Below are 109,204 nucleotides of genomic sequence, written 5' to 3'. Positions count from 1 at the left end.
TTTCTTTGCCAAAGACCATTTCGTGTCCCCAAGTCTGACCTACAGATCCAACCATGTACACAGAGCACTGACATGTTTCTTCCATCTCCTTCGTACCACATGGTCCCCAGTGTAGGCTGGAATCTTAGCTTTTTTTTCTTTTTTAATTTTTTTTTTAACATTTATTTATTTCTGAGGGAGCATGAGTGGGGGAGGGGCAGAGAGAGAGGGAGACACAGAATCCAAAGCAGGCTCCAGGCTCTGAGCCATCAGCCCAGAGCCCGACACGGGGCTCAAACTTACGGACCGTGAGATAGTGACCTGAGCTGAAGTCGGATGCTTAACCAACTGAGCCACCCAGGCGCCCTTGGAATCTTAGCTTTTGAATGCCTTCCAGCTTGTCAATATCACCTTAAAAACGTCATGTGAGACTGCATTCAGTATTTGGGATAGCGTCTGAAAAATACAGAGGGCTATGGGGGTTTGGTGGTGGTGATTAGTCCGATCCATGCCCTTCCCCTCTAAATCCAGAACACTTTGAAAAAAACACAAGACCTAGAAATCAGATGAACGAAGATCAAAATAGTTCATCTCACTGGAAAGACTGGCTGGGTGAAGCTAAGATTACAATAGGGCTTACTTATTACCCTGGCCGATAACCCTACTGACGTAAACTTAGCAGGGCTGGCTCTAGCACACCAGTGGTTTGTGGTATTTGTTGGTCTGGTGATGAGGTCATTAAAATATTTTGCGTTGACCAGTAATTGACCCACCTTAACTCCAAGCTCCCCTTGCACCGTCAGATTCTGTCCTAGTGACGTTGCCGTGCTGAGAAAGTATGTTCAGTGTATCTCCCAATCTCGGCAGCCAGAGTCGCCCTCCTCCCCTCAGAGATGTAAGTGGGTAAGAGAGCAGAGTGAGGCCGCACCTGTTCCCATTCTTTTCTCTCTATTATATAGGGAATTGGGAGGGCGGGAGAGGATGGGGTGGGGAGGGAGGATTCACATCTCCCTTCTTCTTAGCAGCCATCCCATGTATGTGGAGGGGCAGTGCAGCCTCATGTGAGAAGCACAATGTGGAGGCCTAATTGCCTGGTTGTTGTTCTGCCTGTATGGCCTTTAGGCAAATACAACACAGAGCCCTTGGAACCACATCAAGCACAGAGTAAACTAAGTTTTTAGCTGTTACCTTCAAGATCCTGTTCTGTTCACTCATCTCTTAAAACTATTACCTATTGGGGTGCCTGGGTGGCTCCATCGGTTAAGCGTCCAACTCTTGATTTTGGCTCAGCTCATGATATCACAGTTGTGAGATCGAGCCCCGTGTCAGGCTTTGCACCGGGCACGGAGCCTGCTTGGGATTCTCTCTCTCTCTCTCTCTCTCTCTCTCTCTCTCTCTCTCTCTCTGCCTGCCCCCTACTCATGCCTTCTCTCAAAAGAAAAAGAAAAAAAAAGCTCATTTTGTCATTTTTAACATGTTTTTGAGCTTCCTTTTCTGAGGAATATGTGCCATAAATATGTTGAGTGCCAGCAAATTCATGGCACTCACCCAAAGGGAGAAAGTTCCCAGGACTGATTTTTGCCATTGTTTTCATATAATGTCTGGACTCAGCTTGTGGTCTAAGGTTGTGCAGATGGCTCAGGCTCTGCGGTGGAAGTTGTAGGAGTAAGCCAACTGGAACCCAGTACCTGACGATATAGTGGTGGCAGAGAACCAATCACACGGTTGTCACTGAATGTCCCCTTTCCCAGATCATCCGGACTCACTGGGAGAGTGCTGGGTACAGAGGGCTGAGGGAGGTGTCCTGAGCAAACGGGGATCTGTGACATAATACTTCAGTTCCTAAAGAAGCCTTTGTTGGATCGGGACCAAACATGCACACAGATGATTTCACAGGGTGGTTTGTGGTGAGTGCCACGAGATGGATGTAAACCGACCACTGTAAAAGCCCGGGGAGAGAGAACTTTTCTAACAAGGTGGTTGAGAAGAGCTCTGTGAAGGTGGGGGCTTAATCTGAGCCTTTGCAGACCATCTGGATTTAGGTAGGTGGTGGCTGAGGTTGCCTGAGAGAGACTGCAGGAACGAATGAGCAAAAGGCTGAGCCAGTGAGGTGACACATGGCACCCAACTATTGATTGTGTGAGAGAAACTGCTTATTTTTTAAATAAGGTGAAGTGGGAAGAGGTTGGAATTTGGGTGTTCCCACTGATGACACGTGCTCAGAGTTCCCAGGGGAGGTAGTAATTATGCCTCCTGCCCAGACGCCCTCTTCCTGCTCCCTGTTACTAGCAGTGCTGAGGCAGGGCCTGGCGGTGGTTATGATAAGACTTGGGACTCTCCTTAGTTATTAACTGATGGGAGCCTGTCCGTTGAGCAGATGCAAAGGGGGCCTCAACCCTGGTGACAGTTCTTTCCAGCCAAAGACCTAGCACTTGAAGTCTAAAAAACTTGGGGCACCTGGAGGAAGGATCACGGGTGGGATTCCATGATGGCTTGTAAACAAATTCGTAAGCAACTATGTCAACACGTATTACTACTGGCATTCTGTGTTCAAATGATAAGCATAGATGTGGGTTTCCCTTGACTGATGAATTTGATCATGCTTTAACCGATCTAGCCCTTTTCAGCAATGTCCAGTGAAACAGGTACCTGTTTGTAGCAAACCGTCAGTACCAGGTTCCAACAATCTCACACCCTCCTGTACTCCCTTATCGGTTGTCATTTCTTTGTAAAACTGTGTGACCAGGGGTTGTCAAAGCCCCTCCTGCCTGCTGATGGATTCATCCAGAGCTCATTTTACTGAGTAAGAACAAGGCCCAAAGTCATGCCATGCCCTTAACAAGAGAGCAGTCAGAATTCAAATATTAAGCTTTCCTAAGGGCTTCAGAACAGAGAATTGTAGTGGCCCCAACCTAGACCCTAAATTCCACCCTTATTTTAGAACTGAGTGCAATGGGATATATGTCTTAGGGTACAAAAGGCACTCTTACCTGTTCTAGAAGGGGTCTATGTATCTTTGGAAGTGACACAGCGTACATGTTAGAATAAAGGCTTTGCCATTTACTGTGCGATTGCAAGCATTACCTCGCTCTTCTGAACCTCAGTTTCCCCAACTGTAAAGAGAGATATAGATACCTAGCATAGATAGCTGAACTTATATGCAGAGATGAGGGGTGCCTGGGTGGCTCAGTCAGTTAAGCATCTGACATTTGATTTTGGCTCATGTCGTGATCTCATGACTTGTGAATTTGAGCCCTGAATCTGGCTGTGCACTGACAGTGTGGAGCCTGCTTGGGATTCTCTGTCTCCCCCTCTCTGCCCTTTCCCCACTCATTCCCTCTGCCTCAAAAATAAATAAATAAACATTAAAAAAATTTTTATTGCAGAGATGAAATATTAAGCGTTTAGCACGGACCCTTGCAGTAAAAGTCACTTATTATCAAGGATGAAAAGATCACATAGGTAAGTAAACAAGGAAGCATGCTGATCAATTCTGTATCCAATTTTAAATCTGTTCAATACAAATTATTTGCACTAAGTTATCCTTGGTTGAAGCTCAGTTATTAATAGCTCTTGGTGGGGCATCTAGGTGGCTCAGGTCATGATTTCATGGTTTGTGAGTTCAAGCCCCACATGGACGGGGGTCTCTCTCTCTCTCTCTCAAAAATAAATAAGCATAAAAAAAAAAAAAAAAAAAAAAAGCTCTTGGTAAGGGAACTCAAGTTTCTTAGGAAAATGGATGATTTGAACATCTTAAATTTAGTTGCCTCACAAAATGATATTAAGTAGGATAATAGTCTAATCTTAAGTGGTCACTCAAAAGTTATCTATTAATAGCACCAACTGGCATGAAATTCTGGTAGGATACATCATGATTTGCTGGGTCTTTCATGAATAAACGAGGGGGTTGTAGGAGCATTCTGGTCCCTTCCCTCTTAAACATTGTGTGATTGCAAAGTAGGACTCCCGACAGCCCAAATTTGCTTATAGCTCCTTGCCTTGTCAGGACATTGACATGTAAGGCAGAACATAACTTGCTGTTCATCTCCAAGGTGAGACTTTGAACACACAGAGCATGATACAAGGAATACTATTTGGCTCTGTGGGACCATAGACTGTAAGGCCTTCCCTATGTATCTCAACACTTCTTAAGAAAAGCAGCCTGGATTTAATACAGCAACATTTTGTTTGGGCTCTTTTATTTTTTTTGTTTGTTTATTTTTGAGAGAGAGTGCATGAGCAGAGGAGGGGCAGAGAGAGAGAGAATCCCAAGCAAGCTCCATGCTGTCAGCACAGATGCAGGGCTCGATCCTACAAACCGCGAGAACATAACCTGAGCTGAAATCAAGAGTCAGACACTCAAGCAACTGAGCCACCCAGGTGCCCCTTATTTGGGCTCTTTTAGATTAGTCCCCAGTGTTTGGAGAATTTAAGAGCTTTATATTTTTTTACAGCGTGTTTTGCTGAAAATAACTCTTGATTTAAATGTGGCTCTTTATGAAATGAAGTCAAGGAATTCAGCAATTTCTCTGGCCCAAGGTCCAAGTGAGCATGGACTGTGTCCCTGGCCCTGTGGTAGGAGATTTGCAATGAGGTTTCTGTAGAAGCAGAGGCAGGAAAAGATTAGAAGAAAAGTACAAAGTTTGGATAAAAGGATTAAAAGTAAGCCATCAGTGCAATAAAACCAGAGAAGGAGCACCTTTCTGGAGACAGCAGTTTTTATGATCTGAGTTAAATAGAAATGGTGTGCTCACAAGCCTTCCAGATCCCTGAAGGCATTCTGATTGGGTCAGGCGTCCCAGAAGGGAGTCAGGTGGGGACAGCGCCATGGTCTGAATGTGTGTCTCCCCCACCTCCGCCCCCACCAAATTCATACGTTGAAGCCTAATGCTCAGTGTTGACGGTACCTGGAAGTAGGGCTTTCGGGGGGTGATTATGTCATGAGGGACAGCCCCTGCGCTCGGGGTTACTGCCTGGTACAAGACTCCCCAGAGAGCTAGCTCCTCTGTTCTGCCATGTAGGTAACGGCGAGAAGATGACCACCTATGAGAAAGTAGACCCTCACCAGACACCGTATCTGCCAGCACCTTGATCTTGGACTCCCAGCCTCCAGAACGGTGAGCAATAAACGTGCTCTGTTTATAAGCCACTCGGCCTGTGTGTTCCGTTAACGGCAGCCTGAATGAACTAGGACGCGTGCTTAGTACCAAGCGCCAACAGAGTGAGGCCAGAGGTGCTTTCCGCCCCGAGTCTAGCTGTGAGCGGCCATCCTCCCCATTTTACAGATGAAGCTAAATCCCACAGAGGGTACGTGCCCTGCCGTGACCTGCCGAGGAAAGCGTGGCCTCCAACGCTTTCCAACGAGCTGTTCTGTTCCCATGTTGATGCCTTTAGAGCTCACTGTGCAGGGAGACGCCCCAACAGCAGCCCCTCAGACCAGCTAGTCTCAGGGCATTTACAGCTGCATGGACTGGAATCATGCTGGCTACTTCCTTTCCAACCAGGGAGAGAATTTGCCCACGAGTTTTATATCCATGCGATTTTATATATTTGAAAAATACCCATTATCAGTTAATGGATTAGAATGTTGGGAGAGTCACTCAAAGAGAACCCCAAATATTAAAATGTCTGATTTAAAGCTTTGGAATATTTAAAGGGCTTTAACTTATTGCACGATTCCCTTCCTTCTGGGATGCCACTGGGTAAAAGAAACTGCCAAGTCATAAAAGCAAATACCAAATAATATCTGTAAATGTGATAAAAAAAATTTTCAGGAGAAAAAAAAGAAGTTCACAAGTCTTTTTTTAAAAAACTAACGGTAATCTATATTTAGACAACCACATAGCATTTATTTTTTTCAGCATCACAGTAAGACTTGAATTTAAGCTTCTCCCAGACACAGAAGAAAGACGATTCCAAACCATTTTGGCCACAGGGAGGTTACACAGCATCTCAGCCACATGCTGCTTCCTCCAGCCCCCTGTTTTTGGTTCTTCCTCTGCACATGCCCACTCTGCTCCACGCATCTTGCCAGTTGCTGGGGAAGCAACGGTGAAAAAATCACTCAGTTGAGCTGCCGCAGCGTGACAAGCGGGCTTCGACATCGACAACTTGTCTTTCTAGCCCTGCATGATAGGCAGGGCTGTCTTGCTGAAGATTTTTTCAAGTGACAGTTTACGATCCAAACTAAAGTGAAATCCAAGTATGAATAGGGAGTACCAATGTCAGCCAAGGACAAATGGCTCAATGGATGCTATTCATGAATGGCACAACCTGCCTGGCAGCTGGCAAGGTTCTTTAATGAGAAGAAGAAGACAAATGACCATTTCAGGAAGTCTAAAATGGTTTGTGTGTTGGCCGTGGGGCATCTGTGTGTTACATGATCTCACTCCATTCTGGAAGATGAGGTATGGATTCCAGACAGCCCACTCCATTTTAAGACACTTGAGGACAGGGACTGTCTTGTATTTGTATCTCCATCCCCAGGGCCCACCTGGTACAGCTCCAAACAGTACATGTTCCATAAATGTTGTGATGAAAGGAAGTACTCAGGAAAGATTAACCAGTGAGATAGATCGTTAAGAAAACAAAAAACAAAAAACAAAAACAGTTTTTCCAGCCAACTGGATCTGAATTTAGATCCTGTCACCACTTGATAACCATGTATCATGGACTGAATGTTTGCATCCCCACAAATTCATATGTTGAAACCCTGCCCCCCAATGTAATGGTATAAAGAGATGGGCTTTGGGAGATAATTAGGAGTAGAGGAAGTCGCGGGTGGAGCCTTATTAATGGGATTAGTGTACTTATAAGAGCCATAAGAGAGCTTGTTTCTCTCTGCTCTCTGCCACTTGAGGATACAATGAGAACTTGGCAGTCTGCAACCAAGAAGAGGGTCTCACCAGAACCTGACCTTGCTGGCACTCTGGTTCCAGACTTCCAGCCTCCAGAACTATAAGAAATAAATGTCTGGGGTGCCTGGGTGGCTCAGTCGATAAAGCATCCGACTTTGGCTCAGGTCATGATCTTACAGTTTGTGAGTTCAAGCCCTGCGTCGGGCTCTGTGCTGATGGCTCAGAGCCTGGAACCTGCTTCAAATTCTGTATCTCCCCCTCTCTCTGCCCCTCCCATGTTCATGCTCTGTCTCTCTCTCTCTCTCTCTCTCTCTCTCTCAATAATAAATAAATGTTAAAAAAAAAATCAGAAAAAAAAAAAAGAAAGAAAGTAATGTCCGCTTCTGGGGCACCTGGGTGACTCAGTCAGTTCAGCACCAGATTCTTGATTATGGCTGAGGTCATGATCTCACAATTCATGAGATCGAACCCCACATTGGGCTCTGTGCTGATAGCTCCCACACTCGCACTCTCTCCCTCTCTCTTTCAAAATAAATAAACTTTAAAAAAATAAATGTCTGTGGGGCACCTTGATGGCTTAATCGGTTAAGCATCCGACTTCTGATTTTGGCTTAGGTCATGCATGATCTCATGGTTCTTGAGGTCGAGCCCATGTCAGGCTCTGCATTGAAGGTGCAGAGCCTGCTTTGGATTCTCCCTCACCCTCTCTCTCCTCTTCCTCTGCTCAGTCTCAAAATCAATAAATAGACATTTGAGAAGTAAATAAATGTCTGTCTGTAAGCCACTTTGTGTATGGTACTTTGGTATTGAACTAAGACACAATGTGACCTTGTCAAGGGCTAGAGAAAATACATATGGATCACATGGTCTACCAGGGGGACTCAGAAGGAATTATCCCCACATAATAGTTGATGGTTATGCAAGGTGGTGGTGTAGCAGAAATAAAGTCTGCATTCCTTAAAAATCTCATCTGTTTCCGATAGACCTAGGATGCCAGAGCAGCTCATCTGAATTGTAAAACCCCCAAGTCAGTAAACGTGACAGTCATAGTGACCAAGACCCCAGAAACTCTCCCCCAAATCCCTAAATGCTTCCAGCCTGCTGGGACTCAAGGTGGTCACTGTTGGGTGCAGGGCCTGGGAGAGTCTGTAGCGAATCAGCACATTGGAAAGACATGGTAGAGCAGACCAAGGGTCACTAGCTTCCCTCTGCCTCAGGGCCACCTCTAGACAATTGCTTCACAGAGAATCAAATGCTGAATCTTCCCATGGCCTATCCTCCCTGAGCTGGCCCCAGCCTCCTCAGATCACCCCGTGCCCTCCAATTGCATTCAGCTACCCTCAAGTCTTTGCTGGCTTTCTGGTGGAGCCTTTCCCATCTTGAGGTCCTTATTCTTGCTGCTCTTCCCCAGAGATTTCCATGACTCGTCCCCGCATTTGAATGCCACATCCCCAAAGAGGCCCTTCTCGAACTACCAGATCTAAAATATCACCTTCCCCCCAACACACACACTCCATTCTCTTACTTGGCTTTATTTTCCTTTGTAACATATTCATTAGGTTAAATACTTATTTTGTCTCCCTCCTGGAGGACAAGATCTTCTCTTGCTGGGCACCTAGGGAAAGTCTCACATACCTGAATAAATGAATTTATGAATGAATGAATTTGAGATGATTAGTGTAGATGTTGCCCACACCCTCCCATGGGTGGGGGCGGGGGGCGGCTTTAACCTTGTCTGGCACAAGAAGGGCACTGTGTTGTTAATAGCCCTGAGGTTATCAATAAGACATCTTAATCATCTCAGGAAAACAGGCCAGATATATTTCAGAATGGAGCACATGACAGTGAACAATCAAATCCCACCAATGTTAAGAATTAATGAGCTGTCTGCTCTCTTATGAACTTAATGTATAAATTCTGCTGCTCTGTGCCATTTGGATTTAGAATGAAAGACTAAAATAATTGTGAAGGTGAAGGACAACATTGGGAACTATTTTTAGGATCCACAACAAAGGTTTTGTGTGTGTGTGTGTGTGTGTGTGTGTTTTTAAGTTGAGCCTTATTTGATTTTATGACCTTTCTTAAGTGCTTCTCAAATTATAGGTTGGGAATTATGATCATCCCAATTTTTCTGATTATTAGAACTCACAAACTCTTAGTGCCTTGATGAGGAGAGAATGGAGTGATGGTAACTTCTTCCAGTGAAGAAATTAAAAAAATCCAGAGGTCACTCTATTGTTAATTTTCTTTGAGATTCTTACCGCTTCCCCAGTCAAGCATAAGTAGGTGGTGGGATGTATTCACAGGCAAAGTGGTCCGTGCCATGGTCTGCCAAAGAGTTTTATAGGCATGACTTCAGATATTGTGTCGAGGATTCTTCATTCACTGCTCTTAGAAATAACTTTTCAGGAGCGGCTAGGTGGCTCATTTGGTTGAGCATCCAACTCTTGATATCAGCTCAGGTCATGATCCCAGGGGTCATGGGATCAAGCCCCGAGGGGCTCCACACTGAGCGTGGGCCTGCTTGGGATTCTCTCTATATATGAAATGAAATGAAATGAAATGAAATGAAATGAAATGAAATGAAATGAAATGAAATAAATAGAAATAAATAGAAATAAATAGCAATAAATTTAAGACAGAGTCAAGACGCAGAAAACACTCACCAGCAGCTGGCGAGACCAGGGAGGCTCTGATGAGATGGTTTCAAGCGTGGTGATGAGGACAGCAATAGCAGGGCAGAGAGAAAGCAAAGGAGCTACTAGAAGTGGGGGTCATAAATACCATGACAGTTAAGTTGGAGAAAAAGAATTAAGAGTGCAGGGGAGGGAAACAGCATTTACAGTGGGGGCACTTGAAATCCTGGCCTCACTTTTCCCTGTGCTCCAAAAGACGGATGTAAATCAAGCTGACACCTATCAACTTTCTCTGTTTCCTCTACCCAAACAATTGGGTACAAACATCACTGTATTTTTAAAAGACCAAGCATGCCCATTGCGATGGTGTTTATAACAACAACAACAACAACAACAACAACAACAACAAACATGGTGACAACCTGAAAGTCCAAATGGGTTGAGTAGATTAGGGACCTCATTTATAGGATGATGAAAGAAATTTATGATGTGAGAAAAAAATCGTGGAAGTATTATTAAATGAAAAAACAAGTTATCAATCAGTTTATACCACATTTTCTTCTAATTTGTTAAAATATAGCCGTATGTGGGGGCACCTGGGCAGTTCAGTTGGTTAAGCTCCTGACTTTGGCTCAGGTCATGATCTCACAGTTTGTGGGTTCCAGCCCTGCATCGGGCTCTGTGCTGACAGCTCAGAACCTGGAGCCTGTTTCAGATTCTGTGTCTCCCTCTCTCTCTGTCCTCCCCAACTCAGGCTCTGTCTCTCTCTGTCTCTCATAAATAAATGTTAAAAAAAATTTTTTTAATATAATACGGCCGTATGTGGCATGCCTAGGTGGCTCAGTTGGTTAAGCATCTGACTCTTGATTTCAGCTCAGGTCATGATCTCATGCTTCATAAGTTTGAGCCCTGCGTTGGGCTCCACACTGACAGGGCAGAGCCTACTTGGGATTCTCTTTCTCCCTCACTCTCTGCCCCTCTTTTCTCTCTCTGTCTCTCAAAATAAACTTAAAAAAAAATTTTTTTTTAAATACAGTCTTATGTGTATGAAAAAAGACAGGAAGGATACATATCAAAATATCAACAGCAATTATATCTGAGTGGGAGGATTACAGGTGATATTTATTGTCTCTGTGTTTTTCTAACTTTTCGAAGTTTCTGAAGTAAACATTATGTGTATAATGGGGGAGTCATTACATTTTTTGGAAAGAATAAACCAGTCTACCACAGAGTGATTCAATCTATCTGAAATAAATGCCTTTGTAAGAATGAGAGGACCCTCATTTCCCCCTTGAAGATACTGTCTTGCTCTCTAGACCATGGTTTTCTACAGAAATGACATTTTTATTTTATTTTTAAGTTTTATTTATGTAAGTAATCTCTACAGCCAACGTGGGGCTTGAACACACGACCCTGAGATCAAGAGTCGCATGCTCTATCAACTGAGCCAGCCAGGCACCCCATTAAATAATTTTCAAGTGGACTGATGGCTCCTCGTGTGTGAGAAAAGACACAAGTCAGAAGTCCACACTCCTCCACTTGGACCTGGGACAAGACAGCCTCTTGGAGTTTCCCCATCTAGAAAATGGGGGCATTGCTGCTTTTCTGTTCACCTCACAAGATTCTTTTTGGGTCCCTAAAATGCATATTACATGGAAAGGAAGGTAGGTCTGTTCTCACAGAAATACAGTCCAGACTCCATTTTTGGCACAGGGTGTCTTTCACTAGAAGGCCAGAGAAGAGGCTGGTTGGGAGGGAGAAATCCCTGCAAGGAGCAAACTGCTGGAAATGAGCTGTGAGTCATTCAGTGAGTCCCTGAGGGAAATGGCAGAGGCGGCAGGAAGCGTTCTCAGACTGGAGCCCACCAAGGTCTGCAGCAGGAATGCAAGTTCAGTCTTTACCCAAACAGTGTGGGCTTCACAGCTCAATATTTTGACTGCTCCGCCATCTGGCAGTAGTGGTTTGCAGCCAGCCTGGTTCTGAATATCTCTTCCACGAGAGATTCTTGGCCATCTAGATAGAGAGAGGTGGGGAGAGTTCGTTCTGAGTTCTACTTGGCCCACACTCAAGGTCACAGCTAAGCAACTAGTCACACTGCCAGTGCCTGACATGAGCACCCTCAGATGCCCCTTTTTCATATTTTTGCCATCTTCCCTTGACTCCTGCTACGTGCTTTCCCATTCATCACCTTCAAAACACTTTGGAGTAGTCATTTACAGACTAGTAAGAACTTGAGTCCCTAAATCTCTTCTCCCAGTAGCATTTTAAGCTCATTCCTTATGGTATGATGAAAGGCTTTCTCCAGTGCTAGGAAAACTGAAGGCAGTAGTGAATGAGGAAAAAGGGTGAGGTCAGGGAAATTTAAGGGAGGCATTGCTCACTCTCCCCTCCCCTCCCCTCCCCCCCAACTCAGAAGCACCTACTCTCTCATTCTAAACTCTGGTCTTAAAGCAATGTCAGTGATGCCTGCTTTGGGAAACACAATACTCAACTGGAATATCATGGAAATAAGTAATTGCAGTGCTGAGGGCTTTCCTTAAAATTGCACAAATGAGAATAAAATCCAAACTTTTCACACGGGCCTGTGACCCCATGTGATCTGGCTCCTGCCCACATCTCTGGGGTCCCGCCCCCCAATCCCCCTGTTCCAACATGAGACTTCCTGAACAAGCCAAGCTCATTTCTGCCTGGAAACGTTGGCCCTTCCTGTTTTCTCTCCTGAAACTCTCCCTCACCTCATTTACGGGGGTCTCAGAGGATAGGGTTAGTTACAAGATAAAATGCAGGATGCCCAGTTAAATTTGAATTTCAGGTAAATGACAAATAATTTTTTTAGTACTTGTATGTGCCAAATATTGCATGGGACACGCTTGTACTGAAAAAGTTGTCATCGCTTCTCGCAAACTCAGATTTAATTGGGTGTTCTGTATTTTTATTTGTTAAACCTGGAAACCTGACCTGGGAAGACTGACCAGTCACCTCATCTAAACACCCCTGCCCCAAGCAACTACCTTGCAGCTCTCCTATCTCCTCACCCTGTTTTGTCTTTTCAAGGCACTGACAACCACGTGAAATTATGTTAGCCTCACCCTGCTAGTTGGAGAGAAAGTTCCATCTCCCAGGTATAGAGAGACCATGTATATCTTGTCCGTGGCTCGCTCCCTGCTACCTCTCTGATAGCAAATACCATTTCCTTTGAATGAATGAATGAAAGTATAAATGAGTGAGTTTTACATATATTTTCTTTCCTTGAATCTTTTACTTGAAAGAAAAAGAATACTTCCAGCATGAGTTTTCAGTTCCAGGTTTTCTGCTCTTTGCCTCCTTAGCTCCCACGGCTTCCTTCATTTACTGCTGGAGCCCTTTCTAGTGGCTGTCTTCCTCTCTGAAAATGCCTGTCCGGCTCTCACCCGAACCTTCCTGTGCATACATTCCCAGTCCCCCAGAGCCAGTCGCATACCTCTTCCCTGACTGCCCTGACATCTGAAAAACACAGAGATCCCCTATTTTTTTTTTAGGTCTGCAAAATGCAAGTGCTGCCCGTTCTTGGGGCACCTGGGTGGCTCAGTTGTTTAAGCATCTGACTCCTGATTTTGGCTCAAGTCATGATCTCACAGATTGTGAGTTCAAGCCCTACATCGTGCTCTGTGCTGTGGCAGGTGCAGGGACTGGTTGGGATTTCTCTCTCTCCCTCTTTCTCTGCCCCTCCCCCACTCTCTCCCTCTCTCTCTCAATAAATAAATAAACATTAAAAAAAAGAGTTTTTCTATTCTCCTTGATGCAAACAAATTTATCAGATTCTTCCCTGGAAGCAGGTATTTGGTGTAGAGAAATGAGAGAAGAGAGAAGTTCCAGGCAGATTGTGTACAGGACCCTTGGCCAGAAAGAAGGGATCCAGAAAAGTGAGATCGGGAGTAACCTTCCAGCACCTTCTGTCTGCACTACCCCTTCCCAGCCCAGGCCACTGTGAGGGTTGCCAGCTGCCTGGCACTCTTTCCCTTTCAACCATTAGCCCTTCAAGAGAGAACAGGAGTTTCAAACCTCTTAGCTAATGTTAGCACAGTGCAAGGCCATTTTTGTGAGAGAGGTCAGATTAGCATCTCTTGACTGCTCTAGAAATCAGGGTTTGGAGAGAACAGTGACACAAAGTCATCTCTGGGCCTGGCTCTGGACTCAGATCCCCCTCTGTACAGCCTTGGGGGGCAGTGCCCTAACTGGAACATCAGGTGAATCCCAAGCAATGAAGCATCACAGCGGCTGAAAAATGAGGCTTGAGTTCCCGTAATCAACCAAAATACTCATGTCGGGCCTCCTTATTGATTTTGGTTTTCCTTGTGCGCAGCTTTGAATCTCTGTCTCATATTTGGGTCAGAGCAACGGGAGGGACACATGACTTGCTTTAAAATTAGCCTCAAAACTCATTGTATAACAGCTCTCGTTTTCACTAAATAGAATGGTTTCTTGAGGAGACAAGCATAGCATTTGTAATTAAGTCTGTCTGGTTGGATTAACTTGGAGTAAACCCTTTTGATTCAGCAAGACTCAATGTTTCCACCTGTAAAATGGGGTAAATTTTTGTTTGGAAGAAAAGAAATAAATGGTAACGAAATAAAAATAACCATGTCAACCAGACCTTCTTCCTCCAACTACCACCATCACACACACACACACACACACACACACACAGTATATTTGGGTTTGTCAGCAGTTGGAGAACAGTCCCTTGTAGCTTAAGTGAGCTCAGAGTATACATTTTAAGTCTTAAGAACACAAACTTTTCTTTCTAACTATTTCTCCTGGGACGGTTGAGATAGTCTTAACACACATTCAAAATCAGCAAAAAGAAAGTAACAAAACTCCACCCTGACTGCTGTCCTTCTCCAAGGACAAATAGTTTCCCCAGATTTCTGATTCATCTTGGCAACATCTACAAATAAACCCAAACGACCCAGAGGCTAAATAGATGTAAAAAAAACTATGAGTTTTTGTTTCTTTATGACACAGAAACACTGTTCCCATGATCTACTGAGTTGGAAGAATAGTCAGTCCATTGTAACTTATATCTCACTTGCGAGGTGCTGGTAAAGAGCCCGGTGTTGGCAGAGGGCGTGCTGAAAGAATCATTCCCCCTTTTAAGCAGAGGGACAAAGACCACGTAGCACAGATGAAACCACCACGCGTGGGGTGTATCTCAGTTGCTGCGGGGTATATGACTCAGCAGGGAGGTTTCTGTGTGTGCTTAAAGGTCTTTGGAATTCGAGAGACCTGGGTTCCAATCCCAGCTTACCAACCATGTGGCCTGGGGCGAGTTACTTGGCCCATTTGAGCCTCACTTTGCTCATCTATATAATCTCTTCTCCCCCTCTCTCTATTTGTCTCCTGTAGGGACACTCGTCATGGTACTTAGGACCCACCTGGATAATCCAGAATGATTTACCTTGAGATCCCTAATTTAACAAGTCTGTTAAGACCCTTATTCCATATAAGGTCCCAGTCAACAAGTTCTAAGGATTAGGGTATAGTTGTATCTGTTAGGGGGTCACCATTCAACCCTCCACAGTGATATCTAGTTGGTGACTTAGCAAGTAATACAGTGCTGGCCACAGACCTGGGCTGGGCGTCCCAGGGCTCATCGCTATAAGAGGCCCTCTGTCACATGACTCTAAACAGTGGCTCAGCGCAACCTGTAATCCTGAACATCTGCTGGTGGCTGACACCATTCAGCTCCCAGGCAAACCTCTAACTTTTGCTCTGTTCCCCAAAGAACAGGTGAGCTCATGCAAACCTGCAGAAGTCTGTACAGTGCACTGCGGCTGATGTCAGAAACAGACGCTGTCGTGGAGAGTGGGGAGGACCCGGGCAGCGGGAGCTCCTGGAGGGGAGGAAGGACAGCTTAGCTCTTCAGACCTTCCTTGCCCATGGAGTTTTGTTCCTCTTCACGTTCCAGTTTCTGGGTTCTAGAGGGTCTCCTGAATTAGCACAATATTCACACACAACTCACGTTACTCTTGAATGTGTGTGTATGTAGGTACCCACATAATATGCATGAAACGCGGTGTCAACTCTTTATATTATATGGATCCAGATTTGTTTTAAGATATTGTTCTAAAGGATTTGTTAGATCATGATATAAATTAATTTATAGGATGAAATTTTCAATATTCGTAATAGTGTGTGATAATGGCAATGGATCATGTGACCTCGTTACAAAGCTTGCTATTTAAAATTAAGAATGTTATTGATGGGGCGCCTGGGTGGCTCAGTCAGCTGGGCATCCGACTTTGGCTCAGGTTATGATCTCGCGGTCCGTGAGTTCGAGCCCTGCGTCGGGCTCTGTGCTGACAGCTCAGAGCCTGGAGCCTGTTTCAGATTCTGTGTCTCCCTCTCTCTGACCCTCCCCCGTTCATGCTTTGTCTCTCTCTGTCTCAAAAAAAAAAAAAAAAAAAAAAAAAAAGAATGTTACTGATAATTTCAATCGTTGCTGCCTCTGCAGAGCAACATTTATCCAATTTGAAATGGAAAACAACCTAAGATTCAAGAAAGTTAATCTAGTTTGGTTTTACTATCAATATAACACAAATTATATGAAAATCTTAATCATAACAACATATTGATTTTGTTGAAATTAAAGCAAAAACATTAACTTATGGATAAATATATAGTTATACATGAATTGTGTGTCTTTATTGCTCATTTATTTTTTTATAATATTTTAATTTATTTTTGAAAGAGAGAGAGAGGAAGAGAGAGTGCCAGCAGGCAAGGGGCAGAGAGAGAGCAGGACAGAGGATCCAAAGCAGGCTCTGTGCTGACAGCAGTGAGCCCAATACAGGGCTCGAACTCACAAACCATGAGATCACGACCTGAGTCAAAGTCAGAAACTTGCCAACTGAGCCACCCAGTCGCCCTCTTTAGTGCTCATTTAAATGTGTTATAACAATACCCACAAGTGTGCAATAATCACAAAATCATCATTTTTAAAAATTTTTGCAAACTTTCAGTCAGATAAAACCCACAGATTTCACTTTTTTCCCCAATTTTGTTGCTATGAAGATATATTTGCCCATGTACATACAGGGTGGAACAAATTCTCTTTAAACATCAGACCTGAGCTGTGTGGGTCTCCGCATGTATTCTTAGCCCAGGTCCTTGCAAATGGTAGCAGCTGGTCTGTTTCAGGGTCTTCATGTATAACATGGGAACGTCTGCATTTAATGCAGGTTTTCTTGATTTAGAATCTCTCTGCCCCTTGGCAGGATGACACCTAGGCCGTCCAGGAAGAAGGTCAACACCGCTGGTCTTCTGGGGTCATTGAAGGCAGTTCACAGGAAGGCAGGCAGTGGATCACGATTGCTCTCCGGAATGGCATCTCCTGAACCAGGGGCCTTGGGCCATCAGTGTTTGAAACTTAGGAGGGCTTTCAGAGGTCTGCCCTCACTCATAAAAGCACGGCTCCCTTATCAGTGGCACCTGGGTGGCTCAGTTGGTTAAGTGTCCGACTCCTGATTTCAGCTCCAACTCCGGTCATGATCTCGTGGTTCGTGAGATGGAGCCCCACATAGGGCTCAGCGCTGACAGCATGGAGCCTGCTTGGGACTCCCTCTCTCTCTACCCCTCCCCTGCTCTCTCTCTCTCTCAAAATAAGTAAAGAAACTTGGGGCACCTGGGTGGCTCAGCTGGGTAAGAATCTGACTTCAGCTCATGTCATGATCTCATGGTTTGTGAGTTCAAGCCCCGGGTCGGGCTCTGTGCCGACAGCTCAGAGCCTGGAGCCTGCTTCAGATTCTGTGTCTCCCGCTCTCTCTGCTCCTCCTCCACTCATGCTCCCTCAAAAATAAATAAATGTTAAAAAAAAATTTAATAAACTTTAAAAAAAAGCACAGTTTCCTTATTTATCTCTGCATCTCCCTCATCACTTAGGTCCTATATTTTATGAATGAATAGTCCAGACACACAGAAGCAAATAGGTACAGCCTCCTCTAGCTATGCATTCTGCTTTCTTCTCCCTTAGAATATTCCTAAACCACCTCTCACTCATTGCTTCATAATCTATTGCCTTTGTTTCTGACAATAGGTTGTAGGAAAATTCTATTTCTGATGGTAAAGAAGCATTAGGATATCTCATAGCTAGAGCATCCCAATGTCATGTCTGAAATCAAGCTTCACACGTGTTTCCTGTGATATGTAAAACCCAGTGTGGGTCACAGAGCTTGACCTTTCAGCCCAATAGCTCGGCACGTGCTTACCATGCAGGGTGCCATGCTGAGTGGGGCCAGGGCTACAGATCAGGTGCCATCTGCTCTCCCGGCCCCACTCTTGACCAGCCTAGAGGGACACCCTCTTTGAATTCATCCACAAGGGGTGCAACTTTTCTAGTTTGCATCAAATCATCGGTATAGGTTTGAGGTGGCCCGGCCTGCATCAGGAATCTCTCCACGGCCATCCTTTTTTCCTTCTTCTACAAATCAGGGATCCTGAGCACTGACAGTTAACCGAGATGAGCAAAACAAGATAATAGATCCCAAGCTGTTTATATTGCAAACGACATGTCACCTGCCCAGGTGAATTGTCCTTTAAAGGCTGTGCTTGCATAACAAATGGACAATAGCCAGAGTGCAACACCTGAACAAATTGTGCTTGAGCTCTTCTGACCTGGAGGCTGCCACAGTCATTAAGAGACCAATATGCAGCCAGCTGGACGCTCCTGGTGGCTCCCAGCCAGCCCACGAGGTCCAGCAAAAGGTCCTGGAGACCGTTCCCTTGGTTCATGTCCTGAAAATCTCTCTAGGCTCTTGGGTTCCACCTACTGGCTCACTGCTTCTCCTCACCTGTTCTCCGTCTATACCAGTGGTTCTCAACTGAGGCAATTTTGTCCCTTCAGGGGGACAGTTGGCAACTCCCGGGAACATTTTTGGTTGTCACAACATGGGGAATGGGTGCTACTGGCATCAGATGAATAGAATCCAAAGATGTTGCTAACCTTCCTACAACATACAGGATAGTCCCCCACATCAAAGAATTATCTGGTCCAAAATGCCAGTAGTGTTGAGGCTGAGAAAACCATGGTGTACACCCTTCACTGGGATACTTTTACTTGAATTTAGTTCTTACCATCTGATTGACCTTTGGATGATGCTTTGGCCACCCCTTGGGCCCAGGCTCACTCACACCTTGAATGTAAATATTGTGTTTCTTTTTGTTCCACATCCCTGAAGCCACTAAACAAAGGCAAGGCTGTCCTCACCTCACCAGGTTCCTGACAATTCTTTCAAACACTGTCTGGGGTTCTGTGATGACTTCAGACAATTCGTGGGGCTCCCTCCACCATCTTCCACCCATGAAAGTCAAGCTAAACCATGCAGGACCAATTTCATTAAAGCTAACACAGGCTTGCCGTTTAAATGGTGTGAGTTTTAGGTTTTAAGTTCTGTTTTGTGAAGGTATGCTATATAACAGAAAAACAATCCCATGCTAAGCCTCCAATATTTGCTCTGGCTTTTTCACAGAGAATTAATGTGTATCTAACACTTAACTATTTTTGTTCCTACTGTAACTTACCTGCTTTCTTGGATTTTTTTTTCATATCAGCCCTTTCTACTTCTTTTTACCCCATATATTATGAAGTCTAATTTCAATTTTTCATGTCAACACCTATACTTCTTTCTTCCTTTCTCTCTTCCTGTCTTTCTTTCTTTTCTTTTTTTAACTTTTTTTGGAAGTGAGAACAGTTTTATTAAAGATACAAAGGGGTGCCTGGGTGACTCAGTCGGTTGAGCATCCAACTTCAGCTCAGGTTGTGATCTCACAGTTCATAAGTTCGAGCCCCACATCGGGCTTGCTGCTGTCAGCATGGAGCCCACTTTGGATTCTCTGTCTCCCTCTCTCTCTGCCACTCCCCCACTTGTGTTTTGTCTAAAAAATAAACATTAAAAAAATCTTTTTAAGTTACAGAGAAAGTACAGATATGGACAGAGCATCAGTGGGACTCAAAGGAAGGAGAGTAAGTCTTCTCAACACCCACACTTCTTTAAACACAAAATTTCATCCATGTAGAAGACAAAATAATGCCCCCTCATCCCCCAAGGATGGGGGTTCTCAGAATATGTAGCCATGTTAACTTACATGGCAAAGGGGACTCTGCAGATGTCCTTGAGGGGGTAGTAATCCTGAGTTATCTGGGTGAGTTCAACCTAATCACAAGGTTCCTCAAAAGGGGACAATCCTCCTGGCTGGGGTCAGAGAGACAGATGTGACTAGGGAGAATGGTCAGTGAGATGCAATGTTGCTGGTTTTCAAGATGGAGGAAGGGAGCCAGGAGCCAATGAATGTGGGTGGCCTTCGGAAACCAGACAATGAACAGAGGTGAACCCCCTAGGGCCTCCAAGCAGGAGCACAGTCTTGCTGACACCTTGGCTGAGGCTGGAGTAGACCCATATTGGACCTCTGACCTCCAGAACTGATAAAAATTTGTTGTTCTTTTTAAGCCACCAAGTTTGTGGTACTACGTTAAGGCAGCCATTGGAAACTAAATGCAATCTCACATTCTCCATCCCTCATATTCATTAAGGTATTTTCTCCCCATATCTATCCTTGACTTCTAAAAGACTTTTTAAAACTGTTTTCCTTACTTCCCATGTCTCCCATTAACAAACATTATTCAGCCATCCCTTTCCGATGTTTCTGGGAGCTGTGAAGTTGCAAAAGATTAGTTTGTTGGGATGCAGCCTAATCTCCTACAGATCTTATTTTGTAAATAAGAACAGGATACCTTTGAAAGGACAAAGGGCTTGTCAAGTTCACACAGGTACCACTCAGCAGACAGGCACCACACCCCATGTCCTGACTCACCAGCTGTTCCTGTATTAATTTCCTTCCTCTTAAAAAAGACAGACTAGGGGCACCTGGGTGGCTTACTTGGTTAAACATTCAGCTCTTGATTTCAGCTCAGGTCATGGTCTCACGGTTCATGGTATCGAGCCCCAAGTTGGACTCTGCACTGACAGCACAGAGCCTATTTGGGATTCTCCCTCTCTCTCTGCCCCTCCCCACACTCACACTCTCTCTCTCTCTCTCAAAATAAATCAATAAACTTAAAAGAAAATAGATAGGACTATCCCACTGATCCAAGAAGAACCTGTTTGCTTTTTCCACTTTGGGGGGATCTGGTAGCGGACACCTTATAGATCAAGGTTTCCTGGAAAAAGTCTGGTGGAACTTAGTTCAGGGAGATAGTCCAGGAAAATGTTTAAAAAGCCTCTGTGGTCAAATAAACTTGGGAAAGGCAACATGTTTATCCCACCCCAGCCTTACTATAATCTGAGACTCTCGGGGTGGGGCCCAGCGGTCTGTGTTTTAGCAAGCCCTCCTGGTGATCTTCAGGGACACTAAAGTTTCAGAACCACTGACAAGTTAAACACATCAGCCGCAGTGAGTTCAAACCTAAGACAGGTGAGGCCCTTCGAATGAAATGATTGAGTCTGAATAGTAAGACCCACACCAGCAGCTAGGAAAGCACAGGCTCTCGGGGAAGAGGCATCTTGCCATGTCTTGCCGATTCAGAGAGACAAGTAAACGTAATAATGACACAATGAGGAAAACACCAATTAGTACAATTAATGGTGGTTCCTATCAGAGCACTAAGGGGTCACGGTTGCAATTCTCACAGGAAGCTTTTACTTCAGATTTTCTTCTTCTTTTTTTTAATGTTTATTTTTGAGGGAGAGAGAGAGAGAGCACGCGCATGTGCACACGTGTTTGGGAGGGGTGGGGGGGGAGGGATAGGGGCAGAGAGAGAGGGAGACACAGAATCTGAAGCAGGCTCCAGGCTCTGAGCTGTCAGCACAGAGCCCGACGCAGGGCTCAAACTCACGGACCGCGAGATCATGACCTGAGCTGAAGTCATGTGCTTAACCAACTGAACCACCCAGGCACCCCTACTTTAGCTTTTCTTAATTAGTTACACTGTTTCCTAATCTCCAACCCGGGTCACAGAACAACCACATCGTAATGGAGATAGGATTTGTATAAAACTCAGCAAATTAAGAATGTGCATATATGCTCACTACAAAAAAAATAATTATGTGAGGTGATGGAGGTGTTAACTAACCTTACTATGGTTAATGAATTTGCGATATAGACATGTATCAAATCATCACCTTCTATACCTTAAGCTTACACAATTATGTCTCAATAAAGGTGGAAAAACAAAGAATGTGTACATGTGTATAAGAGCAGGGGAGGGATGAGGGTGTGATTAGAAGTGATCAGTGTGTCTGGACACGTTATGAGGATGCTTCGGAGTCTAAGGTAAGATCCCTCTCTACCTGAGATCTCTGAACCCACTTTGTCACCCCCAAGGTGACTGCTTTCTTCCTTCTATTAAACAACCAATTACTGATGACTCTCAATTTTCCAAAGACTCATATATTGTTGTTTAATCTTCATGAGGATCCCAAGAAGCAGTGGACATTTGTTGAATTCTTGGAAGCAGAAGGGGCCAGACTGTCCTGTCCCCACTCTGCCAGCACGGTGGAACCTTCAGGAGACAGAAGAGTGATTCATAGCAACAGCTGTGTGGTGGGAATTCAGCTCAGGCAGCAATATCCAGTGTCCCGTGGGGGTGACATCAACACCGATTTCCTGACCAAACCATTCACCTTGCACGACATTTCCTGCTCCCAGGCCTCCCTCTATTGTGTGAGTTGCCCTGAATTTATCTAGTAAAATCACCTTTTGCCTGAGTAAGCCAGGATTGTTTTCTGTTGCTTGCAACCAAGAGGTCTGACTGCCATAATATCATTACCATCTTTTTCAGACAGACAAACTGAGACTTGGAGGTTAAGTAATTTCTCAAATGTGTGGTAACCCCCAAGATGACCCCCAATGATCTCCACCTCTTAGGTGTTCACACCCTGAGTAGTTTCCTCCCACGTTTAATCAGGAATGGCCTGTGTAGAGTATGGCACAGGTGATGGTGTGTGATTTCTGAATCTAGATCACAAAGAGCTTTGCAACTTCTGCCTTGTTCTCTTGGACTGCTTACTCTGGGCAAAGCCAGCCACCATGTTGTGAAGGTGTATTACTCATTTCTTTTATTTTTGTATTTCTATGCTTTTACATCTAGGGCTTTAACGACCCTGGAGGGACTGCCCCTCCCTGGGCAAGCCAATTCCTAGAGATAACAAACAACGTGTCTGTGAGCACACTTTTCACATGCAAGTCAACCAGTCCATGACCCATATCCACAACCACCTCCTTTCTTGAGCTCCCACACTCTGGGCCACTAGTAACCCCCAAGGCCAGGTACTAGACAACGAGGGAACGGCCGTTATGCCCCAGGGCCTGCTGCAATAATTCAAATTAACCAATCCTAATACACCTACTCAACCTGCTTCACCCCTTCCTTCCCATGGAAACCAAGTAAAGGCTCTTGCCCCCATTTCCCCTTATTGCCTCTGCCCCCCAGGCCAATCCCAGTGCCTTCCTGTGGAGGAGATGTGCCTTCCCCTTGTGACCTGACAGTATAACAAATTATCTTTTCATTGGCATTCATCTCTTGATCTGTTAGCCCTCTCATACCAAAATAATAAGATCTTTATTTAAAACAGAGGATACTTGGGGTGCCTGGGTGGCTCAGTCGGTTAAGCATATGACTCTTGGTTTCGGCTCAGGTCATGATCTCACAGTTCATGAGTTCAAGCCTCGTGTCAGGCTCTGTGCTGACAGCACGGAACCTGCTTGGGATTCTCTCTCTCCCTCTCTGCCCCTCCCCAGCTTGCTCTCTCTCTCTCTCTCTCTCTCTCTCTCTTTCTCTCTCTCTCACTCAAAAAAACAAATAAAGAAAAATTAAAAAATTAATAAAACAAAGGACACTCAAACAGCCCTATTGGAAAGGGCAGGCAGTGGGGAACTGAGGCCTGCCACTGGCCACACAAGTGAGTCCCTTAAAGCAGATCCACCAGTTCTAGCTAAGCTGTCGGGTGACTGCAACCCCAGCCAATACCTGTTTCCAGTCTCATGAGAGGAGAAAATCTAAGCCATCCCCAAAATTTGCAACCCATGGAATCTGAGAGACAATATATGCTTAGTGTTTTTTTTTTTAAGTCATGAAGTTTTAAAGTAGTTTGTTCGTCAGCAACAACCTAGAAGTGGAGGAACTAATATGTAAAACCAGGTCCCCATAATTCTAAAGCCCAGGAGTTTCCTCACTGCCTCATCAGTGCACCAGCATGAACTGTATTAAGATGTTTTTGGCTTCTGACTCAAACAGGAAGAAAAAAATCTCATATAGCCAGAATTCAAGAGGTAGATGGGTTCCAGGGTTGATTAAGCAACTCAGATATATTACCAACGACCCAGATGATTCTTTCCATTTCTCTACTCAACCAACTTCACTCAGCCTGTCAGCTTATCTCTCATTTTCAAAAGATGGCCATGGCATTTAAGGCATTGAATGCTGACAACACAATATGTGTTTTCCTGGAAGTCTCTCAAGTGATCTCCCTCACATTGGCGAGAACTGTAATTCACACCCGTACCCAAGCCAATCACTAGTGAGGATAACAGGAAAATGGGAACACAGTGCCTGGCTCACACCATTCAGTGTTTTCCCCTCAGGCTGAAGCATGGGAGCTCTTCTCTTAGCTACCTGAGGCTGGGGGCACCCTTGATCACAGAGTTCTGTCAACAAGGAAGAGGGTGGTGGTGAATGGTTTCGGTACATTGTCTTCTGTACGACCCCACGAGAATCCAGCTTCACTAGTGAGAAGGGAACTAAGATCCGGAGAAGGTGTGGGGAAAAGCAGAAGCAAGAGGCAAAGACAAGTGGATAGAGGGCAGTTGAAGAGATAGGGCCCTGACACAGGGCAAATAACCTGCATGAAGCTTTTCTCTCAAACTGTGGTTCACTCACTCCATTCTTCCTCCTGGGGATGGGTTATGTAACTGCTGGCACATCTGACTGCTCTCCCACTTCGCCAGTTTGGGTCAGGGAGCGTGACCCAACTGCCTCCAAAAGCCTCCCAATCCAGTGGAGCTGGAACAGACTGTAGACACATTGGTCAGCCCATGCCTGCTGATTGGAATTCATCTGCATTCGCCCAGGAGGAGGCCACCAGGCATCTGCATGAGCTCCTCCTCCATTAAGACCAGAGAAGGTTATTTGTTTAAATGGTGGTTGGTATGGCCAAAAATATGTGGCCTCCTCTATTTGGATGTGGAGTAATCCAACACAAATCATCAGAGATGTAAGGAGACTAAAAGTCCAACTCTCTTATTTGGTAGTTTTGGAAATCCAAGTTCACAGTGAAGTGATTTGGCCGGGGTCACAGAGGCAAAACTGGAAGTAAAACTGACAGTCTTTTTTTTTTTTAATATGAAATTTATTGTCAAGTTGGTTTCCATACAACACCAAGTGCTCATCCCAACAGGTGCCCTCCTCAATGCCCATCACCCACTTTCCCCTCCCTTCCAACCCCCACCAACCCTCAGTAAAACTGATGGTCTTAAGCCTCTTACTCAACATTCTTTCTCATTATACCTGTGGAAAAACATTCCATGCCAAATTCCATACCAGATCTCTCACCTCATTTTTCTGGCACACAGAATTGCTGGGCAGAATGTTCTAACAATCTTTCGTATCCATTTAAAAATACAAACTCTCCTTGATAGTGAGACATTTATCTTACCGTTGTCTAATTAGACTTTCAAGCTCCACCCTCAAAACATTTTCTCTGGTATTTACCAAAGCAGGCCAAAAGTTCAGCTAATAATATTGTCAGCCACTTTTGTTGCTCTCCAATAAATTATATTACAAATTATCAAGGGTAATTCTTTTCCAAGTGACAGCAAAAATTAAGGATTTCAAGTGTCCAGTTCAAGAGTTCGTTGGACTCATCTCTTCAAAGAGAATATAAATAAGCTTCTGAGATGATCTTTCTAAAATAACTCTTCTCTCTACAAGCTGACTTGCAGAACTGACTCTGTGCAGCACAGGTCCGCATGACTGGGTGCAATGCTTGGCTTTGGAAGAATATTATAACTTTTGCCTTCTTAGATGATTTTTGCTCTTGATTTCTCTGTTTGAAGAGGGGAGCCACAGCGGGGAGCCACATATGCCAATTGAGTGGATCTTCTTACCATTATTTTCTGTTTTCCTTTACAAGATCTATTACAACTTTGGAAATGTGGTGACATTTGTCTCAAGGGACTAATAAAGACAAAATCTAGTAAGGTGGCTCTAAGGGAATGCATGTGAAGGTGTGTGCTGTGTATGTGTGTGTGTGTGTGTGTGTGTGTGTGAGTGTGTGTGTGTGTGAGTGTGTGTGTGTGTTTTGGGGGTCAGCCAGGTAGAGGAGATAAATTTTGAATTTATAATTGAACTCCAAGATAAATCCTGAAGTTCGATTATAGCACTTGGAACAACAAAAAAGATGTTTAGCATATATCCATAATAAATGTGGCCTTCATTATGTTTAGTTATTATTTTATATTTAGTTATTATGTTATCTCCACAAAAATGAATTTTTTGTTTGCAAAACTAGATTTATTTATTTACCATAAATGCAAGACAGAGATGCAATTTTCAATGTAAATGTTGCCCTTAAAATACAGATATTTATCACTGACTGTTTTTTAATTAATTTCTTGGATTTTGCACACAGAAGCATTCTAGCTGGTAACCAATGACTTTTAAAAATTAAATATTATCTGTGAAAATTATCAGATTAACAACATTGCAAATTAAATTTTTTTAACTAGAGACAGCATAATAGTTAGAAACCAGCCCCCACATTACATATGTTCTCTGGACTCTACCTTGGAAAGACCACTTGTAAGATAATAATTATTCTTCTGGAGGTGAGTGGAATATTAGCTAGAATTTCAATAATAAAGTGACTTACAAAGTGACTGTCATAAATAAATTGACATCATGTCATTCCAACAATTGACCCAAGAAACCATTGGACTTTTTTCCCCTCTGAAATCTCTTGCCAATCCACTGGAATTCAGTTCTCTGAATCTTCCTACATAGGTGGCTGTGGAACATCACTGCCATTCTAGAGTGAACAGTATTCAAAACCCATTCTTACTATACAAACTTGTAGGTTTCCACATTTCAGGCACAGCTTGGCTCAGCTGGCCCCCACTGCCTCTAACTCTAGATTCTAAATACACAAAAGCTTTTATCAATTCCTCCAAACTTTCCACACCTTTCTCATCTCTTAGCCTGCATACAAGTTTCTCACATTGAAAGGCTCTCAGTCCCATTTCTTTTTTTTTTTTTTACTTATTTTTAAATTTTATTTAATTTTTAATTTATATCCAAGTTAGTTAGCATATAGTGCAATAATGATTTCAGGAGTAGATTCCTTAATGTCTCTTATCCATTTAGCCCATCCCCCCCTCCCACCACCCCTCCAGTAACCCTCTGTTTGTTCTCCATATTTAAGAGTCTTATGTTTTGTCCCCCTCCCTGTTTTTATATTATTTTTGCTTCCCTTCCCTTATGTTCATCTGTTTTCTATCTTAAAGTCCTCATATGAGTGAAGTCATATATTTGTCTTTCTCTGACTAATTTCACTTAGCATAATACCCTCTAGTTCCATTCACATAGTTGCAAATGGCAAGCTTTCATTCTTTTTCATTGTCGAGTAATACTCCATTATATATACATACCACATTTTTTTTTATCCATTCATCCATAGATGGACATTTGGGATCTCTTCATACTTTGGCTATTGTTGATAGTGCTGCTATAAACATTGGGGTACATGTGCCCCTTCAAAACAGCATACCTGTACCTTTTGGATAAATACCTAGTAGTGCAATTGCTGGGTTATAGGGTAGTTCTATTTTTAATTTTTTGAGGAACCTCCACACTGTTTTCCAGAATGGCTGCATCAGTTTGCATTCCCACCAGCAGTGCAAAAGAGATCCTCTTTCTCCGCATCCTCACCAACATCTGTTGTTGCCTGAGTTGTTCATTTTAGCCGTTCAGACAGGTGTGAGGTGGCATCTCATTGTGGTTTTGATTTGTATTTCCCTGATGATGAGTGATGTTGAGCATTTTTTCATGTTGGCCATCTGGATGTCTTCTTTGGAGAAGTGTCTATTCATATCTTTTGCTCATTTCTTCACTGGATTATTTGTTTTTTGGGTGTTGAGTTTGGTAAGTTCTTTATAGATTTTGGATGCTAACCCTTTATCTGATATGTCATTCGCAAATATCTTCTCCCATCCCGTTGGTTGCCTTTTAGTTTTGCTGATTGTTTCCTTTGCAGTGCAGAAGCTTCTTATCTTGATGAGGTCCCAATAGTTCATTTTTGCTTTGGTTTCCCTTGCCTCCAGAGACGTGTTGAGTAAGAAGTTGCTGCAGCTGAGGTCAGACAGGTTTTTGCCTGCTTTCTCCTCGAGGATTTTGATGGCTTCCTGTCTTACATTTAGGTCTTTCATCCATTTTGAGTTTATTTTTGTGTATGGTGTAAGAAAGTGGTCCAAGTTCATTTTTCTGCATGTCGCTGTCCAGTGTTCCCAGCACCACTTGCTTAAGAGACTGTCTTTATTCCATTGAATATTCTTTCCTGCTTTGTCAAAGATTAGTTGGCCATCCATTTGTGGGTCCATTTCTAGGTTCTCTATTCTGTTCCATTGATCCGAGTATCTGTTTTTGTGCCAGTACCTTACTGTCTTGATGATTACAGCTTTGTGATACGGCTTTAAGTCCATCCACAAAAATAATTTAAACCATTCCTAGTTCAAATAAATGATTCATAGAAGGTAATCAATGGCAGTCTGTTCAGTAACTATTGTTTACTTCCCTCGCTAACTTTCAGGTTGCCAAATCACTATCAGGAAACTATTCTTGGTCAAACAAACTGTAAGATTTATTTGTCCTCACCCACTTAGGCACACAAGTACGTTAACATGGGCTAGAAACAAACTCTGATTAAACAATTCACCCACCAAATGTGCAAAGGACAATTGCCATGGGATAGTTTTTGTGTTACTGTAAAAGTAAATAGGAGAGCACCTGGGTGGCTCAGTTGGTTCAGCGTCCAACTTCGGCTCAGGTCATGATCTCAGGTTTTGTGAGTTTGAGCCCCAAATAGGGTTCTGTGCTATCAGTGCAGAGCCTGTCTCCCTCTCTCTGCCTCTCCCCCACTTGCTCGAGCACTCTCCCTCTCTCTCTCAAAAATAAATAAACATAAAAAAATTATAATAACATTTAAAAAGTAAATAGGAAAAGGCGAAGGATTCGATTTGGTGTAATATTGCTTAGAGGCACAGACAGATGCATGGAAACTCACTGGTGAGGCACCAGTCCTGATTTCAGCAAGTAGATGGTCTGGGAAGATTTTCAGGAGGAGGAGGAGGAGGTGACATCTGAGCTAAATGTGGAAAGACCTGCCAGAGTCAGGCAGACATGGAGGTAAAGAGAGAAGGAAAAACAAAGGCTTGGGGGGTGTGAGGAGGGAATGTGGCACATTCAAGAACCTCAAAGTCAATACGGTAGGAGCGTAGGGAGATGAGGTGGATGGATGCAGAGAGCCTGGGAGCCAGCTCCCAAGGGATCTGTGTCTGCCTTTCCAGATCAGACTAAATCCTGAGAGAAGTGGGAGCTGCCGAAGGAATTATTTCAAGCAGAACAGACTTGTTTCGGGTTTACTGGAGGAGTGGGGAGGTTGATGTTTGCATGTGAGTGTGACTAAAGACTAAAGACTAAACTTGTTTGGACAAACCTTAAGCTCAGTAAAGGACAACGTGAAGTACTTGAGATCAAAAGAACCAATACAATCTGTCATACACTATTGCAACATTCTCTCATTCCCTAAGCACATGAGGATGAATGTGTTCTCGACAAATACTTCCTTCTTTAACATGAGAGCAGGGAGTTTTAGTGGGAGAGAGAGCAAATAAAAGAGACTCCAAGTTTTGATGACTTTTCTTTTTTTAAATGTCTCATAATCTCACTGTTGACGTTTCATCCGAGTATTTCACACTGGCTTCCTCAAATTTTTTGCACTAAAGTCTTAACAACCATCGTGTCAACATGGACCCTAAAAATTATCCACAAGGCACTTTTCTGGGACAATGTATTCAGGGGAGAGCAATCTCCCCCTTCGTCTCCCTTCCCCCCAGTCCATCTGTGCTTCTGCCCAAGTCCTTTGTATTTCAGAGCTTCACACTGTGTTCTTCAGAGCACAGATTTTATTTCTACGAGCCGTATCAGAGAAACTGAGAAATTACTTTTATGACTTGACTACTTGAAACTTCGCAAAGAATGAATAGTAAGACTTCTTATCACATTCAGGCTTATTTAAAACTTGCTCTAAAGAATTAAAGGACAAGTTATGTTTATTTAAAATGTTAATCATTACATCTCAGGAGCCACCAAATCAGACTCAATATGACTTTAAACACATTGCACTAGGGGCACCTGGGTGGCTCAGTTGGTTAAGCATCCAGCTTCAGCTCAGGTCATGATCTCCTGGTTTGTGAGTTCGAGCCCCGAGCTGGGCTCTGCTCTGACAGCGCAGAACGTGCTTGGGATTCTCTCTCTCCCTCTCTCTCTTTTCCCCTCCCCCACTCATGAGGGTGTGTATGCCCTCTCTCTCTCTCTCTCACTCTCTCTCTCTCTCACTCTCTCTCAAAATAACTAAATAAACCTTAAAGGTAATAAAAAAATAAGCACATTATACTCACACACACATACCTTTGGCAGGATCACGAAATGCATCCATTTTTCATTACAAGTTCAAATCCACTTAAGGTTTTTGCATTTAAAGTCAAACATCTTTGGGGCACCTGGCTGGCTCAGTTGGTGGAGCCAAGCAACTCATGATTTCTGGATCTTGAGTTTGAGCCCCACTTTGGGTGTGGAGCCTACTTTATAAAAAAAAAAAAAAGGAAAATAGGGGCACCTGGGTGGCTCAGTCGGTTGAGCGGCCGACTTCGGCTCAGGTCATGATCTTGTGGTCCGTGAGTTTGAGCCCCGCGTCGGGCTCTGTGCTGACAGCTCAGAGCCTGGAGTCTGTTTCAGATTCTGTGTCTCCCTCTCTCTGCCCCTCCCCCCGTTCATGCTCTGTCTCTCTCTGTCTCAAAAATAAATAAATGTTTGAAAAAAAAAAAAAAGGAAAATATAGGGACACCTGGTTAAGCGTCTGACGTCAGCTCAGGTCATGATCTCATGGTTTGTGAGTTCAAATCCCACGTTGGGGTCCTTGCTGACAGCTCAGAGCCTGGAGCCTGCTTGGGATTCTGTGTCTCCCTCTCTCTCTCTGACCCTCCCCTGCTTGCACTCTGCCTTGCTCTCTCTCAAAAGTAAATAAACAGTAAAAAAAAAAATTTAAGTAACATATAAATTTGTAAAAAAAATAATAAAGTCAAACATCTTTTTTGGCTTGTTTACTGGTCACCATAGTCACATGTTTTAAAAAAGAAATAATACATTCAGTCAAATACGTCCATATTAGGAACTACTCCCCACTCACGTAATGCATGTTCTTTTGTTTGGGGCACAGATTGTCCCCCACATACAGCTATTTGCATCTATTTTTCTCTTAAGAAACTTAATCTCAAAGATGCTCATGGATTTTGATTTGCATCTAATTTTGAAAACTATAATTTTCCCTCTGAGATTTCTTTTTCAAAAATTAGCAAAGGATAATTTAGCAAAAACAAACAGCAGCGTGAAGTTACATTTTGAAAACATTTTGTAGATTTGTAAGTAAACAGTGACCGCATCTGCCTACTCACTGAAAGACTGTGGGAGTTTCAAACAAACCCCCCCCCAAACACAGACTGTGTGCTTCACCCCGACCTCTGTATTCCAATGACCTAAGTCAAGCCTGAAAATCCATAAAGTCATGTTTTCTAGACACCAGAAGGGTTAAACTGGACTTTAAACATTATTAAAAGTGTCTCTCCCGGGTTAGCGCCTACCAGACAAGCCACTGTCCTGGACACTCAAAGGAGATGATTTCAATAGAGGAGGGGCAAGAGGTGGGGACAGAAGATGGAGTGGGGAGTGGGAGGGAGCAGATTGAAAATGATTTTTTTAAAAGACATCCGGTCTCTGTTTGGGTTGCAAGTGCACTTGCTTCCCCAGGAGCAATTGGAGAGGAAACACTAGGAGTTAATCATTCAAGACACAGGATGAAAGCAAGAAGGAATTCTAAAAATAATGCCTTCTCCTTCAAAACTGAAGCCGTCTGCAAGAAGCAGAATTGGAGAGCTTATTAGCGTGACTCCTTTGCCCTCTGCAGCTGAAGCTCCCTGTTAAAATCCTGGCACACTCCTAAAGTGGGAGTTCGCTCTGTAAAGGTCAGAAGAATCGAGGTCACCAAAGAACACGTTATTAGGTGAGTTTGGTGGCACAAAACCAAGTCATCATTCTGCATCTGTGTTGGGGCTCCTCCGACCTCTCTATTATTACTACCATCTCCAAAGGAAAGGAAGTGGCCAGAATTGTCACTGACAGCCGTCCTCTTGTTGAACCGCTTTGTCATCTTGTGGTATTAGTTGCTTTGGGAGGAACAAGGAAAGGGAAGGTTGCCTAGGCATTTGACTGTACGTATACACAATTCTATTTTCTGCGCCCTTTATGCAAAAGAGGCTCTCATCACAGGCCCCATCTCCTTCTAAAAAGCTTGCCACCCAGATCCACCTGTCTCTCAACAAAGCCTGCAAAAATTTTGTAATCATATCGCTGATCCCATGACCATATTACCTGATGACTCCCTTTCATTCTTTCTTCTCCCCCTTCCTATTTCGACCCTCAAACATTTCGGGGCTCTGTACTAGATACCAAAGGTATGAAGAAGGGATGGTTCAGGGTGGTTCAGTCAGTTAAGCATCTGACTTTGGCTCAGGTCATGATCTCATTGTTCGCGAGTTTGAGCCCCACATCGGACTCTCTGCTGTCAGCACAGAGCCTGCTTTGGATCCTCTGTCCCCCTCTCTCTCTGCCCCTCCTCTGCTCTTTCTCTCTCTCTCAAAATAAATGGATAAACTTAAAAACTAAAACTAAAACTAAAGGTATGAAGAAGACCAGAACATTCCCGCCCCTCAAATTATTCTTGGTTGAGTGGAGGAGGTAGAAACCAAGAACTGAAAAATCCGAACAGTAAAGAAATTTGTCACAGACTTCCAGCTCGCATGGGAAGCAGAACTTCTATCTTCTGACTCATAATGAAGGCCTCTATGCTCAATGCCACATACAAAACATGTGCTATTTATAAATTGATGACCGTCACTAATAAATAGGTAAATCATTTCAGAAAAGACCGTTTGTGCCAAGAGAGCAGAATTAGAAGTCCTAACTTTTCTTCCCCCCACTCCGTAAACAAAGACAGAAGAACTGCCAGAAAAGCTCAGGCCTGACGGGATGGTTTAGAACATGTGTGGGGAGGTGTCTTCCTCCCCGCAGGGCACACTCCCAGCACTGTCCCACCAGCCGTGCAGACGCGGACCAGGCTCTTACGTCTTCTGCGCCTCAGCTTCCACATGCGTGTGGTAGGGATCATCATTCCTTCTACACGGGTTGTTGTGATATTTAAAATGGGATACTGGCTGGGGCGCCTGGGTGGCCCAGCCGGTTGAGCGTCTGTTTCGACTCAGGTCATGAGCTCAAGGTTCCTGAGCTCAAGCCCCGTGCTGACAGCACAGAGCCTGCTTTGGATCCTCTGGCCTCTCTCTCTGCCCCTCCCCTGGGCACGATCTCTGAAAAAATAAATAATAAGACATTTAGAAGTCAATAAATAAAATGGGATACTACTGGTGCACAGGAAGTGTGCAAGAAGTGGATAGCATTGTCATTAGCACAGAGGTGTCTGCCTCTCCTCTCATTTAAAGCCCCCTTCCTGAGGAAGATGGGGAGAGAGGGCCTGACGGGCAGGTGTTGCTTTCTGGAGGGACCAGGGCCTTGCCAGGACCGTGGCTTGGGAGGCAGAAACAGAGGTCCAGGTTTCCCAAGAAATTCTTCCATTTGTATACAACACAGTGTCTTCGGCAGCTGGACTTCTGGGGGCAGCAGGCACATAGCAGCACCAGGAAATCCAGGTTGTGGGGGATGGATGCCTGAGGCCAAGAAAGGAGCTAGAAGGAATGAAAAGTTTACAAGTGTATAGATAGACCAGTGACACAAAATCAGAGAATGCACTGGATATGTTTATTTATTCCCTATAAGCAATTCTCAAATCTTTCCGCTTTCAGATGGTACAAATTCATGCCACTGCCATGAGTCCCAGAGAAAGCAAAGTCTCTGTTGCTTAGTAAATACTCCTCCATCTACTGCCTCTCAACCTAGCCAGCAGTGAGCTGTCAGGCCCCTTCCCCCCTGCCATGGTGCCGTGTCAGGAATCTTGTGCTAAAGCTAGGTGCTCAAGTTCAAACATCACTTCATTTCTGTCAAAGACTGTTTCCTCAATGTTTTGGTGAGCTACACCTGTGTAAGAAACTACCTAAAACATAGTGGCTCGAAATAACGAAGACTTTATTTGCTGGTGATCCTGTGAGACAGGAATCAGACACGGTTCAGCTGGGTACACTCAGCTGGGGTCATCGACTCAGCCTGCGTTCCTCTGGTGGTTGACTGGGCTGACTATAGGGTCCAAGAAGGCTTCACTCACTTGACTGACACTGGGGTGCTCCTCCTTGTAGCCTCTCTCTATCTACATGCCCAATTTGAACTTCCTCACAATATGGTGGTCTTAGGATAACCAGACTTAGACTTCTTATATGACGTTGGCTTCCAGGGGAAAACATTTCAAGCAACAAAGGGAGGAACTGTGATCCTCTTAGGGCCTAAACTTAGAAGTTACACAGTCTCACTTCCACTCCCCTTGATTGGTCAACACAAGTCACGGCATCGGTCTAGATTCAGAGGGAGGGTAAATAGACCCCACCTCACCACGGGAGAAGGGCAAAGAATTCGCAGCCATCTTGAATTTACTACGATCAGGGCAGCTTTCCCAAGACCTCCAGCCTCAGACCCTGTCACAATCTCTCCTTGCCTCTTGAATTTCTTTCCACAGCACTTTTCACAAGTTACTTATGTGATGAACTGATGAACTGTCTCCCTCACAGGAGCCTTATGAACAGTGAGGGTAGAGAATAAAATGAATCTGTTAGATTCATCACTATAGACCCACTGCCTCACACACTGTAGGCTCTTGAAACATGTTTGTTTTGAGAATTGGATAAAACATTATCAGGATAATAGAAAAACACAGGGAAAGTCAAGACAACATAATGTAGTTTATATGATATGGTTCTTTGGAGACAAAAAGATGAAATAGTGCACTAAGCCTTTGAAATTTTTCTTTTTGGATACCATATCTCTCGCTAACCACCTAGAAATATCATATTTCCTATCCCTTCCCCCATGGAAGAAAACAACTGATAATGTTCAACCCAAGCACCTCTATATGAGAGTTTTCAGGACTATCTATAATTTTTTTAATTAAAAAATTTTTAACTGTGGTAAAACACACAAGCATAAAATTACCATCGTAACCATTTCTTTTTTTCTTTTTTTAATTGTAATGTTTACTTATTTTTGAGAGACAGAGTGCCAGTGGGAGAGGGGCAGAGAAAGAGGGAGACACAGAAGACCTTTCCTTAATATTCAGAAGTATCTATAATTTTTTTAATGTTTATTCATTTTTGAAAGACAGAGATGGGGGCAGAGAGAGAGAGAGAGAGAGGGAGACAGAGGATCCAAAGCAGGCTCTGTGCTAACAGCAGAAAGCCAGATGTGGGACTCAAACTGCAATATCACAACCTGAGCCAAAGTTGGCTGCTTAACCAACTGAGCCACCCAGGTGCCCCTAGAAGTATCTATAATTTTTAGCTAGTTTTTTTGTTTTCTTTTACTTGTAAAATTAAGGACATGTGTTCTAGGAAGATCTGAGAGACTGGCGATGCCTAGAAATGCTAAACTTGGGTATCCACACTGGGAAGTCTTATTCTCGCATACAACCACCAACATAGTGATGTTGCCTTCTTTAACCCATTCAAGAATTGAGCTATATTTGACAGCAAAATGCCTGTCTTGGAGATGACTGCTAACCTACACTTTAGACAATAATTGTGGAGCTTAGTGCAAAATGAAAACACAGGGCACCTTGTTAAAAGATTATTCAGAACTTTAAGATAGTGATAGCAAACAAGTGTGAGGCCTGGACAACTGATAAGATTAAAGACCCGTATACACTATAGTATACACTGCCTTATAATTTCTGCCTGTGTCTGAAACCCTGATGTTTTTTTAAATATTTAATGTTTATTTATTTTTGAGAGAGAGAGAGTGCAAGCAGGGGAGAGGCAGAGAGAGAGAGACATAGAATCCGAAGCAGGCTCCAGGCTCTGTGCTGACAGCTTGAACCCGACATGGGGTTCAAACTTACCAACCGTGAGATCATGACCTGAGCCAAAGTCAATGCTTAACCAACTGAGCCACCCAGGGGACCCAACCCTGATTTTTTTAAACCACCACACTAATCATTAATTCAAACTTTTCAAAGTACACATAAGCCCACGATCTGAACAAAAATATTTTCCCTTCTCAGTGTGCCTTTCTGGCTTTCTCTAGGGCATTTCTGGTAAAAAAAAAAAAAAAAAAAAAAGCTTTACCCTCTTTCCTCTCCACATGGGAGGAACTCACCCAATATGATTAAGATTGCCCCTTGTTCCCAGCTTCAGGACCCAGCCTTGTCACTCTCTAAACCTGCCCTGGAGCTCTGGTAAGAGGTCTGAAAGTAGGCAGCCTCCTCTTCTTATATCTTCCCCAAACTCACTCTCAGAACTTTGTCTTTTCTCTTCTGGTCCTGATGCCTCCCAGAAGCAGACAGAGTCCGGGGACAGCTCTCTCAGTAGTCCTGATCTCCTAGTCCAAGAGCTGATTACGATTGTTTTGAATCAAGTTGTGGCAATCTCAGAATCAGTTGATATTGTAACACAGCTGTCTTTTTATATAGATGATTTCAGGAGTGTTTAATTCTCGTCAGTGCTCCATAGAAGAGAACTCTTTGTTAGGAATCTTGAATTCTAGTCTAGGCACTAAACTGGGCTCCACTTGACTCTAAAAAGTTGACTGTGGCTGCTTTGTCCACATCCTCAGCCCCATTTTCTCTCAATCCACTCCAGTCAGGCTTTCCATGGCCAGCCCTCTACTCAATGGGTAGACCTCAGTTCTTGCTGAGGTCACCAATGACCTAGGTCTTGCCAAAGCCAGTGGTTGGTTCTCTGTCCTTATCTTACTGGGCTAGCCAGCAGCCATTGGCCAAACAGACCACTCCCTCCTTTAGCAAACTCTTCTCTAGGCTTCAGTAAAACCTCTCTCTTGGAGTACTCTCTCCCTGGTTTCCTTCTGGGAATGTTCCTCAGATGACAATCCCGGTGATGTTTTATAAACATTTGCTTAATCACATCATTATTCATCCAATGGCTTCCAATTATGTGTTGGGTAATGTCCAAGCCTTTAGCATTACCTATCAATTGACTCTGCCTTCCTTGCCCAACCATTAAGGCAGTAGGAACCCTTCTTTTCCACTCCTCCACTATGCTCCAGCCACGCTTGCCTTCTATTATCTCTCAGACTCCCCAGGGGCTTTGCAAATTGTTGTAACTTCTTGGAATGCTCTTTTCACCTTATCAGGCAGCTGTCTCCTCTTTACTGGGACCTCAGCCTAGCATTAATTTCTCAAGAAAACTTCCCTGACATACTAGTAGAGGAGCCTCTTCCTTCAAGTTGCTTCCTTTCTGTTGTTTGTCTTTGTAGCCCATAATATCTGAAATTCTCTTTTTTGTTTATTTACTGGAATGTACATTCATTAAGTTGATTTATTTCATCACAGTGTTCCTAGTACCCAGAATGGCACATAGTAGGACCTCAATAAATATCTGTAGACTGACTACAGGACTCTTAATTATATCATTGCTCCATAGATACAGGCATGTGTGTGTGCACACACATGCACACGTGCACACACACACACACACACACACACACCTTACTCAAGGTCACACATAATCTCTGAACTTATCTCTCACTACTCTTTGCTTGCTCACTCTGCTAAATCAAAACAGGCCTGAACCCCACTGGAATCTTTGCTCTGGCTGTCCTCTCTGCCTGAAACACTCTTCCCTCACAAATCTCTAGAGTAAACCCCCTTTTTTGAATCTTTGTTCAAATATCATGTTCCTAATGAAGCCTACTTGGTGACTATATTTACAATTGCTGCTCAGTCAGTAGAGCATGTGCCTCTTGATCTCGGAGTTGTGAGTTTGAGCCCCACATTGGGTGAAGAGATAACTTTAAAAAAAAAAAAAAAAAAAATATATATATATATATATATATATATATATATATACGTATATATATGTATATATATATATATATATATATATAAAGAACTTTGTCTATAAGGGGTGCCTGGCTGGCTCAGTCAGTATAGAGTATGCAACTCCTGATCTCAGGGTTGTAAGTTCAAACCCCACGTTGGGTGTAATGATTATTTAAAAATAAAAAATCTTTTTAAAAAATTGCAATTTACCCCTGTTGAGCAGTGGGTTTCCAGGAAATACCGGAAAAACAACCTATTAATAAGACAAAGCTGAGTTTATTCTTACTGCAACAAAAGAGAAAGAGGATGCACTTCCATAAAAGAGTCTTGGAGCTCAGAGGGTGATGTTGGGATGTTTATGAGGTCTGAGAAGTTGGGTTCAAGGCAGTTCCCTCATTGTAGGGCCTTAACTAAGGTGGTATAAAGATCATAATATATTTTAGAATTGGTGGACATAGCAAGGAGAGGATTATAGGTGAATATTTCAAAGAGTCTTGGGGAGTAAGTACTCATTTGATAAGACTGTTCAAATGGGTTTCTAGAAGAACTGACAGAGATAAGAAAGTTTGTGATAATATTTGTTTATGCAGGTGGGAGTGGGCTTTCTGTCTTTTTCACGGACATAAATATCTCCCAGAGGAAAGATTTATGGTATGTTTACCCTTTCCTGGGAGTAGATTAGAATACTGCCTGGAATATAGTAAGTCTTCAATAATTAAGTGTTGAATGGATGGATAGTAATGGCAATACTTTTATTCCCCAAAGTGAAAACTATCATTCCAGCCAAAAAATTTTTCATGCTATAATGGAAAAAATGATCTTAGTTTTACCTCTTATAGTCAATTCTATTGAAGAATTCACTTTCCTTCTCCAACCAAAAGAATGGCAACTAATCTCAGTTTAAAGGTTAGTGAATGGAAAAAAATATTTGGAAAAGGCATATCTAATAAAGGACTTGCATCCAAAATAACTCTTGCATCCAAAGAACTCTTAAAACTCAATATTAAGAAAATGAACAACTCAATTTAAAAGTGAGCAAAAGACCTGAACAGATACCTCACCAAGGAAGATAAATGGATGACAAATAAGCATATAAAAAGATGTCCTACATCATATGTCATTAGGGACATACAAATTAAAACAACAATGAGAAGAAACAAGAAGAATGAGACACCACTAAACAGTTATTAGAAAGGCTGACGTACGGAACATTGCCAACACCCTCTGGTGACCTTGTGAAGTAACAGGAGCTCGCACCCATTGCTGGGGGGAATGCAACAATGGCAACTGTGGAAGACAGTTTGTCAGTTTCTTACAAAACAAAATATATTTGAGGTGTCTGGGTGGCTCAGTTGGTTAAGCATCTGACTTCAGCTCAGGTCATGAGTTCACAGTTTGTGATTCGAGCCCTGCATCCGGCTCTGTGCTGACAACTCAGAGCCTGGAGCCTGCTTCAAATTCTGTGTCTCACCCTCTCTCTGCGCCTCCCCCACTCATGCTCACTCGCTCGCTCTCTCTCTCTCTTTCTCTCAAATAAACAATACCAAAAAATATATATATATACATATATGTATGTATATATATATTCTTATCATGTGATCTGGCAATTGTGCTTCTTAGTATTTACCTGAGTGAGTTGAAAACATATCCACACAAAAATCTGCACACAGATATTTATAGCAGCTTTATTTATACTTGCCAAAACTTGACAGCAACAAAGATCTTTTTTAGTAGGTGAATAGATAAACTGTGAAACATCTAGACAATGGAATATTATTCAGCAGTAAAAAGAAATGAGCTAGAACTAATAAATTAGTTCAGTAAAGTTACAGAGTACAAAATCAATACACAAAATTTAGTTGTATTTCTACACACCAACAGTGAACTATAAGAAAGAGGAATTAAGCATCCAACTTTGGCTCAGGTCATGATCTTGAGGTTGGTGATTTCAAGCCCCACACCGGGCTATCTGCTGTCAGTGCGGAACCCGCTTTGGATCCTCTGTCCCCCTTTCTCTCTTCCCCTCCCCCACTGTTTCTCTCTCTCTCTTTCACTCTCTCTCAATAAATAAATAAGCTTGGGGCACCTGGGTGGCTCAGTCGGTTGAGCCTCCGACTTCGGCTCAGGTCATGATCTCATGGTCTGTGAGTTTGAGCCCCATGTTGGGCTCTGTGCTGACAGCTCAGAGCCTGGAGCTTGCTTCGGATTCTGTGTCTCCCTCTCTCTCTGACACTCCCCCACTCACGCCCTGTCTCTCTCTCTCAAAAATAAATAAACAAACATTAAAAAAAAACTTTTTTTTAAAAAAGGCTGCATACTGTATGATACCAACTATCAGACATTCTGGAAAAGGCAGTAAAACATCAATGGTTGCCAGGGGATGGTATGATACTATGATACTATGATGTGTATACATGTCTTCATACATTTGTCAAAACCCAAAGACTGCACCATGCCAAGAGTTCATTAGAGTGAACTCTAATGTAAATGGGTAATGGACTTCGGGTAATGATGATGTGTCAATGTAGATTCATCATTTGTAACAAATGTACCACTCTAATGTGGGCTATTGATAGTGGAGAAGTTTGGGGGGAGAAGTTGGGGTGCAGGGGGCCAGGGGTTATACGGAAACTTTGTGTATTAAACAGGAACTTTGTTTTATACTCTCACTCTTGCTGTGAACCTAAAACTGCTTTAAAAAACAAAGTCTATTGGGGTGCCTGGGTGGCTCAGTCGGTTAAGTGTCTGACTTCGGCTCAGGTCATGATCTCATGGTTTGTGAGTTCAAGTTCTGAGTTGGGATCTATGCTGTCAGCTCAGAGCCTGGAGCCTGCTTCGGATTCTGTATCTCCTTCTCTCTCTGCCCCTCCCCCACTTGTGCTCTGTCTCTCTCTGTCTCTCAAAAATAAATAAATGTAAAAAAAAAAATTAAAAAAACCCACAAAGTCCATTTAAAAGGAAACAAGGAGTGAATGGATTTGGGAGAATATTTGGCTTCCAATGATATGTATTACTAGCATAAAACAATCAAAACTATATCTTGTTCCATAATCAAGAACTAAATAAACTGAGGCCATAAAGGTATTCTGTTTACTTATCAAACAGATTTGTGAACTTTTGTCCACCTGGGCAAAGATAGAAGAAGGGAGTTAAAAAGCTCTGCAGCTGTAGGCATTTTTAAATGCTGGGAGGCTTAGCTAAGAAATCCTCTAAGAACTTAGAAATAAAAGGGAAAGATTACCCTCATACAGTTCAACTATTATGGTACACGGAAATGCAAATGAGCTAAAAAAGAGAAACTGTCTTACAGGCTTGAAAGATTGTTTCCAGGGAAAATACCTACATAATTTATAAAGGAAAGGTGTCAATCCAAGACTGGACTGTTGGCTAGAAGAACATCATCATTATCATCACCTTCATTGTCAAAACAATGGGTAAGCTTTGTTGAGTTCAGACTATAGGATAAATATTCTTAATTATCACAACCTGTTGAGGAAGTTGATATGTGCTTAGAAGGAAACTCAATCTCCAGATAACATGTCTCCAAAATCTACACTCCTAACAATTATGATGTACTACAGAAATTGGCAAACATTGCCTCTAAATGGTCAGATAATAAATGTTTTGGGCTTTATGGTCTCTGGATGTTTCTCAGCTCTGCTGCTGGAGCAAGAAAGAAGCCAGATACAACTTGTAAATGAACACTATGGCTGTGTTCTAATAAAACTTTACTTATGAAAACTGAAATTTGAATTTCACCTATTTTTCATTCATCATGAAATATTCCTATTTTTCCCCCAAACATTTAAAAGCGTAAACACTATTTCTTACTCGAGGATTTACAAAAATAGGCATCAGGAGATATTTGGCCCAAGGAGCCCTAATTTGCAGATCTCTGGTGTATTACCATTTAACTTTGAAAAAGTAGTCGTAGAATCCCAACTTGGCAGTGTCCTTCCAAGTGCATCCCCAAAGAGAAGGAATATTACCACTGGACTAGAGTCTATGCGGACAGGGACACATTAATGCTAATATCTGATATTTATTGAGGACCAACCGGGTGCCGAGACAGCTCTGTGCTTTACTTAGAGTGTCTCATGTCATCTTCATAGAAACTCCATGATGAAGTTACCTGTATTTCCTCCTCTTTATAAAGAAATGAACCACAGAGAAGGTAAGTAGCATGTCTGAAGTCACGCAGCTAGTTTGTGGTTGAGTGGGGATTTGAATTCAGGCAGTCTGACTCTACGGCTTGAACATTAAACCATCGTGCTGAACTGCCTCCCGTTACACATTTAACCTCAGTGCCTCTCTCATCCAACCCCACAGATTTCAGGCTGTCCCTCTAAAAGGCCCACTTGGTCTGCCTTTGCTTCAGCATTGTCCTGTAGCTTGATTGCTTTCTCCAACTCTTTTCCTAGGTCCTCTTCATCCTTCAGGGCTTAACTCAGATGTCACTTCCTAAAAGAGGCCTTCCCTGATCAGCCAGTGGACAGAAGCAACACACATACACACATGCACACACACGCACGCACACATGCACTCTCTCTCTCCTCCTTCCACCAATTTCTGCTTATATAGCAGTTATTTCTATCCAAAAATTTGAAATTGTCTTATATATTCATTTGTCAAACTATTTTATTGGATGTCCCCATTAGACTGCAAGTCCTTGTCCGTCTGTTGAATACCCAGTGTCTATAGTGCCTGATACATGGTAGTGTATCAGACACTGTAGTAATGATATTCTCCATTTACCAACTAACTTTCAAATCCAGTTCTAATTGTGTTGATGGGGAGAGATGTGTTAAAATATAAACTGAAGCACAGTAAAAATTTTAAGAGGGGCACCTGACTGGTTCAGTTGGTAGAGCATGTGATGCTTGATCTTTGGTTGCCAGTTCGAGCCCCATGTTGGGTATAGAAATTACTTAAAAATAAAATTTTAAGGGGTGCCTGGGTGGTTCAGTTGGTTGTGTCCAATTCTTGATCTCAGCTCAGCTCATGATCTCATGGTTTGTGAGTTTGAGCCCCACATAGCGCTCTGTGCTAACAGCACATATCCTGCTTGGGATTCTCTTTCCCTCTCTCTCTGCCCCTCCCCCACTTGCACACACAATCTCTGTCTCTATCTCTCTCTCTCTTAAAAATAAACATTCTTAAAAATTAAACTGAATTAAATTTAAAATTTTTTTGAGGGTTTATTTCAGCAAAAATCAATCCTAATCCAGCAATGTCAAATCAGCCATGATTAGAAGCTATCCACTGACAAGAACCAAGGGAAAAACTTACAGGGCAAAGCAAAGCAAGGCAAGTATTTCATTGGCCATAGCTTAAGTGGTTGCCTTATTTGGGAAAGTCTAGCTGACTGTTTGTGATTGGTTGTCCTTAGATTTCAATTTCTTAACCTAGAGGCATTATAGGCTCAGTTTTGGTTTTTCTTAATAGGCTACTAATGCACTGAAGCCACCTCAGTCTAATGGTCTCCTTGTTAATTAAACATTTGTGATAATGGAAAGAATAAAATGGAGTAAGCATTGCTAAGAGGGTTATTTCAAATGGAGCTGGGGGCACCTGGGGGGTTCAGTTGGTTTAGTGTCCAACTCTTGCTCTCAGCTCAGGTCTTGTTCTCACCGTTCATGAGTTCAAGCCCCACATTGGGCTCTGTGCTGACAGTGTGGAGCCTGCATGGGATTCTCTCTCTCCCTCACTTTCTCTGCCCATCCCACACCCAGCTCACATGCATGTGCACATTCTCTCTCTCACTCTCTCTCTCTCTCAAAAATAAATAAATAAGATGGAGCTACTACGACACTGAGGATATGAGGCTTATGCAGGTCTTATGTCTCAAATTCTTGGGATTTTTCCTGAACTCAGCTAAGAGCCAGGGCACCTGCTATATGTTCTATATGTTACAATGGACATAAATGGACCCCCACCTAACACTAGCCCAGCTAGACCAGCACCAATTACCCTTCATTCAAAAGAACTTACATAAGTTCCTTCTTTCCTCTTGAAAAACCCTAACCTCTTTTGTCTCTCCAGAACACACTTCTGATTTCAGTTGAATCTGTGTCCCTCAAGTTATAATCCCTAAGACCCCAAATAAATGCACAGATTCTATTTTGCAGCTTGCAGTTTTGTCTTTTGTTGCCAGACACTTGCTACTCCTATGAAAACTTCTGGTCCCTGCATAGGGTGAATTATTTCGGTGGATCAAAAAAATAACTATTCTGCTCACGATGTGATTTCCAAGGCATCGTGACCACAGTGTGGGAATCTGATGGCACCACACAGTGCTTCTGGCCCACTAAATTACATCATCATTGATCCATCAGCTTTCTATGGACACTCCAGTCTCCCAAGTGGTTTAGTTATTCCCTATCTTACCCTGAAGGTGTCGCTGGTCCTTGAAAATGGAAGGTCACATCTAGCCATTAGGAAATTAGGCTATAGATTTTTCCTTCGAATAATTCCTCATAGGGTCACCCAGACAAAGCTGAGCTTACCAAACTTATGGAATGATGCCCCTGACATGCTCCTTATCGATCTTTTTTTCCTGTAATGACAATCTCCCTACATCACCCCTTTCCTCCTCTCATCTTCCCTGACTTCTCTCTCCTGGGCAGCTGCGTCCTAATGAAGTAATCCAACGTGCTCACACTACCCGACATGCCTGCATGCCTCTTACATCACAGGGACCCCACTCCACGAGACCTTCCCAAAAAACACAAGTGTGACAAGAGCATACATAATATGTGTGAGTGGATGATGTATGATGCCTTTTTTTTTTCTTTCTCTAGTTCTCAAACTTTGCCTGAATTGGTTACATTATTTTCTAATTTCAAATCAACTTTTAAAAGTTAGACTAAGTTATTACTAAGTCAGGGATGACATAATTCTATGCTCAGCCATTTGCACATAGCCTTCTCAATTTTTGCCATTATTGAGTACCACCTGTGTTATTGTATACTTAATAACTTTTACTAAATTTATTCACATTTTAAGAAGCTAAATAAATATATCTTAAAATTACATGTGACATAAAATAGAAAATTCATCTAATATAAAAGTAAACATAAGTATAAAGTAACTGTACAAATATAAAGTAACTGTAAAAAGAAATACAGCAGAAATGAAAGGATATTCTCCAATCTGCTTTAATGCTATTGCCTGCTGAAAGCTGGGAGCCTTTGTTAAAAGGATAATTAGCAAGTGTTAGGGATCTTCTCATTCACTTAATCAGAATGATCGAAGGAGCATTAAGTCATTGTTAATTAATATAATGGCCCTCATATCTTTTATTGGGTCTATTTGCACTTTAATGAAGTCATCTTAGGAGACAATACCTTGACTGAAGGGAAAGAATTCTTTCAAAATTGTATTTCAGATGCAGGGGTCTGGTGGGGGTGGAAACGTTCTGTGTGTGCAGACACTAGGGTTAAGTGGGGTGAGTAGGCGGTCTCTTCCTGAAGGTAATGCGTTCTAAGATGCACTAAATTGTCCGGCCTTGGACACAGGCCCCACAGGCAGGGATTAAGGTGCGTAGTGACAGTGCACTTATTCCCAACCTGGGTCACTCAAGTCGCCTACAAGGTCCTGACCACAGCTCCATGGCTCCCCATACAGATATTCACGTGGGGGAGAGCATGTATTTCTCTCTCTTTCTAATGGAAACCCTTATCACTATCATAGGCAGGCGGAAGAGAAAATTACAGCCAAATGGAGAGCAAACGAGATTCTACAGAAGTCGAAGCAACACTGGCTTTATAGCTTTTTTTCCCCTTTCAATTTATTCTTTGTTCATCGCTACAGTTGGTGGTGTTAACTGGCCTCGAGTCCTTGGACCCCACAAAGGCAGAAACCAGCTAGACCCCAAATTTAAAAGCACGGGCAAGGCTTTATTGGAACTTATGCTCGAGTTCGAGAGAAGCAGCAGAAAAGAATCCTCAGGCTGACTCTCCGGGGAGAGGTCAGGGAGGGGCTTTCAAAGAAATTTCGGTGGGAAAAGGGTGATATATATATATATATAACAGGTAGAGGCCGGGATTTATTAGCACCTGTGTGCTTAAAGGTCCTGCTTCTTTGGCAGCCGCATGCCTAATTAACATGTTAAATCTCCATCCCTGGGCGTGATTTTTAATATTATAATGAGGGGGGAAAGTCGGTGAAAGTTCAGCACAGTGAAGGTCCGTCACGGCACAGACTAGTTTGGACTGGTTCTGGGCTTGCTCCTTAGCTTGTGCTTTCCTCTGCAGGAAAAGTGCTAACAGCCTTCAGGCTGCAGAGAGTTTCCCTCTCTGCACAGGGGCTTGTTCCCAAGGTCCCCAACCCGCTCACCACCATCACTGAAGATCTAAAGAACAGAAAAACATATTAACATGTAGTGAAAAGAGCTCTAGATTTGGAAGCAGGGGAGCTGAAATCTGCTCTTCTTTCAACACTTCTTAGCTGTTTAATCATTAAATTGATTACCATGAACAATTTATCCCATGACATATCATTTCTCTCCTCCCATTAAATCTTCCACTCCCTCCTTGTCTGAATGGATTAGCCTCTGAGGGCCACAGTTAGCTCCTGTATAAGATAAGAACAGTAATATCTATCCCCTCGTGCAAGGTGGGTGGGGGGTCTGGACAAGGTCAGTTCTTGTACACATCAGTTCAGTGATCAGAGAATCCTATGAATTAGAGAAAGCCAGCTGTAAGCTGGTGCCTGGTTCCCGACCACGAGGCAATGATAAAATATGCCAATGATGAGATATGCCAATGTCTGGCAGCCATTAGGACAAATAGTTACTTAGAGATAACCAGTATGCACCCTACCAATGCTGAAGATAATTTTTATTGAGAGTAGGCACACCTCGGAGATAGTGTGGGTTCAGTCCCAGACCACTGCAATAAAGGAAATATCTCAATAAAGCGAGCCAAATGAATTTTTTGGTTTTCTTGTGCATATAAAACTTATGCTTGGGGGCAACTGGGTGTCTTAGTTAAGAGTGCAACTTCGGCTCAGGTCACGATCTCACTGTTCATGGGTTCGAGCCCTGCATGGGGCTCTGTGTCGACAGCTCAGAGCCTGGAGCCTGCTTCAGATTCCGTGTCTCCCTCTCTCTCTGCCCCTTCCTCTTTGCATGCTCTCTCTCTGAAAAATAAACATCAAAAAAATTTTAATTAAAAAACTTATGTTTACACTATACTATAGACTATTAAGTGTTCAATAGCATTATATCTAAAAAAATACCTCATAATGTAATTAAGAAATATTGCTAAAAAATGCCAACCGTTGTCTGAATCATGATCACTGATCACAGATAACCAACTGTAACAAATGTAATAATTATAATAAAAAAAGTTTGAGGGGTGCCTGGCTGACTCAGTCAGAAGAGCATGAGACCTAATCCCAGGGTCATAAGTTTGCGCCCCACAGTTGGGTGTAGAGATTACCAAAAATAAACACATAAATACTAGGAGAATTGCCTTCAATTTGTAAAAAAATTGTGATTGTCTGCAAAGTGCAATAAAGTGAAACACAGTAAGAGTTTGCCTGTATTTACTTCTCACAATGGCGCCATGAATAAGTTTCTATTACTACTCGGCTTAAAGGTGTAGAAACCAAGGCAATCTAAGTCTGTCTGACTCAAGAGCTGTGCTGTCTGCACTAACATACGACTTAGGAAAATGGGCACAAGATGATACATAAACCACTGCCTTGCCCTCCAAACCTTGCACCCTAAAGTGGGGGCAGAATTGGGGGTACAAACACAAACAATATGCCAGGTAGAATGTAGTCAGAGCCAAATAAGGCTGTTAGGAGAAAGGGTTCCTTCTGGATGGGGATGTGTGGGCAAGAGCAAGGACCAGAAGGCCCAGCTTCCATATCTGTACCAGTGACTCCCTGGAAGGGAATGGGGAGGGGCAAGCAAATAGAGCGGCTTGATGGTCCCTTTCATGCCTGATCTGCCACGTGTGTTCTGACATTGATCAAATTTAGCATCCCTAATAGGGGACCGTCCGCAGGGGCCCCTAATGAGATGCAAGAGGAAGCCCACTGCCCCACCGATGCAGGAGTCTTGCTCCTGTCAAATTAATTAAACAGGAAGGCCATTAGACATCGGCAGCTGTAACACACGGTGTCTTCATTAGCAGCAAACAAGATCCAAGCCTGAAAGCTCTTTGACGTTACGAAACCGAAACCTAAGGACAACCAATCACAAGCAGCCAACTAGTCTGTAAGCTGTAGCCGATCAATAATTTCCTTGCCTTACTCTCACCTTTTCCGCACACAAGTCTCTCCCCACTCCTGTTGGTGGAGCGCTCCTAACCACTTTCGGTTTGGCTCTGCCTGATTTGGAAGTAAATAAACTCTTAAAAATTTTTTAATATGCCTTCATTTATCTTTTAACCACGCCACCAATAGTCTAATCATGTCCTCAGAGCGAACTTACATGAAATGCAAGATATAGAGGAGAGGGGCGCCTGGGTGGCTCAGTGGGTTAAGCGTCCAACTTCAGCTCAGGTCCTTATCTCAAGGCTAGTCAGTTCCAGCCCCACATTGGGCTCTGTACTGACAACTGGGAACCTGGAGCCTGCTTCAGATTCTGTGTCTCCCCCTCTATCTGCCCCTCCCCGGCTCATGCTCTCTCTCTTTCAAAAATAAATAAACATTCCCAAAAATTTTTTTAGAAATAGAGGAGAAAGTTCAATGACCCTCCCACCCCCCACAAAGGAGGTAAAGAGACAAGTCCAAAATATGCAAATGATCTATAGAAAAAAGGCTGTAAGTCAATGACGGGGGGGGGGGGGGGGGGGGGGGGTGTCAAAGGACAGAGGACTGCTCTAGATGCAAACATTAAAGAGACATAGCCTCATGTAATGTAGACCCTCATTCAAAGAACCTGACTGTAGAAAGACACTTTTGAGAGAATCAGGGAAGTCTGATCATGGGTGATGTAGTAAGTAATACCAAGAGGAAGTCACTTAGTCAGAAGTGATAGTGGCACTGTGGCTGTATAAGAAAGTGTCATGCTTTAGAGATCTATCATGTTTTTAGAGATTTGATACAACTTCAAGCACCTTCTTTAACAAACTTTAGCCAAAAAAGGAAAAAAGGGAGAGATATAGAAGACATTGGCACAATTTTGATACTGTTGAATTTTGGCAATGACTCTGTGCAGGGTCACTCTACTAGTCTCTTTCTAACTTTTGATGTGTCTGAATATTCATTAAGAAACTAAGGAAGACACAGAAACCTGTTTGCAAATGTTTATGACAGCCTTCTTTGTAACTGTCCCAAACTGGAAACAACCCAGGTGTTCATCAACAGGTGACTGGATAAACCAACAGCCACACAGTGCAATATATTCAGCAACAAAAAGGAATGATACAAAGTGGAAGAATGACAAAAGCCTTCTGAATGGAAGAAGTCAGATTCAAAGCTTATGTATTTATTTCTTTTTAATGTTTATTTATTTTTGACAGAGAGAGAGAGAGCACATGTGCATGCAGGAAGGGCAGAGAGAGAGGAAGACAGAGGATCTGAAGCAGAATCTGCACTGACAGCAGAGAGCCTGATGTGGGGCTCAAACTCACGAGCCAAGAGATCACCTGAGCCCAAGTCGGACACTTAACCAACTGAATCACCCAGGTTCCCCAAAATCCTATATGTTTATATTACATTCTGTAAAAGACTAGTGGGACAGGAAAGTCATCAGTGGTTGACAGGGCCTAAAAGGGCAGGGTGACTATAGAGATAAGGGGAATTGGAGGGGGGGGGAGTAATAGAAATGTTCTATATCTTGGTGATTATATGTATAACTGTTTATATTTGTCAAAATTCATAGGTCTTCCCAGCAAAAAAAAGGTGAATTTTATTCCATGTAAATTATATCTTAATAAACCTGTCTTTAAAAACAAACAAAACAGAGGGGCACCTGGGTGGCTTAGTAGGTTAAGCTTCCAACTCTTTATTTTGGCTCAGGTCATGATCTCACAATGTGTGAGACTGAGCCCCATGTTGGGCTCTGTGCTGACAGTGGGGGAGACTCTCTCTTCCTTTCTCTCTGCCCCTCCTCTGCTTGCGTTCTCTCTCTCTCTCTCTCTCTCTCTCTGAAAATAAACAAGCAAACAAACAAACACAACAGAATGAAGCCCAGAGTTAAAGAAGAGAGGGAGGGAGGAAGGAGAGTGAGAAGGAGGAGAGGAAGATACTCTGCCAAGCAGGCTTGGAGCCTAGAAACCAAGAAAAACTCCTCTGGAACACAGACCAGTGCAAGGTCTTAATTCCCCTTGAGAGCCACCACCTCCCTGTGTCTATTTCCACAGCCTCAGGGAGGAAAAACAAAAAAGATAAATTCTGCTTCCCCTTTTCTCCAGTGTTTGCTCTGCTTGCTTCTCAGTGTAGTCGCTGTCTCTCTGCCTTCTTCCTCTTCTTCACCTTTTTCGTTACTCTTCATTACTCTCATCTCTTCTCCTAAAATCAGTGTTGTTTGCTGAAAGCAGGGGCTGAAACATTTGATAATCACCTTGATATAACTAGGACAGCCTGTTTCAGGGACAGAACAAGCTAGCAGTGACCCAGAGGTTTTTGTTAAGGAATCTGACTATATTAATCTAAGTAAATGAAAGAATGAAGAAGTATCTTTGTTGCTAGCAGTCTGGCTAAGGATTGATGGGAAAACATTCAGGAAGAGTTAAGTGGAAGACAGTGGGGTTCCCTTGCCAGCATCCTTCCCAGCCAGTGGAGAATTTGTTCTGATTTCCATCTTGGCAAATGGGTCTCCTATCTCACTAGTCTGGAGCCCCAGACCCCCTCAGGACATGTCTCAGACGAAGAGAGTTGCCTAATCACAACTGTCTATTTCATCCTAAATGAACAGTCCTAAACCCTTTGCTGAGCTTTTTCATGAGATCAAAGTACATTTGTTAAAGACAGAAAGTTGATTGGTTAGCAAAATAATAAACTGTCTTATCTTCAATTTCCATATCTAGTTGCTCATTTCTTGTTATGAGAATTTGGGGGACCAAAAGCAATTGAACTACTCAGATTTTCGAAATGTTTTTTTCATTTCATATTTTAAATTTTTATTATTTTAATGTTTATTTTTTAAATATCAGAATGAATGATCCATTCCAATGGCTCAAAAAATAGGTGGAGCAAAAAAAAAAAAAGTTGGAGGGACACTTGGCTGGCTCAGCGGGTGGATCATGTGATTCTTGATGTCGAGGTCGTGAGTTCGAGTCCCATACTGGGTGCAAAGTTTACTTGAAAATCAAACCTTGAGGGGTACTTGCATGGCTCAGTCGGTTAAGCGTCCAACTTCGGCTCAGGTCATGATCTCACAGTCTGTGGGTTCGAGCCCTGTGTGGAGATATGTGCTGACAGCTCAGCCCCCAGAGTCTGCTTCAGATTCTGTGTCTTCTTCCTCTGCCCCTCCCCCACTCCTCTGTCTCTCTGTCCCTATCTCTCTCTCAAAAATAAACATATTAAAAAAAAAAGAAAATCTTTTTAAAAAGTAGGAAAAAATTAAAAAGTTTCCCTCCCCATCGACCCAGGACCCCCTCCTTAAAACACGTTTCTTTTGTATTCTTCCAGGGATTTTAATGCATATGAATATGAATATTTACTTGCCCCATTTCAAAGTGTAAACTTTCTATTAAAGTACATACAGGGGCACCTGCGTGGTTCAGTTAGGCATCCAACTTCAGCTTGGGTTATGATCTTGTGGTCTGTGAGTTCGAGCCCCGCATCGGGCTCTGTGCTGACAGCTTGGAGCCTGGAGCCTGATTAGAGCCTGATTCGAGTTCTGTGTCTCCCTCCCTCTCTGCCCTTCCCCAGCTTGTGCTCTCTCTCTCAAAATAAATAAACATTAAAAAATTTTTTAAATAAATAAAGTACATACATATGCCTAGAGAAAAAAGTGCACAAATCACAAGTGATCAGCTCAATATTTTTTCTCAAAATGAACACATGTAATCCTAGATCAAGAAAGAAAACTTTACCAGAATCTCAAAGTCCATGGCCAGACCACAAGCTCACACCCTCCACACTATCCTAATTTCTAACAACATAGATTGAACTTTATATAATACAGTGTGTATTCCAATGTACCTAGATCTTTCCTTCAATACTATGTCTGTGAGATTCATCCATGTTGTTATACGGAGTAGTAGTTGATTTATTTTTGTTGCTAAAAAGTATTCCATTGTATAAATAATATACCTCACTGTATCCATTCTGCTATCGGTGGACATAGGGGTGTGGGGCTATAATGTCTAGTGCTGCTGTAATTGCTCTTGTATTTTGGTGAATGCACATAAACATTTCTGTTGCATACCTAGGAGTAGATTCGCTGGGTCACAGGATGTGTGTATTTGGCTCGTGTACATATTAACAAACGGACCTGCATTTTGCAGTTCCAGTTGCTCTATGTCCTCAACGATACTTGATATTGACTATTTTTTGCATTTTCGCCATTCTTGTGAATGGTTTCCACATACATGTTCCTAAAGAATAATAGCTGAACAACTTTTCATATCTTTGCTGGTCATTTGGATCATCTCTTGGTAAATAGGTATTTATTTAGGCCCTTTGCCCACTTTAAAAAGCAGTCTGTTTATTTTATTTTTTACCAATCAGTAGTTCTTTATATTTCTGGCTATGTATGTTTATTACATATATTACAAGCAGCTTTTCCTCTCCACCGCCTCCTTTTTACCCACTTGACGGTATCCTCTGCTAAACAAAAGTCCTTAGTTTTAATGTAGTCCTATTGTAAATTTCACTATTTTGTAGCTAGCACTTCTTGTTTCCTGCTTTAAAACTCTTTGCCTTCCCAAGCTCATGAAGATATTTATCTATGTTTCTTCTGTTACCTCAGTTGCTTTGTTTTCAGATCTCTAATCATTCCAAAGTTTTTTTTTTTTTTCTGAGTGGATTTTTGTAAGCAAGGGGTCAAGATTCATTTTTTCTTTTTCCATATGAATATCCAGTTAACTTAGCACCATTTTTTGAAAGGATTGTCTTTTTTCTGCCACACTACAGTAACACCTTTGTTGTATGTCAGTCGCCCACATGTGTGCGTTTCTGAACTCTGTTTTATTGGTCTATTTACCTTTTGTTGCACCAGTAACACACAGATTTAACTACTAGAGCTTCACAGTATCTCTTTCCTCTGGGTTTATTGAGGGATAATTGATAAATACAATTGTAAGATATTTAGAATGTACAGTGAGTGCCTGCCTATTGTCTTGCTTATTTATATAACACATCCATCACCTCACACACTCACATTTTTCACTTATTTACTTATTTATTTAACTTCTTGAGAACATTTAAGTTCTACTCTCTTAGCAGATTTCAATCATACAAACAGTGTTATCAACTCAAGTCACCATGTTACCTATTTGATTCTCAGGCCATATTCCTCTTACATTGAAAGTCTGTACCCTTTTACCAGCCTCTCCCTATTTCCCCCACCCACCAGTCCCTGGCAGCTACTTCTACTCTCTGTTTCAGTTAATTCAACTTTTTTTCATAATAAGTCTTGATGTCTGATAGTTTAAATCCTTTATCTTTGGGGTGTCTGGGTGGCTCAGTCGGTAAAGCATCCTACTCTTCATTTTGGCTCAAGTCAATGATCTCACTGTTCATGGGATCAAGCCCCCTGTCAGGCTTCATGCCAAAAGCCCAGAGCCCGCTTGGGACTCTCTCTCTCCCTCTTTCTGCCCCTCTCGGGCTCACACTTGCATGTTCTCTCTCAAAATAAATAAAGTTAAAACAAATTTTTTAAAATAAATCCCTTATCTTTGTTCTACTTCAGGGTTGCCTTGGCTCTACTTGGCCCTTTGCGTTTCCATATAAATTTTACAAGCAATTTGTCCCTCTTCCCAATGCCTTTTTAATCTGAATAATAGCATAACAAACATACAGGTCTGCATCTTGCTTTTTTCCAACTTAACAAGATATATCAGAAGGCTTTATATAACTACCTAAAGAGCTTCCCTATTTTATTTTTTGAAAGCTGAATAGTATTCTATAGGATGGATGAGGCATAATTTATTTTATCAACCCCTGTTGGGGGAGAATGAGGTTGATTCCAAGATTTTTCTCTCATTCTTACTTCCAATGAAGACATTTAGGCTTTATGTAAATTGTTTTATCTGGTGGTCATAAATAGAAGTTCACAGATATTAGTAAATTTTTCTTATTGTCTATCTACTGGGAATAATAAAATATAACAATACAGAATATATTCAAAAAGTCCTTTCTGGGGATTAGGAAGAATCCTGTGTAGCTATTGGCCAATATTCACCATTTAGCAATTATAGTAGTTGATGTTAAAAGTAACATTTGTACAGAGATTTAGGGCCATAGAGTTATTTAATACAGTCATTCTAGCTGCATTAGTCTCACCAATGAGTCAGGGATGTATTATCACTTTCATCTTACAGATGAAATGCAAAGAGGTCAAGTGACTTGCCCAAGGTCTGTAAGCAGTGACATGGGGTAGCCAGGATTTGAATTCCAGTTGTCTGATGTAATGTCTAGCAAAAAGGCAACTGAGCATGTATATTATTTAACGCATTAGAGCTCACTCCATACTGGTTCCATGACATCATTTTTTAGACTAATTGCTCAAAACTAAAGCCAAGTTTTCCAATTATAATCATGACTCTCAGGATAGTTATAGTTTAGGTCTGTCTTCTTAACTTAGGTTAGCACATTTTGAACAGATTTTAATCAAACATATTCTATTGATCCATTGAGGGTCAACATAAAGACATCTGCAAAGGGATCTGACTCAATATTTCCCACATCAAGTACAGAGGGGGGCCAAAACCTAATTCTTAGATTACTACCCATTTATTTTACTAAATAAATACTTAATCGTACTTAGTGAATATTTTACTTAACTGTTTTACTTAACATTTTTTTAAATGTTTATTTGTTAGAGAGAGAAAGAGAGAATGAGTGGGAGAGATGAAGAGAAAGAAGGGAACAGAGGATCCGAAGCAGGCTCAGGGCTGACAGCAGAAAGCCTTATGTGGGGCTCAAACTCACGAGCCATGATATCACGACCTGAACTGAAGTTGGACGCTCAACCGAGTCACCCAGGTGCCCCCATTGACTTTTATTTTAAATTTTTTTTTTTTTTAATTTTTTTTTTTCAACGTTTTTTATTTATTTTTTGGGACAGAGAGAGACAGAGCATGAACGGGGGAGGGGCAGAGAGAGAGGGAGACACAGAATCGGAAACAGGCTCCAGGCTCCGAGCCATCAACCCAGAGCCTGACGCGGGGCTCGAACTCACGGACCGCGAGATCGTGACCTGGCTGAAGTCGGACGCTTAACCGACTGCGCCACCCAGGCGCCCCGACTTTTATTTTAAAAAACAGGGCAGACAAACCAGAATCCCGCATCCTGGGGCTTCCGGGGGAGCTTTACCTGGGTTGAAGGAGTTGCATTGGTCAACTCATCTGCACCCAATTCCTGATCAGGGACTGGTTTTGAGTCCCAAAGGTCAGTAATAGACCCAGGCACTTTCCCTTGGGAATCACTTCAATTCTTTTTTCAAAAGGTCTGTATTTAACAATTTCAAGGAGCCCTTTAAATGCAATTATCTTAGGTAGGAGGGGCAGTTCAGTCTAAATGGCCCTGACCTCTGCACCCTCCTATTCCATTTGATTATGTGCCTGCCTATTGTTTTTGCTGTCTAACACAAGTAAGCTTGGGAGCAATGAGGAAGAAAGACAGCTAGGGGCTCTCCAGGTCCACTAAAGTGTCCTATCTATCCTTTTTCACATTGCATTATTAATACAATAGCAATGCTTACTTAGTTATCTGCAGCATATGATTTTTTTAAATGCATAATACTACTACTGCTGGATTGATGTTTCTTGTATTTAATTATTAACTAGTAGAGATTCTGCAGTTTTAATGAGAACTAATGGTAACGTATAAAACTGTCTTTCTCCCCTCTCCCTACAAATCTTAGGGCCAATTCCAGCCATACCCACGTATTGGAGGGGGTGAGTGTACCTTTGGGCACAGCAGGGGAGTCTGTTTACCACTCCCCAGACTCCCTCCTCCAAAGCTTCTGATGCAAATCTGAGACTCCAGAGCGGAAGTGGGAGGAGCTTGAGTTTGGGGTTGGTAGTAGCTTTTCTACTGGTTTGGTCCTGAATTTCTCTTCTAGGTAAGATAATCTAGATCTGGACTGTGGCGTTTGGTTCTCCTGAAAGCAAAAGACATCGTGTGCTCTAAACAGTCTTTAGATTTTCTAAAACAAAGAGAGGTTCTCTGAGATCATCTGCCACTGGTGTAGCCTAGGGAATGTGATCTGTTCAAATTATTTAGGTAACATTTTTTTCCCTGTATTTTTTCTGCCTCCCTTCATTCTATGTTTTTTATTCTCCAGCATTTCCCTTTGCCCCAGATCTCCCATCAGGCCTCATCCAGTTCACCTCGAGTCTCTTCAACTACAACATCATCAAGGAAGTCTTTAAACCTGAAAAAAGTAAGTGGTTTGTTATATGTTTACTCCTTTATGTATTTTTTTAAAGAATCCTACCTATTTAAATAATTTGAAGTTAATGTTATTTAAAGGTGTGAATTATTTTAGGGACAAATGGAATTATAATTATGAGCAAAGGTCCACTCCTAACTTTTCCTTTGCTCTTATTTTGGGAAGTCCTGCCTTGGTTTGCAGAAATTTGCTTTCCTTGTGGACTCCAAGAGCGCATCTTGGGTGTGAGTGAAACTGGCATTCTCCTGACCCTCACGAATAGGAACAGGTAGCCACGCCGGAGAGCTGGAAACAGCAAATACAATGTGTGGGGTGAAAAAAAAAAACTGAAGTTCTCAATTTCACTTTCGAACAATAACTTGTGATTTGTGCAGGCTACTTAAACTTTTTGAACATTGGTATCCAGACAGGTCATTAAAAGACAAACTGAGGTATACTACCGTTTTGAAGTCAGTGAGCTAAAATCGATTCCATTTGGGCAGCCCCACCCCGGAAGTGCTTCGGAGCCCTCTGCTGACCTGAGGCAGGGGAAAGACTTGGGTGAAGCCCGCAAAGGAAATTATTTGATTGGCTACCGCTTAAGGCCTAACTGGCTGTGATTGATTATCTTTAGGTTTTGATTTCTTAACCTTGAGGCACTACAGGCTTAGGTTTTGGTTTTCTTACGAAAGCCACCAACGTGTGAGGGCCATTTCGGTCTAATGGCCTCTTTGCTCAGTTAACAAGGTAAACTGGAGATAGCGCGTAACTCTTAAGGCTATTGAAAAATTGAGTAAAAACGTGAAGGTGAAATCATGTAGTAAGTAGACATTCAATTCATTCGACATGTATTTGTTGTGTGTTGGTTTCAGGCTTGGAATGAAATACTTGAAGAGAACAAAACAGACCTAAATGTATTGTTTCGTGCAGTTAACGTTCTAGTACATTGCAGAATAAGTAGGTACCTAGGAAAATAAATCAGAAGTTGTGTTTTGTTTTTTTTTAAGTCTGTTTATTTTGAGAGAGCGCATGGGGGAGGGGCAGAGAGCCAGAATCCCAAGAGGGCTCTGCGCTGTCAGGGCAGAGCCCAACGTGGGGCTGGAACCCACCCACCATGAGATCATGACCTGAGGGGAAACCAAGAATCGGTTGTTAACCGTATGACTCATCCAGGCACCCCAATATGTCAGAAGTTAATAAAGCAATGTCAGACAGTAGAGCAGGGTCTGAGGGGTAAGGAGGTCAGTCAAGGTAAGTCACACTGAGAAGGTGACATCTGAGCAGACTTGAGGGTGACAGAGGTTTACCAGGCTGCTAAGTAGGGAAAGGAAAAGCATTGCAGATAGAGGGAATAGCCAGCACAAAAGCCCCAAGGGGAGCATCCTTGTCTTGTCCCAGAAGCAGTGAGCAGGCTGGTGTATTGCGCTGAGTTAGGGACAGATGGGATGGGGTCAGAGAGGTGAGGGGTCGGGAGGCAGGGCGCTAGATCAAGTAGAGCTTTGGAGGCCATTAATCCGCTTTGGCTTTTGCTCAGAGAAATGCGGAGCCACTGGAGGGCTTGATAGGACTTCCCTTTAAAAACGCAAGGGCGGAAGGAGGGAGCGCTGCCAGGGGAGTTTGCTTTAATCTCGGTGAGATTAAAGTGAGGGGAGGTAAGGTGAGAAATGGTGAGCTGCTGGACAAATTGTAAAGGTAGAGCCAACGGACTCTCCTGACGGATTCTAGGTGGCACAGAAGGGAAGAGCGGTCAAAGCGATTGCAAGGATTGAGGCCTGGAAGGAAGGGCGGGCTTGCCTGTCACCGGAAGTGGGAACACAGGCCGTGGATGGAGAGGATGGAGAGGAACGCGGGTGTCAGCCCCGGGCTGACGCGGGGACTGCCAAGTTGATGGTGCTGTCTGTTAGAAGCTGGCCTGGCCAGGCCGGTGGGCAGCTGGGTAATGAAGCTCGGACCTCAGGACGGGGTTCAGGGCTGGGGGTGTGCATTTGGAAACATTAGCGTAAGAGCCTGCAGGAGCCTGCGCGCCAGAGAGCAGGGGTAGGGACAGAGGTCCTGGGGCCTCTGGTGATAAGGGGAGAAGAGGAACAAGGAAAAGAGATAATGAGGAAGCGCTCAGGAGGTGGGAAAAAAAATCTAAAGGGTGTGGTGTCTCTGAAGCCTAGTGAAAAGGAGCTTTGGGGCCAAGAGAGTGATCCACTGTGTCCTGCTGCCCCCCACCAGGTAAGATGGGGTGAGAACTGGCCCCTGGTGCAGCCTCACCGTGGCCGTGGGACCGAGGTGCGTGCGGTGAGGTCTTCGGGGGGAGTGAAGGGCGAAGTATAAGTGAGACGTGGAGAAGAAGGCGTGTGGCCCTCAGGTGCAGATAATTGGGGATTTTTGCTGTAAATGAGAGCAGTTAATTAGTAGGGGCAGAAGGAGGCCAGAAAGAAGTATTTTTTGGTTTGATCTTTCTGTTTTTTGGGAGGTTTTTTGGTTTTGTTTTTAAGATTGGAGAAACGACAGCTTTTTGGTATGCTCATGGGAGTGATTTAGCAGACTGGGAAAAATTGATGAGGCAGGGTTGAGTGGAATTAGCAGGGCAATATTCCTGAGTAGGGAAGAGGGATGGGATTAGGTGGCTTTGGATTGGAGCACAGATAGATGAGGGGTCAGCAAACTTTTCTACAAAGGGCCAGACAAGTAAATATTTTACTATGTGCGGATATACAATCTCTGTTGCGACTATTCGTCTGTGTTGCAGAGCCGATATACACGATATACAAATGAATGGGCATGGCCATGTTCCAGTCAGACTTCATTTAGGCTCACTGAAATTTTAATCTCAGATGGTTTTCACGTGTTGCAAGATGGATTCTTGTGATTCCCCACCCCCACCCCAATTATTTAAAAAACAGCAACCATCCTTAGCTGGCATGATGTACTGAATGGCCCCCAGGCCATGGTTTGCTGACTCCCAATCTAGGTGACAGACAGGAAAGTTAACACAGATGGATACAAATAAACTGGGATATAAGTGGGGTGAGGAGAATCAGGGAATTCTCCTGAGTGCTTCGATCTTCTGTTTGGTAGGGCCCTGAGAAAGAGGAGAAAGTACAGAGTTTTGAGGAGAGGAAGAAAGGGCAAAAATACAGAGTGTGACTTCACCAGGAACCTAGTAAGTAGAATGATTCTCCATGCAGCATGAAGGCCCCCTTTGAGGTTTGTAGTCATGAATCTGAAGGGAGATCTGTTCAGTGGGATTGTGTTTTTCTCCAGCCACAGTCGGCCACACAGGTGGGGACACAGAGGTGTCAGAAAGTTGGGCTTTCGCAGCTGTGGTTTTGCCAAGGGAGTTTCAAGGCAGGAGGCCTAAGAAGTTGAGTTTATACAGGAGAGTGATAGTGTAGCAGGATTCTCGCACAGAGAGTCGTGACACCGAGACTTTTCTTTCCAGGAAGCAACTTTATTCCTGCCGGCACTGCTCAGTTGGGTTTGCACCGAAGAACTGAGCCCCGAATGCCACGTGGCATAGTTTTTTACATATTTTCCACTTCTTTGTCTCCCATATATGATTACATACAAACATGTAGTCTAAGTGGTCTCATGTTACAAGGTTGTGAGGGATGTCACGTATGTGTATAACCAGGTTGCCTTGAGGTTTTTGTTTTTGTTTTTCTTCCTTTCCTTAGGGAGGGGACCCTACCATGATAGTCGTAGGGTTGTGAGGTCTAGCTAATAAACCAACAGGATGCCCAGTTACATTTGAATTTCAGCTAAACAACAAATAATGTTTTAGTATAAGTATGTCGCATGATTAAGAGGAAGAAAGAACATGAAGCAGTCAAGGCAGTGTTATGTGTTGGGGCATCAATGGATTGGAGGTTCTAGTCTGGGGGAAGAATGTTGGAGAGGGCCACCAGGAAGCCGGGAGGTAGAACCGAATGCTTGACCTTGAGATTATGAGCAGTTGCAGCTCCTGGTGACAAGGTTTAAGGTTTAGGGTTCAGCCGTAGGGATGAGCGAGTAACATTGGGTAGAGGACAAGATCCTTGGTAAGGAATTCAAGGAACTCACCGTTCTTCACAGGGATCATATGCATAGGTAGTGTATTGATAATGCTGGAAGAGGGCTGGAATAATTGCATGCTTCCCTTGTATCCAGCACCATGTCAGGATGTGAGATAAAGATGAATCAGTGTTCGAGTCTAGGTTGACACAGAAAGGCCATTTAGAACTAGGTCAGGGAGGTCCTTGACTGTTATGCTAAGAAATTTAGGAGCATTAGTTCAATATCCCTCCCCTCCCCTATGACAAGAAATAATAAAATCAGCACAACTCATCCATTTGACCTACCTGAATACGATAGGTTTTATTTTTATTTTTAAACTTTTTTAAGATTCTATTTTTAAGTAATCTCTACACCCAACAAGGGGCTCGAACTCACAACCCCAAGATCAGGAGTTGCATGCTCTTCTGACTGAGCCAGCCAGACACCCAGAGAGGTTTTAAATATGGACTCTAAACATTATGTTACAGTATTACATAAACTGGGGTTGGGTAAATTGCAGTTGGTTCTTTTTAAGCTTTCATAATCTTCTGGTTACTTCTAAAATGAAAGTAATTTAGAAAAGAGTTTAAGGATTTTGTTTTGTTTTGTTTTGTTTTTTGACTGGAACAAGTGAGTAAAATCATACTGAACAGAAAGAGGAAGCCCTTGCGCCCTTAAAATTTGCACCGACACCTGTGGCCAGCCCCTCCAGGTTGACCTAAGGAGGGGTTGACCTAAGGAGGGAGCCAGCATGGGCGGGGTCTGTGACCTGAACCGAGGTGTCAGGTCAGACCTTTGAGAAGAAGGAGGGGCAAGCTAACATTTTTTTGCTAATTAATGTCTCTGTACTGCTTCAGTATGCACTCACTGCCCCCCACCCACCAAATAGTAGGTACAAGTTGTAACTGTCATTTGGAAACAAACTAGAAGTCAAGGAAGACATAAAGGGGCCTTTAGAGGTGCCGGGTTCTCAAACTACAGTCCGCGTTCTGCAAGATGTTGGCTAAGATGTGCGGCCGCTGCTTAAGGAGAAGTAAACTTCACCTTGTTGTCCAGTCAGAAATGGAAAATTACTGGCTTATTTGCACAGTATTGATAGACTAAGTTCAGGAGGAAACTGCTGCTTCAGTAGAAAAGCAGCAAACCAGCAGCACTTGCAGAGACCGTTACTGGGGCCTAGAAGGGATGCCCAAGCCTTAAGTGAACGGGAACAGTGATGCTTAAAAACCCCCAACCTAAGTCCAGAGACTAAGGCACAGAAAGCAGAGAAGGGGTTTGTGCAGAGCGCATCCTCAGTCCTAGCACAGCTCTTGGCACTGATGGATCAGTAAATACTTGTTGAGTGAATGAATGAATACAGAATAGTGAAAGAAATTCTCTGGAATTTCCTAGGTTATATCTTTTTTAAGTTTATTTGGAGAGAGAGAGAGAGAGAGAGAGAGAGAGAGAGAGACCACAAGCGGGGGAGGGGCAAAGAGAGGGGGAGAGAGAAAATCCCAAGCAGGCTCTGCATTGGCAGGGCTGGAATCCACGAACCCAGAGATCATGACCTAGGCCGAAACCAAGAGTCTGATGCTTAATGGACTGAGCCACCCAGGTGCCCCTCCTAAGTTGTTTTTGACTATTAACCAGATATGTGGCCTTGGGCAAGTTAATTCACATCCCTGAGCCTCAATTTCCTCATCTGAATAATGAGACTAATTCTGGTCAACACCTCCACACCTTTTGCAAAGATCAAATGAGATAGCACTTCACAGTTAAAAGTTGTGACTGTTGCTGTTGCCCTTAGGAAAAGACCTAGGGAGCAGTCATTGGTGGGAGCAGGTTTTTAGAAATAACTTGAGAATTAAAGGCGGGGGGTCTTTAACATTTTTGGAAACTCTGGAACCTAGGAGAGAATTTTCCAAGTAAAGTTAAAAAAGTCGTTTGCTTTCCACTACATGTCAACTCCTGTGGAAGACAGTTTTGTATGTGTTACCTGGAAACAAATCCCTGGAGATTTCAGGTAACATCCTGAAAAAATGTAACAAGCAAACAGCAGCAGGTAAACAGTGGAATAAGGACTTCAAACCAGACTATCAGATGTCAAAACCCATATTATTGGGGCACCTGGCTGGCTCTGTCAGTAGAGAATGAGACTCTTGATCTTGGGATTGTGAGTTTGAGCCCCACATTGGGTGCACAGTTCACTTAAAAATAAAAAAAAAAATAAAAAAAATAAACCATATTATTTCTACTCCACCAACATTTAGCCTCAAGTATCTTAGAATGGTAAAGGTGACTTTAGTCCAGCCCCGAGTACAGCCCACATCTCAGCAATAGTGACTTCTAAATTGGGGACTATAATTAGATCTCTTAAGACAGTCTTGTTCATTTTGAATGGTGCTAATTATTAAAAGATTCTTTCCAAAAAAGTGAAATTAGTCTCTATCAATTTGCCCCACCTTGGCACTGGCTCTGGCCTCTGGAGCTGCCCTGGGGGAAATCCAGACCTGCAGGACATGGGGCCACATCCTTATGATTGCCCTGTGATCGTCCTTATGATCGTTGTGTTGCCATTCCACACAGCCGTGCACACAGTGGACACTCAGTGCTTGCTACATCAGACCTATCCTTGCCTTTTCTCACAACAACTGCTGACAGATGAAACAGCTCCCGTTTCAGTCACCCCAAGATGATTGTGTGCTGGTAGTGCATCATGTGAGATGCCGGCTCCAAGCCACAAGAACCCTTATGGGAAGATAAAGTTATGCTCTTCTTGATTCATTCAGTCATGAAGCATTTATTGAGGGGCTTCTGGGTGGCTCAGTAGGTTGGGTGTCTGGCTCTTGGTTTTGGTTCAGGTCATGATTTCATGGTTCATGGGTTCGAGCTCCACGTCAGGCTCCGAGCTGGTGGTGCAGAGTCTGCTTGGGACTCTCTCTCTCTGGCCCTCCTCTCTCTCTCTCTCTCTCAAAATAAATAAATAAACTTTAAAAAAAAAAAAAAAAAAGGAAGCATTTATTGAGCACCTACTATGTACCAGGTGCTATTGTAAGTACTGGGAACATGTCACCGAACAAAATCGACACCTGCCCTTGTGGAACTTTTCTCTTGTGAACAAATAGAGAATGCTTTTAGAAAGTGATAGGTACTAGGGGAAGACATTGAAGCAGGTAAGAGGAATTGGAAGTGTCAGAATGAGAAGTGTGCTGGTTTCAATTTAAGTGGGATGGCCACGTAAGGGAAGACAAGGAGGTGAAAAAGGCATCTGTGAGGTTGTCAGGGGAAAGAGGAGGAAGAGCAAAGGGAATGGGCTGTGCAAAAGTCCTGAGGTGAAGCCTGCCCAGTGGGCAGGAGCTGAATGAGCCAGGTGAGGGGGAGCAGGAGGCCCCAACAAGAGATGTGGGCTCGAGCTGTACCATCCAGCACGGTGGCCTCTAACCATGTGTAGCCCCTGAGCTCTTGAAATGTGCCTGGTCCAAACTGAGATGTGCTGTATGATTAAAGGGCGTGCCACACGTCAAAGACATTGAATGAAAATGAGAGTGTAAAATTTCTCAATTTTTATATGGGGTCCATGTTGAAATAATGATGTCTTAGAGATACCACACTAAATAAAATGTACTATTAAAATTGGGGCACCTAGGCGGCTCAGTCAGTTAAGCATCCCACTCTTGATCTCAGCTCAGGTCATGATCTCACTGTTCATGACTTGAACAGTGCCCTGACTTGGGCTCTGAACTGACAGCATGGAGCCTGCTTGGGATCCTCTGTCTCCCTCCCAGCAGGGGTTGGGGCAGGGGAGGGGCAGAGAGAGAGAGGAAGATAGAGGATCCCAAGCAGGCTGTATGCTGACAGCAGAGAGCTCGGTTTGGGGCCCGAACTCACAAACAGTGAAATCATGACCTGAGCAGAAGTCCGACACTTAACCAACAGAGCCACCCAGATGCCCCTTAAAAAACTTGGAAAAATATATACTACTAAAATTCATTTCACCTGTTTCCTTTCACTTTTTTATTATGACTACTTGAAAACTTAAAATGCCACATGTGGCACCTATTTTATATATATATATTTAATATATTATAGATATATATATATGTTATATATTTTATAATATAGATTACATTTATAGATTATATATTTTCTATATATTATAATATATATTTTATATTATATATTATTTTATATATTTATTATATATATATATTTATTTTAATATTTATTTATTTTGAGAGAGAATCCCAAGCAGGCTCCACGCTCAGCTCGTAACCCGACATGGGGCTTGATCTCATGACAATGAGATCGTGACCTGGGCTGAAATCAAGAATCGTGCTCAACCGACTGAGCCACCCAGGCACCCTTCTCCTATCATATTTCTTCTATTAGACAGTGCTGGTCTAGAGTCCTATATACCTTTCTAAGGACCTTGCTTTTATTCTGATTAAAATGGAGAGACCATGGAGAGTTTAGAGCAGAGGAAAGACATGATCTGGCCTTTTATAAAAGGATCAGTCTGGCTGCTATATTGGGATGAAATTGCAGAAACTCACATGTGGAACCAGGGAGACCAGTCAGGAGGCTGTGCACTAATTAATTCTGGGAGGGATGATGGTGGCTTAGCCCAGAGCGGAATCTGGATATAAGTGAAGGTAGAGCCTGTAGGATTTCCTGCAGGAATAGTCATGGGATATGAGAAAAAGGAAGGAGTCAAAGATGTCTGAAGATTTTGGTCTGAGAAACTGGAAGAACAGGCTGCCATTAACTGAGATAGAAAGACCATGGACAGAACAGTGGAATATCAGGGTATCAATTTGGGTGTCAATTGAATGGTCATGTGGATAATGAGTAGTCAATTGGATGTGTAAAGTATGGTGCTCTGGGAAGAAGTCTGAGCTCGAAGTGTATATTTGGGAACAGTAACATCTAAATGGTATTTAAAGTTAGGAGGCTAGAGGAGCTCACCAAGGGAGTGGGATTATGTTCAGAAAAAGAAGTCCAAGGACAGAGTTTAAGAATAAGAGACTGGGGAGAAAAGGTGGAAAAATCAGCAAAAAAAACCCTAAGAAAGACAGAGAAGTCAGATAATGGTGATGCAGGAGACAATGAAGAACGTGTCATCAAGAAGCCAGTCACCAACTGTGTCAAGTGCTTTCTGTAGGTAAAGTTAAGACAAGGACAGAGTCGACCAAGTTGGATTTAGGTGATGTGCAGATCAGGAGGAGTTTCTTTGGAATGGTCTGAACAAAAGCCTGATAGCAGTGTGTTTAACGAAGAAAGGTGGGGAAGGGGAAGGCTTTGGAGACAGTATCCTCGAGCGTGGAAAACTCCAAAAATTTTACTGGAAAAGGAAGGAGAGAGATGAGGCCATAAGCTGATAGGTAATTGGGGCTAAAAGAGAGACTATAAATAATGTTGGGACAAATAAGAGCAGGTTTGTGTGTTCATGAGAGTCACACAGGAGAGAAGGAAACTTGATGATGTGGACAAAAAGGTGGAAAATTGCTGGAGTCCTGTTCCCATAGAGATGAGAGAGGATTCCAATCGGAGGCACAGGCAGGGTTGCCCCTAAAAGCCTGGGCAGTTCCTCTATAGTAACACGCAGGAAAGCCAACTATCAGGGTGTGGCTGTTGGCGAGGGTGTCTGGGAAGCTCTCTTCGAGCTGCTTCATTTCCTCTGTGAAGTGGGAAGCACGCCCATCGGCAGAGTGGGGACGTTGGAGGTGTGCAGAGTGAGTTGAAAGTATAAAATAGATGACTAGGAGAGGGTGTGAGAGTGAACACACGGCAACATAAAAGATGATTGAGGGTCCTCTGGGTATTTGTGGACACGGGTTTAAATTGAGAGCGGTTAGCACGGTGGTATGTTTTCTTTGACCACGTTCTGTGGCTATGGGCCAGGACTAGGGTAAGTGGAGAGTGGAATGACCCAGACCTACAAACGTTGAGGGTATATTCAATGGAGTGGTCTTTTTTTTTTTTTTTAATGTTTATTTAGTTTTGAGAGAGAGATAGAAGCAGAGTGCAAGCAGGGGAGGAGCAGAGAGAGAGGGAGACACAGAATCCGAAACAGGCTCCAGGCTCTGTGCTGACAGCTCAGAGCCTGACTCAGGGCTCAAACTCACGAACCTGTGAGATCATGACCTGAGCTGAAATCGGCCGCTTAACTGACTGAGCCACCCATGTGCCGTGGGAGCAGTCTTAATGATTGGTCATAGAGATCACTCGTTCCAAGAACTGTTTGCTGAATGCTCACTGCCATTCCAGCGGCAATGGAATCAACATGCTCTTTCAGCTCAGCTGCCTCTGGGATGACCCTGTTTGCTCTCGCACTGCTCCCTCCGGCAACCGGGGCTGAGGCTCCAGATAACACAGGGCTGCTACCTCCTGGCCTGTTGCTGCTACTGCAAACATACCAGGCCCACCTCTACTGTTTTCTCACCGACCTAATTTGGTGACTGGGAAAAACAAAGACCTGGCCAAAAGCTAGTCCCAGGAGGCCACCTTAGCCTTTCCCCACCCTTCAATTTTCCATTCTCATGCTCAGTAGCAAGCAAAGTAATTCCTGCTAAGGGGCTCTCCTTCCCTGGGAAGATTTCCATTTTAGCAGACAACTTTGAATATCAAAAAGCCCTCAAGAACCAAGGAAATGAAAAAGTCATTGAATTTCAAGTGTCCTATGGGAAACCAATGGAGGAAATATTTTAGATTGCAAGGGTCTGCAGTGTGACCATTCCCACCCCCCACAAACACACACATACTACCTTGCAGATGAGGCACTACACTCAGAATAGTCTTGAGCATGAGTTGTTTTTTGTTTTTTGCTTGTTTGTTTGTTTATTTTTCAGAGACAGAGAGAGAGTGCACATGCATGCATGCATGGGATTCTCTTTCCCAGAATCCTCTGTTCATGATTATGGTCTCTGCTCATAATTATGGCCTTCTAGATACCTGCCCTGATGGGCTTTTCTTCATTGCTCTCCTGGAACCTTTTCTTATCCAATTTTCCCTGTTGGGGGGGGGGGGGGTAGTGTGGGAGTGTGGGGGTGGGTGGGAAGCATATCCTTCAGTAGCTTCCAGTGCACAGGAAGCAAAATCTTAATCGCAAGGAGGCTTCCTGCTGCCAGAGCAGAGTGCCCAATGCAGGGCTCCATCCCATGAACTGTGAGATCATGACCTGAGGGGAAATCAAGTCGGACAGTTAACCAACTGAGCCACCCAGTCGTCCCAAGTTTTATTTTAAGGTTTTTCAATCAGAATTTATATTAGATGTTTACTGATGGGGCGCCTGGATGGCTCAGTCGGTTAAGCTTCCAACTTCAGCTCAGGTCAAGGTCTCATGGTTTGTGAGTTTGAGCCCCGCCTCTGGCTCTGTGCTGACAGCTCAGAGCCTGGGGCCTGCTTCAGATTCTTTGTCTCCCTCTCTCTCTGCCCCTCCCCCACTTGTGTTCTGTCTCTCTCTGTGTCTCAAAAATAAATAAATGTAAAAAAAAAAAATTAGGTGTTCACTAAGACACCATGATGCCCTAGGTCTCAAATAACATACTCATCACCCAGTGGTTTGGTTTAAAAAGCCTTGAATATTCTCCACTCTTCACACATATTGCCTGTCTTGATTTAAAATTTTTACAGTTAGTCTTTTTAGTATAATAGCACTGAAACCCTTTAAAAATTAAATAAATTATCTGACAGGAGTGGACAACATATCAAGCTTTATTTTATGGCTACATCAGATTAATTACCAGAAGGAATGGAGCTGCAAGTGGGCAAGCATTTTTCAGTTAATTTTAATTTTTATAAAAATAATAACTGAATATAAGTTCAAATAGTTAAAAAGGTTTATGATGAAAAACTCTAGCTGTTCTGCCTTTTCTTACCTCCTACCCTTGTACTCATGGAAAATTACCCGTATCCTTTTTTTGGCAATTTTTCTTAGCATTCATCTCCATGTTTCTGAACAATATGCTTATATTGTGTTTCTCAATTTATCAGTTTTAGATTTTACTGATTAATTTCCCTCTCCTCAGATAATTATACAAAGATTTTTGGCTAGTCAATCGTAGGCATTTACATTTCCTTGACAAGCCACTATTCATTGCTGAGGTACAATCCTTTGTTTTTCCTGGAATTAATAATTATCTTATTTTTTTATTTGCCTCATTTTGCATGTTCCCTGAATTAATTTACTTTATTGAATCTTTGCCACACACTAACTGGTAATATTTTCCATCCTTGCAAAGGCACTGTTTCTCGTTTTTTCCTGTAGACCTCTGTATTAGTTAGCATGTTCCAGAGAAACAGAATATATCCATATATCCATATATATATGTATATATATATGTACATATATATGTATATGTATATATACATATACATATATATGTACATATACATATATCCATATATATACATATATGTATATGTATGTACATATACATATATGTATATGTATGTATATATATATGGAGAGAGAGATTTCATTTTTAGGAATTGGCTCACATGATTTCTGGGGACTGGCAAATCCAAATCTGTAGGGTAGCCTGGTAGGCCAGACTTAGAGAAGGGTTGATATTGCAGCACAAGTCTGAAGGCAGTCTAGATATAGAATTCCCTCTTGCTCAGAGGACATCATTCTTTTTTCTCTTAAGGCCTACAATGGATTGAATGAGACCCACCTATACTATATAGGGTAATCTGCTTGACTCAAACTCTATTGATTTAAACATTAATCTCATCAAAAAAGTACTTTCTCAGCAAAATCTAGATTGGTTTTTAACCAAATATCCAGGATCTTGGACTAACCAAGTTGATGCATTAAAATTAACCATCACCAAACAAACAATAAAATTTAACTATCACATTCTCTTTCCCAGAATCCTCTGTTCATGATTATGGTCTCTGCTCATAATTATGGCCTTCTAGATACCTGCCCTGATGGGCTTTTCTTCATTGCTCTCCTGGAACCCTTTCTCATCCAATTTTCCCTATTGGGCGGGGGGTGGGGAGTGTGGGAGTGTGCGGGTGGGTGGGAAGCATATCCTTCAGTAGCTTCCAGTGCACAGGAAGCAAAATCTTAAAGTCTTTGAATATTTAACATTTTTATTCTTCCCTCACATTTGAATGATATAGCTCACTCTAGAATTCTGGGCTGAAGATACTTTTCTCTTGGAATTTTGGAGGCATCATCACTCCATCATCTGCTGGTTTGGAAGAGTTGGTACTTTTGAAAAATCCAGTAAAATTCTGATTTGCCTGCTTTTTCTCTCTGGAAGTGTAAGAATTCTTTCTCTTGACTCCCAGTGTCCTGAGATTTTGCAGTGATATGTCAGGGTAGGTCTTACCACGTTGAGCATTCAGTACAACTTTCAGTCTGGAGTCTCATGCCCTTCAATTCTGGCTGGGAAAATTTCTTGTATCGCTTTGTTATTTTCCTCTTTCAATTATTTATCTTTTTGGTAGCTTTCAATTTTATTTTATTTATTTATTTTTTTTTTTTAAATTTTTTTTTCCAACGTTTTTTATTTATTTTTGGGACAGAGAGAGACAGAGCATGAACGGGGGAGGGGCAGAGAGAGAGGGAGACACAGAATCGGAAACAGGCTCCAGGCTCCGAGCCATCAGCCCAGCGCCTGACGCGGGGCTCAGAGCCTGACGCGGGGCTCGAACTCACGGACCGTGAGATCATGACCTGGCTGAAGTCGGACGCTTAACCGACTGCGCCACCCAGGCGCCCCTAGCTTTCAATTTTAGTTGGGTGGATTTTCTAATCTGATCCTCTAAACTTGTTTCCTACTTTTGTTCTCTTTCACTTTTTTTTTTTTTTTTTTGAGAGAGAGAGAGAGAGAGAGAGAGTGTGTGTGTGTGTGTGTGTGTGTGTGTGTGTGTGTGAGTGTGAGAATGCGCACACTCATGAGCAGGGGAGGGGCAGAGACAGAGGGGGACAGAAAATCAGAGAATCCTAAGCAGGCTCTGTACTGTCAGCCCAAAGCCCGATATGGGGCTTGAACCCACTAATTATGAGATCATGACCTGAGCCAAAGTCAGATGCTCAGCTGGCTGAGCCACCCAAATGCCCCTGTTCTCTTTCATTTTTTTTTTTTTTTTTTGGTTTGGTTGGTTTTTGTTTTTGTTTTAAGTTTTATTTTTTATTTTTTTTAAATTTACATCCAAATTAGTTAGCATATAGTGCAACAATGATTTCAGGAGTAGATTCCTTAGTGCCCCTTACCCATTTAATTTAGCCCATCCCCCCCTCCCACAACCCCTCCCATAACCCTCACTTTGTTCTCCATATTTATGAGTCTCTTCTGTTTTGTCGCCCTCCCTGTTTTTATATTATTTTTGTTTCCCTTCCCTTATATTCATCTGTTTTGTCTCAGTCCTCATATGAGTGAAGTCATATGATTTTTGTCTTTCTCTGACTAATTTCACTTAGCATAATACCCTCCAGTTCCATCCACATAGTTGCAAGTGGCAAGATTTCACTCTTTTTAGTTGCTGAGTAATATTCCATTGTGTATATATATATATATATATATATATATATATATATACCACATCTTCTTTATCTATTCATCCATCGATGGACATTTGCACTCTTTCCATACTTTAGTTATTATTGATAGTGCTGCTATAAACATGGGGGTACACGTGTCCCTTTGAAACACCACACCTGTATCCCGTGGGTAAATGCCTAGTAGTGCAATTGCTGGGTCGTAGGGTAGTTCTATTTTTAGTTTTTTGAGGAAACTCCACCTGTTTTCCAGAGTGGCTGCACCAGCTTGCATTCCCACCAACAATGCAAAAGAGATCCTCGTTCTCTGCATCCTTGCCAACATCTGTTGTTGCCTGAGTTGTTAATGTTAGCCATTCTGACAGGTGTGAGGTGGTATCTCACTGTAGTTTTGATTTATATTTCCCTGATGATGAGTGATGTTGAGCATTTTTTCATGTGTTGATTGGCCATCTGGATGTCTTCTTTGGAGAGTGTCAATTCATGTATTTTGCCCATCTCTTCACTGGATTATTTGTTTTTTGGGTGTTGAGTTTGATAAGTTCTTTATAGATTTTGGATACTAACCCTTTATCTGATATGTCATTTGTAAATATCTTCTCCGCTCTTTCACTTTTGATTTAACTTTCTGGTTGTTAGTAGGTTTCCCTGATTTCCATTTCCTAACTTTTTATGATTTTTTTCAGTTTGACTGTTGTATTTATGATTTCCCAGAGTCCTTTCTTGCTTTTTGAATTTTTTTTTTTTCCTATAACATCTTGGTTGTCCCATCCTTATGGTCTTTAATGGCATGGCTTCAACATCTTCCTGTACTCTCCTTCCTCCAAGGCTTGGTTAGTTGGTTAGTTTTAAATCTCTTTCATGTTACAGGCTTTTTCCAAATCTGTAGTCACCCTTGACTGTTTGTTCATATTTAAGAGTGAGATCACTTTTCTAAAAGCTGATGTGTAGCTTTATATGTAGGTTAAACTTGTGGACTGGTGGATTCTCTTTTAGGGGACTGGTTATTGAGCTGTCCTTTTTGTTATAGAACCCTAAACTGTTTGCAGTTCATTTTTCTAAGACTGCTCAATTTCTGTAGAAAAGAAGGGTCCTCTATTTCCTACAGCCAGCGTGGTGTCCAAGCATAGGCTCCATTGCTGATCTTCTGACAGCAGGGTTGGGAAAAAGGCTAAGGTCCCCACAGTTAATTTGTAGACTTTCATTTAATTAAGCTAATTTCAGCCTGGTTCTCATTTCCACCTTACCTTATTGTGTCCCCAGATGGCATATGTCTCCAAATCCAAACCCTTGGTTGTTCAGTTTCCCAGGAGAACAAACCTCAGCTCTCCTGCTGGCTGGGGAGGCATTATTATCTCATGAGCAGAATAAGGAAAACAACCCAACTGCTCAGTCCTCCCACCAGTGCTTTTGCCTCACTCAAGCCTGTCCTTCCTCAGTCCCTGGGGTCACCAGGCACTCAGCCTGTGAGCCAGTGGCTTTCTTTTTTCGTCCACATCCACCTCCATTTAAGTTGGAGCATTCTCCCCTTCCTAAGTTGGTTCCCCTGATGTCTAATTTGTCTTTCCAAAAAATCATTGAAATCTCTCTTCTACTGTGGCCTCCTTGCCTGTTTGTTGTGGTTGTTAATTTTTAGCCTAATATCATTTAAAGTTCCTTTACAGTTACTCTAGCAATGGGTTTGGGAAAGGAGGGGAAATAAATGTCTAGAGACAATCTGCCATTATTAGCTAGAAGTTTCAAATAGGCAAGTTTTGATGAGGAGATGGGAAAAAGTGCAGAAGATGGGGCATTATCCAGAAAAGGGGCTCAGTATGCATGGTAGGGCTGGGTAGACAGGCATCTTGAAGGCACCAGGTCCCTGGGTAAAGCTGAGAAAGGTACAATCCATGGGTTTGCAAGGAGTCTGGAGCACTCAATGGGCAGTTAATCTGACCACTTCATAGCTTTGCTCTAAGTACTCCTAACTTGTGCCAACCATCAACTTAATCCAACCATCATACACTTAATCAACTTTATACCTACTTTTTCTAAACTAAGCATGAGGATCAAAGAGTAATGTTCCTCCTACTCAACCTGTACAACCTTACACTCCCCTGTCATTTTTTGCTGATTTTCTCTCACTGTTGCAGAGTCTTTAACAGAACTTGAGATGATTTCATTAACTAAATATATACATTAGTAGGTGCTTTCACATAGACACACCAGATTTAAAAAAAAAAAAAGAGCTCACTGTCATGGAAAACTGTCAAATTAAATCACCAGATTAGAAGGATCTTTTTTTTTTTTTTTTTTTTTTTAGTGCTTATTTTTTTGACAGAGAGAGCCCCAGCAGGGGAGGGGCTGAGAGAGGAGGGCAGAGGATCCGAAGTGGGCTCGAAGGAGCCTGATGCAGGGCTTGAACTCATGAACCCCAAGATCACAGCTTGAGCCACAGTTAGATGCCCAACCAACTGAGCCACCCAGGTGCCCCAAGATTAGAAGGATCTTAAGATGTTGTCCAGCTTGTATTTCTTTGCTTCAGGGTGAAGTGAAATCATACTTAGGACATGACTTCAAATCCTCATTCACAGCTACTGACAGGGGTGAGGGACACAGCTGGAGTTCTTGTGAGACCTCGATGGTGTCCCCTTCCCCATGTTGCTGGTGATGAGCTAATGGCTGAGACTCTCAGCTTCTTCATCTATGAAATTGCACAAATAACTCACCCTGACTATCATGTAAGATTCTTGTAAAATCAAGTGTGATCATTCAGATCAAAATGTTTCCCTAATTGTACACTACATTGATATATTCAAAGATAAAGTTAATGGAATTTTTCAGGAATTTTGCTACATTTTCTGTGGAATGTGAAACTAAATGCAGTACATTCCATGATCTTATGACACAATTTAGTAACAGTTCTTTAGAGAAGAGGGAAAAACAACAAAGACAAAAATCTGTTTTTCGGGTTTTTGTTTTAGTACTAGAATTTACGTCTCAAGTCTGAACTCCGTGCATACTTCTCTGAGCCATGTCTTCTGCTCTAGTTTCCTTTCTTTTTTATCTGTGTTGAGTTTCTCCAATCTTTATTTATTCTTTAAAGTTTATGTATGTATTTTGAGAGAGACAACCATTGGGGAGAGGCAGTGGGAGAGAGGGAGATAGAATCCCAAGCAGGCTCCACACCATCAGCACAGAGTCAGATGTGGGGCTCAAATTCACAAACTGTGAGATATGACCTGAACTGAAGTCGGACGCTTACCCAACTGAGCCACCCAGGCACCCCGAGTTTAAACAAAGGCTTGGAAAGCTTAAATGTACTGGAAATAACCCAAATGTCCATCTTTAGATAAATGTATAAACACAATGTGGTGCATGCATACAATAGGATAGGATTCAGCCTTAAAAAGGAAGGAAATTCTGTCACTTGCTACAACTTGAACCCAGAGGACATTATGTGAAGTGAAATAAGCCAGTCACAAAAGGACAAATACTGTATGATTCCACTGATATAAGGTACTTAGAGTTGTCAAATTTATAGAGACAGAGGTAGAATGGTGGTTGCCAGGGCAGAAAGGAGAGTTCTTATTTAATGGGTATATTTTCAGGTTTGCAAGATGTAGAGTTTTAGAGATGGATGTTGGTGTGGTTGCACAACAGTGTGAATGTATTTAGTGCCACTGAACTTTACTTCAAAATGGTTAATGGGGTGCCTGGGTGACTCAGTTAGTTGGGCATCCAACTTTAGATTTCAGTTCAGGTCATGATCTCACAGGTTGTGGGATCGAGCCCCGAGATGGGCTTTGTGCTGGTTGTGGAACCTGCTTGGGATTCTCTCTCTCTTTCTTTCTCTCTCTCTCTCTCTCTCTCTCTGCCCACCCCCCCCCCCCCACTTGTGCTCTCTTTCTCTCTCTCGAAATAAATAAACTTAAAAAATAGTTAAACCTGGGGCACCTGGGTGGCTCAGTTGGTTAAGTGGCCAACTTCAGCTCAGGTCATAATCTCATGGTTTGTAGGTTCGAGCCCCACGTCAGGCTCTGTGCTGACAGCTCAGATCCTGGAGCCTGCTTCAGATTCTGTGGCTCCCTCTCTCTCTGCCTCTCCCCTGCTCATGCTGTATCTCAATCTCTCTCTCTCTCTCTCTCTCAAAAAGAAATAAGCCTTAAAAATTTGTTAAAACAGTAAATTTCATGTTATTTTTTACCACAATTAAAAAAATAAGAAACATAAAGCAGCTTAAGTACATGATAGATGTGTAAGTCCAGTAGCATTCCCAGAAAAATCAGGTGTGCATGCTTCTCTAGAATCTTACGTGTCTGCAGCACAACAGTAGGCATTCATTGCACTTGTGGGGCCTGTCGAATTGCATTTGGTCTCCACATATCAACTTTTTAAGTGATTTCCATGAATTGTTCTCAAGGCCAGGTTTTCTGGATAAAGGTTGAAGAAATTACAAAAAAGGTGACTGAAATACGTTTCCATAAATACCAAGTTCCAAATATTACTCTAGAGAAAGAGGAAGAATTACAGGAACTATAGTTTCAAAAGGAGAGTCCATTTCAGCTGAGTTGTTTGTATTCCTACCTTCCAAATGACTGGAATTTTTGGTAAATGACAGCACTAGCAGGGACCTTGGGCAATCGGCTTGTCCAGACCATGCCTTCAGGAAAATAAGATATCATCATTCCATTTCGCAGATGAGGCAATCCTGGTGCTTAGAGAGGTAGAGAACCTCGGCTCAAGTCACACAATAAGTGAAGGAGTTGGCGTCCAGAACTTGGGGCTCCTGCCCACCAGGACCTGGGCTTATTTCTGCTATGTCATACTCTGTTTTCCATAAGTCCCAGGATCTCGTTTCTCTAGCACATTCTAGAGTTCATGTATTAGCCATCCTAATTATTGTGTAAAAAAGAAATCTTTGAGTGTGCCCCCAGGCTAGTGCTCTGGGAAAAAGCGGGTGGTTAAAAAGCTTCTCAGAGTTGGTGTGATGGATATCTGGAATTGAGTCCAAGACTCAGACTCTAGAGACAGGAATCCATGTGATGGTGGATGAATTGGTTGACCTCTCTGACTCTCAGATTCCTCCTCTGTTTAAAAACATGCCCAATTCCAAGAGTTCTTGTGAGTCAAATGAGATTTGTTTGTGAAGGTATTTTGTACAGTATAAAGAAAATGGTGTTTTTATAAGTGTGGGCCACAGAGTCTTGGGGGTCGCCCAGACCCTTTCAGGAGGTTTACAAGGTTAAAACTGTTTTCATGAATATACTAAGATGTTATTTACTTTTCTTCACTATAAATCTCTTATACATATTCAGTGAGATTCCCAGAGCCTACATGACATTCACATGCACTGTGATAGATGGAACACAGAAGCAGGTATGAGATGTCCCACTGCACTCTATTAGGTTAGATATTAAAGATTGGCAAAAAATGTTACAGTAACTCGTTCTATGAATTTTTGTTTTGAAGACCCAGTTATTTTTTACAGAAGTGCTATTTGTGTTAAAATGTACTGGGTTATTACTATTATTTTACACCAGTTAATAAATATTTCAAATTTGTTTCAGCTCTGACTTCTAATCTGGTAAATATTGACGGATGTAACCACATAAAGCTTTTTGAGATTCTCATTCTTTCTTTTTTTAAAATTTTTTTATTGTTTATTTAGTTTTGAGAGAGAGACAGTGTAAGCAGGGGAGGCACAGAGAGACAGAGGGAGACACAGAATCCAAAGACACAGGCTCCAGGCTCTGAGCTGTCAACACAGAACCCAGCACGGGACTTGAACCCGTGAATTGTGATATCATGACCTGAGCCGAAGTCGGACATTTAACCGACTGAGCCACCCAGGCACTCCTCCCATTATTTCTTAAGAGTGTAAAAATATTTGAGCATTGCTGCCATAAAGTACTGTACAAATAGTAGATATTTTTACTTGTATCACCAACTTAAAAATATATATATATCATGGGGCTTCTGGGTGGTTGAGTCAGTTGAGCGTCCACCTTCGGCTCAGGTCATGATCTCACAGTTCGTGAGTTCGAGCCCCACATCAGGCTCTGGGTGGACAAGCTCAGAGCCTGGAGCCTGCTTCGGATTCTGTGTCTCCTTTTCTGTCTGCCCTCCCCTGCTCATGCTCTGTTTCTCTCACTCTCGAAAATAAAAAATTAAAATTAAAAAAAAAAAAAAAAAAAAAAAAAATATATATATATATATATATATATCATGATAGAAAAGGATGCACGTTTCTTACAGAAAATTTTTTTTCTGTAAGTTTTTTTTTTTAATTTATTTTAGTAATCTCTACACCCAACCTGGGGCTCAAAATAACAACCCTGAGATTAAGAATCACATGCACCTTCGACTGAGCCAGCGGGGTACCCCTCTTATGGAAAATTTAGAAAATTACAGGTAAATATAAAAAAGGAAATAAACATTACCAATAATCCCATTATTGGTTACCATTTTTGTTGTGTTTTTTCTCAGTATTCTTTTATTTTTTTATTTGTATTTTTTAATGAAGGTGTCATTACCACACTATGTTACGTTATTTTCAGGTGTCCCATCAGTATTCTTTCATTACAAATATCTAAGCTGTGATTGCCAGGCTTCAGAGTTTTGGGTGACATCAATTGAGGCTGTCATGTGCTGGCCTGTGGCCCCACCTGCAGGATCCCAGCTCCGCACAGTTCTCTCTGGGATTGTGTTTTCTTGTGTGTGCTCATCACTGAGTCTCTTGAGTTACCACATTCGTCCACCACTTTCCCTCTCCTGCTCTGCCCTGTTTGGGGACAGTAGCTGCTAGAGCCTCCCTCCACAGCCTACCAGAGAAGGATACCCCAGTTGCCCTGTCCTGCATCTCCGAAAGGGCACACTCGTTCCCTCCACTGCGGGTGAGCAGGGCTGCAGAAGCGGTGGGTGCTGGGTGTGTTGGAACCAGCCCTGGGGGCAGAAGAGCCTTGCTGTGGGCAGGACCTCCCTCCTCCTGGGATGTTTTGTCTTATGGACATTGTCAGTGGGCCATTGTACTGAAAGCGGCTCTTTCTCCTTACCCTCTCCCAGCCCCCCTCCCTTCCTGCCATCTTTCTAGTCCTGAAATAGGAACCCATCACGAGCTAGAGATGTGGCAGTTTACACTCTGAGTGCTGAATATCACCAGAAGCCACTCTCCTCCAGATGACCAAGGTTTAGTACTTTAGGACTTAGTACTTTACAGTAGCAGTCGTCAAACTTTTGGGTCTGTTTTTACTCTTCAAAATTAATAAGAACCTTCAACAACTTTTGATTATGTGGTTCTATCTACCCATATTTACCATGTTAGATATCAGAACTGAAAACAGTTTGAAATATTTATTAATTCATCTCAAATAACAGTAACAACTTGTTACATTTTAACATAGATAATATTTTATGTTGACATTTATGAAAAATAACCATAAAACCATGTTTTTATGAAAACAACCATAAAAATTTTAGTTTTTATGAAATACAGTTTGGGTATCTCACTCCTTCCTGGAAATGGTAAAATCCTATTCCTGCTTTAACTATTCTATGATTCTTTTTTTTTTTAATCTGTGACTCTTAAATTTTAAAAAGTTGGTGTTGATTTCCTAATTAGCAAAATTATTCAAGAAACAATAGTTTTCTCAATTCTGCTTTTACTCACATTGTTATCAAGCTGTAGGACATCCCATTTCTTGCTTTTTAGTACAAAAGGACAACAAAATATTTATAGGAAACTGGAAACAATCCACCATTTTTTTTAAATGTTTATTTGTTTTTGAGAGAGAATGGGAAGGGACAGAGACAGATGGAGACAGGATCCAGAGCAGGCTCTTCACTGACATAAGAAGGCCTGATGTGGGGCTTGAACTGACAAACCGTGAGATCGTGACCTTAGCTGAAGTTGAATGCTTAACTGACTGAGCCACCCAGGCACCCCCACTATTATTTTTTTAATGTTTATTTATTTTGAGAGAGAGAGCACACACTCGTGTGCACACTGGAAAGAGTTGCAGAGAGGGAGAGATAGAGAGAATCCCAAGCAGGCTCCATCCACACCATCAGCCCAGAGCCCAACACGGGGCTTGGTCTCATGAACTGTGAAACCATGACCTGAGCCAAAATCAAGAGTCAGACACTTAACCAAGACTGAGCCACCCAGGTGTCCCAACAGTCCACTGTTATGAATTTGAAAGCTTGTTTGTTTTTTGGTTTTTTCTTTTGTAAGGGGTTGACACTTGGGTTCATGGTTGTGATTTTGATATTACATACATATCTATCCGTCATAGTTTCTATAAGTGAAACAGTTCTTAAGTCTTAGTGAATATTTTATCTTTCTTTTTCTTTTTTTTTTTTTAAGTAAGCGTTGTGCCCAATGTGGGGCTCGAACTCACAACCCTGAGATCGAGTCACATGCTCAACCGACTAAGCCAGCTAGGTACCCCTTAAAGTAAATATATTATTTAAAAATTTTTAATGTTTATATTTTTGAGAGAGAGAGAGAGAGAGAGACAGAGTGTGAGCAGAGGAGGGGCAGAGAGAGGGAGACATAGAATCTGAAGCAGACTCCAGGCTCTGAGCTGCCAGCACAGAGCCTAATGCGGGGCTCAAACTTGTGAACCGTGAGAACATGACTTGAGCCAAAGTCAGTCACTAACCAACTGAGCCACCTAGATGCTTCTAAAGTAAATATTTTTAAATTTCACAATAGTTTCCAGAGAACACCATGACATCCAGGGGCTTCCCTACCTGAACCACCAATTAGAGATCTCAATGGTCAGCCAAGTCTGTCTTGTCTGCCCAGAGACTGAAAAAGAGAACACTAAGTCAGCCTCCTGTTTCTCACAACAGATGCAGCTCAGAATCCAAAGATGATGCAGGGTGGTTTTATAACTGAAGTATATTATACAGAACTTGGAGAGTTCTCCACATGAGAGCCACAAATGACTTAAAATTTGAGAAACCCTGAAGAAAACATCCAAAGTTCAGTTTTGCAAAGCTCTGAGAAGTCCCTTGGTTACCTGCTCTAAGAACTACACATGCTGGGGGCTCCTGGGTGACTAAGTTGGTTAAGAGTCCGACTTCAGCTCAGGTCATGATCTTGCAGTTCCTGGGTTCAAGCTGTCAAGGCTCTGACAGCTCAGAGCCTGCAGCCTGCTTTGGATTCTGTGTGTGTGTCTTTCCTTTGTCCCTCTTCTGCTTGTGCGTGCTCTCTCAGAATAAATAAGTAAACATTTTTTTAAAAAATGCATGTGCTGGTTTAGTGTCTAATTGGGCTGATGATGACAATTCTTTGTGTCCTGCACATTTGACTCAGGTGAGATATTACGAAGCATTTTTCTGACTTTAAGGGGTATCTGATGAGTTCCTTTGGGTGCCCACCTTTCAAAGGATAAATAAAAGGAGAATGATTTATTTTGAAATCTGAGCTAACTTTAGGCTTACCTAGATGGGAGATGTGTGAGGTGATCTTTAACAGGTGCAAATTGAAGATCTACATTGAAAGGAGTGAAAGTGTATGTGGTATTTGTGGATCCTATAATTCCAAATAAGAGAAATGGAGTTGGCCACAGGCTTGCCTGAATGCAGGTCACATTCCTTGCTCTCCCTTTGTCTGTCTTCTTCTGCACAGAGAGAGAAGAGAATCCCAAGCTGGTTCTGCTCTGTTAGCACAGAGCCTGATGTGGGGCTCGATCCCATGAACCGTGAGATCATGACCTGAGTGGAAACCAAGAGTCTCCCCCATGTGTGTGCATCCTTAACCAACTGAGCCACCGAGGCACCCCCATTGCTCAGATTTTGCCATGTGACAGCAGAGATATAGCCATACAGCTCTGAAGCCAGGCTTACAATTTGGCATCTGAAATGAAAGAGCAATCTCTCCACCTCTGACTTGGGAAATTCTAGGGAAGGATAGTGTAGGTCAGACTGGGTCCCGTGCTGGAAGGAACAGAAAACTCTGATGGACAGCCTCTGGGGGAAGAGCAGTTTCCTAAAAAATGGTGAGGTAAGGAGGCAAGGGATAGTTGATACCAGAAAGGGCTTGTGTGTCAAAGAGATTTACTCTACCATGAAGGGAATGCCTTTTAACATCATAGTTTTCTAGTTGATATTTCTCCTTTGACCAAGATCAGATTACTGATGCCAAGAGATTGGCTACTTCATGATATTGTAGAGATTGAGTTACTTAACCCCTCTGTGCCTGTTTCTCAGACTAATGTAGCTTAATAATACTGTATTTCATGAGGTCATTGTGAGGATTCAATGTTTAGAACAATGCTGGACATACAACAAGGGTTAAATAGATGGCTTAGTTCATGGTAGAGGGACCAGACAATGGGTGGAGCTAGGGCCTGGAACTTCTATTGAGATAAGGTAGGCACTGGGAGGATCGACAGAGTTGTAGATACTGGAAAAGTTCATTCATCTAGTACAGCAAGGTGTCTGAAGGCTATGAATTGGAAACCACAGGTGGTAGTCTAGGCAAGCAACTAGACCTTGAGGGTCTACTTTGAGGGTCTGGCATACTTGTCCTAAAGCAGAGGCAGTACAATACCGCTCTCTCCCTGGCCCTTTTTAAACATTTGGAAATATAGGGGTAGGAGGTTATGGTTGACATTGTGACTTGGATGTGTTTCTGGACTTTAGTGTCTAAGGAAACAGTATTTTTATGGGACAGTCCTATACAGAGAAGAACTATCATTAAAAAATGCCTAAAGCACCCCACCAATGAAAGAAACCAGAATGACCTCAGGAGGCAGGCCCCAGAGTTACCAGGAACGCAAGACAGAGGTACTGAGAAATCCAAGCTTCTGTGGTTGTGATCAGTCACCACGCAATAGGGCCTCTGGGCACCTGACTTTTAGAGCAGGATTCCTGTGTTCTGGAAGGAGACAGAGACTGAAAAGAGCGATGTGGAGCTCTGAGTATATGGGAGCAGAGACAAAGACTCCAGACTCTGAACAGCACTGGATGGTTCATGTGGGACCATGGCCAGCGGGTTCATCTAAGTTCTGCCCCACCTCTGCCACCTACATGCTTGTGAGATACCATTTCTGTAAGTCTTGATTAACTCCCCTGTTAAGGGGGTATAATGAGTATAGCATCTACCACATAGGGGTGCTGTAAGGATCAAGTTTTTAGCATGGCACCTGCCAACATTGTAAGAGTTCCATCAAGGGAAGCAGCGATGATTATTGTTGTCATTAATAACAATGACAGAGATCCATTTAGGAGAATCTGGCTAAAAAGGTAGGATGTTGGCCTTAAGAAAGTAGAAGTGTTGTTACCAATCTGGGACATTAGGTCACAGCCCAATCAGAGTGTGGAGACAGCTCCTCGGTTCCTTCCTGTGTCGGAGGAGGGTTGGTTATTGGGAGGAGGATAGATGTGATGTTGAAATGGGGTTCTAGCAGGTCATTGTGTGAGGAGACAGGAAGTGGAAGATACCAACTTCTCCGTAAAGAAACTAGCAGCTTAGCTGGGGGGCCAGGACTAAAACTCATGAAGAGTTCACAGAATAGTATGTACATATACTCTTATAATTCTGCAAAGTAATATCTATGTTTGGTGATGTATGTAGGGGAAAATAAAAGTCTGAAAGGACATGACCAAAATATTAACAGTGGGGATATCTAGGAGATGAGAACATGATGTTTTAAAAAAAGATTATGACTTTATTTTATAATTAGAAAAAGATGTTAGTTATAAGTGATCTAAGACAGCATGTCATTCAGTTAAGAGTTCTGGAACACCATAGAAATGAGAAACCATGTGTTCTAGAATAATATGGGAAGATCCATAAGGAGGTGGCATTTTGGGAGGTTCCTAAGGGATGGATAGGATTTAGACACGGATGGCAGAAGACCTAAGGGAGTAGATTATCATGATCGGTGTGCCAGTTACCAATTTATTTCCTCTTGGGTCTAAAAGCCATTCTTGGCCCTGCTTTGTGATTCTGGAACTGAACCATATAGACCTTTCTGTCTTGCCAGCTGGCACAGCAGTAGGCTTTGTCCTGCTACGGCATATTTGGGGATGTTGAAAGAACTCTCTGACCAAGGAGGGACTGCAAAAAGCAGATCAAATTAGTAAGATAAAGCACTAGAAAATGTTTCAGGGTCCCAACCTCCAGGCAGAAGAGAAATTCATTCATGACCTGAAAGACTAGTGAGAAATCTTCTCAACATTGCCAAAGATTGCCAAGCGTCTTCCCAAGGATTTTGCCCTCTGGCCTGCTCATCCCTTCCTCCGCAGTCTGTCTTACATGGCCAGGACCTTCCTGACAGGCACCTACTTCTAATTCTGAGCACACTGCACTTTCCACACCACTTTACCTTTGCCCACAGTATTGCCACTACCTGGAACATACTTTTCCATTCTTTGATGCCTTGACAAATATCTGTTTGTCCTTTAAAAGGCTGATCAGGCATCACAATGGTGGAAGAAGTTTCCCCAGATTACTTTCCCTCCAGCTTCATACCTTCCCCTTTGATCTTCTTTCTAGACTGCCTCTATACCATATGTTATCTTCGGCTTATTTAGTGTTATTATTCATCTTTTCCTCCATTAAACTTTTTTTAAATGTTTATTCATTTTTGAGAGAGAGTGTGAACAGGAAAGGGTCATGGAGAGAGGGGGACAGATTGTCCAAAGCAGGATCTGAGCTGACAGTACCAAGGCCAACGTGGGGCTTGAGCTAAAGGAACCATGAGATCATGACCTGAGCTGAAGTCTCACGCCCAACCTACTGAGCCACCCAGGTGCCCCTCCACTATTAAACTTCTTCATGGCTTTAATTCTCCCTGAGCCCTGCAGACAGCCTGGGACATAGCAGGTGGGCTGAACTGACTTAGGCTCTGCCCAGATGGTTGAGGATATCTCTAGAAGGGAGAATGGTATTATTTTTTTAAAGTTTTTATTTATTTATTTTGAGAGAAAGCACTAGTGGGGGAAGGGCAGAGCGAGAGAGAATCCCAAGCAGGCTCTGCACTGACAACATGGAGCCCAAGGTGGGGCTCGATCTCACAAACTGTGAGATCATGACCTGAGCTGAAACCAAGAGTCAGATGCTCAACCGACTGAGCCACCGAGTTGCCCCAAGAATGGTATGATTTGAGAGGATTGGAACACTCAGAATTAGCGGGGGCATCATTGGTACGTATAAAATAGCATTTTAGCATTTCTGGCTTAGGAATGTTTGCAATCTAATATCTATCCCAGTAAGTTCCATTTGCATGATATTTTCCTACCTCTGTCTGTCTGTTCTCTCATACACAGGCAGGGGTAAGTGGTAGGAGAATTAGAATCTACTGTTAATCCATCTGCTTTGGGCCCAACCTATGAAATTATGAGCAGGAAAACACCTGTACTTCCTCATGAGGCTCTTTTCAATGCCCATTTCAGTTAAAATCCCCTCTTAACATAAAGGAGGGAAGAGTTTAGGGGTGAATTATAGAATATCCATCACAGTTGGACTGGGGACAATTGGACTAGTTAAGTAACTCCCTGGATCTCTCTTCCCTATCTGATGACGCTGAGAGCATCTGGATTTTGATTGGACTGCTGCCAGAGCTCATTAGCATAGCGTACCTTGACCTGGATTAGGGAACAGCAGCTCCTGCGTAGAAAATGACCAGAAGCTGCTGGGACCTGAACCAGAGATGAGATTTTTATGACAGTGTTGGCTGCATCTCCAGAAGAAGTCAGAAGGTAAGGAAGCCACAAATCCTGCGGAGAGGCGAATGTAAGGAATGGGACCATAGGCACCCCATTCCTACTGAATTTCATTTGTTTTACTTCCTTTGGTTCTCTGTAGAAATGATGAAATCTGAATACACATTGGCCCAACTTGTTTTAAAAAAGAAAAAAAAAGGAAGTCTTTACGATTTATTTTCTTTAATTCTGGAGGAAAACTGAGTTGAGTTGTTTATTTTTGAAAGGCTGCAGTCTTTACTATGTTTTGTTCTTAACTTTCAGGGAAATAGTAAATTAATGTTTGTTCATTTGGCAAAAATTTATATCTGAGAAAATCAAAAGAGCAATGTAGCTTTCATGCAGCGAGATTTGTTATTCCCCTCCCCTTAATTTATTTGTGTGTGTGTGTGTGTGTGTGTGTGTGTGTGTTAATTTATTTATTTATTTTGAGAGAAAGTGAGAGAGAGAAAGGAAGGGGCAAAGAGAGAGGGAGAGATCAAGAGAGAGAGAAAGAGAGAGAGAAGGGAAGGGGCAGAGGGAGGGAGAGAGAGAATCCTAAGTAGACTGTCAGCATAGAGCCTGACTTGGGGCTCGAACTCATGAGCCGTGAGATCATGACCTGAGCCTAAACCAAGAGTCAGGTGCTTAACTAACTGATCCACCCAGGTGCCTCTACCCTCCCCTTAATTTAAAAACAAAAGAATTATGTCTATGTCGCATAGACTGAAAATGCAACAATGCTTTAGAATTTTTGAGATACGAATCTTGTCATTCAAGGTTTTTTTTTTTTTTAAGATCAATCTATTCCAATTAGCTATAACAAATTTTAGACAATCTGAGTTACTGTTGTTGAAGTTTAAAGAGGTAAGCACATAAAACTGTTGCCATCACATTTACACTTGATCTTTGTGTCTCACAGACTTGTTATTTAAATCTTCTGAATTCAAGTCTGTCTGTGTCAGCATTTCTTCGGTAACTCAATGTTTATTCCCCAAACATAGAATTTGATTTAAAACTCCTGGGGATTTAACCTTACAAAGCAGCGTTTAAAATGAAGGTGATCGGGGCACCTGGGTGGCTTGGTTGGTTAAGCGTCCAACTTCGGCTCAGGTCATGATCTCACGGTCCGTGAGTTCGAGCCCCGCGTCGGGCTCTGTGCTGACCGCTCAGAGCCTGGAGCCTGTTTCAGATCCTGTGTCTTCCTCTCTTTCTGCCCCTCCCCTGTTCATGCTCTGTCTCTCTCTGTCTCAAAAATAAATAAATGTTAAAAAAATTAAAAAAAATAAAATAAAAAGAAGGTGATGGACTACATGCTCTTTGAGTCTTTGACCACTAGGTTATAGGTGAGTGTGGTAGGCGGGATAGGGAGAGAAGAGACCCCTATTAGCTTGTTATGTAATGGTTATATGTTCAGGTCAACAGTCTTCTCTATCCAGATACTTTCCCTCAGCGTATCTCAGTGATTGACAAGTATTAGGGTTATATAGTTTTTGTTTGTTTTGGTTTTGGTTTTTTTTAGTTCTTTTTTTAAATTTAATTTTATTTTTTAATTTACATCCAAATTAGTTAGCATATAATGAAACAATGATTTCAGGAGTAGATTCCTTAGTGCCCCTTACCCATTTAGCCCATCCCCCCCTCCCACAACCCCTCCAGTAACCCTCAGTTTGTTCTCCATATTTATGAGTCTCTTCTGTTTTGTCCCCCGGGTTATATAGTTAAATAAAGGTACATAACTAAGGAACAGAGCTCATGAACTTCCTAAGGTGGAGACTATTAAACTTTTAGTTCAAGTTTACTATTAAGTTGTTTTATGTAACATCATTATGTCCCTTGCTTTTACAAGGGCACCAGCAGTGGAAGTGTCACACTTGTAAACATGTTTCACTTAGTGTTCTAATAAGCATATTTCATCTGCAAAATGATTAATTTTTCCTCAGAGTAGAACTACCTTCCTTTCTTTTCTTCCTTCCTTCTTTCCTTCCTTCCTCTTTCTTTCTTTTTTTACCTTCCTTCCTTCTTTCCTTCCTTTCTTTTCTTTTTTTGTAAATCCTCTTTAACCAATTAGAAACTAGAGCGGTATTTCTAATAGGGGGGAAGAAATGCAGTTTGCACAAACATTTTTGAATGTCTATCATTTACATAAATAATTTAATCAAAGTAAAGTGAGATGGAATTTTCTTGGAGGGGGGAGGGAAGCAGGAGATTGCTATCGGAAAGTCTTGAAGAGTGCTTTGAGTTATAGTAGAAACATTATTTTTAAGCAATAGTTCTCAAACAGTTTTGCCACCCAGGGGACATTTGGCAATGTCTGGAGACATTTTTGGTTGTCACAACAATGGGATGGGTTGCTACTAACACTTAATGGTCATAGACCGAGGATGCTGCTAAACATTCTTTTTTTTTTTTTTTTAATGTTTGTTTATTTTTGAGAAAGAGAGAGAGAGGGAGAGGAGAGAGCATGAGTGGGGGAGGGGCAGAGAAAGACAGAGAAAATCCCAAGCAGGCTCCATACTGTCAGCGCAGAGCCTGACTCAGGGCTTTATCTCACAAACCATGACATCATGATGACCAGAGCCGAAATCAAGAGTCACATGCTTAACCCACTGAGTCATCCAGGTGCCCCTGCTATTAAACATTCTACAATGCACAGGATAACCCCCCCACAGCAAAGAATTATCAGGTCTAAAATGTCTTTAATGCCAAGGCTTTAGAGGAATCTGATGAGGATATCCATTGATAATATTTGAAGATACAAAGTGCACACTGGATTTATTGAGGAGAGGAAAAATAATCTCTGTGGCAATTTAGATTTAAAAAATTCTTCTAGATACCTTTGGTTGTGATGTTTCCCACTTGTAACTTGAACCACATGTTAGCTAATGTACAAAAGTGTATCCATGAAAATAACTCCAAGCCAGTTCTTCCTCCTGCCCCAGGGAATATGGGGGAAAAGGTTCTAGTCATTGGCTGCAGATGACAATGGTCGCTACTCAGGCTTTCCCAACCTGGAGACGTCTAGCTGTGAGAAAGGAAGCCCACGCCTGAGGTGAAAACGATGATCATGGTGCTTCTGATTCCCCATGGTCAAGCTTTATTTCAACAAGATACTAATGGCTTCTACATTGTTTTTATTTGTATGCTGGTGCTTGAAAAAATGTCAATGAAACAGGTTTTTCTAGCAGACAAGCCCTGATTTTTATTTCTAACGGTCAGTGTTACTATCATTTATTTTTTAGTGTCAGGAATCAGTCTCCAGGTCTAAGCTGCTTGAATAAAGAGTGGACTGATCAAGTCTACGAAGCGCCTTTGAAAGCAAAAGTCTCAACCACTTCTGCGGGAAGTTGGATAGACAGAAACCTGTGGGTGATCTGACTATCATGGAGCCTGAGGACTTTGATTCCGAGGAAAAAGAGATGTTAAGCTGGGATATTAATGATATGAAGCTGCCACAGGTATGTACTTGTTATAAGAATCTGCCTTCAGCATGTGGCTATAAAGCTGGACTCTTGACTTGCTAAGACCTAGAAGGAAATTGGAGAGTCCAAGCTGGGGAAATTCCTCTCCTGAAAGCTTCAGCTGGGCATCCAATTGAGGAATTTTAAGAGGGGAAGCCATGACCTATAATTTGAGTGGGGTTTTACTTATCAGATGCCCCCCACACACATACACACACAATAGTTATAGACTGAAACAAAGAAAATGCGACTTCCCTTCTCTTTCAAAGTTGGCTTGGCTGATGTTGCCCCCAACTTAGCTAGCTAGTAGAATAAAATCTATGATAAAGTATTTGCCCGTAGATTGACTCTGCAGAGTACACAAGTTCTCATACAACCTTATTTGCTATAGTAATGATTTTAAATTAAATCTGTAACTGGAACGTCCAAATGATAGTGCTTTCATGGGACTTAGCAGCTCTTCTAGAACTTTTGTTGAGTAATACATGGTACATACATGCTGGGTGTTTTCCAGCGACAGAGTGACTTTCATTTCATATTTTCTCTACCTTTATTTTTGGCACTTGACTTTTTAATTCTTAATTTGGTGGAAAACATTAATTGTTTAAAACTGATGCCCTTTCTGGCATTTGAAGGATGCTTTCCTTGGAGGTTGTTGGAAAGGGTGTTGGGAAGGTTGACTGGAGACCAGCAGTACCTTGTAATGAAAAGGCCAAGCTAGTCTTCCTGATTCCAGGGAACAAGAAATTTGGATTATCCCAAGTGGAGCAGAAAAAAATGAGGTTCCATAGTCTTGATTTATAACCATTCCAGATTTCGTTCTAATAAAGACTTCCACATCACTCCAAATTTCACTCTACTGAATATTTTCTTTTGTTTCTGTTTTCTCCTTAAATTCCCCTCTCCATTACCTCTTGGTAGGTCTTGGAGGAGCTGGAAGACACAAAGTGTACCCTACTTTCCACTCATCTAAGGATAGTTAAATAAACCATAGCTAAATCACATAAGTACCTATTGTAAGGATTTGTCCTTATGGTTTCTCTTAATGGTTTATGATTGTTGTAGCTGTTTTCGGGGAAACTTGAAAGTACGTTTTAGTTATTCCTGGTTCAGGGACCTATATTGATGCTTAGTCCTTTTCTTGATTTCTTGATGTAGTTCACAAGTAGAAGGTGCGTGTCCTAAATATCAAGAGTGGAAGTAAGCAGATACATAGAAAATTTACAGTGTCACATCCTAGAGCAGGGGTTTTAACAGGGCTGGAGAACCCTCTGAAATGGGAGGGAACACTGTGTACTAACATGCACTTTTTTTTCTGGGACAGAAGATCCATATGATTCATCAGATCTGTAGACAAAAGGAAGAACCACTTCTCTGGAGGGAAATTCAGGGCTCATAAAAGTTCATTTTCCCCCATGAATTTCCCAAAACAAAAACAGTCTCAGCTACTCAACACATTAAATTCAGAAATTCACAGCAAAAATACACATTCACTTTTGAAAATCATTTATAGTATCATTTATAGTTAATCAAAAAGTTTGATTGCTCATGGAAATAACTCCGTGACCCTCAAGTGCCCTTGTAAATATGCCAGGGAAATGATTAAAAGTGCAAAATCTCTTAATATTTTCTAAGCAGAAACAACACCATCCAAATGTGGGTATGTGCTGGCTCTGGAATCCTATCAAGAACCAGCCGAAGTGAAAAATAAAAAGATTTCTAAGCAGATTAAGTTGTATATTTTGTGAGCATATCTGGAGGCTGAGCGGTTACATTGTGTAAACCAGGGTATGGAGACAAATGCCTGGCTTGGGATTCCAGTTCTGCCTCTTTTTTTAACCTGTAAAGCCTTAGGGAGTTGTTTACCCTTACTGAGACTCCCTTTCCCCTTCTGAAAATGAGGCAGTTGTACTCACTAGTCTCTTATAGAAGCTTTCAGTTCTAATCGTCTAGGATTCTGTGACCTGAGGTTAGGAAGGCAGCCTGCCCTCTAGAACTGGGGGCCCAGTGCTAACACAATGCCTGGCATGTTAACATGCCAGCAAATAACAAATGTGGAATTCATTAGCGAATGGCTCCACTGCTTAGAGTCTGTGGGACTCTAAACAAATCGATTTTCTCAAGTCTCAGTTACCTGCTCGGTAAAAGGAAAATAGTAATTCCTTATATACCTTGCCTCAGTCTCTAAACTCTTTAGAGCAGTGTTTCCCAAAGTATGTTCTATAGAGTATAAGTGACGAGGTATTTTTGTGGGTATTATAAAGAAAGAGAAAACAGAAACACTAGATTCAACAAAGTTAAACAGATTTCTTTGCTGCAGACTTGAAGACTTCCATCCATGCAATGGCAGTGCTCCCAAGGAGAGGCTGTGTTAGGCACTTTGGCCCTGACTTGTTTTTGGCTCTAGAGCCCTCTTTGTGGAGCCCTGCCGGCGAGTAATGTTCCTCATGTCACCTGTTTGGGCACAAAAAATGTGGTTTAAAGGATCAAATGCAATTGCTTGTCATTGTTATAAATTTCCCCAGTGTCATTCTTTGTCACATTCATACAAGGAATTTAGAATTTATTTTTCATGATTTTGTGTTCTTGCCAGAATGATTACTTCTGCAGTGTGTAGGCAAATACCTATAACTTGTAGACCAATTTCTTTCCTGCTAATCTACTCACATGCTTCAAGTTTCAGGATGGTCACCTGAATGTTAATTGCATCTTCTGTTACCCTAAATTCCATGTCCCCTTGTACATCTCAGTTATGTCAAGATATATGGATTAAATTTTGGCAACAGTGAATGGTGACGTCCTCATTAGGACATCTAACATTTCCAAATGACTAGAATGTGCCAGACACTACAGCAGTCTCCAGGGATACAGAGGCCATGAAGCTATGTTAACTTTCATGGAAGGGCTCATGATCATCTGGGCAAATGTAACAAGGTCCGTGCCTGAATGGAAAACCTATGTCATACAGAAAAACGCTGGAGGTACTTGAAAGAGGAAGTCTGTAATTCAGGGCCCCTTGGGCATGGGAAGCAAGGCAGAGATTCTTGCAAAGGGCTTTCTCTGGAGAAGCTGTAAAATGTAAAAGGATTAGGGCAGGGGAAGGAAGCAAACAGGACAGTCAAGGTAGAGCAGGTCACCAATGTCCGAAGGCTATTCAGCCTCTACAGTTGAGGGAGCTTGTGCATAGGCATTCGGCCAGGATATTTGGGAAGTTACTGGCAGGAAAGGTGGCTTGGAAGCAGGCTATCCTAAGAGGATTCCATTGTTTTCTAGGAAGTGGGCAGCCACTAGGCTTTTGGGGCTGGACAGGATCATGATCAGATCCAGGGCTCAGAGTCCACTTGCCCTTGCTAAGTCATCTCTCCCCTCTATTTGTTTCATGTGTGCTTCCTTCTTTCAGCTGCATGTATGTCTTTATCAGTCTTCATTTCACTTGTTTCTGGTCGCTCCTCTAACTTGTGGTTATTTTTATACCATTTCTCCTTACTCCAGCCCCCAGGTACCCACCCCAGAACGGCAGGCACTCAACTTACTCAAAAGCATCATTGATAAAATGTCTCTATTCCAGGGTAATGTGATATACCAATTTTGCTTTCCTGTTTTATTTCTCCTTAAATTACATTTTTCATTTTAAAAGTTCAAATATAATTGCTTTAGGGTTTGCTTGGTCCAAGCAGCATATGTCTGGTGTTGGTTTAGTCTTACCTTCATTAAAAATGTTAATTACAAATTCCTGGAAAGTGGCACAATCTCATTAATACGACTCTAACACTTGACAGCCTTGAATACCTAGGAAAGTTCTTTTTTTCTTTTTGTTGGTTGAAAATTGGGAAGGGAATCACTTCTTTTGCTTCCTAAGTAGTAGCCACTTCAGCAGGGTGCCAGTTTCTGTGAGCACAAATACATGGTGTTCCAGTGGCACCACAGCAGACAAACCCTGAATCATTTTGTTCCTACGCAGGGGCAGTGTTCAGATTAAACCTGTGACCAAGGGTGCCTGGCTGGCTCAATTGATAAAGCATGCAGATTTCGATATCAGGGTAGTGTGTTCAATCCCCACATTGGGTATAGAGCTTACTTTACTTTTTCTATTTTTTTTCATTCATAACTTTTCACTTGGGTCTTTTTTTTTTTCTAAATATAATTTATTGTCAAGTTACCTAACGTACAGTGTATACAATGTGCTCTTGGTTTCATGAGTAGATTTCCATGATTCATTGCTTACATACAACACCCAGTGCTCATCCCAAGTGCCCTCCTCAATGCCTATCACCCATTCTCCCCTCCCCGCCATCAACCCTCAGTTTGTTCTCTGCATTTAAGGGTCTCTTATGGTTTCCCTCCCTCTCTGTTTTTATCTTATTTTTCCTTCCCTTCCCCTATGTTCATCTGTTGTGTTTCTTAAATTCCACATATGAGTGAAATCATAGGATATTTGTCTTATTTCACTTAGCATAATACCCTCCAGTTCCATCCATGTTGTTGCAAATGGCAAGATTTCATAATATATATATATATATATATATATATATATATATATATATATATCCATTCATTTAGGCTCTTTCCATAATTTAGCTATTATTGATAGTGCTGCTGTAAACATTGGGATGGCAATGATTTCATAATATAAATGGCAAGATTTCATTATATATATATATATATATATATATATATATATATATATATATATCTCCATTCATCAGTTGATGGACATTTAGGCTCTTTCCATAATTTAGCTATTATTGATAGTGCTGCTGTAAACATTGGGATGCATGTTAGAGCTTACTTTAAAAAAAAAAATCCGGGGCGCCTGGGTGGCTCAGTCGGCTAAGCGTCCAACATCAGCTCAGGTCACGATCTCGCAGTTCGTGGGTTCGAGCCCCGCGTCGGTGTCTGTGCTGACAGCTCAGAGCCTGGAGCCTGTTTCAGATTCTGTGTCTCCCTCTCTCTCTGACCCACCCTGTTCATGCTGTATCTCTCTCTGTCTCAAAAATAAATAAACGTTAAAAAAAAAAATTAAAAAAAAAAATCCATGGCCAAAGCCACACAAAGTCATTAACTCACAAAATCGCAAGGTTTAAGTACATTCTTTCATAGAGAAAAGATTTTTAAAAAATATACATAGGCTAAACATAAATACAGGCCAACCTAAAACCTAGTGAATCAACCACAAAAAAAGCCATGTCTTCAGTTAGTTAATTCCTGGACCGTGATTTTAGCCAGCAAGGTTGTCTTTGCCTTAAACTCGTAAGCAAAGGTGAACCTTTGAGCTCTTTCAGTGAATTCATGTGGTTAGTGTAATCACAGTGAGCCAGTAATCGTAATCAAATGTGTCTTGGTGTCAGGTAAACCAGATTCTGGATCTCTTGTCAATTATTATCTGCCTGCGTGATCAGGCATTGTTGGTCTGACAGGGCCACCTGTGACTTTGTCCTCCTTGTTGGTGTTCTCCTTGATCTATGCTGGGCCCCCTTGGTCATCGAATCCCCACTGCTGGAGCCAGTTCTGCCACCCCGTGCTTCTGGTGTGATGGGGATAGGAACATTACTGCATCTGTGGTAGGAGAAACTCTTCTCTGGGTGCCTTCCAGAAGGTCTCTTGGTTAGTCAGTAGAGTAGAAAAGGGAAGGAAGAAGAGAAGAGAGAGGTAGGTGATGAAGAATATGGAAAGTGGGGTACTCTGGCCCACCTTAGTGTTGTCCAAGCAAATAAGGAAATTTTTGTTTTGAGTTTTGTCCCTTTAACGAAGGTAGGAAATTGCCGTGTTAGCCTAAGAAGTTATTTGTGAGCTAACTCGAAAACATTTTGTTGAGTTGAATTTCTTCCTTTCATAACACTTGAAGTTTGGTTTCCAGTTGGCCAGAAGAGCTAAGTTCCTGAAAAGTTGTATATAAATCAAAATGCTGGTCGAATTTTTTTTTCCCTGTGTTCCATAAGTAACATCCAATTTTTTCACTCTTATCTGATTTGCTTAAAGGCATATCTGTTTGCTATCCCTGTTTTATTTGGAAACATTAATTATAAAGAATTAAGCTATGAGGAGGCTGGGTGGCTCAATTGGTTGAGCATCTGACTCTTGATTTCACCTCAGGTCATGATCTTATGGTTGTGAGACCGAGCCCCAGTTTGGGCTCCATGCTGTGCATAGAGCCTGCTTAAGATTCTCTCTCTCCCTCCCTCTCTGCCCCTTCCCACTTGCATATGCAAGTTTGTGCATGCTCTCTCAAAATAAAATAAACTTTAAAAAAAGAATTAAGCTATTCTTAGCATTAAAGAAAATCTGCAGATAATTGCTTTATATGAGAGTGGATTATATTCTAAGTGAAATCTATTTTAATGTAAGTAACAACATGATAATGTAGGTGTTTTGATGCCTTATTTCAGAATTTTGGTTTTCATTTTATTAGTTTTATATAATAGTATATATTTAATTCTTAAGGGACCCTATTAGAACTTTAAGTAGTTAAACTAAGCAGAAAGAGGAAGGATGGGTGCTCCAGAATTCCATGGAGTTGCAAAGATTTTTAGTGAGAGGATTAGATCTCTTAGTAAAAAAATTAGAGAAGTCATAGAAATGTTAGTTAAACCCCCAGTGATGTTACCCATGAGATTATAAAATATAAATTACTTAGATTTACATGTTGGAAACCTTAAGAGTATTCCCTTTAAATTATAAACTTCTTAACCAAGAGGAAAAATAAAGAGTTACTCATGAAAAGTTAGAAATTAAAATAAACAGATCTCTTGAAAAGAAGAAAATATTTTATGGAGATTTGCTAAACAAGATTAAGAAATGATTATTCTTTCTTTTTAAATTTTACCTGTCTGGTGCCTTAAATTTACAAGGCTTTCAGAGATCACTATCATTCATTTGACACCTGAGTTCCTTTGAATTATTGGAATCTGGGTTTTGTCTTAATTTCCACGTCCACTAAGCATTCGACTCAAAAGACTGGGCATAGAGAGTAGCTTGATACGAATACATTTACTCCTAGTAATTTTCTCAAGTCCATACATTGTCAGAATTATTACTGCATTACTGATGAAACTGGAAAAGTAGGCTGTCAGTGGAGAGGCTATCAGGGGGAAAAAAAAAACCTTAAAAGATAGTCAAATGTAGAGGCACCTGGCTGGCTCAGTCAGAAGAGCCTGTGACTCTTGATCTCCAGGTCACGGGTTTGAGCACCACATTGAGTGTAGAGATTACAAAAACAAAAAAACAAAAAAACAAAAAAAAACAAAAAAAAAAACTTAAAAAATGAAAAGATGGGGCCGCTGAGTGGCTCAGTCAGTGGAGAGTTCAACTCTTGATTTTGGCTTAAGTCATCATCTTCCAGTTCTCAAGTTTAAGCCCTGTGTTGGGCCCCTGAGCTGACAAGCACAGGGCCAGCTTGAGATTCTTTCTCCCCATCTCTCTCTGTTTCTCCCCTGCTCTCATGCTCACCCTCTCTCTCTCTCTCTCTCTCTAAAAATAAATAAATAAACTTAAAAAAAAGTGTTTAAAAAAAAAGACAGTCAAATGTAGAAAATACCATAAGCTCTAAAACCTCAACAATGTCAAAATAATTGAAAACACACAGTGTTCTCCAGCTACAAAGGAATCAAACTAGAAATTAATAGCAAAAGGAAATAGGAAAATCTGCAAATACATGGAAACTAAGCAATATATTTCTAAATAATCCGTAAGTCAAAGAGGAAGCTTCCAAGAGAGATACATTAAACTGACCTGGGGGGAAATACAGTGGAGATCATTTCTTCCTCCGAACATCTGAGACACTTGTACGTATAAGTTCCCCTCCTGGTTTGTGCGGTTTATGGTGCTGACCAGCTGCAGGGGCCACTCACGTTTAAAATGAAAATCTCCATTTTTCTACAAGTTTGCTTTGCCCTTTTCTCTGCTATCCTGACTGTTGTGCTTTGTGTTTGACCAGTAGATCTTTATAGTCCAAATTGTTAAAGATCCACATCTGAATGTTTTTTTTAAAGTTCATTTCTGAGAGAGAGAGAGAGAGAGAGAGAGAGAGAGAGAGAATCCCAAGCAGGCTCCAAGCTGACAGTGCAGACCCCAACTTGGGGAGAGAGAGAGACAGAGAGACAGAGAGAGAGAGAGAGAGAGAGAGGGAGAGAATCCCAAGCAGGCTCCGAGCTGATAGTGCAGAGCCCAACTTGGGGCTCCATCCCACAAACTGTGAGATCATGACCTGAGCTGAAAGCAAGAGTCAAACACTCTGAGCCACCCAGGTGCCCTCACATTTTAATGTTTTAACCAGAATTTTTATTACTTCAGAAGATAAATACCGTGTGTTCTATGGTATTACTGTGACCACAGAAAACAAGAGGACGTTGTTTAGAGCCTTGGGTTAGAAGGAAGAGAAGGGGTAGGGGGTAGAACAAGCTGGAGTGGGGCTGCCTGAGGTGAAACTTACTTAGCTCAGAATTACCAGACAATTGGGGGAGGGGAGGGAAGACCTGGAAAAAGCCCACAATCCATTCTGCACCTTAGCCTGGGCATGAGTGTTTTCTGGAAGCTCTGTTGTGGAGCAGAGGGGACTCTCTGAACACCACACTGCCTTCTCCTTGCACAGCTTCCTGTTCCCACACCACGACAGGTACAGTGTGGCAGAGGAAGGGCTCACCTGTGCCATTCTGAAAAAGAAGGCTGTGGAAGAAGTTGTGCCACTAAAGCTTTTGCTTTATAGGGGCTTGGACGCCCATCTTGCATTTGGCTTGGCAAAGTTGAAAGCATGAAGTGACATCTTTGTGGGTCTTCTCTCTCCTGAAAGTCAGTGGCTCTTACAACAACACTGCTTGTGGCCTCAGATCTAGTAAAGTAACAGCTAAAATTGATACAGGACCTGCTGTGCTCCAGGCACTGTTTCAAATGCTTTGTGTATGGTAACTCATTCAATCTCATAACATCCCTATGAGGTGGGTACTCCTGTTCCCTCTGTTTTACAGAGCAGGACGTGGAGGCACGGAGAGGACAAGGAACTTTGTTAAGACTTCACAAGGCTGGCTGCCTCACAGGTCTTTTTTTTTTTTAATTTTTTTTCTACATGTATTTATTTTTGAGAGACAGAGACAGCGTGAGCAGGGGAGGGGCAGAGAGAGAGGGAGACACAGAATCCGAAGCAGGCTCCAGGCTCCAAGCTGTCAGCACAGAGCCCAACGCGGGGCTCAAACCCACGAACCGTGAGATCATGACCTGAGCTGAAGTTGGACGCTTAACCGACTGAGCCACCCAGGCGCCCCTGCCTCACAGGTCTTAACCAGGAATTAGGAACCATCCTGTAATGGGCCAGACAGTCTCGGCTATGACTACTTGACTCTACCGTGGTAGTGTGAAAGTATCCACAGACAACACTTAAATGGATGAACATGGCCGTGTTCTAATAAAACTTTATTTACAAAAACAGATAGTGGGCTGGATTTGACCCATGGACCCTAGGTTGCAGACCCCAGCTCTTAACTGTTAACTAGCACTACACCTCATGTACATGAAACCTCTCATTTATGTTTCCTCAGATTCCTGTCTGTTCCCACGACATTCCATTCAAATGGCAACTGTCATTTTAGGAAACTTACAGTTTACAACACATCTGCTCTTCGCAGTATTTTTTGAAGAATGTTTTATCACTGTCCAAAGAGTTTATTTATTTATTTATTTTGAAAGAGACCAAGTGGGGGAGGAGCAAGGAGAGACAGGGACAGAGAGAAAGCCCCAAGCAGGTTCTGCACTGATAGCACAGAGCCCAACGTGGGGCTCAACTCACGAACCGTGAGATCGTGATCTGAGCCGAGATCAAGAGTTGGACACTCAACCAACTGAGCCACCCAGGCACCCCTCACTGTCTCCATTTTAGAAAAGAGCAGAATGAGGCTTCAGAGACAGTCACTTGCCCAGGGTCTTGTGTTACGAAGTTCTTTGGCATGTTCTAAACTTGAGATCTAACTCAGTAAACACCAACTTTCCCATGCTGCCCTTCCATTCTAATGTTGATGTTCGCTTTTTTCCTTCTAAAATGCTTTTTTCTCATAGTCTATTTTGTGCTTTCTTGTTGGGGAATCAAAGGAGAAGCACCCTGTCTTCTTGTGAACCTTATAGAATCTTCTCTCTGAGCTTTTAGAATCTTCTTGATGAAAAGTCTTATATCATGCCAGGTCTCTGAGGGCTATGGGGATGGACACAATCTAAGCTTGAGTATAGAGACTACTTAATGATTGTCATTCTTTTTTTTTTTAATATTAAATTTATTGTCAAATTGGTTTTCATACAACACCCAGTGCTCATCCCAACAGGTGCCCTCCTCAATACCCATCACCTACCCTCCTCTCCCTCCCACCCCCCCATCAACCCTCAGTTTATTCTCAGTTTTTAAGAGTCTTTTATGTTTTGATTGTCATTCTTAAGAACTAGGAGGGATCTGTCAAATGCAGGATCTATGCACCAAAGGGCCAAAGGAATGTGAGGCTCAGCATCAGTGACTAACATTTATTTAGAATGTAATCCATGGTTGGTGCTGTGCTTAGTATTTTTATATATTATCATCTTCTCAGAACCACTCTTGGGGTAGGCAGGTCTCATTATCCTTCTGCAGATGAAGAAACAGAAGCAGAAAAAGCCCAACAACATATGCTATAAGGATTGAATGTAATGTCTCTCTGACCTTTTTGAGGAGAGCTTAGATGTTCATGTATCGGAAATACTGCCAGTGGCTGGGCAATAAACAGAAGTTTCCAGCCAAAGTAAACTCTTCCTTATTCCTCTGCCTTGTTTGAGGCCCATAGATATGCTAGCAGAGAAAAAGGAAGAAAATCTCCCCAGGAGAGACAGCAGCTCTCAGAACCCTCCCTAACCAGGCCTCCTCAGTTTTCCCAATGCTTATCTCTGGTGCCTTTGCCTAAACCCTTAGCATTCCCAATAAGGTATCTACAGTGTGGTATGAGACATTATCTCACTACCCTGCCACGATGTTTTCCACTGTGATTGTGTAAGAGCACAAAAATATTACTTCACCCTCAAAAATTCTTTGTTTTTAATGTTTATTTATTTATTTTTGAGAGAGAGCACAAGCAGGAGAGGGACAGAGAGAGAAGGAGACACAGAATCTGAAGCAGGCTCTATGCTCCAGGCTCCGAGCTGTCAGCACAGAGCCCGACACAGGGCTCGAACTCACAAACCATGAGATTATGTCCTGAGCCAGAGTCAGATGCTTAACCAACTGAACCACCCAGACACCCCTCACCCTCAAAAATTCTTAGTGGGAAACGGTCAGTTAAGTCTTATCACCAAGTTCTAGAGAAACATCAGTGGCGTAGAATTCAGGGGAAGCCGGGAGACTTCCAACTTCCGAAATTACAACTCATTTTGGTCCGGGGAGCAAGTCTTCTGTAGACACAGCATCTTCTGTTCCTGCCGCCGCGCTGTGCCCAGCTCCTGCCGTCAGAACGAAACCCTGGTTGGTCTTTGCCAAAGGTCTCGGCAGCTCTTGGTGCCAAACCATCTTCGCATCTATGAACAGTTGTGTTTTCTCGCTTAAAATACAGCAACATTGTTTGTGTTTCTGTCAGAACGTGAAAAAGACCGACTGGTTCCAGGAGTGGCCAGATTCCTACGAGAAGCACATCTATAGCTCAGAGGACAGGAATGCGCAGCGGCACCTGAGCAGCTGGGCCATGCGCAACACCAACAACCACAACTCGCGCATCCTCAAGAAGTCCTGCCTGGGCGTGGTGGTGTGCAGCCGTGACTGCTCCGCCGAGGAGGGGCGCAAGATCTACCTGAGACCTGCCATCTGCGACAAAGCCCGGCAGAAGCAGCAGAGTGAGTAGGGTCCCCTGGCACAGTGAGGAAGCTGACATCCACTAGGAGGCTCCTCCCCAGAGGCCAGCACATCCCAGCACATCCCAGCACATCCCGAGGGGTGTGGAGTGTGTGGAGACCAAGGTTGTTCCTTATGTAGAACACATTATGGAGAGCCGACCAGCCTCCTCAACCCCCAGTATCTGCCCCACGGATCTGCTGTGCCCAGAGCACCCACCAGTAAAACTGCTCCCCTGGGTCAAGGCACCTGACTCCAGGCCTCTGTTAGAAAGCAGACATGTCACTTCAGGGGCGGACATGAGTTCATCGTGCACCCACAGAAAGTTTAGGTGAAAGTTGTTCGCCACACTTGCCATCTTGGGAATGGGGCCGAAGATGAACTCAGTGAATGCTTTGATCTGGAGTGGGAGCGGCAGGGCTGAGTTTGAGATGAGACTCCATGCCACGTCCTTTAGATCCATGCCATAATCACGTTTGCTTGGTTTTTCTTTATCGTGTTCCTGGGATTTTGAAGCAGATACGTTCAGCATTCCCTGTGTCTCGCCCACTCCAGCCCCCAAGTTACCTCACGTTCTGTCCTTGTAATTTGTCTTTAAAACTTACTCTCAGGAAAGGATCTGCTATCAGTCATTTACACTTTAATGAAAATTTCGTGGCTGTGCTCTTTCTCTCCTGTGACTTTGCTCCTTGACCCTTAATTCTAATTATGAAGTGAAAGAATTCTTTCCTCTTCTCTACCAAGAATTTCAAGTATCAGTAAATAAGTAGGGAGGGATTTTCTGCTCAAAGAGCTCTCCCCTGATCTGTGAAATACCCTGCTGTGGAAAAAACTGCTTCCTTTTCCCCCTGTGTGAGACCTGGGCTGGGACACTTCAATGGCCAGGCCTCCTAGGGTCAGGGGTAATGCCCAGGAGGGGATGAAAGCTCATAAAGCTGTGCCCACCTATATTCTCTGCCATCCTGGAATCAGGCCTGCACTGCTAGAGTCGCACAGAGTCAGGAGTCAGTTGACGTGGCCTCCCTCCTCTGCTCTCTTACAGGGAAACGCTGTCCCAACTGTGATGGGCCTCTCAAGCTGATTCCTTGCCGAGGCCATGGGGGCTTCCCGGTCACCAACTTCTGGAGGCACGATGGACGCTTCATATTTTTCCAGGTTGGACTGGATTTAGAGTGAGGAGATGCCATTTCTCTTTCATTCAAGCAATGTGTACAGAGCACAGGGAGAAGTTTCGTACAGGAAGTGGACGGGTGGAGAGCCTGTACCAAGCCTGAGGCCCACGCTGGGCAGGCAGATGTCTATACCCATACCTCAGCAGACGCACCATGTACCAGGGAGCCAGCTGACTCTGCCTCGGGCTTCTTGGGAGAGGCAGCTGTCAGTACTCCTATCCCACTCGGGCTAGCGCAGTGCAGGGGCATGCAGTTGGCTTCAACAGACCCGAGGTCGAATACCAGCTCTGACCTCTAACCGACTCTGTAAACCTAAACATGTTACTTTGCTCCCCTAAGCCCACAGTTTTACATAAAATGTGGATGTTAAGAAGGACTTTACGGGGGGGCGGTGGTGTAAACAGAATAGAGCGTAGCCTCTGATGGCCGACTGCCTGGGTGTCAGGATCAGTGTCCCTGCAGAAAGAGAATGTCCTGATTTGCTAGGGTGTGCCAGCATCTGTGCTACAACTATTTCCACCATGGCCCACTTGAAGCCACCAGCCATTTTTAACAGCCAGCTCACAGAATTCCTGAAGGTCCTAGAGCTGGCTCCCCACTTGCTAAGGGGGTTGCCTGGCTGGTATAGTTTCTCCATGCTTCAGTTTCCTACTCTGTGAGTGAGGGACAGTAATAATGGTGGTAATACTAATGTGCTTGAAGGTAAAATGAGATCATGTGTTTGTGACCGCATCCTCTACGTACCATAAGAAGCACTTAGAAAGTGGCCCTTGTGATCATTGTGGATATGACTTGGCCAGATGTGCAAGAGGCACCATGGGAGGAAGGGGCACCATGACCAAAGGCAGGCAGGAAAGCACATGGTGGGTTTAAGAGGTCTCATCAGTCTCATGACAGTCATCAATGGCAACAACGCCCCGTCAGGTGGCAGGGCACAGGGTAAGCCTTTATATACCGTGAAGTACAATCTTGTTATTTATTTTACCTCCCTGTCTCCTATAAGTCAAAGGGAGAACACGATCATCCCAAACCAGAAACCAAGTTGGAAGCTGAGGCAAGAAGAGCAATGAAGAGGGCACAGACGGCATCCTCCTCTGTCTCCTTAAAGCTGAAGGGGAGCCCAGAGACAAAGGTAACCTGTCCCCCTATTTGTTCATAATGTACAACTCACCATCCATGTGGTGAGGGCAATAGATGTCCCTGGTCCCTTCCCACCTACCAATGAAGTTAAAATCATACTATCCAGCTCATCTACAAGCTAGCATCCACCAAACAAATGGAATCTGGGGGTTTCCTCTTAATTTCTACCATCTTTGTGGTATGTTCTCAAATGTTCATTAAATCCCATATATTTTTAGAATCATCGTCCCCACTACAATTGAAAAAAGAGATTTGGATTAGTACTTAACCTATATTTGGCACTTTATCTTTCGGTTTTATCAGAAAGGAACCTAAAATGATCACCACAAAATAATTAGCCTTGTGTTTAGAATTTTTACCCCAAATTTCCATTCTTCCTCTAAATAGAATATTTCCTCAGCACATTGTCTCAAGATGAAAAACCCACTGTTCTGAAAATAATGGCCATCTGGAGGGTTGGGGTGGGAAAGCCAAACTGTGAAGTGAAGTCTGTGGGTCTGTGGGCATCATACCATAGGTTTGTGGGTATGTCTGCCTCACAGTGGTGCTAATTCCTGTATTTTACTACTGCTCAGGGCTCTACATTTCTTTTCATGAGAACAGAGATGGAGTCAGTCCATCCCTAGAGGTTGTAAATGTGTCTCACATAGGAAAAAATTGTCATTTGAGTCTGTAGGGAAATGTGAGTCCTTGAAACCAAATGGCTGGTCCCTCGTCCCTTCTCCAAGCCATGGGACAGGTTGAAGGACATTTCCTCCCAGTCACTCTGGCTGGTCATGGTCTCTCCACCTCTACCCTCTTGTTACATAAACAAAAGGATAACTTAATTCTCAACCAGATTCTTTTCCTGTGACTTACTGGAAGGTAGTACACTTCCTTCATTTATAAAAATAAATTTACTACTTATATATTCTACAGGTCCTATTTATGATTCAACAAAATTCCCATGAGTTCAGAGAAAAATCTTGAAGGAAAAAAATAAATAACCCTAGTCTCTCAGACTGGAAACAGCACTAAAATACAGGGAAGTCAAGGAGGGAAGTGATATATGTGTGTGTGTGTGTGTGTGTGTGTGTGTGTGTGAGAGAGAGAGAGAGAGAGAGAGAGAGAGAGATCCCCTGAGAGTTATACTGAGTATAATATAAATCTTTGAAGCCATGATTTGATTCTTCTTAAATAGTCTCTTGCAAGTTCCTCACAAAGGCAGTTAGAATATCAGATTTGTGCTTGAGGATGAAACATTTTATTTTTTTATGATTTTTTTTTCAATGTTTATTTTTGAGAGCAAGAGAAGAGAGTGTGAGCGGGGAGGGGCAGAGAGAGAGGGAGACACAGAATCTGAAGCAGTCTCCAGGCTCTCAGCCGTCAGCACAGAGACCGACATGGGGTTCGAGCTCACAAACTGTGAGATCATGACCTGAGCTGAAGTTGAACACTTAACCAACTGAGCCACTCAGGCACCCTGAGGATGAAACATTTTAAACACACTCACTCTCCTCAGAGTAAAAGGAGTAAGAGTAATTCAACTCTTACTGGTTAGTAGGCTTTAGAGTGGAAATGGAAGAAGCTTCTTTCAGGCTTTAAGTAGTTGTGGTAAGACTCCCCTGTGCATTTGTGCTTCAAGTATGTGAGGAATGAGGAAAATCGGATGGAGCACTGATTTGTGTGGAGTAACTCTGGGTGCCTGTGGTAGTTGTGTCAATTTGCTTAACTTATTAATGTGAGCTTTTCACTTTCCTTTCTAGTCTCTTCCAGGTGAAACACAAAGTTGGGGAAGTTTACCTTTAACTTGGTCTATCCAGGAAGGCATCCAATTGCCTGGTAGTTACGGTGGACGTTTAATAGCTAACACTCCCCAGCAGAAGTCACTGAATGATTCTTTATTCTTCTCCAAGAGTTATTGTTTGGGGGGAACCACTGGTCTGGTAGACCCCGCTTCTACCTTGGGCCCCACTAAACTCTATGAGAAATGCAAATTGTCCAGTAGTTGGATTTATAATAGTGGGGACCTGCTTCATCCTGTTTCTGGAGTCTTCTCTGACTACGATGATCGGCAAACATGGAATAAAAACACTGCTTTGGGGAGAAATTCTCTTAATGACAATCATTGTCCCAATTATCCTTTTGCTTTGACCAGCTGGCCTTATGATTTCTCCCCTTCTCAGAACTCTTCAGAACCCTTTTCCCAGCAGATTCCCGTGGAACCACCTGCAGCCGAAAGTAGCTGTCACCCACTATGGCCAAATCCAGGGGGTGATCTTTACGAAGAGAAGGTGCATGTGGATTTTAACAGCTGCTACCCTTCCACCACATGCCACTCACGTCAGGAAGACCCCTTTCTCCTCACCTATACCCCCCACCCCCACCATCAATATTCATTGACAGGCAAGAGCAGCGAGTGGGATTTTAATGAAGAAATGAAGGGCATGGGTTTGGATCACTACAACAATGAGATGCTTCTAAACCTCTGTTCTTTAAGATGATCCAAATAGAAATCCTTGGACACTACTAGCAGGAATGTAATTTAGTGCAGACGCTGTGGAAAACAGTTACAGAGGTTCCTCAGAAAACTAAAAGTAGAACAACCATGCGATCCAACTATTTTACTTGTAGGTGTGTATCCACAGGAACTGAAATCCTTATCTCAAAGAGGCACCTGCACTCCCATGTTCACTGCAACATTATTCACAATAACCAAAGTACAGAAACAACCTAAGTGTCCATCAACAGATGAATGGATAAAGAAAATATGGTGTGTATACACACACACACACACACACACACACACACACACACACACACATATTCAATGGACTATTATTCAGCCACACAAAAGCGAGGAAATCCTACCATTTGGGATGACATGGATGGACCTTGAGGGCATTATGCTAAGTGAAATCAGTCAGAAAGAAAAAGACAAATACTGTATGATCTCACTTACACGTGGAATATAAAAAAATAAATGCAGACTCCTAGAAACAGATCAGATTGGTGGTTGCCAGAGGTGGGGGATGAGAGGTGGGGGGTAAAATTCAGTGAAGGAGATCAAAGGATACAAACTTCCAGTTTTCAGATAAACTAAGTTCTGGGGATGTAATGTACAACATGATGACTCTGGTTAATAGTACCGTATCGTTGTATATTGGAAAGCTGCTAAGAGAGTGGATCTTAAATGTTCTTATCACAAGGGAAACAATATTTGTAACTATGTGAAGCAATGGATATTAAGTAAGCTTCTTGTGGTGAAAATTTGGCGGTAATACATATATCGGGTCATTATGTTGTACATCTTAAACCTATACAATGTTATATGTTAATTGTATCTCAATAAAACTGGAAGAAAAGAAAAAGGTGACCCAGATTTTTTACAACCATTCAAAATAACTGTTTTAGTAAATTGCTGAAAGAATTTATTTGGGAAAGAGTTTTCAAAAACATAACCACACATAAATCGAAATTATGACAACAAGCAGAAGGCACAACTTCCTTCCTCACACAAGGAATTTGGGTGCTCCTCCATTCCAGTCCTCCCATGCTTAGTGAGGAACTCATCCCGTCTGTGGAAGGAAATGGCCTCTGCTTTTTTTTCTCCCCCCACACTACGTGGGGTTCTCGGCACCTCTGCTGCCTTAACTGTTACATTTTCATTGTCCTTGAATCCTATCAAACAGCAGAGATGTGAAAAGCCCACCTACCTAGGAACTCACATATGCCTTCTTGAAAACTGAGGATGAAGCAACAGAGATTAAGGGTAAAAGAGCTTCGGAGGTGTAGAAAGATGAAGATTCTACCACTGAGGTATTTAATGCTTTGTCTAGTATTGTGGGATTTGTTCATGAAATATGTGTTTTCTGGTTGATTTCTAAGACTTGTCAAGACAAGGAGTATGAACTAATTGCATCTAAGACCATGAGCAGCAAGATTAAACAGCCACAGGAAGAAAACTCCCCATGGGGCCAAATGGCCTCTTGATCTTTCCCCACTGCCTTCCCCTTCCGGGAAGGCTTAGATTTTGTCTTACTTACCTTTGTTTTTATAGGGCCTAACCAGTGCCAAGTTCATGATACGTGCTTGAGAAATGCTTTCTTAGAAAAGTCCTTATGTAATTAACATGGCCATGGTTGGCCCCCTGTATCTGGATGCCAGTTCCTCTTCTTTGCTAAAGTATTTTATAGTGAAAGATGAGCCCGGACATAGAATCTGGAAAGAACTGTGCAATAAACAAATATTTTCCAAAATTAATTTGCATTGCTATTTGAATGATAACCAATGGACATAATACAAAATTTGGTTCCCGGTCTCCTCCTTAAGGGAATATTGACTCATTTCTTGTCTGTTCTTCCAGATATATATATATATATATATATATATAGAGAGAGAGAGAGAGAGAGAGAGAGAGAGACAGAGAGAGAGAGACAGAGACAGAGAGAATCATACCAGGTTCATTGCTAGCATGTCTCTTGTCATTTGGGGACACAATCTGGACATCAGGTCCTTATAAGCACATAGGACCACAGTTGCCTCCTTTTTAATGGTACAGAATACATTACATGACTGTATTATAGTTAATTTAAATAGTCCCCTATTAGTAGACATTTAGATTGGGTTGAATCTACTTTATTTTTTGTCCACGTGCATAAAACTTGCATGTTCAGTTTAGCAGAGTTCTAAAGCAAATTCTTATACAAGCACTATCCAGGTCAAGAAATAGAACTTCCTCCTAGTTCAGTAAATCAAGGTCCCCTGGTTGCAGCCCCCAATCTCACCCACTCCTGATCTTAAACCCCTTCCTGTATCCTGAAGGTAATTGCTGGAATGACTTTTTATATTTTTACTGCCTTTGCATGACTATTAAAGGACAGTTTGGTTTTGTCTTTTGGGGGGAACTTAAATAGAATCATATGGGAGACTGTAAAAAAAAGTATTAAAATATAACATACGTACAGAAGAGTGCACAAATCATAGTCTACAGCTCAATAAATCACAAGCACACACAAATCTAGCCATCACTTGGTTAGCATATATTCTGCTCAACATTGTGTCCGTAAGAATCAGATTGTTGTGTGTAGTTGTAGCTGGTTATTTTCACTGTTACATTACATTTATTTATTTTTTTCTTTTTGGAAGTTTTATTTTTTTAAAGGTTTTTTTTTTTTAATTTTATTTATTTATTTTGAGAAAGAGAGAGAGAGAGAGAACACAAGCAGGTGAGGGGCACAAGCAGGTGAGAAAAGGAGAGACAGAATCCCAAACAGGCTCTGCACCATCAGCACAAAGCCTGATGCGGGTCTTGAAACTACGAACTGCGAGATCATGACCTGAGTTGAGATCAAGAGTCAGACATTTAACCGACTGAACCACCCAGGTGCCCCACATTTATTTTAAGTTTTTTTATTTAAGAAATCTCTACACCCAACGTGGGGCTCAAACTTGACCCTAAGATAAAGAGCCACATGGTAAGCCAGCCAGGTGCTCCTCAATTTATTTTTATTTCACCCCAAATGTCTTTTTCCCGTGCTCTAAAATAAGGTGTCTGCTTGCTAAAAATTTTGGCTCAAAATTCTTTGAGAAAGTAGTGTGTCATGAAATTCAGCTCCTTTCTGAGATTTCCAGGGTTTTGTATCTCTTCATCCTGCATGGTCCTTGAGTATATACAACCACTGGATCTGAGAGTTTGAGCTAAGTTTAAAGGTCACTTGTGCAACAAGTGTCTGAAGACACAAGAATCTCTCTTACTATTTGCCAAACAAAAGTTTACCCAGCATGTTTTCATTGCTTTGCAGAGAAGGGAGGTTCTTTTCTTTAGAGCATAATCACCAAATAAAAACAATAGACTTAAAGTGAACTTTAATGTACCTTGAATGTTCTGATTTTCCTTGTTTTTCAAAGGGAGAATTCTTATTCTTATTGTTCCACCTCTGAGCAGGGATGGAGTAGATTAGTGTGTGGGTTTAACTTTTTTTTTTTTTTAACTGGGATATAATTGACCCTACCATATTAGTTTTAGCTACACGACATAATGATTTGGTATTTGTATATATTGTGAAATGATCCCCACCATAAGTCAGCATCCATCATCACACAGGGTTACAAGTTTTTTTCTTGTGATGAGACGTTATAAGATCTACTCTCTTAGCAACTTGCAAATATATAGTTTCATTTTATCTCCTGTGCATGTTTAACTTTAGCAGAAACTGCCAAACTGTTTTTATAAAATGGCTATATATCATTTTGTATTCTCACCAGTAATGTACATGAGTTCCCGTTGCTTCTTGACCCAGTCTTTTAAATTTTAGCCATTCTAATAGGTAGGTAGTGCTGTTTCAGTGTGGCCTTAATTTGCATTTTCCCTGATGATGTATGATGTTGAACTTCTTTTTGTATGCTTATTTGCCATTTGTATATCCTCTTTGGTAAAGTGTCTATTCAAAACCTTTGTCTACTTTTTTTTAATGTTTATTTATTTTTGAGAGAAAGAGTGTGAGAATGAGTGGGGGGAGGGGCAGAGAGAGAGGGAGACACAGAATTGAAGAGACTCCAGGCTCCAAGCTGTCAGCACAGAGCCTGACATGGGGATCGAACTCATGGACCGCGAGATCATGACCTGAGCTGAAGTCAGACGCTTAACCGACTGAGCCAGAGCCTGACATGGGGATCGAACTCATGGACCGCGAGATCATGACCTGAGCCGAAGTCAGACGCTTAACTGACTGAGCCACCCAGGTGCCCCTGTCCACTTTTTTATTGGGTTGATTTCCCAATAAAAAAATTGTAAGAGTTATGTATTCTGGTTATAAGTCTCTTATCAAATATAAGTTTGATTTTTTTTTTTTTTTTTTTTTTTTTTTTTTTTGGAGAGAGAGAAGGAGAATCCCATGAGGGGCAGAGAAAGAGATAGAAGCGGGGCTCACCTGGGGCTTGCATTTTACCCAAAGTGGGGCACAAGCTTACCTGATGTGGAACTCGAACTCACGAACTGTGAGATCATGACCTGAGTTGAAGTCAGATGCTTAACTACTGAGCCACCCAGGTGCCCTAGATATTTCCTTTATATCTTTTCGATAAAAGTCTATAATTGGACATGTCTTG

General features: G+C 42.4%; 1 protein-coding gene across 3 annotated transcripts; it reads left to right on the top strand.

The window, feature by feature from the left end:
• The first annotated feature begins 55,977 nt into the window (after positions 1-55,977).
• On the top strand, positions 55,978-108,839 carry GCM1 (glial cells missing transcription factor 1). Of its 3 annotated transcripts, none has more exons than XM_060615750.3 (6): positions 55,978-56,332; positions 87,761-87,976; positions 99,553-99,805; positions 100,846-100,958; positions 101,979-102,107; positions 103,861-108,839. In XM_060615750.3, exons 2-6 carry the CDS (start codon positions 87,902-87,904, stop codon positions 104,596-104,598), a joined length of 1,308 nt encoding a protein of 435 aa, XP_060471733.1. In that variant the 5' UTR covers positions 55,978-56,332; positions 87,761-87,901; the 3' UTR covers positions 104,599-108,839. The 3 variants fall into 3 exon arrangements, with proteins under 3 accessions (XP_060471733.1, XP_060471734.1, XP_060471732.1); XM_060615751.3 differs by lacking the exon at positions 55,978-56,332 and adding an exon at positions 58,130-58,540; XM_060615749.3 differs by lacking the exon at positions 55,978-56,332 and adding an exon at positions 83,802-84,536.
• The last annotated feature ends 365 nt before the right edge of the window (positions 108,840-109,204 follow it).

The sequence above is a fragment of the Panthera onca genome, chromosome B2 (assembly GCF_046562875.1).
Source record: "Panthera onca isolate mPanOnc1 chromosome B2, mPanOnc1 haplotype 2, whole genome shotgun sequence".
Taxonomy (NCBI): domain Eukaryota; kingdom Metazoa; phylum Chordata; class Mammalia; order Carnivora; family Felidae; genus Panthera; species Panthera onca.
The sequence above is the reverse complement of the archived record's forward strand: the minus strand, read 5'-3'. Positions and strand labels throughout refer to the sequence as shown.

Excerpts from the sequence above, each read along its gene's own strand:
- GCM1 (XM_060615750.3), top strand. The coding sequence starts at position 87,902 with ATGGAGCCTGAGGACTTTGATTCCGAGGAAAAAGAGATGTTAAGCTGG. Across the intron at positions 100,959-101,978 it reads GACGCTTCATATTTTTCCAG|TCAAAGGGAGAACACGATCA; the intron begins GTTGGACTGGAT and ends GTCTCCTATAAG. Across the intron at positions 102,108-103,860 it reads AGGGGAGCCCAGAGACAAAG|TCTCTTCCAGGTGAAACACA; the intron begins GTAACCTGTCCC and ends TTTCCTTTCTAG.